The sequence below is a fragment of the Panthera leo genome, chromosome B1 (assembly GCF_018350215.1).
Source record: "Panthera leo isolate Ple1 chromosome B1, P.leo_Ple1_pat1.1, whole genome shotgun sequence".
NCBI classification, from domain to species: Eukaryota; Metazoa; Chordata; class Mammalia; order Carnivora; family Felidae; genus Panthera; species Panthera leo.
This window is the reverse complement of record NC_056682.1, coordinates 103,774,226-103,918,404: the sequence shown is the minus strand read 5'-3', so window position 1 is coordinate 103,918,404 and position 144,179 is coordinate 103,774,226. Positions and strand designations below refer to the sequence as shown.

The window sequence follows — 144,179 nt, the reverse complement described above, 5'->3', positions numbered from 1 at the left end:
CTACTATAGATATTTCTGGAAAAATTGCAAATAGAACTACTGGGTGGCTCAGTTGGTTAAGCATCCAACTCTTGATCTCTGCTCAGGTAATGATCTCACAGCCCCATGTCAGGTTCTGTGCTGATGGTGATGGCACAGAGCCTGCTTGGGATTCTGTCTCTCCTTCTTTCTGCCCCTCTCCCGTTTGTGCTGTCTCTCTCTTTCTCTCTCTCTGTCAAAATAAGTAAATAAACTTTTGAAAACAAAAATAGAACTACCATATCATCCAGCAATTCCACTTCTGGGCATTTATCTGAAGGAAATGGAAGTGCACTATATTGTAGAAATAACTGTGCTCACATGTTTATCACAGCATTATTTACAGTAGTGAAGACATAGAAAGAAACATCCTAAATGTCTATCAATGGACAAGTGAATAAAGAAAATGTAGTGAGTGTATATACATACAGACGATATACACACACTATGTTACATATATACAATGGATTACTATTCAGCCATGAAAAAACCCCAAAGAAATCCTGACCTTTGTGACAAGATGGATGAAATTGAGGGCATTATGCTAGGTGAAATAAGTCATAGAGAGAAAGATAAATACTATATATTACTTATATGTGGAATCCAAAAAAAAAAAAATGAACTCACACGAGCAGAGAATTAACAGTGGTCCAATACCTGGCAATTGGGGGAAATGAAGAGATGTTGCTCAAAGGTACAAACTTCCAGTTATAAGATGAATAAGTTCTGGAGATCTAATGTACATCTGGTGACTATAGCTGACAATATTGTATCATATATTTGAAAATTGCTAAAAGACTAGTTTTTATGTATTCTCATCTTAATAACAACAACAACAATGATAACAAAATGGTAATTATGTGAGGTGAAAGATGTGTTAACTAACCTTATTTTTGTGGTAAACATTTTGCAATACATACATGTATCAAATCATCACATTGTAAACCTTAAGCTTCTACAATGTTATATGTCAATTATATCTAATAAAGCTGGGAAAAACACTAAAGAGTTTTGATTTCACATACCCCTCAGTTGCGGACTGAATGTGTTCTCCCCAAATTTATATGTTGAAATCCTAATCCCCAATTTGATAATATGAGGAAGTTTAATAATTTGATAACCTTTGGGAAGTGATTAGATCCTGAGGATGACACCCACATGAATGGGATTAGTGCCCTTATAAAAAGACTCCAGACATCTCTCTTCCATGTGGGGACACAGCAAGAAGACATTTGTCTCTGAACCAGGAGGTGGTAGTCTCTCACCAGATACCAAATCTGTTCGTGCCTTGATCTTGGAATTCGCAGCTCCAAAACTGTGAGAAATAAATGTTTGTTGTTTAAGCTACCCAGTCAATTACATTTTCATTATAGTAGCCCAGACTAAGACACCCACTACTACCAAAAGTTTTGGGGGATCCTCAGAGGCTCAGATAACAGTTTGAAAATCATACTTTGAGACTGAGATTATATGATTAAACTAAAAAAAGCATAGCTATTTGCCATTTAAAAGAAAAAATGTCTATGGGACTCCTGGGTGGCTCAATCGGTTAAGCATCTGACTCTTGATTTGGGCTCAGGTCATGACCTCATGGTCATGGTATCGAGTCCCATGTCAGGGTCCATGCTGAGTGTGGAGCCTGCTTGGGATTCTCTCTCTCCTCTCCCTCTCTGCCCCTTCCCTGTTCTCTCTCTCTGTCTCTCTCTCTCTCTCTCAAAATAAATAAATGAACATTAAAAAAAAGAAAAGAAAAATTTCTAAAACATAAGGGCAAGTTGAAAGTACAAGGAAAAAATTAAAAAAAAAAAAAGAAAGTACAAGGAAAGACAAATAAACATGTATATGTTAGGATCAGGCTAGGTAGGCTTTAAGGCAAAATGCATTACTGAAGATAACAATATTATAATATTCTCCAGGTACATCCAACAATCTTAAACTTATATCGTACCTAATAAAATAGCCTCAAAATACATAATGACAAATTTGATAACTACATAACCATAGTGAAATATATTAACACATATCTCTGAGTAATTGCTAGTTTCCCAGACAGGTGGACAACAAAATAAACAAACTTGTTTTAATTGTGACCTAGGGATGTGCTGGTGCTTTTATTACCAATGCCAGATATTTTGTAAAGTATAAGAGTTTAACCTTCATAAAGCTGAAGCTTAAAAGTATAGGTTCTTGCAATCTTATGTTCCCACTTCCTAATAAAGTTTGAAGTAATTTAGGCACTCTCGAGTTCTTACCTCTTTTGAGCTTGCACTGTTTAGGAAATATTGCTTGGGTGACTGCTGTAAAGATGCTATACTTAGTCAAAATGTCATGCTTGCTCCCAGTGAGGATTGGTCAGGGACCTTCTCCTTTCCCAGCAACATGGAAGTAGAGAAATAAAATTGCCTCTCACAGCCAAATTATTTTTTAATTTTTTTTGACATTTATTTTTTATTGAGAGACAGAGAAAGACACAACATGAGCAGGGGAGGGGCTGAGAGACGGGGAGACACAGAATCCGAAGCAGGCTCCAGGCTCTGAGCTGTCAGCATAGAGCCCAAAGCGGGTCTCGAACTCACAAAGCACGAGATCATGACCTGAGCCAAAGTCGGATGCTTCACTGTCGGAGCCACCCAGGTGCCCCTCACAGCTAAATTATTAAATCAGTTCATACTGGATCAGAGAAGAGATAGTCAAGAAGTTACTCTAAATGAATCAGATAATTATTAGGCATGGTTTTAAATGTTATGTATACATACTTCCCAGTTAAGACTTACCCAGAGCCTAATTGAAAGTTTTAACACATTGAAGAAAAAGACTATCATGCAAAAGAATATCATGCCCCTTTCAGAGTCCCTTAGCATTGAGCAGGTAAAGCTTGCCTTGGTCAACAAATGTGATTACATAGCCCTTGCTACATACCAGTGGGATAGCTTGATAAGTGGCCAAGAGGAAACCATTAACTTAGTTTGCTCTGATTCCTTGCTTTTTCTGCATATAATTTGGCTTCCTAAGTATACCCTACCTATAGGGAAACAATTTACTAATCAAGGAACACAAGTTATAATTGTATTGTCCTCTGAAAAATGAGTAGCATCCGTTTTGTTTCTTTTTTTAATGCCACTTGCTTTTCCATTTGGTTATTGTGAGCCAGCTCCCCAGAGTGTGATTCCTTTTGGATGTACCAGGAATTTGGGGGGGGGGGCTTTTTAAGTTTTTACTTTAATTCCAGTTAGTTAACATATAGTGTTATATTACGGATGTACCAGAAATTAAATTCCCAGACCTCTGAAGTCCAACCAGATGAGAAGACAGCCCCAAGGTCCTACTGACTATGTGGGCCTATTGAGAATCCAACAGATTCCCAAGAGACAATCGACTGCAATGTTGTATGTTCCATTTACACTGCAATGCTGATTACCCCAAGTATGGACATGCTCGGGCTCATCTTGTTTGGTCATTGGATGAGAATAAATCAGTACCTTTTCCCTTACTGTTTTTCTTAGATTTCACAAAAATGCATTGGACCCCTACTATACTTTTAGGTACAGCAGAGTATACTAAGGTGAAATAAAAATTTCCAGACCCTCAGATAAAATTTCCATTTTAGCGATGATTAAACAACTGAGCAATAGTACAAGACAAGATTATTGCAAGGATTCTACAAGGGATACAATAAATGGCTATGCTGTTCAAAAGGGAGAGAAACACCCCAACTTGAGAGGAAAGGCTTAATGGGCTTAATGGGTTGTTTGTGAAACAACCTTGATAAATTGTGACCTCTATAGTGATATTTCCTTTTCTTTTCTTTTCTTTTTTTTTGTTTGAGAGAGAAAGAGAGAGAGAGAGCGAGCATGCACAAGTCAGGGAGGGGCAGAGAGAGAGGAAGACACAGAATCTGAAGCAGGCTCCAGGCTCTGAGCTGTCAGCACAAAGCCCAATGTGGGGCTTGAACTCATAAACCTGGAGATCATGACCTGAGCCAAAGTCAGATGCTTAACTTACTGAGCCACGCAGGTGCCCCTACAGTGATATTTTCAAAACCCAAAACTGTTAAACAAAACAAAACAAAACTATTTCTTCTCTCCAACTCATTCTTAAAACCCTTTGGTGGCCTGGAACATTTTAGGAACAATGGCTAAAATATTTAGCATGCCTGCCTCTCTAATTTTATCTTGTCCTGTACTCTCTGTACTCCAGCTATCCTGGCCTTCTTTGTCTCTCATACAGTGCCATGCTCTCTCCTGCTTTAACGCCTTTGAACATGCCACTGTGTCTGCCTGAAACCCATTCTGTCCACCATGTCAGTTGTGTTCCCTCGTTAGATCTTACAGATCCTCTTAACGTCAGTTCAAAATATATCTTCTTAGGCAGAATCCACTTGTGCTGTGAGATATGCTTAAATATTGTCATGTACCACTTTTCTTCCCAGTGCTTAAGTTGGACTGATTCATAGTTCTAATTGTACATGTACCTGTGTGATTACTTGACTACAGTCTGAAAACAATACTCCAGACTGTAAACTCAAAAAGGAACAGGAATTTATTTGCTTATTTTTTAAAGCATTAAATGCTTACTGCCTTGCATACAGTCACCCACCACCTGACACATGGTAACTGTGTGATAAATAGGTTTTGAATAAATGAGAAATACAACAAAGAGATGCTAGTTCAGATTGTGGGCACAGAGCAGACCAAAATGCAGCAATGAAAAGAGTTGTCCAAGTTCAAGGATACAAGAAGTTGTGTTTAAATGACAGTTTATTACTAAGCTGCATGATATACAGGAAGGAGTTAGTGCCTCAGGAAAGGGACTAATCCCCACTAAAAACAACCCCATTATTACTGACCAGATGCTCAACAAGAATGGTTTATTGTTTATCAAGTGGTTTAAAAAGTGAGACAAAAGTCTAATAATACAGAGAAAAATTAGTAATGTTTCAAATATATTTCATAATTGTTATAAAATATGGTCAAGACCAGGTATTAATGCAAAACCAAAAACCTTGACAGAAATGAAAAAAAAACACTTTGTCTGAGTGTTCAATGACATTGTTAGTTTTTAAATTTTTTTTAAAAAGTGTTTTATTTGTTTTTGAGAGAGAGAGAGATTGAGAGAGTAGGAGGGGCAGAGAGAAAGGAAGACACAGAGTCCAAAGTAGGCTCCAGGCTCTGAGCTCTCAGCACAGAGCCTGACGTGGGGCTCAACCTCATAAACCCCGAGATCATGACCTGAGCTGAAGTCGGACGCTTAGATGACTGAGCCCCCCAGGCGCTCCAACAATGTTAGTTTTTCAGAAAGAATTGTGTTCTGAGAGTAAACCACGGGTAGATGTATTTTCCTTTAAAAAAAAATTATTGATATAAAATTTGCATATAGTGAAATGCCCAGACCTTAAGTGTATAGTTTGAAGAGTTTTGACAAATTGACATAACTCTAATCCACACCATTTTCGAGGTACAGAAGTTTTCCTTCATCCCAGAAAGTTCCTTCATGTCCCTTTCCAGTCAATCCCCTTTCCCACGGGAAACTATCATTTCCAAATCTAAAACCATAGAGTAGTTTGCCTATTCTATATTTTCATATAAATGAAATTATACAGTAAATGTATGTAATTTTGTCTGGTTTTTCTTGTTCAGCATAATGTTTTGGAGATTCATCCATGTTGCTGCATACATCAGCAGTTCCTTTGTGTTGCTAAACAGTGTTCTGTTGCCTAAAGATAACCACAATTTGTTTATTCATTTTCCTTTTGACATACATTTGGATTGTTTCCATTTGGGACTCATTGTGAATAAATAATATGAATTACAAATATTAACTGCATAACAATTTAAGAATAAATTAACTATTAACACTCTTGTACATATTGTTGTGGGCATACATTTGCCTTAATCTAGGGTAAATATCTAGGGAATCTTTGGGACATAGGTGGGTAAGAAACCTCATTATTGTTCTCCAAAGTTTAACATTTTACCCTCCCACTAGCAGTGTGTGAGAGTTCTGGTTGTTTCCATCCCCACCAGCATTTGGTATTGTCATTGTGTTCAGTTGAGCCACCCAAATATGTGAGTAGTGGTATTGCATTTGGTTTTTATCTTAATTACCCTGGTGATTAATGATGGTAAGCACCTTTCATATCTTACTGGCCATTTGTAGATTTTTCCTTTGTGAAGTATCTCTTTGATCTTTTGCTAATTTTTTTCAAATTAGGTTGTCTTATTGTGTCATTTGTAGCACTTCTTTATATATTCTGGAAGAAAGTCTTTTGTCTAATATATATTTTGCAAATATGTTTTCCTGGTCTGTGACTTGTTTATTAATATTTTTAGTAGTGTCTCTGATGAGTAGATGTTTTTAATTTGAATGAAATCAGTTTATCATTTTTTCACAGTTAGTGCTTTCTGTGTCATAAAAAGTATTTGCCTAACTCACATTGGCACAGAAGTTCTCCTGTCATTTTCCTAGATGTATTAATGTTTTAGCTTTGCTTTTAGGTTTATGATTTAAAGCTTAATTTTTGTGTGGGATAAAATCTTGTTAATTTTTTTCATATAGATTCCTATTTGTTCCAGCATCATTTATTGAAAGATTTTATTTCCCTCGTTGAATACTTTCAGTGCCTTTGTCAAAAATCAATTGACTATATAAATGCTAGTTTATTTCTAGAATTTGTCTGCTTTTCCTTTGGTCAATTTGTCTGTCCTTACACCAATACTACAATAGTTTGATTACTATAAATTTATGGTATTTCTTGAAATCAAGTAGTGTAAATTCTCCAGTCTTGTTCTTCTTTTTTTAAAATTGGTTTTTCTAGATATTTTGCATTTCCAGCAGTTTCTGAACACAAAACAAACTTAAAAAATGCCTGCTGGGGTTGATTGAGGCTGCACTGAATTTACAAATGAATTTAGGAAACAATAGCATCTTAATAATACTGAGTTTTCCAATTCATAGGTATGATATTTATCTCTTTATTACATCAGGTATTCATTAACTTAAATTTATTCCTAAGTATATTTTTATATTTTAATTTTTTGTTATTGTGTATAGAATGGTTTTAAATTTTATTTGCTAGGGGCGCCTGGGTGGCTCAGTCGGTTAAGCGGCCAACTTCGGCTCAGGTCATGATCTTGCGGTCCGTGAGTTCGAGCCCCGCGTGGGGCTCTGTGCTGGACAGCTCAGAGCCTGGAGCCTGTTTCACATTCTGTATCTCCCTCTCTCTCTGACCCTCCCCCGTTCTGCTCTGTCTCTCTCTGTCTCAAAAATAAATACACGTTAAAAAATAAATAAATAAATTTTATTTTCTAATTATTCATTGCTAAAACTTAGAAAAATAACTCAGTTTTGTATTTGACCTGTATTGGTATCCTGTAACCTTGATAAATTCACTTAATAGTTCTAGTCATTATATAGATTCCTTGGTATTTTCTATATTAACAATTGTATCATATATAAATTAAGAGAATTTTAGCTTCTTCTTTCCAATATTTATGTTTTGTTTTTTCTTTCTTTCTTTCTTTCTTTCTTTCTTTCTTTCTTTCTTTCTTTCTTTCTTTCTTTCTTTTTTCTTTTTGCATTGATATATTGGTTGGGACCTCAACAAAAATGTTGAATAAGTGTGGTGAGAATGGACTTCCTTTCTTGTTTCCAATCCTAAGGCAGAAGCATTTAGTCTTTTTCCATCAAATATAATGTGCTAAAAAATTTTTTTTATCGTGAATCAGTGTTGAATATTTTTCAAATCCTTTTTCTGTACCTATTGAGATGATTATATAATTTTTCTTTAGTAAAAATGTTTATATTAGTTAATTTTCTAGTGTTGAACCAGCCTTGCTTTCCTTTGAGAAACTTTACTTGGTTATGATATATTTAAAAAAAATTTTTTTAATGTTTATTTATTTTTGAGAGAGAGAGACAGAGCACGAGCAGAGGAAGGGTAGACAGAGAGAGGGAGACACAGAATGTGAAGCAGGCTCCAGGCTCTGAGCTGTCAGCACAGAGCCCTACGCAGGGCTTTAACTCACAAATCATGAGATCACAACTTGAGCTGAAGTTGGTTGATTAACCGACTGAGCCACCCACACGCCCTGGTTATGATAAATATTTTTTATACAATGCTAGACTTAAATTATTAATACTTTGTTAGAGGTTTTTCTGTCTATGCTCATGAGAGATATTGGTCTGTAAAATATTTTATTTGTAATGTTCTTACCTGGTTTTGGTATCAAGCTTATTCTAACCTCATTAAATGAATTGGAAAGTGTTCCCTCCCCTTCTTCCTGTATTTTTTGAAAAAAAAAAAAGAAAAAAATGTATTTCCTCCTATGTGCTGGTAGAATTCATCAGTCTAGACTGGCCTGGACTTTTCTTTAAGGAAAGGATTTTATTTACAAACTCACACAGATATTGGGATATTCAAATTCTCAAAGATATAAATCTTTTAGCAATTTGTGTTTTCTCCAAAGGAATTTTTACATTTAATCTGAGTTGTTTAGTTTTTCAGTGTAAATTTCAAGTAATATTACCTTATTGTTTGTTTTCAAATAATTTTACCTTATTTTTTTCAAATAATATTACCCTATTATTTGTCTGCAGTTTTCCTAGTTATATGCTCTTGCATTCCTAATATTAATATTTGGTTTTCCCTCTTTTATTTTTGATCACTCTAGTTATGGGTTTATCAATTTTATTAATCTTTTCAAAAAATCAACTTTGACTTTGTTGATCACATTTACCATTTGATTGTATTCTCTTTCATTGATTTCTGCTCTTATATTTATTATTTTCTTTTGTTTATTTGCTAAGTGCAAATAAAAGTTCAGTCTTGTTTTTATAGACTTTGGTCTTCTTCTATTCTAATATAGAGCTGTATATTTCCTTTTACTACTTTAGCCAGTATCACACAAATTTGAACCTCTTGTGGTTTCATTATCATTCAAGTCAAAATATTTCCTAATTATTCTGTGTTTACTTTTTGAAACCACGGATTATTTAGAAATGTATTGCTTAATTAAAAAAAATTTTGGTATCATCATTATAGGTTTGGGTTAATTAATTTTAAATTTAGTTTTAGGCTGGTTAGAGAGCACATTCTACATGATTTCAATTCTAGTGTGTTTATTAAGACTTCTTTTTTTTTTTTTTTTTTTTTTGCCCTACTAGTACATGATCTGTCTTGGTGAATATTACATGTCAACTTTGAGACAGTATGTATTTTCAAGGTGTGGGTGTAGTATTCCATACATGGCAATTAGATTAAATTGGTTGAGGGGCACCTTGGTGGCTCTGTCGGTTGAGCATCTGACCTCGGCTCAGGTCATGATCTCTCGGTCCATGGGTTCGAGCCCCATGGTGGGCTCTGTGCTGACAGCTCAGAGCCTGGAGCCTGCTTCACATTCTGTGTCTCCCTCTCTCTCTGCCTCTCCCCCGCTTGCTCTCTCTCTCTCTCTCTCTCTTTCTCTCAAAAATAAATAAACATTAAAAATTTTTTAGATTAAATTAGTTGATAATGTCGTTAAATTCTTCTATATTCTTTGTGATTTTTCAGTTTACTTATTCTATCAGTTAGTGAGCCAGAAGTGTTATGATATCTAACTATAATTGTGGATTTGTCAGTGTTTCCCTTTAATTTTGTCAATTTTTCTTCATGTAGTTTGAAACTCTGTTACTAGGTATATATAAAAGAGCATTATGATTTCTTGATGATTGACCCTTTACTCTTTTGATTTGTACATCTTTATCTCTTCATTTATTTATAATAACTCTTTTAAAGACCTTATTTTCCCAATTTCAAAATCGAGACCCTCTGTGAGATTGTATCTTTCATCTGGTGTTTTCATAGTTAGATTGTTATATTTTCTTGGGTCATCACACATCTAGTATTTTTTTATTGTCTGCAGGGAATTGTGGATGCCATGCTATTGAGAATCTAGATTTCTTGTCTTCCTGTAAAGATCATTGAGTTTTGTAGTACTGGGTAGTTAGTTTACTAGAGGATCAGCTTGATCCTATTGAGGCTTGGTTTAAGACTCTATTTAGTTGGGGGTGTCTGGGTGGCTCAGTTAAGTGTCTGACTTCTGTTCAGGTCATTATCTCACAGTTTGTGGGCTGGAGTCCTGCGTCAGGCTCTGTGCTGATAGCTCAGAGCCTGGAGCCTATTTCGGATTCTATGTCTCCCTCTCTTTGCACCGCCTCTCCTCAGAAATAAATAAACATTGAAAAAAAAAAAAAGACTCTACTTAGTTGTATTGGAACAGTGTTAGTGTAACCTTCCTGAAGTATATCCTTCTAGGCTCTCGGCTGAATGCCCGAGATGTTCAGCAAGTTCTTTCCACTGTGAATAGTTGAAACTCCAGTTTCTCCCAGCGCCATGTTATCTCCAGAATCATTCAACTCACAGTCACCCAGTAACTGTTATGCTCTAGTCCTTGTAAAATGTTGCTCCATTTATACCATAAAATAGTATTTGGCCCAAACTGTCTCTAGTGGCTCTCTATGAAGATTTCTGATGTTCCTTCTCTGAACATATTTCTCCTCTCTGGTACCTTCCCAGAAAATTCCAGTTACCTTGGCAGCCCCAAACACTGATTTCTGCTTTCTTCATGATTGCTGCTTTCTTGTTGTACTCTGCTTCCCTCCACTTCATTTTGGGAATAGGACTTCCCAGGAGAGAATCAGAGTGAATGTGTAGCTTACTTCATGCTTTCTCTTCTCTGAAGGATTATTTCCAGTGTTTTTCTGTTGTCTAATGCCTGAAAACAATTGCTTTACATAGTTTTTCCAGTTCCACAGTTGTTTATGGCATTATTCTATCATGACCAGAACTTAAAATGCAGATAAACTTTAAAATGTTTTCCCCAGCACAAGTCTTAAGTCTTTTATCAAACATGTGGAGGGACTATCATAGAAAATTTTTTGGAGATGGTTTATCAAAATAATGTACATCTATTAACTTTCCTGTAACATATCAAGTGTGAAATGTTTTACTTTAAAAAGCAAGCAACAAGTAACAACAAAAATCTCTTTAGGGGCTCCAGGTGGCTCAGTTGGTTATGCATCCAACTCTTGGTTTTGGCTCAGGTCATGATCTCATGGCTTCGTGGGTTCAAGACTCACATTGGGCTCTATGCTGACAGTGAAGAGCTGGCTTAGGATTCTGTCTCTCCCTCTTTCTTCCCCTCCCTACTCGTGCTCTGTCTCTGTCTCTCTCTCTCTCAAAATAAATAAATAAAAACTTAAAACAAAACATTTAAAGAAATCTAATGCATACGTAATTTACCATTTCTTATCATCAAATAATAGTTATCATTATCTTTCTCTCTCCCTCTTAATTTCTTTCCCAGAATTTTTAACTTGTTTATCATTCTACCTCTCAATTATTTTCTCAGGGTTTGTCCTATTTGTTTCTGTCCACACCCACTCAAAGACATTAACCCCTCCCTAAGGATTTGTATCATTAGGAGCCCTTTGCCATTATTTGCAAACTCTAACTTGCTTTTGAATTATTCTGGTCTAAATGGTCTAAATGATAAGTTTGTACATTATATCCAAAGTGAACATAATTGTATGGAAAATTAAGTTACTTTCATTGACTCTAAAAAGAGTCAATCTAAGACATACCAATATTTCATGTCACAATGAAAACAGTTTTTTCCAAAGCCTATATTAGAATGGGTAGATTGTCTTAAATAGTATTACAGTATGTTTATCCTGGATAAATATGGAAATCTTCAGTTATATGAAAGGATTCACAGTGAATATTAATAGTAAAAATAAATAGTAAAAATAATTTTTACTCAATAAAAATTAAGTAGAATTAATTTACTATTAACAAATTAATAGTAAAATAGTAAAAATACAAAAAATAAAATAAATTTTTTTATTTTAAAAATAAAAAATAAATTAATAGTAAAAATAAACCAAAAAAATTTAAATTGACATTAAAGACAGCACACAGCAAAACTACAAAATTTGAACGGAGAAATTCTAATTTGATAGAGATTTATCGCTGCAAAAACACATTCAAAAAGTCAAAAGCTATAAAGTGTAAAAGTGAGTATGAAAAACAAATCGATTAATCAAAGAAAAGCTTCATGTAAAATGTTTATAGAAAGTAATTTATACCTGAAGAATATTTTCTAACAAAATTCCAATGCAGATATAATTCTTGTTTAAATATTTACATCCATAAACACACTATCAAAGCATCTCTAGCATTAAAACAATGGTAAAAAAAAAAGGGGGGACAGGCAAAGCATCTCATGCATGTGCAAAATATACCTAAAGCAAGTTACATTTTTTATAGAATAGTGATAGTTTCTAACATTTTTATTATCAATAATCACTCAATCTTTAAAAAAACTTTTTTAATGTTTATTTATTTTTTGAGAGAGAGAGAGAGAGAGACAGAGTGCAAGAGGGGTAGGGGCAGGGAGAGAAGGAGACACAGAATCTGAAGCAGAATCTGTCAGCACAGAGCCCGACGCGGGGCTCAAACCCATGAACCACAAGATCATGACCTGAGCCAAAGTTGGATGCTCAACGGATTGAGCCACCCAGGAGCCCCAATAGTTACTCAATCTTCTTGGAAAGGTAAAAGCCATAGCTATTAAGATAAATTCTGTTAAAGTTGAAAAAGATGAAACCAATGTACAAACGTTATGGTAGTTATATCAAAATGTATTTCATCTCCTGCTGAAAAATTCCCTCCATATCTGGTATAACTTTACATTTTATGGAATCATTTACATTTGCAAATATTCACTTGCAAAATGTATTCGACTCCAAATCAAATTGACCTGATAGGTCCTCAACAGAGAAAATTGAGGTCACTTCATACAAGTAAGTTCCCAAGACTGGTAAGTTTCAAGATGCAGGTGAGCTTGAATCCAGTTTCGGAAAAGATGTTTGCCACTTCTCCTATCCCCTTCCCCATTCTACTACAGAGAATGTAAAGTAATTTTCTATGAAATTAACATCACATGCATACAAAGTACCAACATTCTCAAATTCAGATAAAAGTTAACCTGATGTAAGCATTTAGTGGGAGAGACATGGCGTGACTGGGATGGTGCTGACAGAAATGTGTAAGTATTTGTGTGTCTTAGAGTTAAGCTCTTTTAGAAGAGAAACCATATGTTGCATATGTATAACAACAGGACCATGAAACTAGAAAGACTCTAAAGGATATGATGTACAATTACTTCTTAATGTATATGTTGAAAAAGTAATTTAGTTCTGCCTTCAGTTTTTTTGTTTTGTTTTTTTTATGTATTAAGAATTTATTACACCCACACTGTATTTGCATAGATTTGAAAACAGCAAAATAGCACCGTGTAAATCACATACAATATGGGTTTTGAAAACCTGGACAAAATGAAAACATTCAACTGTGAAATTTTAAATAGTAGGCCTGGACTTTGATGAGTCTTTTACTTCAAATGTACACAGTTGTTCTCTGCTGTAACTGCCCAAATTATGTTTTCTACTTGTTGGTATACCAACCAGTGTTTTAACCTTCATGTCAGCTGTGAGTTCATACAAAGAAGCAGTCACTCCAAATATACCAGGTGCTTCTGTGTGTCATCGAAATGATCGGTGTGATGATATTCTGTACTGATGTGGCTTTCTTCTGATCAGAGTGTGAGTAAGGATTATGCCTCTGCTGAACAAATTACATTTTTTTTAATTTTTATTTTTTAATGTATTTATTTTTTTAATATATGAAATTTACTGTCAAATTGGTTTCCATACAACACCCAGTGCTCATCCCAAAAGGTGCTGCCTTCAGTTTTGTACTCTCCTCTTAAAGCTAATAAGCAATAATGAGATGTTTGTTTGTTTATTTATTTATTTTTTTAATATATGAAATTTATTGTGGTTTCCATACAACACCCAGTGCTCATCCCAAAAGGTGCCCTCCTCAATACCCATCCGCCACCCTCCCCTCCCTCCCACCCCCCATCAACCCTCAGTTTGTTCTCAGTTTTTAATAGTCTCTTATGCTTTGGCTCTCTCCCACTCTAACCTCTTTTTTTTTTTTTTTTTTTTCCTTTCCCTCCCCCATGGGTTTCTGTTAAGTTTCTCAGGATCCACATAACAGTGAAACCATATGGTATCTGTCTTTCTCTGTATGGCTTATTTCACTTAGCATCACACTCTCCAGTTCCATCCACGTTGCTACAAAAGGCCATATTTCATTCTTTCTCATTGCCACGTAGTATTCCATTGTGTATATAAACCACAATTTCTTTATCCATTCATCAGTTGATGGACATTTAGGCTCTTTCCATAATTTGGCTATTGTTGAGAGTGCTGCTATAAACATTGGGGTACAAGTGCCCCTATGCATCAGTACTCCTGTATCCCTTGGATAAATTCCTAGCAGTGCTATTGCTGGGTCATAGGGTAGGTCTATTTTTAATTTTCTGAGGAACCTCCACACTGCTTTCCAGAGCGGCTGCACCAGTTTGCATTCCCACCAACAGTGCAAGAGGGTTCCCGTTTCTCCACACCGTCTCCAGCATCTATAGTCTCCTGATTTGTTCATTTTGGCCACTCTGACTGGTGTGAGGTAATATCTGAGTGTGGTTTTGATTTGTATTTCCCTGATAAGGAGCCACGTTGAACATCTTTTCATGTGCCTGTTGGCCATGAGATGTTTGCTTAAAAAGGTATTTGTGGTCCCATCGACAGGATCACCTCAATGGAGTAATTAAATGGCTCATACCCCAGTGAACCAGAAGATAAATAAAATCGCGTCAGTACATTGAATAAAGTGTGCTTAATCTTTCTAAATTTCTAGTGCCAACTCTCTCATAAACAAATGAAATAAAAATTTTATTTAAAAGTTCTGTCAAAAAACAGCACGTTTTTAAAAAGATCAAATAAATCATTTTATTGTTACACTGACCTGCAGAAACTATTGACAGAGAAATAAACAAAATGTATATATGAAACTTTATGCCTATCAAAAAGAAAAAAAAGGGCATGAAAAGTGTGCAGAAGTCTTCTTTACAAGTGGGAACAATAAAATAGCCCATATAAAATTTGCACAATATTATCTTTGATGAGGGTATATAAGAGAAAATGGAACATAATATTTTGTTCAGTCCATTTACCATTTCACAATATGGGCTAACCCATTTGTGCTGTTAATATTTGAAATTTCTGTAGTTACTTTTTATACTTTTTATGTGTTTGTTCCCTATATCATAAATGATTATTTCTCCAAGAATAAAACTTTCTATGTTTAATTTGGTTTGTATCACTCTTACATTAGTAAAGAGCCTGATTTTGATTAGTTTGTCTACACTCCATGTTGTAGGAGGAAAATTACACCCTTTTTTAAATGCTCTGTAGATACAGTAAAAACTGTGTTTCTCAGCAACTACTGAGAAATAGCAGCTGAGAGGTCCTGAAAGTAAATCGAGTGAAATTAAAGCACCTGTGCGTCATTTGGCACAGGTAGGCAATTATTACATTGGCTTTTGCTTTCTTAGGTAATGGTGTTAGTTTCATAATGCTTTATAATTCCAAATGGAGAACTGTTTGGTCTTCTGAAATCTAAACTTACAAGATTTAAGACAGTGATGAAAGGCCAATGTAACTTGGCTGACTTCTTAGCTTTTCAGTGTAATGTATGGTGTTTTGTGATGAGATGAGAACACACTATTACAGAACTTTTATCAAGATTGGCTTTAACTGTTGGTGCCATTGGAAGATGTGAGATGGAGAGATGAGGGCCCAAGCTCCACATTTAGTGACACTCAGGTTCCTTTAGTGTATGTGGGATTAGGAAGTACTGGGATGAGCAAAGTACTGTTTATTTTACTTTTGGAATTTTTGCAAGTGAGGCCACTTGCTTCAGCCTCCAGTTTTATGAGAAGTCATAAAAAATGTCAATAATTGCTATTAAATATTATAAAATTAAGCCTGAAGCAAGGAATTAATAAAAACAATGGTGAGCACCCAAAGTGGCTGAAGGGTGATTCACTTGGTAAGAAGATATGGGATTTAATATTAATTTTTACTCTTTGAAAATTGGAGAATTTTATTCTCCTTTTCTGAATCAGGAAATTCTCATTGTTGTGACTGTTACTACTAAAATATGAAACAATGGAGAGTCAGTCTTCTGTGGAGGCTGAACATTCTTCATGGCTAAACATGGCCTATCATTACAGATTAGGAGTGGGGATAATTATAAAGGATAAAGGATAAAGGATAGTATTATGAAATCCTAAACACCTGCACCCCCAAAGTAAGCATTTATTCTGGGCTACACTCAGCCCATTTCCCAGACTCCTGAGCAGAAAATGGCATCACTGGTCTAAAGGAAATAAATATTCATTTGACCCGTACAGGAGCAGAACAAGACCAGGAGCACATACGATCCAATAGAAGTTCATGCAAAGACAACTTCTGCAAAATCTTTTGAAAACTTTAGATGAGAAGCTGAAACTTTTTGCACTGGATTCATGCTAAGTTCATTTAGTCTTGGGGCACAAATATTTGCACGTGTGCCATCATTCCCATGTCCTACAGACACGGCAGATACTGCGGTGCAGACTTTATCCACACAACTCTTCAGGTAGCCAACTCCAACACATTGTGTAAATTAAAATCTCCTGCCTTTTTCTGATCCAGTCCAATGAATTTGTTGAAATTGGATGACCATAGGATCAACTTAATGTAAACTTGAGTGTTTAATTATCAAAATACTTTGTAGGGTTACATGGGATCCCAATGAGGCATAAAAGACAGTGTATGCCCTCGAGGAACTTTCAATCTAGGAGAGACAAGATACAGACTATCATTCTGAGATGTAAGTGACATTTGGACAAGATGCCCAAGAAGATTTAATAGGGAATCTGGTTGGGAGAAGAGAGTTTTATGTAAAAAGTTTAAGGAGACAAAGAGTAACCTTCAGGAAACTTGGCTGAAGTGAGGGAGGAGTAAAGAAGCCCAGATGCAGAGTGGAAGGGGTCAGAGAATTGCTAGGAAGGGCTCCCGGGCTAGTGAGTGCTAATCCTGAAGAGCAGGTGTTTACTTTCCACTCCACCTTACATTGTCTACTGGATATAGGTATCTACTGGTCCATGGTGATTGCCTCCAGTTAGAAAGCAGGATTGTTGAACCCACGGATGCTTCAGTGACTCTGTAATGCCTAATAATATAAAGAACATGTTTGGATTATTTCCAACTATCTGTGTTTCCTGTTTTTATGAATAACAAACAGTGAGATCAAACCCACTCTTGAATATTAAATTTTATAAGATTGCAGGACAGTAAGGCATCTTTATAATATTGAATTAGATACTGGACATAAAAATGTACCTCTGTAAACTATGCCTTATAATTAATTCAATATTTAATGGATAGCCTTTGTGTGAGTATGTCTTTCACAGCTTAAACCAACTAAATATTCTTACTGTATATTTATGAGAGGAGACTAATAGTTCTTTCTATAATTTGTAGAAATGACTTTTGCCATGGAACGCTTCATGAAGTCATCTTCTAATTTTGTTCTATAGCACATCCTGCTTGTGTTAGATGTATATTTAATAATGCAGCATAGACAGCCTTATTTCAGCTCTGGGACTAAATTTATTAAAAGTAACTCTGATGGGACACCTGGGTGGCTCAGTCAGTTAAGCCTTTGACTTCAGCTCAGGTCATGATCTCATGGTTTGTGGGTTTGAACGCCACATCAGGCTCTGTGCTGACAGCTCAGAGCCTGGAGCCTGCTTCAGATTCTGTGTCTCCCTCTCTCTGCCCTTCCCCCACTTATGCTCTCTCTCTCTCTTTCTCTCTCTCAAAAATAAATGAACCTTAATTTTTGTTTAATTTACTGAAGTAACTATGTTAACTTATGTTAATTCTAAAGAATTATAATTGTCTAATATTATATCCAAAGTTGTATTAATTCTAGGAATGTACCAAAGTCAACTTCTATATTTATTGAACATAACTTTTTATAATCCCTATTTATGGATTGATATCTTCAACTAACTTCATATTTTTCCAGAAATCACAATGTCAAATTGTATGCATTTGGATATAATCTTCGCAAGTGCTTTCTTGGATCATTCTGCTTGAAAAGGAAATTTCTCCCAGTATAACCAAAGTTTCCTTTTTATTTACTTTTAAAATATTTGAAAACATAAAGCACTGGATGACCTGAGGAAGCACATTTGGACAGATTTCCTACTGGGATCTCATAGCTTAAATACTGTTACCAGGATTGCAGATGGTTAGTCTATGTGACAAAGCCTATCAAATTACTGATTTCTTCTACAGACAGATGGCAAAGAGGCCTAACAGAAGCTCAGTTTTCAAGTTGTGGATGTGTGTGTGTTTGTGTGTGTGTGTGTGTTTCTGCTGAAGAACAAAGGTCTTTTACTCTGAAAGCCAAAAATAATTGTATATGTTACCTAAGCCGTATTTGTCAGTACAGTACTGAAGACTAATTCTTGAGTTTTAAGGAAAGAATACTTTACCTAACCAAAGCAAAACAAAACAAAAAATTGTAAGCTATTGCTTACCTAAAGTGTTCCTAAATTTTCCTGTGAAAACCAAACATAAAAAATGATGAACACCTAAAATAGCTGAAGGGTAATTCAATTGATAAGTAAATTTGGAATTTACTATTAATGTTTACTCTTTGAAAATTGGAGAACTTTATATATCATTAGTAAAAGGATAGTTTAAAATTAAAAAGTAATTATTTACATATTTCCATTCATTAATAAGAATCTAAAATATTCCTTTTTATAATCTCTCATTATATCTTAAAAAATACAATTATTTATTCAACTTGAGATTATCATTTCTGAGAAATAAATGGAAGACTTTGAAGGAATTGTTGGCTGCAGAGCAGAACTTGAATTCATTGTGCTCCTTTGGTGTATCTGTGCAGGACACAATCATTTCATTAGTTCCTGGAGCTAGTGAACCTTCTGGAAAGCCTCCATGTCAAAAATAACTGTTTAACTTTTAAAATTATTCTGTCATCTGATATATCTCAATCATTTATCAAGATGAGGTATTTTTCCTATGTTTCTTCTGACCTCAGATGTGGTGAGTAAGCAAGCAAATTTCCAGCCTAATTTCTGATGGAACCTGTCCCAGGGAACAAGATATTTTGGGAAGAAAATGAGTTGGCTCTGACCTGGAGGTTAGATGTGGGTAAACCATCCATCTCCTCCAGAGATGGAAGACAGTCACACATTTGGCAGGGAATGCTCAGTCAACTGACAGATCAGGCAATTGACAAAACAAGAAAAGTGCATCTGGTGCATTATTAAGTATCAAGATGGTGAACAGAGGTCATAATTAAGCTTGTCCTTAACAGCTCATTGACTTGAGTAATAAGAACAATGACTTTATAAAAGCACCCTCCTATCTTTTCTCTCATTGTTCTCACAAAGAAGTTTAACAATGTCTATGTTGTCATAGCCAGTAAAATATATCAGACTTCTCCTTAATTAAAACCTTCCCTCTCGTCTTCATATTAAAATGTTTATGTTTTCCATTTTAAAAAATTACTTCAATTGCTCTTTGGAGATAAATCAGTGTATAAATCCCCACATACAAATAAATAAGTCAGCCCAATTACATGTTGCAAGGCAGTTACTTCATTTTGTATATGTCTGTTCATAGGGAGCAAAAAAATTATTAGAGAAACTTTACATGAATGCTGTATTTTGATGGATGCAAACAATAAGATGAATTTTGCAATAGAAACAACATATAGAGTATTCTATATGTGTATCATCACATATCTTTACATAAAGATTGAGTTATTATATGATTCACTTGTCAGATGAAGGAAGGGAGAGGAATGTACTAGCAGATAATCAGAAATAATATTTTTACAAACTAGTGTGTTCTAATTTATATTAAAAAAAGTAAGGCTTGAGTTAAGGTTAAATATTGAGTTAGAATTTCATATTCAAGGAAAATAAAATGTATAAGTTTGATTAAATAAGAAACCAGCGTACATTTTTTTTAAAAGTAGCTGACAGAGGGTGATTTTAATATAGCAATTAGTCCCTGACCAAATGGACAATAAAAAACTGGGTTCTGTGAATCTCATTGTATATAAATTTCAGATGGATTTTCAGGGAAGAGTTTTTGATCTATATATACCATAGACCAAGCATTGGACAACAGACACATCAGAGCTGTGGACCTCACATTTCTGGACAAGTTAGTAAGCAAATAACTCCATAGTTGTTAATATTACTAATTTTTGCTATTATTATTGTTATTATTTAGTTGAAATCCCATTATAACTGTTCCTTCTATAGTCAAGTAATTTATTTGCTCTGGAACAATGCCAGTCTAGTGAAGCATGTGATGCAGCTTGAGTTGGATCTCCTTCCCTGATCATCCTTAGTTCTCATACAGTGGGAGCAGGTGTTGGAAAGAGCACTAGTTTTACTGGCTCAGGGTCTCTTTCTTTTACCCAAGATTCAAGAGAGCTGTAAAAAGAAATGCGTTTGCCTAGACATGGAAGGGGGATGGGGGAAACTATTCTCTATCATGCTCTTTTATTAAAAAAAATCACCATTGTAGGGAAAGGTTTCTAGTAGGTAAAAGAATCCCCAGAAGACCCCCACAGATCTAAAATGGAAGATTTTTTAAGTATAATGGTCTTGGATGAACATGTGAGTGAAAGGTGGAAGCTATAATATTCTTCTGTCTCTCATAGTTTATACTGGTCTCCTCTTTCTATCCACAGCATACTCTTGCCTATGCATATGATAAAGGTTAAGAGCAAGGACTTAGGAAAAAGTTCTGGATTTGAATATTGGCCCTTACCATAATGGGCCAAGTGGCTGTGGGTGGATTAGTTATATTTTCTGGGCTTCAGTTACCTCATGTGTAAAAAAAAAATAGGGTCATGACCATACCTACTTTATAGGTATATTGAGATGAATAAATGAAATAATATATGTAAGGAATCTAATATAGTCTGACATATGTAAACACTAGTAAATGATAATTATTATGCTTGGGTAACATGAAAAGAGTTTCTCATTACCAAGAAAAGGAAAATTATTTTTTTTTACAAAATCATTTACTCTGCCAAGTAACAAGGTGTTTGAAAAAGATAAGGTATTAATAATGGATCCTCCTGGACAAATGATAGGAAAAAGAACTGCTTTTTTGGTACTCCTAGAAACAATGTTTGTCACTCAGTCAAATATGCAGCTATGGGAACACTTATCCCAGCTTTGAGGACACACTGGCCAACCCAGATATTTTGGAAATTCCGCTCCTATTAAGCTGGTCCTTAATCTACTATGAAAACTTAAAGCTGTCCTGTAAGCCAGGAGAAGAGAACTGAGTTCAAGATTCTTCTTCTTTGGGACTGGGCTCTTCATGTCTTGGCCTCTTTATGGCTAGAATGGACCATTCTAGGTCTATATTCAAAATGCATTTTTAATATAATTACTTTTCATCATCTACTCAGCTGACACTCTGGCTCAGTTCATAATCATTTTTTATTTAGACTACCTAACTTGTCTCCCTGTTTCTGCTCTTGGTTTTTCTGCAGTATGTTCTCCACATAACAGCCTGGATGATGTTATTAAAATTTATATTGCATCATGTTACTCCTTTGTTTAAATCTTGCTTAGTAAAATTAGAATACAATTCTAATTTCTTACCATGGTAAACAGGGCCCTATATGATCTCATCCTTACCTCTTTAATGAACTTAACCTGCTACTTACTCCTTTTTGTTACTCTGCCTCAGCCATAACAGATTTCTTGCTCTTCCCTCAACGTGTTGCTGCTTCAGAGATATTTGCTATTCCTTCTGCTTAGAATATACTTTGCCCAGGTCTTCACATAGAATATCATCTCTCATTCTTTAAATATGTATTCAAAAGTTGCCTCCTCAGAAGGTTTTGCTTAATGAGACCAGGAGCTGGTTTTTTTGTTTGTTTGTTCGTTTGTTTTTAAAGATCAACAAAATTGATAAACATTTAGCCATCAAAACCTGAGGGGACTGAATGAGAAAAAAAATGGAAATTTTGAATAGACTGATTATCATGAAATGGAATCAGTAATCAAAAAACTCCCAACAAACAAAAGTCCAAGGCCAGATGGCTTTCACAGGCGAATTCTACCAAACATTTAAAGAGTTCATACCTATTCTTCTCAAACTATTCCAAAAAATAGAAGAGGAAGAAAAATTCCAAATTCATTGTATGAGACCAGTATTACCCTGATACCAAAACCAGATAAAGAAACTACAAAAAAAAAAAAAAAAAAAAAAAAAAAAAAAAAAAAAAAAGAGAGAGAGAGAAAGAAAAGAAAAGAAAAAAAAGAGACAGAGAGAGAACTACTACAGGCCAATATCTCTGAGGAACATAGATGCAAAAATCCTCAACAAAATATTAGCAAACAGAATCCAACAATACATTTTAAAAAATCATTCACCACAATCAAGTAGGATTTATTCCTGGGATGCAATGGTGGTTTAATATTTGCAAATCAATCAATGTCATACATGACAAAAATAAAAGAAAGGATAAAATCCATATAATAATTTTAATAGATTCAGAAAAAGCATTTGACAAAGTATATCCGTTCATGATAAATATCGCCAACAAAGTAGGTCTAGAGGGAACATATCTCCTCTCTCTCATAGTTTGCTGGCTTTCTTTAGTGATATAATTGGATTCCTTTCTCTTTATTTTTTGCATATCTATTACCAGTTTTTTGATTTATGGTTACTATTACGTTTACCTATAACATCTTATACATATAGCAGTCTCTATTAAATTGATGGTCCCCTTAAGTTTGAACCCATTCTTTTTTAAATTTTTTTTTTTTTTTTTAACGTTTATTTATTTTTGAGACAGAGAGAGACAGAGCATGAACGGGGGAGGGGCAGAGAGAGAGGGAGACACAGAATCGGAAACAGGCTCCAGGCTCTGAGCCATCAGCCCAGAGCCTGACGCGGGGCTCGAACTCACGGACTGTGAGATCGTGACCTGAGCCGAGGTCGGACGCTTAACCGACTGAGCCACCCAGGCGCCCCGAGTTTGAACCCATTCTAAAAGTGCTAAATTTTTCTCCTCTCTCCCCCCACATTTAAGGTATATGGTGACATACTTAGCATCTTTTTATTTTGTGAATCTCTTGAGTGGTTTTTGTAGATATACTTGATTTTACTGCTTTTGTGCTTTCTACTTTTCTTGCTCCTGCTTATGGTTTTTCCTTTTCACTCAACGAATCCCCTTTAACATTTCTTATAAGGCAGGTTTAGTTGTGATAAATTCTTTAACTTTTGTTTGTCTGGCAAACTCTTTATCTTTCCTTTTATTCTGAATGATAGCCTTGCTGGATAGAGTATTCTTGGTCGCAGGTTTCTTTCTTTCAGTACTTTGAATATACATCATGCCACTCCCTTCTGGCCTGCAAAGTTTTTGCTGACCATCAGCTTATAGTTTAGGGGTTTTCCCTTGTATGTAACTGTCTTTCTTTTCTCTTACTGCTTTTAAAATTCTCTTTATCACTATTTTTTTGCCATCTTAATTGTTGTGTGTCTTGGTGTAGACCTCCTTGGGTTGATTTTGTTGGGGATTCTCTTATGCCTCTTAAATCTGGATTTCAGATTTGGGAGCTTTTCAGTTATTATTTCTTCAAATGCACTTTCTTCCCCTTTTTCTCTCTTTTCTTCTTTTGGGATCCCTATTTTGCAAATGTTATTACAGTTGATGGTGTGTTATTGAGCTACCTAAGTCTATTTTAATTTTGTGTTATTATTTTTCCTCTCACCTATTCAGCTTGATTGCCTTCTCTTACTCTGTCCTTCAGGTCACTGATCCATTCCTCTGCCTCCTCTAGTTTACTATTTATTTCATCTAGTGTATTTTTTTTAAATTTTTTTTTTAACGTTTATTTATTTTTGAGACAGAGAGAGACAGAGCATGAATGGGGGAGGGTCAGAGAGAGAGGGAGACACAGAATCTGAAACAGGCTCCAGGCTCTGAGCTGTCAGCACAGAGCCTGACGCGGGGCTCGAACTCACGGACCGCGAGATCATGACCTGAGCCGAAGTCGGACGCTTAACCGACCGAGCCACCCAGGCGCCCCATCATCTAGTGTATTTTTTAAAAGTTTATTTATGAGAGAGAAAGAGAGAGAGAGAGAGAGAGAGGAAAATGTGGGGAAGGGACAGAGAGAGAGAGAGGGAGAGAGAGAGAATCCCAAGCCAACTCTATCCACACTGGCAGCACAGAGCCCAACGCAGTGCTTGATCCCATGAACTGTGAGATCATGACCTGAGCCGAAACCAAGAGTTGGATGCTTAACCGACTGAGCCACCCAGGTACCCCTCATCTAGTGTAATTTTAATTTCAGTTATTGAGTTCTTTATCTTGGATTAGTTCTTTTTTATTTTCTATCTGTTGAGGGTCTCACGGAGTTCTTCCACACTTTCCTCAAGTTTAGTAAGTATCTGTATGAACATTACTCTAAATTCTCTATCAGGCATATTAGTTATCCCCATTTCATTTAGCTCTCTTGGTGTGATTTTGTACTATCATTTGGGGCATATTCCTCTATCTCTTCATTTTGTCTAATTCTCTGTGTCTACTTCTACGTGTTAGGAATGTCAGCTACATCTCTTGCTCTTGAAAGTAGTGGTCTTTTAGGCTCTTTCCATAATTTGGCTATTGTTGAGAGTGCTGCTATAAACATTGGGGTACAAGTGCCCCTATGCATCAGTTGATGAATGGATAAAGAAATTGTGGTTTATATACATAATGGAATACTACATGGCAATGAGAAAGAATGAAATATGGCCCTTTGTAGCAACGTGGATGGAACTGGAGAGTGTGATGCTAAGTGAAATAAGCCATACAGAGAAAGACAGATACCATATGGTTTCACTCTTATGTGGATCCTGAGAAACTTAACAGAAACCCATGGGGGAGGGGAAGGAAAAAAAAAAAAAAGAGGTTAGAGTGGGAGAGAGCCAAAGCATAAGAGACTGTTAAAAACTGAGAACAAACTGAGGGTTGATGGGGGGTGGGAGGGAGGGGAGGGTGGGTGATGGGTATTGAGGAGGGCACCTTTTGGGATGAGCACTGGGTGTTGTATGGAAACCAATTTGACAATAAATTTCATATATTGGAAAAAATAAATAAATAAATAAATAAATAAATAAATAAATAAATAAAGTAGTGGTCTTATGAAGAAAAGTTTCTGTAGTGCCCTGTAGTCATTATCCCCTATTCATCAGAACCTGATGCTTCAGAGGTGTCTTCTCTGTGTGTTGTATGTGCCCTACTGTTGTGGCTGAGCCATGTTTGCCTTTAGTCCAGTCATCTGCAGTGGCTCTCTCTGCCTGTTTTGGGCAGGTTTTGGTCCCTGTGTTGTTAATGGGCCACCATAGGCTTAAGTTTACTCAGACCAACAGTTTGCCAGAACTTAGTCTCATGAAATTCAAGGGACTTTCCTTGTGTTGTCCCGAGAAGCTTTCATTGGTGGAGGGGACCTGCACTCAGACCAGATGTCCACCCCCAGTCTGCTGTTGGGGCCATAGTCAAACTGGTGTGTGTGGTTTTCTTCTCCTCTCCCCCGGAACAAGAGTCATTTTGGAGTGGTGCTGGCCCCTGTTGGGGCTGCTTGCATGCTGCCAGACTTGTGACACAGCTTTGGATTGACCTCTGCTGAGGGTATGTTGAAGCAGGCAGGTCTGCAAGAGAATGTGGGGGTGGGGTGATCATGCCATGCTAGCAAGCTAAGTAGAAAGTATTCGTGCTGCATCCTGCAGGTGTCCAAGTTTCTAGGCTGTGGCGGGGGGTGGGGGTGGCGATGAGGGGACGGAAATTGCACTTTTGTTCTTTTGTTCTTGGAGAAGCTCTTTTGTTCTTGGAGAAGTCTCCTAAAGATCCTACACCCCCAGCACAAGTTGGGAGATCAGGAAATCAATCTCTTTCCAGGTGTCTTTTTGAACTGCTGCTTTTGTGCTGTATTATGAGTCCATTTTGTGAAGCATCATTAGAGTTCCTGGTACAATCCCTTTCATGAGGCTCTGAAAATGTTCTACCTTGTAGAGGACTCAAAGTCTGGCCTCTGCCTCATGTCAGAGCTTTTGGACAAACAGGAAAGGAAGTCAGAATTATAAGTTAAGGATAAGGATGAATGACTGTGTTTAATTATATCAGTAACCAACAATATCAGAATGGAGGAAAGTAAAATCCTCTTCTTGGTTATAATATACACATGTTACATAAGGATTAAATCAGTTTCTGTTTTGGGTACTAAGATATTATGTATGATATGTGAGTACTTTCCTAAAAAGTATATGATCTCTGGAATATATTTAGAATAATAACATTTTTACCAGAATGTGACAACCAATACAGGTGAAATGACTCTGATTTCACAATTCTTCCCTTGCAGCTTTTATGATGGTATTGAGCTAATTATGAAATATGGAATATACTTAAAAAATTACTTTCAGTAGTGTTTCCTTTGTAAGGCAAGGAAAAAAAGAAAACAAAATGGTTTAAAAAGACATCTTGAATTTGTTTATTAATTTACCTTTGATTTTGCTGAATTTTGTGGCTGACTTTGAGATGACAAATTCAAAAGCATTAGCAGAGGAGATTGGTCACTTGATTTTTTAAAAAAAAATTTTAATGTTTATTTATTTTTTGAGAGAGAGAGAGACAGAGTGTGAGTGGGGAAGGGGCAGAGAGAGGGAGGGAGACACAGAATCCAAAGCAGGCTCCAGGCTCCAGGTTCCAGGCTCTGAGCTGTCAGCACAGCGCCCGATGCAGGGCTGGAACTCACAAGCTGTGAGATCATGACCTGAGCCTAAGTCAGATGCTTCACTAACTGAGCCACGCAGGCACCCCGGTCATTTATTTTAACTTGGATGCATAGGTACCTGAGAACAATGAACAGTCGTAGCTTGGTTTCTTGCTAATTGAAATGACAGCACAATATTTATAAATGAACATAAGCAGAAGTTAGGATAACTGTAAACAATCTTAGCTCTCTCAGAAGTAAGGAACTTCTGGGGTTTTTTTGTTGTTGTTGTTGTTGTTTGTTTTAAGCAATCAGGGCATAACACAGTAGCATAAGCAAAATTAATCTGGTGAGAAAAAAAATCTCACCTATCTGGGCAGATTACACAGATGGTAACAAATAACTTTTACTAATTCTTTTTTTTTCTTAAAAAGACTTCTTTTTTTAATGTTAATTTTATTTTATTTTATTTAAAATTTTTTAAAAAATTTATGTTGAGAGAGAGAGAGAGAGGAGAGCATGAGCAGAGGAGGGGCAGAGAGAGAGTGAGAGAGAGAATCTGAAGTAGGCTCTGTGCTCTCAGCACAGAGCCCAATGATGGGCTCAAACCCACCAACCGTGAGATCATGACCTGGGCTGAGATGGAGAGTCAGATGCTTAACCAACTGAGCCACCTAGGTAGGCTTACTACCTTACTACCTATTTTTAAGATCAGACTGAATACTCTTATGCCAGTTTGTTATCTTAACAAAGAAAAACTATGTCTAGTGTTCTATTAATGTAATATTTTTGCAGTAAAGAATTCATGAGTTTTTTTTTTAATTTTATAAATTAAGAAAGCTGAGCCTACTTTGCCAACATTTTCATGGCTTTCATTTCTTCTCTTCAGACTCATTATATGCTGTTATTATAAACTAAGACAAAATTTATTTTCTGCAACTCTTCTAAACTTTCTCTGTCTATACATGTTTTTTTCTTCCACCGTCTCCTTTAACTTTCTGTACAGAATCTTTGCTTTAAGACAAAACTATCTTCTTTTCTTACTGATAAATAAGAACACAGTCCGTTGCTTTGCATACACATTTAGTCTTTTTTTGAAACCATTGTTTCCAGGGTAGCATCAACACTCACCTTTAATCAAAATATCAACTTACTTTTCAGAGAAAATCGAGAGGTAAGTGAGAACTGTTTCCCACATAGTCATGTTTACATACCAGCAAATTTCATGAGTACACATAAAATGACAACCGATAGCTATACACACCATTTACCCTTTAATAAAGTGGTAAAAATGTAAATGTTCAATAATATAATCCAAAAGAAAATCATTTCATAATATATGTAAATAATAAGCAAAAATTAGTGATCAATATTTCAGTATTCTATTTTATGTGGAAATTATCCAAATAGTCAAAAATTATGCATTAATTAATCTAATATAATATTAGTACCAGGTCCTAAGGTTATAATATATATCAATTATACATTATACATGTATGTTATATAATAAATTGTATATAAATATATATAAAATGTATAGTCTTCTATTTTTCACATATATAAGCCTAATATGTATTTATATGTGTATTAGATATATATCATTAGATCTAAAACTTCTTATATATTATATACTTATATAATCAATATACATATATTAGATGCATATTATACATAATAAGTTTTATGATATATTTTGTTATTATATACTATACATGTGTAGTATATGTATACGATATGTCTTTATATACTATATTATATGATATATATCATAGGTGATATATAATATATATCATAGATATCATATAAATACATAATGTGTATAATAATATTGTGTCATATAATATATAGTATATATCTTGTAAAACATATTATATAACATAAATATAATTATATTAATACTGTAACATATTACATGACATATAATATATGTCATATAATATATATTATATATAACATTATATATTATAGCATACCTTATATATTATATACATATAATATATAGTATATTATATACATGTAAGTTATGTATGACATACATTATATAATATATATTATATGACATATATAAAATTATAGTTATACTGATTATATAAATAATTATATATAATATATATGTAAATATATAATGCAGATAATATTATATGTCATATAATATATAATATATAACATTATATATGTTACATAATATTGTATATTAGATTATATATGATATATATCATATATTAGATATATATTATATATTCATATATTAAATATATATCACTAGGTCTTAAACTTCATCAGAAAATAATTCTACCTTAAGATATATTTTGCCTGATATTAATATAGCCAATATTAATATACTAATTATATAATATATTAATATACACAATACAGAAAAAGTAGATATTAATAAGAATATATAAAAGATTGATACTATATAATAAGAATGCTATTAATATACTAAGATATACATCTAATGGTATATAATATATAAATATATGTATACATATATACATATGCACACATGTATATATACAAATACAGAAAGTATTAAATCTGTATGAACCTAAGCATTCAGTATAAGAAATTAGAAAAAAGCAAGAGTGTACACAAAGAAAGTAGAATGAAGAAGATGATCAAATTAAGAACAGAAATGAATTAATATAATCCAGCTTCACTTATACATATTAGAAACACAATGCTAAATAAGATGTCAAATCAAATTAAGCAATATGTGTGTGTGTGTGTGTATGTGTGTGTGTATGTAAATATAATATGAAAACACTAAATGTTGGTAAGGTATGGAACAACTGGAACTCTCATACACTTGCTTAAAATAGAAATCGATAAAACTACTTTGAAAAACTCTTAGCAAACCTTAATAAAATCATAAATTGAAAAAAATACATTGAAACCATAAAGGGCCCTAATACTGTATTTAAGAACATTTTAATAACTCTCACCCCCATTACTCTAGGACCACCTGAAATTTTCCTCACATTTTTCTGAACTGAAATTTCTTGTTTACAATAACAAACATGTATTAAATGTCAGTTATCAATGAGAAATGGTCCAATGTGCTAGCAAAACACAATTATGAACAAGATCAAGTTTGTTGCTATAAAGGGATTCACAGGTAACTTGGGGTGACAGACCTGAAATTACTAATAAAGCAGCAGGTCATAAAACACTGGATGTTTTTACACAGTGATATGATAAAAAATAAATGGAAGTAAAAAATTGGTTCTGCCCAAAGAGGTATAGACAGAAAGCTCACAGAGAATGCTTGCCACAGGTGGTGATGTTTAAATAGGGCCCTGAAGGATAAATACAAGTTTTCCTTGCAAATTAGCTTTGAGGGGAGACGTGGAGATAGAATTTTAAATAGCATCAACATCATAGAAAAAGTGCAGAGATAAGAAAGTGTGTGGTATGTTAGAAGGGTACGTGTAAAAGTCGAAGAAGAATCTGAGGAAGTATAGTGGGAATGAATTTCCTAACATCTATATTACAAAAAGAAGTAAAACAGCTACTGTGACTTCCTAGTAAAACTTTGCTTAAAATCTGCTGCCAAAATAAATGATACACATTTGCAAAAGTACATCGTATCACCACTTAAAATTCTAGCGCTAACATATATTACTAATATCACAAGAATATTGAATATTGAGTATGATAAGAAACTCCTCTTAAAAACTGAGAACAAACTGAGGGTTGATGGGGGGTGGGAGGGAGGGGAGGGTGGGTGATGGGTATTGAGGAGGGCACCTTTTGGGATGAGCACTGGGTGTTGTATGGAAACCAATTTGACAATAAATTTCATATATTGAAAAAAAAAGAATTCCTGAAAAAGAAAAAAAAAAGAAACTCCTATTATTTTAATTCAAAAGATTAAGGTCATTTTAATAAGAAGATAATTGTGGTGAGGCTATAATGAAAACATCTGAAATGCCGTGTGTGTGTGTTTTATAGGTCTCATTACTTTGAGAAATTTACTGAATAAGAGAGTTTTTCTTTACTGATATTTTTAGAGGTAGTTAACTTTACCTGTTGGCTGTTGAAACAAGTAGTGAGTTTTATAGTAAAAAAAAAAAAAATATGTACTAAGTCATACAAAAGTCTAATATATCGCTGACAAGCTTAATTAATATCCTTAAAATTTTTTTAATTTCAGTTTTAAATTTGGATTTTTTGGGTTATATGTAGCAGATCTCCACTTGTGCTTGCTTAAGCCAAAAGAGGTAATTTATAATAAGGGTACTGCGGTGTGTTGAGAATCCAAGGAGATTTGAACAATCGAGCCTCAGGATAAGTAAACGCCAAGGTAACGAGTAAGAGTTCTGTGGTCTCTCAGTTCCAGTTGGCTCTCAGGAAGCCAATTGGCTGTTGAATCAGTCAGCTTCAGCCAGACTGGCAGGGCCACAGAAAAGAACATTCATACTCAGCATACACAACTGTGAATGAAAACATAACATTTGGGAATGATTCTTCCTCTGAATAGATAATCTAAAGAATTAAAACAGGGGCGCCTGGGTGGCGCAGTCGGTTAAGCGTCCGACTTCAGCCAGGTCACGATCTCGCGGTCCGTGAGTTCGAGCCCCGCGTCAGGCTCTGGGCTGATGGCTCGGAGCCTGGAGCCTGTTTCCGATTCTGTGTTTCCCTCTCTCTCTGCCCCTCCCCCGTTCATGCTCTGTCTCTCTCTGTCCCAAAAATAAATAAAAAACGTTGAAAAAAAAAAAATTAAAAAAAAAAAAAAAAAAAAAAGAATTAAAACATTTTGTCCTATACATAGGTGAATGAGTCCAAGGGCCTTATATACTCTATCTCACTGAACTCATACATCAGCTTTATCATAGCACTTGACTATGAAGAAATGGTATGCAAAAATAGCACAGGCTGAGTTCAAACATTTTCTTTATGTTTTGTTTGGGCAAATGTTTGTCAGAAACAAAATGTAAAAGTTTCCAGGGAGCAGCAATTAGTGGCTATAAAAAGATTAGGACAAGCTTATTAAATGTTACTCTTAGCCAGCTGAAGAAAAGAATGGCAAATGAGAAGGATGTTCGGGACTGACTGCAGAAGACATGGTGAAGGTCACCTCTCTGGAGAAATCAAAAAGTCCCTGTTTTGAGTTTTAACACAGGCTTTCTCTTTGGTTGTAGAGCAGAAGGAAAGAGATTTGAGTCACTGAGGGAAGTAGCGCTTCAAGATTCACTCTTCTGGCAAGGGAGGCAGAGGGGGGAGAGAGAGAGAGAGAGAGAGAACTTGTAGGAGCTGAGGAAACAGCCCAAAATCACGCGTGGGAAGCTTGCCTGAAGCCCTGAAGTAGGTACAAGCACAAGACAGTAAGATTAAAAGGCTCATGTTTGCTGGAGGGCTCTGGAAAGCCCAGAGGAAACATTGTATACTTCCTAACACAGGCTGATAGTAGTTGATGGTAATTGAGGTCTTATGTGCCAGATAATTCTGAATATTCTGGCCTAGAGAATATTGGCCTGAATATTGAGGCCTAGAGAAATGAAGCCACTTGCTTAAATAAATGGGAAAAATCAGAATTGGAATGTTGTGTCTGTGCTGTCAGGTCCTGGTTCTCCACGTTACCAGATAGCCTCTTCTGAAGAAGACAGCAGCAGATGTCCTGTGAAGCTTATACATTTGAAAGCTGTTTGCAGAAAGTAGCAAGCAACTGACAGGTGGCCTCCCAGAAAGCCCAAGCTTTTGAAACACGTGAATTTACTCTAATACTCCCAATAAACAGATGTCAGCATAAAGAATATAAGAGGAAAACCAGTCCCTTCATTGTTAAAGGTTTATGTGAGATCATATTCAGTGATGACAGTTTCTTGGGCAGCACCCTATCTTAATGAAGCACAAACGTGGTGCCATATTAAAGACGTGGAAGATTTACCAGGGTTATGAGTTTGATTACTTTTAAATGGCTAGCAATTTAGCAGGTCGTGTTTGCCAAACCCACTGAGGCTTTTCTTGAAATAATAAGACAGAGTGCCCAGCAATTTTGAAAGTGGGAATATTTCTTATTTGTATACCCATCTAAAATGAGATTACAAGCTATCAGTTCTTATTTCTCTTTTTATATATTAGAATCGGCAAGGATATTCATTATTATTCTGAGCACGCACATTATTAAGTAAATTAATTTATAATATTTATATAAGATATATTATAACTTTAAACAAAATGTATAATTAATATAACTCTTAACTATAATGAACAAATTTAATGATAACGGGAGGTCATCAACACTGTAGAACTATGATTTCTCACATCACCTGTGTTTTTTTCTTCTTTTGGACATTATTTCCTAACTTGTATTCTGATTACTTTCATATGTCTACCACCGTATTTTTGGCACCAGTAGTCAGGGGCTATACCTTAATTGTACACCCAGCAATTATATGTGATATTTTCCCCAGTTATGTCAAGTTAGTTTTTTGTATTTTAAGCACATCACTTTTTTTTAATGTTTATTATTATTATTATTATTATTATTATTATTATTTTTGAGAGAGAGAGACAGAGCATGAGCAGGGGAGGGGCAGAGAGAGAGGGAGACACAGAATCCAAAGCAGGCTCCAGGCTCCCAGCGGTCAGCACAGAGTCCAACACGGGGCTCGAGCCCACGAACCATGAGGTCAAGACCTGAGCCGAAGTCGGGCGCTTAACGGACTGAGCCACCCAGGCGCCCCTAAGCGCATCACTTTTAAAAACATTTTGGAGATAATTATGTTATGTGTCTTGAGTTTCTCTATCACAGCAATGCTTTCTATTGCTAGTTTCTATTTCAGGGCCTTGTAAATTTGCTTTAGAGCAGGGTTTTCTAAACCAGACATCGTGTGCCACCTCCACAATTTTTGCCAAATATATCGCCTGTGCTGTTAAAATATTACTGAATATTTTCCTTAAATAAATTCAGGATTCTTATCTAAAATTTTATTGATGAAGGCACTATATAACTATTGCAAATGGGCAAGGAGAACCACTTGCCTTAAATAAGTTGTGAAAACATTGATACACTGCAAATGACACTCTGCTTTATATTCTTACCTGCCCTTCAGTGAAATAAAGAGGGAGAGTAACAATTACTGAGAAACCATTAAATACGTCACTGGCACCAATCTGAGATTTTGCCCTTAATGTAATAAAATTAATTGCAAAGAAGTTTTAAAGGGACTAATTTTTATGGTCTAATGCTATTGTTACTTAATGCCACTTTGTTTACTTCCCATAATCATTTTGCTTACAGCCAAGGCCCACTTTGGGAAACATTCCTTAGAACATGGTCCCTAAACCATGAACACATATCAGACCTAAATTCGTAACTGTTTGATTTTTGACGTGTTACTTGATTCCTCCTTGTGCAAGAGGGATAACGATATTTACCTTTCAAGATGACTTTGAGAACTATAGGAGGTAATGTCCACAGTGTGTCTAGTTTAGGCCTGGAGTTTATTAAAAAACATAAACACCTACTGTGTGCCAAGCACACCTCTTGGTGCTCAGGATCTAGAAGAGCAAATGACAGAGAAGGTCTTTGCTTTCATGGAACTTACATTCTGTTCAGGGAAAATCAACCATGAACAACTCAACAAAAGAGCAAGGTCATTCCAGGCAATATTGATAGAAGCTCTGAAATAAATAAAATGTGGCACTATAAAAGAAAGTGACTGGTGTTCAGGGAATGCTAATTTCCTTCCTGATTTTCACCTGTATATGGTTGGTATTTCATATATGTAGAAAAAGATGAAGACTATTGAGAATATGCTTGTCAGCTGAGATAAGCAAAGGGTGAAAGACCGAGAATGAGTAACAATTGCAATTTAAAGCACAATTAAATACATGGCCCAAATTTTAAACGTCTGTACTGCTCTAAGTAGTAGAGACTCCTCTAAGATTTGCCTTCTTGTTACGTTCCATAGAACTTATGATCCTCTCAGAAACAGAGACTGTTTCATGGTTCATGTCATGGAAATTAAATACAGTTGAGGCTTTATCACTTACTTTTGTCATGGTTGTGCTTTTTTTAAAAAACTTTTTAAATATTTATTTATTTTTGAGAGAGAGAGAGAGAGAGAGAGAGAGAGAGAGAGGGAGCATGAGCAGGGAGGAGCAGAGAGAGAGGGAGACACAGCATCCGAAGCAGGCTCCAAACTCCGAGCTGTCAGTACAGAGCCCGATGCAGGGCTCAAACCTACAAACTGCAATCTCATAACCTGGGCCGAAGTCAGACACTTAACTGGCTGAGCCACGCAGGCGCACCATGGTTTTTCTTTCTTTTAAAAAAGTTTATGAATTTTGGGAGAGAGAGAGCGTGCATGTGAGGGAGGGGCAGAGAGAGAAGGAGGAAGAAAATCCCAAGTAGGCTGCATGCTCAGTGAGCAGAGCCTGACCCAGGGCTCTATCTCATGACTGTGAGATTGTAACCTGAGCCAAATCAAGAGTCGGATGGATATTCAACATACTGAGCCACCCAGACACCCCAGTTGTGCTTTTTTATAAAAGAATAAAAGCCAACAACTTTAGAAGTTACTGTATTATGCATGAGTTTGATTTTGGGAAAGTTAAGAATATTTTCCACACAATTCAGGCTCTTAAATATATTTTCAATCAGCAAATTTCCTGAGCTGGGCAGGGCCCAGAAGTCACAGTGCTGCTGATGACAGAATGGGAATAATTAGGTTTTGTGCCTAAAACGAAGGATGGATTTATATGGAGAGAACAAGTTCTGAAATTTCTGAGACCTATTGTCTGGCCTGTGAAGGATAAATGAACTCATGTGAGGCATTGCAGATTAACCTTGGAGGGTCAGGAAAAAAGTTGCCTCTTTTACAGTTCCTTCGTCAATTCTGATTCCTCTTTGCCACTGTAGTCATTTGCAGTGACTTTGAATCCTGTTGCTCTTATTGGACTCTGTTAACATCCTTCCGATGTCTGAATAGCTTAATTATTGGAATTAAGATTTTGAAGAATCAATTAAAATAATATCTAGTTGGAGACAGGATACCCAATTAGGAAGTATTGAAAAGGCAGCTACTTTGTTTCCAGCGTCCTTCTCATGTGTAATTGAATTCTGCTTTTCCTTCTCAAGTAACAATAAATCTTTTGATCTCTGTGGAAGAAGGAAAGATCAAACTGGTCCTCAGAATCCACAAATGAATCTCCTCCTTCCTCCACTTCTTCAAAGATCCAGTTAAATTCGAATTGCAGGTTTTTTTTGTTGTTGTTGTTGTTTTCCAGTGTAATTAAGAGGCACAAAAGAAAATTACTTCCCTTATTATCATAACTAGAAAACACCATTTCTTTTTACTTCCAGTTTTTTTTAATGTTACATTTTAAATCAACTATATTCATGTAAATTTAACTTTTTTCTCTGACATTTCACAGTGAGAGGCTTTCATAGTAATGCTTCAAATAGTTGCTTTTTTTTTTCTGTAAGAACCCCTACCTCTAAAACAAGTAGTCAGTGCTGTTGGTTCATAATTTACTCTAGAAACATAATAATTTTTATTTCCCAGAACAGCAATTAAGAATGCTTAACAGACTCGATGATGTAGTGGAAAAAGCTGTGATCTAGTTCTGACCCCAGTATTTATTATTTATCCTTCATGTCCTTCATGTGTGTGGAACAACAATATTTTGGCCATAGTGCTATTGGGAGGGAGAATCAAATGTGGAAATGCATGCATGCTGCTTTTAAACCACCAAGAACTCTATAAATAAGTTTTATTATTACCATGGTGCTAGAAGAAAAACATGCAAGCGCTCATAAGGCAGAGCACTGGTTAATCTCATTTTTTAGCGCTTACTGTATACAGCCATTTGCGCTCATTTGAATGCATTCAAATGTCATTTCGAAAGCTTGAAATGTGCTGTATACCCCAGTTCTGCTGTAAACAAATCTGGGAGATGACCAATGCAATTCCAAATGTAGGATTAAAGAGCAGTTCAGATCCACCCTTACTTTCCCACACCCCATCAGTCTTGACATAACGTATCTGGCCAAAGGACTGCTTTAAAGACTTCACGAAAATTTACTTCTGGCAATAATGACACAAATGGTACACCATCCATAATGTCAACTCATTGACAAATCTGTATTAACATTTTGAGATCAACCTGCCTCACAGATTCCACTTCTCTCACTCATTGTGTCTTCTACCAAACCTACCATGCAGGAAAGCCTCCGACACACAAAGATGCTGGCGATTTGGTGTTTGTGGTTGTGTTATCTAGAGAGCTCTCCGAAGTCTTGATTAGTTCAGGGATTTCAGGTCTGCACCAAACTGTAGACCCTTACAAAGCTGAAGTCATTTGCATTTTATTTGGTGGAGTGACGTGAAACTGAATAGAGGTGACTGAGGAAAAGATGTGAGAGAGCAGAGTGGTTAATTTTATGTGTCAACTTGCCTGGGCCATGGTATCCAGTAGTTCCGTCAAACACTAGTCTAGATGTTGTTGTGAAGATAATTTTCAAATGTGATTAAGACTTAAATTAGTAGGCTTTGAATAAAGCAGATTACCCTCCTTAGTGTGGGTGAGCCTTATCTAATCAGTTGAAGGCCTTAAGAGCAAAGACTGGTTTCCCAGAGAAGGAGTTCAGCCTCAAGACTGCAACACAGAAATCTTGCCTGGATTCCTCATCTTCCTGACCAGCCTGTGGAATTTAGGCTCAAGACGTACCTGATTTCTAGTCTGCCAGCTTGCCCCGCCAGCCTCCATGATTGCATGAGCCAATTTCTTACAATAAAATGTATGCTGTTCTCTCTCTCCCTGGCCTCCCCAGTAAAGGGGGAAGTAGATAACAGTGTAAACTCACTCACCGTGTAGTCTTTTTAAACCTCACCTACTTCCAGTTTTCCAACATTTACTTCTTGCATCCAAACTAGATGTATAACTTGAAATTCTACAGGAACAGAATTTTATGTTCAAGATAAAAAGTTTCTAAATAAAGGTTGTGTTTTTCTCCTTCCAAGTTCTAATCTTATCTTAAGGAGAATACCTTCTGATCTTAAATTATAGCCATTTAAAATCTATGCATGTGCTCTGGAAAGAAATTTAAAACTTGCCGTCTATAAAGACATACTAGAGCTATAATTCATGTTTATTCTGGGAGACTTAAGGCAACATTTTTTAAGAAAATGAGGGCACAGACAGGAACTAACATTTAGGAGATTGGCACAGGGTTGTTTGAAAAGATTAAGAGGAATGATCACTGTGGATGTAGTCTGCATGTTTGCACACAAACCAATCAAGAACAAGCTGACCCAATTATCTAGCCATAACTGTGCCTGTCCCTTTGGGTGCAGAATCCTGTGGTCTAAGTGAGAGAGACAAAGCTAAAATGTACTTCGCGTTTATGCTAATATTTTCAGGTTCGCAAAACTTTTTGTTCAGATCCATAAATAAAATAATAAAGCAAAATTTACCAAAAAAAAAAAAAAGAGTTGAGCTGCTCGTTCAAAGTTGTAGGAGTGACTACAGCAGGTCTCCTCTGGTTTACTTACATATCCCACCACGTCAGCCATCTTTTGGTAGCTCCAGAAGTGCCATGGAGGTCCATCTGAGAAGCATTGAGAAGTCAAGATTTCCTACTTCCTCATTTTCTATAACCCATGGATTATACATGTGGTATCCATTTAAAAGCATTTAGGAGTGGACAGAGAATCACTGAAGAACATATACATATATACATAAAGAAAGGGGCACTTCAATTTCAGAAAGTGTAAAATTAAAAAAAAAGACATGCCTTAAGGACTACATTTTATAAAAGTTATGTGAAAATGATTACAAGGCTATAGATATTCACAAGAGAAAATGGCAACAAGACTGAACAAATCAAGACAGACTTTGTTGGGAAGCAGACACTCAATAGGTTGGATTTGGACAGGGAAGAGGACAAGAAGGGAGCCATCTCAGAGCAGCCACAGCATGAGCACAATGCTGGAGTGGAAATGACAAACTGGTTTGGGGGAAATGAGAATTTTCCACATCTTCAAGTTCTGATTTCTTTTTGTTTAATACCTTCTTCAACTCATTTCTCTCTTCTTGCAGTTTATTATAAGCAGTCAGGAAGAACCGATCTTCTTTAAAACTCTCCTGAGAAATCTCCTGAGGTAAATACCTGATTTTATTGCTTACAAGTTTGACCTTCCAGAAAACACCAGAACACTAGTCAGCCAAGTTCTTTGCCACTTTATAACAAGGATCTTCTTTCTTCCAGTTTCCAATAACACGTTCCTCATTTGCATCGGAGATCTCTCCGAAAGACCTTCGACACCCATATTTCTAACAGTTTCTGATTAGTTATGTATTCTCCAAGAAAATATAGTCTATCACTGAAGCTCTCCACTTTTATTTCTGAACACTTACCAGAATCACCTTCACCATCTATATTTCTACCAATAGTCCCTTCATAGCAATGCAGGCTTTTTTCAGCACATCCATCCAAACTCCACCAGCCTCTACCCACTACCCACTTTTAAAGTTGCTTTGACCTTTTTTAGGTATTTATCATAGTGGCACCCCACTTCTTGGTACCAAAATCCGAGAGGAAAATGAATGAATGATATGTATTGAAAAAAATATAAAACTATATGAAATAGGAAAAAGATCTAATTAGTAATCCCAGAAAACATATAGGCATAAAAAAAAAGAAGGAAAAGACATGAAACTGAAAGTATAAACTCTAGAATGACCAAAGATAAAGAATCAATAAAATGGAAGACAAAACTGAGAATTTTACCCAGGATGCAGCGTAAGAAGAAAAATGGAAAGAGTTGCTTATATGGAGTATTCTTTGAGAATCATTTTTTTCATAAAATTTTAATAGAATTCTGGAAAAGATAATAGAGGAATATTGGAGCAACATAGTCAAAGAGAAAATGGCTGATAAATTTTAATATATATAAATAAAAATTGATAGAGAAAACACTAAACTATAATTTACCAATCCAACAAAAATTAGGAAAAGAAGAAAAAAGAAACAAAGAGAAATCTCTGAGGAAACAAAAATATGAAATAAGGTGGTTACTGGGGTACCTGAGTGGCTCAGTCATTTAAGTAAGTATCCAACTCTTGATTTTGGCTCAGGTCATGATTTCACGGTTTGTGAGATTGAGCCCTGGGTCGGGCTCTGAACTGACAGTGTGGGGCCTGCTTGGGATTCTCTCTCTCCGTCTCTTTCTCTGACCCTTCCCCAGTTGTACTCTCTCTCTCTCAAAATAAATAAACTTAAAAACAAAATAAGGTGGTCAGTGTAACTCTAAGCACGTTATAATGACAATAAATGTAAATAGGTTAAATGAATATTAAAAATCAGAAATTATCAGCATGAATATAAAAAATCAGTTATATACTGCTTATAAGAAACACTGCTACACACGCACATATGCACACACACACACACACACACCCTAAAACAGAAAATATAAAAAGGAAAAAAATGAAATATACTAAGAATATGAACCTTAAAAGAGCTGGTACAACAATATCTGTCAAAATAGAATATGAAGTCAAAGCATTAGTATAAATAAATCAAATAAGCTACAATTTATGAAAAGGCTATAGAAATTATAAATTTATATGTGTCTAACAATATAGACTTAAACTATAAAACACCAAAAGCCAACAACTACAAAATCTCAGAATTACAAAATAAAATCAAGAAGTTCATATAAACATAATAGCCAGATTTAACACCTCTCTCAGAAACTATATATTTGGAGAATATATAGAGAATTTGAATAACACATATAACATAATTGTGAATTTACATATCTCTGCACTCAAAGAGAACCCAACAGAGAATACACATTCTCCTAGAGTGTCCATGCAACATTTTGAATATTTATAAAATTAACTGTATAATTCAGTCGCAAAGAGTCAAAATTATTCAAGCCATGTTATTTGATTACTATGCAATTGAATTAGAAATTAATTATTACAAATAGTAATATCCTACAGGTAGAAAATCTGAAAAAAAAAACAAAAGCTTAAACAATGAATGGGTTCAAAAATACTTCACAAGGAAAGTCATAAACTAATAGTTTTATCAAAAAACTAAAATACTAAAAATAAATTTGTGAGATATAGCTAAAGCAGTCAGTACTTAGAAGTTATGAAGTCTTAAATACATTTACTACAAGTAAATATAGCATTTAATCCAAGAAGCTAGACGAAGAAATCAAAACAGTAAGAAAGTCGAAGCAACAGAACTATAAAAACAAAATCCAAATTAATGACTTAGGAAAAACATCAGTGGAGGTAATTTTTAAAATCTATTTACTTGAAAGCTAATAAACTAGGCAAGCCTCTAGAAAGTTTGATAAAGATAGATGTGTACATACATAAGTGCATTATCACATAATGGAATACTATCCAGTGACTAGATTGGGTGAACCAGGTCAACATGTATCAGTATAGTGGAATCACAAAAACATGTTAAAAAGAAAATTGTCGAATGATAAAAATTTCTATAGTTTGCTTCATTTCAAAATGTTTTGTATGTTTATATATACAAATTGTGTGTGTGTGTGTGTGTGTGTGTGTGTATGTGTGTGTGTGTATGCATGGGTATGTGTGGATATTTACATAATAAAGTTACCTATAATATTTTCTTAAGATCCTAAGAAATGTGAAACACATGGCAAAATGTTAGCATTTTCAAATCTCTCAAGAAATTGTATGTTAGCCAGTTTGACAATAAATTATATTAAAAAATAAATTAATATTATGTGTGCTTGAAGTTTGTCACCTTTCCTCTATCCCATTCTTTCCCTTCGTTCCACAGAGGTAACCATTATCCTGAAGACAGTGTTGTTTTTGTTTTGTTTTTTCTTTCCCAACTAGTTTTATACCTTTACATTTTGGAAAAACTCCCATTCTTAGAAAGCAGTTTCTCTTTTTCCATTTTAGGAAGTTATAACTTTCCATTTACAATTTGGTTTTCTAGTCATTTCTTTTACTTGACAAAAGAATGATTTCATTCTTTAAAAAACTAAGCCAATTAAATTAATACTGATATTTAGGCCCAAGACCATAAAGAAACCAATTTTTTTTCTTAGCACCAATTATGCTATGGATAAGCAAAACAAAACAAAACTGGAAAATAGAGTCACCATCCACTGTAAATCTTTCGAGTATTTACTGGATGATTCAGCTAGCATGGAAACAATTATAGAAAAATATAAAAGGTATTGCTTGGTGCTCACTGAAAAAAGGTGGCTTCTTGTACTTATACTCCATTTACTGAACTCTTACATGTTGCTTTTTTGGAATAAAAATTGAGTGATTTTATATATATTCCATTTATTTTATCATGATAATTAACCCTGACCATCCATGAGAATTCGTTTTCTGATATTGGTAGCCTGTGAGTAGCTTTCTTTCTGGAATAAGATAGTCATCCTAAGTCCCTTTATTTTACTTTTGGAGATGTTTAACCTTAATTACATCACTAAGTGCAGACTGACTGATGATGACACAGATCTTACTTCCAGGTAGGGTAAAGGCCAATATCAGAAGTCTAATTGCCTTGTACTCATTCTAAATTAGGCAGGTAAGTCCTTTTACAGTTTATTGGCGTTTCTAGGGTCTTTCCTCAAAATTAAGAAATAAATTGCTGTGGGGTGCCTGGGTGGTTTGGTTGGGCAACCGACTTCAACTCAGGTCATGATCTCACAGTTTGTGAGTTTGAGCCCCGCATAGGGCTCTGTGCTGACAGCTCGGAGCCTGGAGCCTGCTTCAGATTCTGTGTCTCCCCCTCTCTCTACCCCTCCCTTGCTCATGCTCTGTCTCTCTCTGTCTCTCAACGATAAATAAATGTTTAAAAAAAAATAAAAAAATAAAAAAAAGAAAGAAACTGCTGTTTTCAGAGAGATATTATGCTTGAGTACCCTGAGGGAAAAACTAACATTTATGAACTATTTCCCCATGTCAAGAATCTCCTCTACGAGTTGCATTTGACAAATCAGTTAAATTTCAGCTTTTCTTTATTCCTGTTGTTTGTATCTCTTCTTTTCAATGTTTTTTATATCTTCCTGGGCTTAAAAACTCACAGATACATTACCTACTCATGTTTTTTTTGCCCCTTTTATTCTGGATTATTGATGTTTAAAAGAGATGTCATACAAACATGCAATTATTCTCAAACATATTACATCAATATCACATTTTTGCATAATGAGTAAAAATAGTATATCTCAGAACTTGTGAATAAGGCTGTGAAGTCATGGCTAAAAAAAAGTTAGTCAAACTGATGTCTTATTGCCACCCACTGAAATTTCATATGTGCTGTGTTCTACCTCTTCAGTTTAAAAATCTGCAGTTGTTACCAATCTATGTAAAATCTCTACACTTAGAGAATTCAACATATTCATTCATTCATTTTTTGAGTAGATATAAACCCAGGTATTAAAAGTTATACAACATTGGGGCACCTGGGTGGCTCAGTCGGCTAAGCATCTGACTTGGGATTTCAGCTCGGGTCATGATCTCAGGGTTCATGAGTTTAAGCCCTGCACTGGACTCTGCACTGACAGGGCAGAGCCTGCTTGGGATTCTCTCTCTCCCTTTCTCTGCCCTTACCCCATTCACGTGAGCCTGCATGTGCTCTCACCCCCTCAACATAAATAAACTTCTTAAAAAAGTAATATTTATTTTTATTTTTGAGAGAAAGAGCATGAGTGGGAAAGGGACAGAGAAAGGGAGAGAGAGAACCCCAAGCAGGCTCCACACTCAGAGCAGTCTGACTTGGGGCTCAATCTCACGAACCATAAGAGAGCCGAAATCAAGAGTCGATACTTAACCGACTGAGCCACCCAGGTGTCCCTAAAAGTAATACAAAACTAACACAAAATACAGTTGTTTACCACAGGAATTTGGATTGGCTGGATGATATATGAACCTACCAGCATAAATCCTGATGGTGCAAAGCAGCATATGAGCCAATGTAGTAGGGTCAAGTGCTCATGTGTTATAAAAGAGCAATTAATTTGAAATCAGGAAGGCTTTGTGAAATTTCTGGGAGTGGAGAACCCAAATGGCTACCTAGCTAGTGTGTGGAAATGTAGAGATGAGGGAGAGGTGAGAATTATAGTTAGAAAAATGAGTGTGACTTGCTCAGGGACCAGTGAAGTGTCTGACCCAGCTAAAGCAAAGGATTTACAGAGGGAAAGAGTAAAGACAAAATTGGTCACTAGAGCAGGTTGCGTTGTGGAGGCTTTTTGAAAGGACATTTTTCTGAAAAAAAGAAAAAATCCAAAGATTATTTGAAGTCCATTGATGGTTTCTTAGTAGATGAGTGAAATGATAAAATCTGTGACTTAAGGAGAAATAAATTTAGAGCAATTTTTATTTTTTTTTTAATGTTTATTTTGAGAGAAAGAGAGAGTGGCGGCGGGGGGAGGAGCAGAGAGAGAGAGGGAGAAAGAGAATTCCAAGCAAGCTCCACGCTTAGTGCAGAGCCTGATGCAGGGCTCTATGTCACGACCTTGCGATCATGACCTGAGCTGAAATCACGAGTTGACACTCAACCAAGCCACCCAGCTGACCCTAGCGCAATGTTTATTAATGTATGTTCCCAGCATCATTAATTAATGGAGTTACTCCAAAAGGGTCAAGTACTATCAAATAAATGTGGAAAATGCTGTTTTTTTGTTTTTGTTTTTGCTTTTACTTTTACTGTGGGTCTTCTCTAAGACTTTAATATGTTAATGGCCATTTGACTGCCAAAAGGAAAATCCAGCATTTCCCAACCGTATTTGACCAGAGAACCCTTTCTGGGAAAACAATGCATGCATCAATTATTCTATATGTGTTGGTACTAATCTCGGTCTATACATTGACATATGTTAAGAAGTGTACAGTTTTGTATTTTTAAGTAACTCACTTCGTATCTAGTTTGGTCCTTTGTTCCCAGATTGGTAGAAAGTCAGGATCTCTTAATTTCCTCTGTGAGTGTCTGTGTTTTGGGGTCTTCCAGCGCCAAGGTTTTAGGAGGCTGTGAAATGGTGGGGTGGCGTGTATCTGGTGCTCAGTGTCATTGATATATGCTAGTATCTGCTGTGATGTCCTAAATGCTATCTGGTCCTGGGGAATTGATTTGTACTATTGTTGCTGAGACATGTCTTTCAAATCCAGTAGTTCTCTTTCTTTCATAGTATTCTGAGATTGATGGGAATACCACTTACTGATCTGTTCCATGTTTATATACAAGAAACTGTGTGAATATACAGGGCCCCATCTTTCTTATCATGAAATTTAGCTATTCTATGAGTGCTTCCTGCTTTCTTTAGGTTTCTAGGAAATTGGGCTGATGTCCATGTATCTAATGGTTTGGGGCTTTTCCCATGAGATTTCCACACAAATCTTTTACTCTATGCTATGAATCGTTTTTGTTTCCTAAAAAGCTAAATTTTTTAAATTTCAGAAGAAACAAAGAGCTCCCTTTTCCTCATATTCTGCTAGGGTTCTATTCCCTAAGGAAATGTCTCTTAAGACAGCTTGGGACGGGGGAAGGATATACTCAAGGAATACTTGAGGTAAAAATCAGTTATTTCAAAGATACTTCCTACTACACTTGGAATACCCTTTAGGAAATTCCAGTGTACAGAATTGATTAAAAGCTGATGGATAGGGGTGCCTGAGTGGCTCAGTCGGTTAAGCATCCAACTTCGGCTCAGGTCATGATCTCGCGGTCCGGGAGTTCAAACCCCGCATCATGCTCTGTGCTGACAGCTCAGAGCCTGGAGCCCACTTCAGATTCTGTGTCTGCCTGTCTGTCCCTCCCCTGTTCACGCTCTCTCTCTCTCTCTCAAAAATAAATAAAGATTAAAAAAAAAAAAGTTGACGGATAAAAGGATGTGAGTGGTAGTGGTGCTGCCTTGAGTTTTGATGCTCATGTGTGATCTCAATAAATAATGCCTCTTTGTCTTGAAAATCATTGCCTTCTGCATGATCCTTTGCATAGTCCTCTCCCACATTAGCTTCTTGCTTCTGGAAGCTCGTTTTCTATCATATGCAGGCCAGGCTAGCTTGTTGAAGACATGGGGACCACATGAGAGTCAACACCAATATACAGACAGATAAGTTAACTCCAGATGAACTGCAAGCTTAGTTCAAGTGTACAAATGACCTTAGAGGAGACAGAACTGCTCAGATGGCCTCCACTGAAGTGTTAATATGAATCCATTAGATACATGGAATTCATAATATGAATCATAAGTAAATAAAATGGTCATTTGATCCACTGAGTTAGGGAGTGATTTTTATTGTATTAATATAAAACTATACAATGCAAAACAATACAATAAATATATAATATGATGTGGTAGGCATTGAAGACAGAAGAGATATTTTGTGGGAAGCTTACCTCAATAGGGATAAATGGGATCAAGGAAAAGAAAAACTCAAATGGGATAAACTGGGGCCTTGGAAGGGGCTCATTTTTCATTCACTGGAAAAAGAGTTCTTTATATTTCCTATTTTATATGAAATAAAGGAAAAGGAAGGATCAAGTGTCATTATGGAGATTCTAGTCTTCAGTGACTTTGAGAACTGTAGACAGGTGGCTATGTGGATCCATGCCAGATGAAGTCTTGGTATTATCCTGCAGTTGTGCCTTTTTGTAAATCACTATCACCGTCACTGGCTTGGATTCAAGAGGTTGTTGTGCTGTCACTGATGAAATAAAAAACACACAGTTGTCTTATATAAGTACATTCTCAGACCTGACACTAGACTCATCGTAATTCCTGAAGACATGTATTTTCCTAAAGAAATATAAGAAATATATATAAAATTAAGCAGTCTTATAAAATGGACTGCCGCCAGGTAGCTGTGACTCACTAGGCTCAAAATAATACTAGCTCTAGTCTCAGGGGAACTTCTAGCCCTGTTAATTCCTTGTTTACAAATTTATTTTACATCCATTATCTTACTTAATCTTTAGAACAGTTCTAGGATTTAGACATTATTTTCATACACACTTTACTTATTTATTTTTTAAATATTTATTTTATTTTGGGGAGAGCCAAGGGGGGCAGGGGCAGAGAGAGGGGGACAGAGGATCCGAATTGGGCTCCGTGCTGACAGGCTGACAGTAGCAAGCCCGAAGTGGGGCTCGAACTCACGAACCATAAGATCATGACCTGAGCCAAAGTCGGATGCTCAACCGAGTCACCAGGTGCCCCCATCCACATTTTAGAGATGAATAAACTGATACTGAGCTAGTATAATTGGCCAAAGGTAACATAGTTGGTAAACAGAGGCACAGGAATTTACATTTTGGAAAGCTGTTTAGCATCAAGTCAAGTCCTTTTTTCTCAATGATGCCAGTTATTTTCAACCTGTTTCAAAGAGCACTGGAATCCTGTGGTGCCTCAGGGATCACTGGGCAGAAAAAGGAAAGAGGAGGGAATAAAACAGGCAGTGCTCCGTGCCCCTCACTCTGGTTTTGACCAAATCACATCTATTTTATATCTACATATATGTTACACACACACACACATATATATATATATACACATGTATATATGTGTAAAATATATAAATATTTTTATATTTTATATATTATAAATACATAATTATGTATTATACATAACTACATATATAAAAATATAATATATATATACGAGACCCATTTAAAATTTTGTTTGAAAAAATTCCCAAACACTATATCATACCATCATGTCTCCTAATGCTATCATGATCCACACTAGAAACTTCTTGAAGCCAGAGACCTCATCTTATCCTTTCTTTAGTCTCGCAACAGGGTGAGACCTCCCTTGACCTGTGAACCAGACTTCGGAAGAAGGCGCAGATGGAAATCATTGCCCTGGGGATGTGCTCTGGGCTCCAGAACAGCACTGGCTAAGCATCTCCCATGAACCCTGACAACCTTGCTGTCTGTTTCTCACCAAAGCCAATTAAATTATTCACGGTACCTGCAGCATTCTCACTGTTATCACAGCTCGTTGAGCTCTCTCCCAAGAGGGAAGTGATGTCTTCCCCAAATATCTTGAGGCAGTTTTCAATGAGAAGTTGTACAAGAGAAACCTGTAACACAAAAAGACAAAAATGAGGCACTTTTTTTTCATATGGCATAGTTACAAATCACATTTTGTATGTGAATCTTGGATCTAACAAAAAATGTGAAAGAATTCTGAGGAAAAATTCAGACTTGATAAAAATATATAGAAAGCAGAGTTCTCTAAGTAATAACTGTGATACTTTCCAATATAATTTGGGTACAGATTTTAAAATGCTGTTCAAAAGTGGGCTAAAGTTATAATTTGTGACCTTGTTTAATAGCTAACATTTTAATATCAATGGTTACATCTTGAAAACTAGGATAATTTTCAAAGTATAACCTACCTTATTAAATTTTTCTTTTCAAAAAAATTTGTTTCCAGTTTTATTGAGCTGTAACTGACGTATATAACATCTTATTAAAATTTATAAAACATAGATAGGGGTGCCTGGGTGGCTCAGTCGGTTAAACGTCTGACTCTTGATTTTGACTCAGGTCATGATCTCATGGTTCAGTTTGTGGGCTTGAGCCCTAATCAGGCTCTGCACTGCTAGTGAGGAGCCTGCTAGGGTATCTCTCTCTCCCTCTCTCTCTTTGCCCCTGCCTTGCTCTCTTTCTCTCTCTTTCTCTCAAAATAAATAAATAAGCCTTAAAAAAATAAAACAATAAAGCATTGACAAAAACTTATGAAATTCACTTCTTAAATGAAGAAGTATCTTAAACTTAGGAAGCAGTGACTTCTGTTTTTTTGTTTTTTTTTTTTGTTTTTTGTTTTTTGTTTTTTTTTGTGAAGGAAAACTCATGCAGCTGGAGAGAAAACATGGCTGTCTGTCTAACTGCAGTACTTCCTCATGTATCACCTTGCTTCATGCTCGCTTTCTGGGTGAGCTTGGGGAAGAGCTGTGATCTTATTAAGCATGTTGTGGCTCCATTAGGATATTCTGGAATCTTTTACCAGTTTCCTTATGATATAGCAGAGGCAAAATAGTAGCCATGTATTTTTCTAAATGAACCACAACTGGCAGAGGAAGGCCGATGTATTTGGAGCCATGGGTGCTCATGTTGCCCAAGCCACCTAAGATGTGCCAGTAATGACCAGAGGAACTGGATGTGGTCACCGTTGTGTAGTGAGGAAACCATGGCTTTGCCCAAGGTTACATGTCCCTCAAGGATTAGGCTAAAAGTTGAACCTTGACTTGTCAAACTCCAAAGCCCAGGCTCTCTTCTGTTGTATCATGGCACTCCTCTCTGGTTTGTTCAGGCAATCTAGTGTTTAGTCTCCTGGATGGGGACAAAGCCACTCAACTTCTCTGAGTTCCCCACTTAACAACACCCCTTGCCATACCCCACCAGAGCAAGACAATGGACCCTGCCTCTTCAGGGCAGCATGACAAAAATGTGCACTTTACGAAACTGATCCATCAGAGTTGCTACTGCAAATTTCAGGTTCAAAGTAGGGATTCTACCCAGCAGAGGATAAAAATGAAAGCTCTCATTACCTTTTTTATGAAGTTGCTTTCTAATCCCAAGCTGCAGGAATTAGATGAACAAAGAATGCTTGGGGCTATACACACTGATAAATTGTAAGCTGTCATCTGATTGGATGAGGAATGCTGCTCAATGTTGTGTAACACTCCAAAAAGGTATCGCAAGAGAACAACATTCACTCTTGGCAGCTGGTCTAACAGCCTAAAGTTAGAAAAATGCACTTTTAAATAAGGCAAGTCATTTCACTTAGAAAGTTGGAAATATAAAGACAGGGAGCAGAGTACTTCATTGTGTATCTAGAACACAACCCACTGTAACGGAGTGCCAGGCATGAACGTATACAATAATGTTTCACTGAATTCAGTTCCTGAACCAGATAAAACTTCTCTGGTTAAATGTTTGACAAACTGAAGTTCGTATCACTGGCAGTTGATGCTGGAGCAGCCCTTTTAGCTCAGTGGATTTTGTCTACCAGTTTCATATATTCAGAAGGTATAACATGGTCAGGGATTCCACATTAATAAGATCAGGAGAAACATAAGAATCCAATAATAGCATTAAGGCATGCCTCTGTTTTTAAGTTGGCCTCCATGGGTGTGAAGAATTGAAACTCTTTGGCATTATTTTAGTGGACAAAGCTATAAACTATAAGCCAATATTTTTCTAATAGTACGTTGGTTGTATTTTTGAGACGTGCCCAGAGTAGAGTAATTACTACATCATTACCTCTGGGCTGCAGTTACTTTCTCCTTCTCATTCCCTTGATCAGCAACAGCAAGCCATTTGTCATAGAGATCGGATGAAAATATGCTTCCTGGGATATTTCGAAGAAAATCCTTATGTAGATAAAAATAAATAAGTAAATAAATATAATTCTTATAGAAAATATATACTGGAAAACATTTAGTTGAAAAATAGAGCTCAGTCCCCATTCCTTCACAGATACCCAAACTGTGACCCACACAGAGCTTGGTTCTCACTCTCCGTTGACTTGCACACACACAAGCAGTGCTTGGATTTTTTCCCAACTAAAACTTAAGAGCATAAAAGCAGAGCCGAGGCTTTGGTAGAAATGAAGATAAAGCTCCCTTCTATCATCTGTAATTTACTCTTTTGTGTACATTTTAACAAACTACTACAAAGTGACAGGTCCAGAGATAGACCATCTTAAATTCTATTTGCTTCTTGGACAGAAATACACATACCCATTTTTGCAAATAGCAAATAGCACAGTGCTAGCTCTTTAGACACAGTGCTAGCTCCTAATTCTAGCAAGAAAAGTACTGAAACAAACAAAAAAAACACACATGTGTGCTCTTGCATACATATCAGGAAAGAACTAAGTCTTCTGACTTGAGGTGTATGTGCTCCTTGGGAGAATGCTACTCTCATACTTGCATCATTTTTCCTTTTCTTAACTGTATAAAAGTAGACAGTCTAATGGCAAACTCATTGTCATCCTTGTGATATATTCCTTTCTAGTTTAGGCCAATTCTCCAGTTAGTTTGACGTGATATTATGAAGGTCGAGGTTGCAAAGCCTGATTCTCCACCAAGATCAGTCAACTTTATGAAGAAAATACCTTAGAAATGTCTATGAACCATATCCATAAGTGGCCACCCCCTTCCTAGTCTGTGCTTATAACATGGAAATAGGAAAGAATCTACAAACTCTTGGTAGAAAAGCAAGGCAACACTCATCTTACTATTTGCATACCTGGTGTATCATCATTCTTTCCCCTGTTTCTTGATGCCTCTATGCATATTACTGGTATATATTACTATGGCCCCAGTGTAGTTGTGGTAGCTAAGTCATTTCTGGACTATTTCTATTTATCATATGGTCAAACATTAATGGGAGATCAGGAAAGACCAAACGTGACTGAGATTCTAAGATAATTTTAGTAACTTGTTTGTAGTCATTACTACATTAACATATTTTTGTTCAGAGCTGTTAACAAGTGTCAAGATGGATTAAGTTCTTTCTCTGTTCTATTATTCCTCTTATAGAAATGTAACTGGATACTTGTGATTTAGCTGTACCATTTCAAAATTAATCTATTTTTTGTGTAAATCCATTGAATTTTCAGAATTCCAAACTAATTTTGTCTATTGCACCCAGTTTAAAAGTTAGATTTATAAGAAGAGGCATGTGGCAGGAAATGGTTACCATGTGGTTTTAACCTTGGGATGGTGGATAAAACATGACAAATATTAACAAAGGATGCCAAGGATGGTAAAGGTGAAAGGTACAATTGGTAAAGTCGTTCCTATGCTTTTAAAGTACAACACATTAAAAAACATGGGAAAGAGTGATTAAGTGGACAGACATTTTGGTGGCCTCATTGAGCCTTTTTTGATTCATCATAAACTTATTTTCAAATGTTTAATATGAATTTTCTTTTGGAAACTTTGCCTTCATTGTTATGAGGGTGGTGAGAAAGTCATCAAAAGCAGGACATTTGTTTTGGTAAATATTCTGTGTGTGTAAGCATATATTTTTGAAATTTATTATTACTAGTATTAGTATTTTGCATGGTGTCTTCAGGAGTGAAGGTGGGGAGGGTGGAGTGTGATGAAATATGGGGTTTTTAACTCCTAAAGTAGCTTCTTTAAATTTTGACTTTGTGACGTGTATTTCAGTTTGTCAGATACTTAATCTATTATGCCTATTATGGTTCTTGGGCAATCATGATGAAGGACACCAATAATAGCTTCAGTTACTCATGTGTAGATAATGCTAGAACTTTCCCTACCTTTAAGACAGATGCTACCACAAGAACAGATTCACTGTCCAAGTTCACTTTGTCCCCAGAATTTAGTTTCTCCTTCAGGATTCTGCATGATTTCATATTGGCTGATTTTCTGAAGATGCCTTCTGTGAATGGCCCTTTTTGATTGATAAAGCAAAGCATATCCTATAGAAAGAAATGAAAAGTACATGACATTTCATATCCATAAGTTCAGAACACAAGCTTGCCTCCTTTTTGAAAGAGCTAGGGAATGTGACCATACTGTGTTTTAGAGCTGGAAGGACTAAAGTAAATTTGGATTTGTTTTTTCAGCGTCTTTAAATATATTGTCTACCCAAAAATACACTTTACAGTCATACACTAAACCATTTTAAACACTTGTTTTAATCAGATTTTTTCCTTTTCAGTGAATTAATACTTTTAAAAAGTTAGTCTCTGTGTCAAGGCCTTTGTAGAATCACCCTTCTCTCTCCTACCCCACCATTCTTCTTTCATTCTTCCCTTACATACATGCTATTCCCCAAGTGTGGGAATCTCTTTGCCACGCTCATTTTCCATTTGCTTATTCCTCTTTAAGTGACTGTATACTCCATTCCTACTTCTCCTTCTTTCCCTCTTTTAAAATCAGGCTCAAAAACTCTCTCCTCCTTCTCTGATTACATTCCCTTCCCATGAGTCTTTCATTGCCTTTAGTTGTACCTTCATGTCCTCTGTCTGCAGTGTAGAAAGATAATAGGGGTTGGAGCCAGGTAATCCAAAGGATCTGAACTCTGTTATGCTACTTATCTGGTGTGTGACCCAGGGCACATACATTTTTACTGAGGCTTTTCTAATTCATTTGTGAGTTGGGATGATGATATTCATAGCTACCCCCTAAATTTGCTGTAGTGCAGGGACTGGGGTAGTAGCTAGCATGTAAGTAACATCATAAATTTCTTCATATGTAGCATAACATTCCCTACATCTAGTATAGTGCTCAGAGAAACCCTGGATACTCAATAAATGTTAACATTGACAATTCAGTACACCAATTTGAGATAGGACAGGCCAAAGTCTGTGGCTTTCATTTGACATATTCTGTTAGTATTAACAGATTCATATTTGCCAGAAGATGAGTCACTATGCTTCATGAGATATTTTGAGTTGTACGATTGAGTAGACTCAGCTGAAGGAGACTAATATGAGCTCAGGAAGGCAATGAAAAGAGAATGTAAAGATGAGATAGACTCTCAGAGATTCATGCACACAGAGTCCATATTTTGGCTGGTCTGAACAGGCTTATGTGGGTCTTTGTGGAAACAAGGAGAATGGACAAGAATTATCTTTTCCTGTTGTATTTGCCTCATGACTCCGCAGTACCTAAATCAGATTTTATTCTTTGAAATAATAGAAACAAAGCTTCTCAGCCAAATCCAGGAACTGGCTAATTATTTTTCCATTTGGTTGTAGATTTGGATGAGAACACTTGGCCTCTCGGGGCTCCCCCTCCTCAGGAGGGCTAACAAGAGACCAAAATGAGACCTACCAGAATGGGGGAGGGCAGGTGGTCATTATCACACACATCCATGAGGGAAACTCCGAAGAGCTGTGCTGGCTTTGCAGAAGGTGGAGCTGTGCACTGGCTGTCCTGGCAAGCTCTGGGGCCCCACCTAAGGGCCCAGTTTATGAAAGGATTCCTTTTAACTGTCTTCTGGCCTGAACCTAAGGAAGAAATGAGAGGAGTAGTAGTAGTAGAAGTTAATTAACCTTAATTTTTTCCATTTATGTTTTACTGCATGTTCATTGCTATGGCTAGAAGAGGGAAATTGAGTCATTTGTGTAGTATTCTCCACATTCTGAAATTGGCTAATACTATCCTTATGGTGCTACTGTGTTCTTCCCCATATCCAGCAAACTGATAGTTAAAACTGGAGACTTGATCAGACTCAGGGTCAATACTTCTGGTGCCATTTACAACCTATTATACTGCATCATGAGGCACTTAGCCTGTAGTTGTTAGTGTCCTCTTGTTAAGTATGATCAGTGGATTCAAGTGTCAGATCCAGTTTTAAAAGCTAAAAAGATTGAGTATTCAAATCAAGCAGAGTTTGGTAATCATCTGCTTTCACAGTGAGTCTTCTCCCAGACTTAGATTTCCTCTTTGGTTTTCTGAATGTTCCACTGTCTCTGATCAAAAGGATCTGCCTTTCATGACACAATCTGCCTGACCCCACTTCTCAGCCAGCCTGAGGCTCCTCTACTCTGAGCCATCTCCATGGATGACTTTATGCGGGGGCGGGGGGTAGGAGAGGGGGTCCATGGGAAGTAGTCTTTACACGCTGGCTATGTGGGAAGATTATCCAGGTGGCTGTGTTTGTTTGTTTGTTTGTTTCTTTCTTTCTTTCTTTCTTTCAAGTTTATTTATTTTGTGAAAGAGAGAGAGAAAGAGTGTGTGTATGCAAGTGCATGTGAGCAGGGAGAGCTGCAGGGAGAGAGAAGAGAAAGAACTCCAAGCAGGCTCCACGCTGCCTGCACAGAGCCCAGCTTGGGGCTCGATCTTCCGAACTGTAAGATCATGACCCTGAGCGGAAATCAAGAGTCAGCCACTTAGTCGACTGAGCCACCCAGGCGCCCCCAGGTGGCTGTGTTTCTTGTGACACCCCACCAAGCTACCTGGAGATGGTTTTTAATTATCCAACACTCCCTATCAAAGGCATGCAGAAGAAGAGCTTTACAAAGAAAAGGTGATCAGCAATGGAAAAGCTGAGTTCAAAGTTTCTACTGCTCAGCTATCAATGTTTTCCTTATAAGGTACCTTAACATTTGTTTAAATAATCTGCTTAAATAACTGAGTTCTTTAAAAGTCCAGAGAAGGGGTGCCTGGGTGGCGCAGTCGGTTAAGCGTCCGACTTCAGCCAGGTCACGATCTCGCGGTCTGTGAGTTCGAGCCCCGCGTCAGGCTCTGGGCTGATGGCTCGGAGCCTGGAGCCTGTTTCCGATTCTGTGTCTCCCTCTCTCTCTGACCCTCCCCCGTTCATGCTCTGTCTCTCTCTGTCCAAAAATAAATAAAAAACGTTGAAAAAAAAAAATTAAAAGTCCAGAGAAAAGTCAAGTTACAACTTGGATAAACAGATGAGCAACATTTCACCAAATACCCTTAAACACCCATCCACTGGCTTCTCTGGGATGTAGTGAGGGCATCACTTATGTGGGTGGCAACACTCCTGGTGCTTGATCAGAGAGACCACATCTAAGAACCAGAAGTGTCCTGGCTCTGCCACTTAGACAAGTTGCTCAAAAATCTTTAAGCTTCGGGTTGCTCAAATTTAACGTAAATGATGCTACCTACAACTCATTGAACTAAATATAATGTACTACTCAGCACAAGGCTTGGCTCATGGCAGCCTTGATAAAAGTAATTTCCTTGCTGAGAGGGCCTAGGGCAGTCTAGATATCAGTCTCTTCCCCCCAAAGGAGACCTCACTCCCATTCTCGGTTTCATTTTGCAACCTCTAGAAGGTATGCAAACATGAAGGAATGCCACCACTTTGCCTAACTAAGGCTCTTTCTTCCCATCTTGAAGTCCATACCCCTGACATTTTAAAAGGAGTGAAGGAAGAAAGCAAATACATTCTTAAATCTAGAAGGAGATTCCTGTACATCAAAACGTACAAATGTTTGCTTAAGATACAAGTTAATATATAAATTGAGTTGTATGCAACCTGGTTTCCCTACTCTTACCCTAGTTTTATTATTTCGAAACTATCCAAATATATTCCATTATTGAGCTTTAATTAAGAATGCTTTTAAGAAGAGTGTCGTATCCCTTGATACAAAGCCATAAATCTAGCTACTCCATGAGTATATACAGAAAGCAAATACATGGGGAGTCTGAGTGGCTAAGCGTCTGACTCTTGATTTTGGCTCAGGTCATTTCATGGTTCATGGGACTGAGCTCCATGTGGGGTTCTGCACTGACAGCGTGGAGCCTGCTTGTGATTCTCTCTCTCCCTTTCCACTTGCCCCTCCCCCATTCATGTGCACTTTCTGTCTGTCTCTCTCTCTCTCTCAAAATAAACAAACATTTAAAAACAAAAAAGCAAGTATATCTGAAGTCCTATACTTTCTCAAAGACATTTTTGGGCTTAGCTGGACCTTTTGTAATGTACATTATTTGGTGTTAGAGTTCACGTTGCCTCTGTGACTAATAAAAATATATGCCATAGACATGAAAAATATGGGAATGACTAAACAAGCTAACTCGATAGAAATCTATCCTTTCTCAAGGATACTGGCAAGATTTGGGTTAGCACTTCCTAATGATCGAGTTAGAGTATGAATATTAAAAAAATAAAATTTTTGAAACTTTGAGCTTATAGAATAATAATAATAACAATAAAAATACTTCCTTTTTTGACCCCAATGCTTCTCAGGTTAGTATCACATTTTCATCAGAGAATGAAATATCAATGAGGGAATATTGGCATGGTAGGGAAAAATAGTAAGACGGAAGATTAAAAAGCCCTAACCATAAAGATCATCTAGTTCCAGTCTTGACATGGGTCTGAAACAGACGTGGAAAGTGGGGGTAGAATTAAGAGTTCAGTTCTAACTAGAACCCAAGGCCACTTCAGCCTAAGCCCAGAATAAATGCAAGTCAATTGTGTAACTCTTTACTCCACTGAAGTTCTTCTGTTCCAGGTGTGTTTAAGCCACGTAGACTAGACATCACACCTCCTGTGATGGCCTGAGATACTAGACAAAACCCTGGAATAGGGAAGACAAGTTTCTAGACCATAAAAATCTTGTGCTCTAAGAAGACACACAGATGTGTACACACATAATACTATGTAGAAAGTGCTCTGGGGATACAGAGAAAAGAGTAAGGGTCTACCTAGAAGAATTAAAACAAATGACCTTCCAAGAAGTGAGTCAGGTCTTGATTTCAGACCTTTGGGAGTTTCTCTAAGCCTCATTCTGGGTGGGTATTGGGTTCTTGCCTATACTGTCCCTCCCCACCCCCACACGGAGAATAGGCCCTGTGTCATGAATTTGTGTTCAAGAGTGGAGATATGAGCTAAAAGAAGGCACTTGAAGGAAGGGAAGGGGCTCACCTTTCCCTTGCTGGTTCTGCACTGGGTGCCTGGGCTTCAGGATGAACTGGCCTTGCATCTCTGGGAACCCCTCCTTTGGAAGGAGGGGCTCCTGGAGGGTGGAAGGAGAGATGGAGGCCTCTGGTCCCTGTGGCAGCCGTGGAGTAGATGGAAGATGGCTCATTTTAATTCCATAGGGATGTTCATGTCCTAAATGGAGAAAAGTCTAAATGTAAATTCAGGCTGGTGCTGATGGCTGTCATCAAACCTACCTTAACATGAGTGTGTGCATCGCATTGGTATATGCTGCTATTCTCCTGGGGATTCCTCTCCCATATACCCATATACACCATATACCCTCTTATGGGGGACACGCTGCAGAAATCAGGTGCTCAAGGAGAAGATTTTAAAAAGAGAAGAGAAAAGTTAAATCATGTTCCTTTGCTTGGAATACATAGATACATCAGTGCATTGCTCTGCACAATGTTGGCTTTTGCTGTTTCCATCTGAGAATATTTAAGGCCTTCTAGTTTCTGCCTTGACACTAACTAGATCTGTACATCTTAGGCAAACTACTTGACCCCTCTGAGTCTTACATTCATCCTTTGAAATGCTTACCCACAAACTTATAAGGATATGAGTAAATATATTAATAAAAATTGGTGATTAATATTTTTCAACAATTGAACATAGTATTTAAAATTTTTTTTAACATTTATTCATTTCCTGAGAGAGAGAGAGAGAGAGAGAGAGAGTAGGAGCAGGGGAGGGGTAGAGAGAGAGGGAGACACAGAATCCAAAGCAGGCTCCAGGCTCTGAGCTGTCAGCACAGAGCCCAACGCGGGGCTCGAACTCATAAACCATGAGATCATGACCTGAGCTGAAGTCTGACACTTAACCCACTGAGCTACCCAGGCACCCCAGTTGGCCACAGTATTAAGACTTGCTATGGTCACTATTCTCTCACACATGATATCAGTCAAACAGATTTTTCATTTCCTTTTGTCAGTTCTAGAGCCAGAGCTACTCAAGGGTGATGGGATGGGATGGGTTGCCTTTATGCTTTGTGCTTCCCTCCCACTGCCACCCTCCCTACCAGGGCTATCCTGCAAGCAAGGATCAGAGGGAAGGCTGTACTGTGTTGGAAACTCAGCAGCAAAGTGCAAAACGGTGTTTACAAAGTGGAAAACCACACCCCAAATCATGAACAGTTGCCTGCCAAGTGATTAGTTTTGCTCTTTCATGTTTTAAATTGTTTCCTCTCCATAGAACTTTCAAAAGACCCTGTGCTGTGATACGGATTTCAGTTTTTAAGAATAGAATGAAAGTTCTCTTTCTGTCATTTTTGATTTATTATTGTATGTAACTTGGGGAGGTTTTGCTGCTCCTTTTCATCTGGCACAGATGAAACGTCAATGCTCGGTTCACGAGAACCACAGTGACTTCCCTCCTTTAAGGCAAAAGAAGCTCCTATGACAGCAGTACAACCAAATCACCAAGATAGCCAGGAGCCAATCCACAATTGAGAATTGAGAGCACGTTAAGAAACACATTTCGAATGCTGCTAAAGGATCATCATGAATGACAGGCTCTTCGGATTCCTTAGAGCTGCCTTCATGCGTGAAGCTGTTCCAAGTCTCAAAAGTTATCATCTACATTGTTTTATCTAAATCAATGCACTTTATTAAGATAAATATATTTAAGTATTTAATTTTTTCCCCTTTTATTGCTGAACGACTTTTGCAAGATGTCAGCGTTAACACAAAAACTTTAAATGGTGGAGTCAGCTATGTGGTTGGTGATTCTCTGAGAATATATGTTTCATAGAAAAAATGTGTTTGTTTAGATTTCCAGGTCAGTTGAAGATATTCTTTAGATCACTTGAAAAAGAGTAATAGCCTCACAGGATTATTAAAAGGATAAAAAATGCATGTAAGAGGGAATGCTCTAAGATTTCGAGCAGAAATCATTGTCACTATTACTATACATTACTGTACTTCAAGGTCTGCTACAGATCCTGTCTTCTTGTTTTAATTTTTCTATTTCTGGTAAACACTGAATAAATTTGCTAATCCAAAGATTTTTTTTCCTTTTCTTTTTTTCTTTTTTAGATCACTCATGCTAATCACTATTTTAGGAGAGGTGCAATGTGTTTATCAACAACCTTAAGAACCATGCTGGAAAAAGCTTGAGAAACAGCAAAGTATGGGTGGTTTAGTCAGTGAAGACTGGATGAGTTTAAATGTGATTATCTCATTTTCTTTATTATGCTGAAAAACTTATGGGCACAGGACAAGTGTTCGGTACATATTTATACCTGGATTCAGAGACATGACTGGATTTTAGAGGATTCTCAAAATAGAGGCTACTTAGTAGTTAGGAAATGGAATTCAAGACTGAAATATGAAAAATAAATGTACGAGAAAAAGAAATTCCAATCCATTTTGATTTCATACCTAAGTAAGTGGGTAAATAAGTGAGTAAATAATAAATAAACAAAAACTTTCAATACAGGTCTATTTGTCAGGTAAAAAAACGATAGAGAAGAAAAATTTACATTTCTCTCCCCAACTAGACCATAAGCTGCTGAATGAAGAGATGTTATCAGTGCCTGGTAAAGAGTAAGTACCCAGGAATTATTTGATAAATGTACGAGTGAATACTGCATGTGATTTTCACTTTTAAGGGTATTTAAGCTAAAGACAGAACAATCATTACCTTGAGACTTAGAGTTACAATTCTGAACCTACTCAATCCCATCTTAGATTGTCCCTGACACTTACCAATTAGTGGTTGTGGGGCTTCTCCTTTGCCAGAACTGACCCACAGCTGATAGTCTTTCTCAGAGCCCTTGGAAACAAAAAGATTATGCATCACAACAAATCTTTCACAGTACTTTAAGAGCACATTTTCTTAGCATTTCTATGTTTTGAAAAAGAAAGAATTAGGGCCAGTATAAATGCTATTTGGTCTATGGAGGTAGCTGCAATTTTTGAGTTAACAACACTTGTTAACTTGCTCCCCTCACAGCCTCCAGTAGACCTTCTCAGATTCTCGTCATTTCTTGATAAAGGCTGGAGAACCACAGTACAATCCAGCCCTCACTTTGTGGGTGGCCCTTGGCATAAGGAACCACAGTTGTGCCCCTTCACCAAGGAGGAAAAGTCTAATCTCAGAAGTCCTGCCTTCTGCTGTCTCTAGACTCCTTGGATAATGTTGGTTTTTGCCTCCAAATGTCCCTGCACAGACAAGCATATTGTCCAGAGAGCCACACACCCTGCCATGACGATTCCCGAGCAAAGTAACTTGAAAGGCCATAATAGCTCAACAGCCCTGAGCAGACAAATGCCCAAGAAGCTTTGAGGAGATAGGAAGTGAAGTCAAGCCCCACTACAGGGAGAGAAGGGACAAGAAGTCTAACCTAGAGAACAAATCAGATGCAGAAAACAATTACTCTGTGAAGAATTATTGCCCAATAATATTGGAAATCCCACTTGAAACTAACAAGTCTAAATTATAAAGATTGCTGAACTATTTTAAACAGTCTTCTAGGAGGATAAAGTAAAATATGTTTGAAATGGAGTTGTTGATGATAGGTACTATGCTTGTCCTTGACTTCTGATTAAAAATCATGGCCTTGCCTTGAGGAGGGTCAGAGGTATGGAAAGAATCACAAGCACACACACACACACACACACACACACACACACACACACACAGCTAAATCAGCTCAAAATTGTATTGCAAATAGGAAGTAAGAGCTAATAAGAATCTTTTCTCTTAAGGTAGGGTTCAGAAACACTATGTTGGAATCCCTTAAATCAGACATACATGAGCAAATAACCCGAGTTCTTCATTAAAATGGAAATTGTTGTCTAGTGAGATGGGTCACTTCAAGCAAAGGAAAATCATAAACATGAAATAAAATGAACAATATCATTAATCAGTCTTCCCAACTTCATCTCTAAAACCACTCACTCTCTTTCCAAGATTTAATTCTTACGCAGGGTGTATATATCATACAGAGATGTGTATGATATACAATCGTAAGCATTGTTAGAAATCAATGTAGAGATGTGTTTTACTCACTACATATCAATTCAATTTTATTTCAAATGTATTATTAAATTTTGTTTTTACAGAAATAATTGAGTTCTTATGCCAAATTCTGGTTGCCCTGAATTTTTAAGGGCCTTTATTATACCATTGGTTCAGATAGAATTTCAATACAAATCTTGTAATTATGTCATGTCACAATAACAAGACACTTTCACATTTACAGAGGATTTTATATAAGAAGCTGTGCTTTATAAGTGCTCCCTCAGTTTTGTCAACCTGACTGTCACCCTCTCTTTTCCCTTACAAAGCATCCCCTCAAATATACCCTAGGGTGCCTGGGTGACTCAGTCGGTTAAGCATCCCACTTCAACTTAGGTCATGATCTTGTGGTTTATGAGTTCGAGCCCATGTCGAGCTCTGTGCTGACAGCTCAGAGCCTGGAGCCTGCTTCAGAGTCTGTGTCTCCCTCTCTCTGCCCCTCCCTGCTCATGTTCTCTCTCTCTCTCTCTCTCTCTCTCTCTCTCTCTCTCTCTTTCTCTCAAAAATAAACATTACAAAAATTAAAAAATATATATCTACCCATTTCTTTCATCAAAAAAAAAAAAAAATTCAGCAACTCATACTAGCCCCATCAAAACGTAAGGAGCTGAAACCAAAACTGGATGAAAGTGATGTGTACACAGATGCCCCCAGATCCATGTTCTCAGTCAGAACTTGTCTTCTTTACCAGTTCCGAAGGGGCATTAGCAGTCTCATCCTTAGGACCTATATCAAGGGGATGTAGCTTCTAGCCATGTGGTCTTCATGTCAACATTTACAGCAAAACATGTAATTTAAGACTCATTAAATTGAGATTGAGTCCTTGGGTGATGACCAGGGTAAATAGTGATGGGGAGGAATCAGGAAAGATGACACAGAAAGAAGAGTCCACTAGAGAAGGAAATATTTAGAAATTTTGAAATATTTTACTGTCTATGTATAGAATGTATACAGTGAACTGCATGTTGTTATTAGCACTCTAAAATTATAGCCCAATTTTTTGCTCTGATTTTGAATTTGCACAAAATTGAAAATGGAAATACCAGAAGGGCGCCCATGTATATAGCTTCACTGCCTTCAATTTCTCAATTTGGGGTGGGGGGCAAAATATGGCTATGATATCTTTAATAATCAGCTGCTTTATAATGGGAGATGCACAACACACACTCACATACACACACACAAATCTCAAAGGTCAAGGTTGGTTTTTCACTAAAAATAGTTTGCAGGCAACTTACAGTTATTCCTAGCATTGGTAGTGACATGTTGATAATGTCATTCGCTGTGTCTGAATTTGCCACTGTTACAGTTATAGACTATAGAAAAGAAATAAAGAAAAATTGCTATAAATTGAAAAAAATTGAAACCATGTGACTAATTATTGTCAAATTATTACCCATATTCTAAAGGCAAAGCTTGCTTTCAGGTAATGACAAAATAAAGCACATGAAGAGCATACACTCTTAATTATATTTTCGTTTCTTTATATAATATGAAGCCAGTGGGAAGCAGTAAAACATATATTTCTCTTAAAGGATTTGTGGCACACAAAATACAGAAGCTTAAGCAACAAAACAAACAAACAAAAGAATCCCAAGAAGATGCATGGGCTGATCCTCAGCTCCATAAAGCTAGTTCCAAAATGGAGCAGAGGGGATAGTTTAAAAAAGAGGAGCTGGATGTTTTTCTCTTTTCCTGAGTTGTGTTTTTATAGTATGGCTTTATTCATTTGCAATTACACACTCAGTTTCAGCAAAATCAGAATAAGAACTAGCTATAAAAGACATTTTTAAAAAATTACTATTTGGTCAGTACTTTCTTTGTGTCAGGCATCATAGTTACTAAGGTTTTCATTGTTGAAATCTGTTGAGACAAATAAAGCCAAGGAGTCTAGGAGGTGAGATTGAAAAGTTTAGAAATTTACGTTCCATTCCCAACTCTGCCAGTGAGTGGCTTATTATTTATAATAGCTCTCTACCATACCTTACATTGAGAAACTGCTCCACAAAACTAGGAAAACAGTTTACAGAAAATTACCTGAAAGGGATTAATAGGATTCTGAGATATTATCTATAAGACTATCTGAATTCCAAAAGACATTTTAAAATAAGACAATATGAGGGGTGCCTGGGTGGCTCAGTCGGTTAGGCCGCCAACTTCCGCTCAGGTCATGATCTCATGGTTCATGGGTTCGAGCCCTGCATCAGGCTCTGTGCTGACAGCTTGGAGCCTGGAGCCTGCTTCGGAATCTGTGATTCCCCCTCTCTCTCTGTCCCCTTCCCAGCTCATGCTCTGTCTCTCAAAAAATAAATAAATAAATAAATAAATAAATAAATAAATGTTAAAAAAATTCTTTTTAAAATAAGACAATATGTAACCAATAAGACAATATATAACATTATTAGGCAATGAGGCCTATGTCCTTTGATAAAGAGTGCTTAAAGAAGGCAAACAGCAAAAGCGGACACTCATAGGTCTTAAAAATACTAAGAACAGAGTTAAAAGAAACACTTTCATAATTCATTACTTGGCCTTTCATTGTATTTTTCTTCTTATGAATGGAATGGAATTATTTGATATGTCAGATGGCTATGAAAGTTGATAATCAGACTTTTATAAACAAAAGCATTCATTGATTTCAAACTACCTGTAGCTTTAAGGAGTATAAAAAAATGTTTAGAACCCAGCAGCAGAGATTAGAGCACTCAAAGTCAGGGATGTAAGGGGCTTCCTATGCTAAATTATCTAGGAGGATTCAAAAGTCTGACTGGGTCTTAGCTTGAGATTTAATTAGAAGTAATGGTTCTGCTATTTTTTAAGATGTCTGAAAACCTTTCAATACAACTTAACAAGTCTCCCATGAAATCTTTTTAATGTAAAAAAAAAAAAAAGATCTCTTTTGAAATGCTAATATCACTCCTTAATTTATTTGGTCTGCCAGATAATGGTTTTCATGGCATAAGGAACATACTGTGTTCAAAATAGTAATTCCAAGGATGTATGTAAATTTTCCTGCATGTCGTATGTTCTCCAAAACACAAATTTCAGTAGATAGAGCTCTTTATAAACAAATAACTTTTAAAGAAATAAACTGTTTTTTGAAATTATTTAAAAGAAAGGGAAATGTTGCCTTTTTTTCTCATATGAAAAACCAGGAAAATGTGATCAATTCTCAAGAGCTAAAGCCAACTCTGAGGTGATCTAGATATTCAGATTGTTAGGCAAAAACAGCAATTACAATAATGCTCAATGATCCAAATGAAAATATGTTCACAATAAACAAAAAGGGATGCATCTTAGCACAGAAATTAAATATATTTAAAAATAGAATTTTTTTAATCTGAAAAATATCTTAAAGAAAAAATTTACTGGCTAGGGAACATTGTATAATGGGGACGACAAATGGCAGTCAGTGATTTTGGAAAATAGATAATAGAAATTATCCAGTCTGAGGAAGAAAAGGGGAAAGAAAGATTGAAAAAAATTAACAGAGTCTGAGGGAACTGTGAACAGTATGAAAGGGTCTAATACACATATAATTGAAATCTCAGGAGAGAAGAAAGAAAATGGGGAAGAAAATATTTGAGGTAATAATGACTAAAAGTCCCCAAGTTTGATGAAAGACAAGTTTATAAATTCAAGAAGTTCAGAATATGCCAAATAGGACAGATTCAAGAAAACCATGCTTTGATACTTCGTAGCCACACTACGAAAAACCAAAAATAAAGAGAAAATCTTGAAAGTGGCTAAAGAAAAATGACTAATCACTTTCAGAGGATTGGTGTTTGAATGACTCCAGACTACTCATCAGAAAGCACAGAAACGAAAAGAGAGTGCAAAACCTTGAAAGGGCTGAAAGGAAACAATTTGCAAACAATTTGTATCCCCAAAACTATCTTTCAAGAGTAAAGGTGAAATAAAGCCATTTTCAGATAAAAGAAGGAAATCTGCCTACACCACATCTGCACAACAAGAAATGCTGAGGATCGTTTCTCTAGGATGAAATGAAACTGTGTTGGGGGAAACTTGGATCTTAGGAATGAATGAAGACCATTAGAAATGTTTCTTTTGTGTAAATTATACATAAGTTGATTTTTAAAAAATTTCAAAGTAATTTTCCATGAAGCATTCTGAGTGTAACCCACTCCCACAGTTGAAATCAAAGCGGGCAGAGATGAGAATGTGCTCTGCTGTGGAGAAGTCTCTGCTCTCGTCTCCATTCAGTGCATCTATCTGGTGCTTGGAAACAGATCAAAATATTTGCGTGGCCTTTCCTTTGGCCAGGAAGTAACTGTCTTCAACTACGTCTTTTTCCACCTTCAAATACTGTTTTGTGTGATCTCGAGCTACTGTAAAGTGTTACAGAAAAAAAAGTGTCATTTAAAAATACCCAAAAATATCATTGTAAATGTCTTGGCTACTGCACTACAATTTCAGAAATCAAACTTTATACAAATAACCGGGGCAATTGGTTTGATTTTTTTTTCTCCAGTAGCATAAAGAAAGTGAGATAGAAATATGCTGATCCCTTAAAAGTGTCATCCCTCTGAGCTCAAGTCAATCCTGATATTCCTTGGAACGAAAGACCTTTCAAAGCTCCTCTGCATTGGACATAAGGACTGAATGTAATACCTGACCCTTGAGTGGATCCTGTACTAGAAAGGAGACGTTATCAAGGTCAACTGAGAAAATGGGAACACTAATGGCGTGGTAACGCATTATACCAATGTTACATTTACTAAAGGTGATAACTACAGGGTGGTAATAGAAGAGAATACCCTTATTCTTAGGAAATACTTAAGTTTAAGGATAAAGGGCCATGGTGTTGTATGAGCCTCAAAAATAAGTGTATACATACACATAATAGAGACAGAGAAAGAAAAGAAATGGTAAAGCAAATGGAGTCAAGTGTTGCAGATAGGTGAATCCAGGTAAAGAGTACAGGGGGTGTTTCTTGTACTATTTTTATTTTTGCAACTTTTCTGTAAGTTTACAATTATACCAAATAAAACATCATGGGGAAAAAAGAACTGTGGAAACAATCCAAACCATTCTGTACATAAGTAGTGACCATTGGAACAAAATGTTTTAATTCTAGTAAGATATACCTGCGTGTTAAAATCACTTTACTAGAAGCCACTGTAATTGCTATTAGAAGGATTCAGAGAAATATTATGGGCATTTAACATGCAATATTTTTCCATGCTTACGCACTGTAGCTAGCTTGGATTCCTCTTGCTTCATATTACCTAAGTCACTTTTTATGTATACAAAGACATACGTGTAGACAGGGAAATCCATTTTCCAACATGGCACTTTTTTAAATACTCTCTCTTCCTCTTTTTTCTTTTCTCCTTTCTACCTCCTTATTTCTTTTTCCTTCCCTCCCTCCCTATCTACCCCTCCATCTCCATCTCTTTCATTCTGTCTGAATCAGGAACTTGGAATTTAATTTTTAGTCTTAAAAACACTTACACCGCCACAGTTCTCGATGTCTCCAGTGAAGATTTGGAGGGGAATGCTTTTTGGCTGGTCCTTCTCTTTGGCTAGATTGATGTACCTAATCAAATTCAATAATAACCCAAATTGAGTAGGATGAATTAGCTATTAGCTTACTTTCAAATCAATCTATGTTGCTAATATTTTCAACATACTGTGTCATTTTTTAAAAGCATGTAGGGGCACCTGGGTGGCTCAGTTGGTTAAGTATCCGATTCTTGATTTTGGCTCAGGTCATGATCTCATGGTTCGTGAGATCAAGCCCTGCATTGGGCTCTGTGATGACAGCATGGAACCTGCTCAGGGGATGCTTTCTCTCCCTCCCTCTCGGCCCCTCCCCACTCACTGTCTCTCTCTCTCTCTCAAAATAAATAAACATTTAAAAAAAAAAGCATATAAATAAATAGCCAAATCAAATTATGGGCTGGAAGAAAACATGCAAAAATATTTCAGGAAAATGAGACATGACTCAAAAAACAACAGATCGCTGTCATGATGTGAGATCTGAGCAGCAGATCCAGTGGTCAAAGCTTTCCTACCTAGACTGGAGGGCCCAGCCCCTTCCTGGACTCCAGGGCAGGAATTAGCAGTTGCTTTGACAATCAGTGAATAATCTGCACTTAAGGAAATGTATGTTTTGAGAATAATGTTAGCTCCAATCATTAGGTTGGAAAGAAGGGGAAGATGAGAATGATAACCAGAACTTCATCAAAAATAAGCAAAATATACGTAGAAATGAGAGCACATTATCTGCAGTGGCAGCCAGGGTAAATCTAAATAAGAAATTATTTGGAATAGTCTAACAATACTAAGGAGAAGGAGAAGAGTTTGAGGGCATGGTTTTGAAGAAATTTGCATTCTCTTATCATGGGTTAAAGAATTAAAATATGTATACTGACAAAATACCTTTGAAGGAAAGAGCACCATTTTTCCTTTAGTTCGGAAGACCTGCAATTTAAGAAATGGGAATAAAAATCAAACTCAAACTATTAAGATCACCATTCAGACAAAAATAGCAGCAGCCAGTTATTATTGATGTGGTTGCATGTGTAAGTTGTACTCTCCTCACAATCGAGCTTTTGATGGACCCTGCTCATTTACGAGCAGTATTACAATAATGGGAAATAGACCCTGAAGGGGAAGAAAGGTTGGTTTCTAATCTAAACGCTTAATTGTAACTATGTGATGCAAGCTATGCGATCATGGGCATGTTGCTTAACCACTCTGAGTTTCAGTTTCCAGAACTGGAAAAAGTTAATTTTACCTTAGAGTGTTCCTGCCCCTGCAAGTGCTATCAAATATAAAGAAACATTATCATTCAAATTAAATCGTACTTAAGAAATTTGGCATTTGGATGGAACTATCTTGGCCTAGAAATAAGAATATCTTTTTAGGAAAAAACAGCCATAATATTTTATTTCTTTATACATATTAGCATATTGTAATATGTTAAATTAGTTCCTAGAAAACTTACTCTTCATTACTATGATCCTCTGAGCAAAATCAGTCCATCTACGGCTAAATTACTAAAGGTTATTTTCTGTGCTAAAGTTTCCCTAGGATTTAGTAGCAAAAAAATGCGAATGTTTTAAACCCCATTCATATGTGGACTTATCACTTACTAGCATTTTTTTTTATTGTGGTAAATTACACATAACATTGAACATTAGTGACCTTTAGTACCTTCTCACTATTGTGCAACCATCATGACTATCTAGTTCTGGAACATTTTAATCACCCAAAAGCAAACCCAGTGTCCATTAAGTAGTTGCTCTCTATTTCCCACTGTCTCCAGCTCTTATACCACACTTTGTTTATTTGCTGATACACACTTGGGTTGTTTCCATTTATTATTATTATTATTATTATTATTTGCTTATTATCGACAATGCTGCTATGAACGTTTGTGTATCAATTTTTGTATGAACATGTTTTTAATTTCTCTTGGGTATATATCTGGAAGTGGCATTGCTGGGTCATATGATAATTCTGTTTAACTTATTGAGGAACCATCAAACTATCCACAGTGGCTGCCACATTTTATACTCCTACCAGCAACACTGCTCCCCACTCCCTCCATCACCATTTTCAAGATCTGTTTCATCAGAAAAATGGAACACCCATTTAGCATCCCAACCTGCATGGACATAGCTTCTAAATATGTATGCCAATCTGCAGAACAGTAATAATAACAAGCAACAAAAGCACTAGGTGCCAGGCATTCTTATAAATGCCGTATATATATTTATACAGCTTTTTAACTAACCTAACGTGCAAACCTGGCTTCCACATTTTCTCTCTCATTAGGAAAAAAAAGTTTCTTGGAAATTCCCTAATCAAAGACTTTATATATTATCAACTGAAACTATTTCCTTCCATTTGCAACATGGAGAGGCCATTAAGCAATAGGAACTGATAACCTTTTCAGAAATATGTCGTGGAAAAGAAGACATGCAGAGATGATATACATCCATATTTCTTCCCAGTAAGTTTTGAAAATTTTTCATTATGTCAACAGCTGCATTACAGAATTTAATAAATTAACAACTTGTAAACATTTTCGTTGTCTCATCTTTATGATGACACGTGAGATTTTGGTGGAGTGGGGCGAGGAGAAGAAAGAAGGGTGATGTGTTCATGTGATGAACACTCACTCATTATGTAAAGCAAGAATGAGACTTGGGGTGTGGTTGTTTCAAACAACAGATGTAAATGTTGCATGACCCCTGTAAAACCAGGAATGTCTCTCAGGATGCCACATTCCCCATCCTCATGTCAGCCTGAAAATGTGTCTTGCACAACTAATCTTTACTCCATGAAATCAAACTTTTGCTTTAGACTGTCACCTCTCTATAGATACCAACTAAGATAATCTGTACATGGCAATTCAGGCAATCTCATATTCGATGGCACAATTAATTTATTTGTAGTAATTACATCTTATTTTTAAATGAATTAACTTGGGAATATACAAGCAATTTTTCAAGTTTAATTGGACTATTTAATAGTACTTGCTCAAGAGAAACATTCCTGTGATTTACAAACACAGAGAACTCCCTGGGAATTAGGGGGCAGGATATTGGAGTGAGGCCCTAGAACCACACTCTCTTGATTCTCTTTCCACATCCCCAGAACACCCAACTCCTCAAGTGGCTCCTAGAGCCCACTTGAAAAACCACTGATCAAAGCCAAAGGAAGTGACTCCAGTAGTCCAGTAGTCCCCACTCTATGTTATCTTATTCCTTACATTTGCACATAAAAACCTTTTTGGAGAAAGTACAAGGCAAACAAGTGTCATTGATGGAGGTTCAAAAGTGAGTCACTGGCTTGATATACAATCAGGTTAAAATGTTTTCCTTTCTAACCCATGTAAATACAAGACCAAGCTGTAAGTCTTACCCGAAGGTGGCCACAAAGTTCACCGTGGGCCAGCCCAAGACGAAGGACCTCTCAGCATTGATGCTGGTATCTCCCACTTTGTCCGTACAGTTGGTTATCCACATGGTGCTCAGTGGTATTTTATTTTTTATCTTAAAGGTGTTTTTATAACTAGAAAGAAAGATACCCAAACAAGACGTCCGTTAGTTTGTTTCGTAAATGTGATGGGGGCAGCTGTGCTCGTGAGACACCAGGGCTCGTTGCTCCAGGGCACAGTGTGCCTCCCTCATCTCTACTACCCTCTGTGCACAGCCCAGCAAAAGGTTACATGGGCTTTTACAAAGCGCGTGTTGAGCAAAGTCTGGCCTAGGAAGACCCTCAAAACACTTTCCCTAGCCATTTTTCTGAATGTTGAGTATTAAGTAGAGAGTATGTATTTTAAAGCATTTAAAGAAAACCATTAATTCATTTATTGTTGTTAGATTTGTTACTTATTATTACATATAATTTTATGGTTATTGTTACAGTTAATTATTCATTTATGTCTTGCTTACTTCAAAAAGTATTTGAGGGCTGAACAAAAATACACAATACATTATTTTTTTTTTTTTTTTGAGAGAGAGAGAGAGAGAGTGCACAAACACAAGTGGGGCAGAAAGAGAGGGAAAGAGAGAATCTTAAGGAGGCTCCATGCCCAGCACAGAGCCTGGCTCAGGGCTTGATCTCATGACTGTGAGATCATGACCTGAGCTGAAATCAAGAGTCGGATGCTTAACCAACGGGGCCACTGAGGCGCCCCAGATAAAAATAGTTATACAGTTTTTTCCTACAAGAGACAAACCAAAAGCAAAACATAAGCTTGCATCAGAAAGATTTAAAAGTTATTTTCAACCTTAAATAAAAATATATACTGTCAGGGTGCCTGGGTGGCTCAGATGGTTAAGCACCAGACTTTGGCTCAGGCCATGATCTTGCAGTTCGTGACTTCGAGCCCTGCATTGGGCTCTCTACTGTCATCACAGAGCCTGCATAGGATCCTCTGTCCCCTTCTCTCACTCTGCCCCTCCCCTGCTTGCTCTCTCTTTCTCTCTCACACACGCACACACACACACACACACAGACACATGCACGCACACACATGCATGTGCTCTCTCTCTCTCTCTCTCTCTCTCTCAAAAAATAAATAAAAACATTAAACAAAAAATCTTTTGGGATAATATTTCTACCCTTTGCCATGGCCTGTATAGACCCTGTGTGACTGGATCCCTGAATACATCTGATCTCATGCTCCATACTTTAGGCTCCAGTCAAATCCACCTTCCCTGAGCCGCTCCCCCCAAGGGACCAGGTGGCACCCACTTAGGCCCGCTTAGTCCCTCATCCTAGAAGTTTCAGTCATCTTGTCTAGGAATGTGACTGCTTCTCATCTTATCTAGTTTAAATGCTGCCATCTTGGAGAGGCCCTCCTAGACAACCCCTGATACCTTTTCCCATCTTCTCCACGTGGCACCCTTCTGCTGGAAGCACTAATCACAATCTATACATCCCCCCCTCTTATTTTTATCATTTATCTGTAGGTCCCAGGCAAGAGAGACACCACCTGTCACGTTCTCAACTGTCTTATCTACAGGGGCACGGTACAAAACAAGACTTCCATAATTGAATGAATGAAGGATCAAAACACTTGCAAAAACAAAAGAAAAACACAGTGTTTTCTTACAGTAAAGGCTAATGGAAATGTAACTTTATGATAATCAGAAAGGTGTATAGCATAGTATACATACTCGGTATTAGTCATCAGCAACAAATCATTGAACAAGAAGAGGTGCCGTTTCTGCCTCCTCCAGCCTTGCTTGAGTTCAACAGGGCCATGGATAAGCAGGGTACGGGTGGCACCCTCAGATGATGTAGTGTTTTCGCTGTGGGCGTCCATGTCAACAGAAGAGCTTTCCCTGCAAATACATCAAACACCATGGAGCAGCTAGTTACTGAGTCAAATATATACAATATAGTTTTATGCTAAATGTCAGGGTTCACACAACACTAAAAATTAGTCTCAACCTCCAAAGCAAGACTCCAGAGCTCAAACTCAGGAATCACCAAGTTATAGGAAGCTATCAAAAGAGTTAAGATCACTTGGGGAGTTGATACAGATGGAGACAGTTTCAAGGACAAAGCCCTTGGGGCATGCCAACTTTTAGAGGTGGGGAGGAGAAAGCCACAGAGCTAATCACGAGCTGTTATTTGGGAGGGGAGAACCAAGAGGCCAAAGGTAGAAAGTATTATAAGAAGGTAGACCACTACCAAAAAACAAGACAATTTGTGGCCTAATATAAAATAAAATGATGTTTGTGAAGAATTAAGTACAACTTGGCTTCATGTTAACATAAAATGTAGATAACTGAAGATCCTGGAAAATTGACCCCAGTCTTATCTAAATCAACATTCAAACTTTGGGGGAAATTCTCAAAGACCAGCAAAAATCATGGAAACATCAAAAAGTTTCTAAACATAAGAGTTTAGCTACTACTTGGCTGAGCTATGACTCTGACAGGACTTTCTGGTCATCATGGGTAAAACAGCTAAATTGTACAGAACGCAAAAATTCTTTCATAAATAGGATAGATTATTTCACAGACCAGAAAATTTTCTCTCATGGAGCCAAGAAAGTGTCTTCCCCCCAGAATGTAAAGCTGCCTCCCTTCTGCTCAGCAGCACTGAATCTTATGAACATGAGTAGCTTTTCATGAAATCAGTGCTGAAGTTACGAATTAGTCCATATGCGTTAGAAGAAACAAAAGAGAACAACACTTCCAGTTACTGTCAGTCTGTTTTGATGATCAAAAATAGTATATTAAAAGACTACCTTATAAGGTGAAGCCTTGAATGACCACCTAAAAGTTCAGCATACTTTCTGATTGACGTGAACATCCTTTTTTCTTCAGTTCTTGGCACTGAAAATCGAAGTGAGTCTACAGCACGTGGCAGAGTACTGTAAAATGCTTGAAGCCTGAGGATTCCACAGTAGTCAAGATCACTGCCATTATGATGTCACGGTTCTAAGGCTTAGTTCATAACTGACAAACTGACATACTTGTTTCCCTGATTCGGTCTCTATCTTTTGGTTTTTTATTTTGAGCTAACTGTGGATTCATATCCAGCTGTAAGAAATAATACAGACAGATTGCATCAGTTTTTTACTCATTTCCCCCTAATGGTAATATCTCTCTAAACTATAGTACAGTATCATAACTAGGATATTAACATTGATACAATCAAGGTACAGAACACTTCCATCACCATAAGGGTCCTTCGTGTCACCTTTTTACGGCCACACAGACTTCCTTCCATGCCCACCACCTCTTTAATCCCTGGCAATCACAAACCCATTCTCCATTTCTGTAACTGTGCCAGTCCAAGAATGTTATAAAAATGGGATCATATAGTGTGTAACATTTTTGGATTTGCTTCCTTCCATTCAACGTAATTGGAGATTCATCCAGATGGCTGGAGGCATAGTTCATTTCTTTGTGTCTCTTAGTAGTATGCCATGATATGGATGTATCACAGTTTACTTAGCCAATTGGTGAAGGAGTTCTGGATCGTTTCCGGGTTTTGCCTATCACTAATTCAGCTGCTTCACTGGGACAACGGGGTACTCAAGGGCACAGCTAAGGTCTGTGGGGCACAGGGTAAGTGTCCCACGTCACGACTGGTATTACAACTGGTTGCTGGAGTCATAGCTATAGCAAACCTCCACCTGCCATGAGACCCCTCCCCAGCTGCTGGGGGCTGCTCAGGTCTCTGGGTTCTTTGAACCCTGTATCCCCTCCCCCTGCCCTCTCTAATGATGCTAATGATGCTAAACATCTTTTCATGTGTGTATTTGCCATCTGGACATCTTGAGTGCCATAAGAACCTGTAGTTTTAAATTTCAAAAACATTTTATGAAAGATGGTGTTCCCTTTCCACTAGAAAACTGACCATTTTACAGGTGAGGAGGCTGCTGCACAGACAGGTTAGATACTTTAAATCCAGGCAGCCATGATGTAACATGAGGCATTCAAATCCAGCCGACTCAGGAGGTCACACAGTTTCCTGTAAACTCCTCCTCCCCCAATCTCTTCTCACAGCAACAGTCTCTTTCCTTTGACAACTGTGGAAGACTGCAATTTGATCCTACTGACAAAGTTTATGGTTTCCCTTACAGGGTCTTATAACAGGTATTTGAATACATGTCTTTTATTCCCCACTAGACTCTATGGACCCCAAGGGAAAAGTCTATATCTGATTTATCATTTACTTCTCACAAGCATTGGTACATTGGAGCAATGCAAACATTTTACTGAATGAGTGAATGAAATAGTTTTCTGGCACCGATGGAGGGGGAGAAAGCATGACCTAAAATAGTCTCTCATTTACTTCATTCATTCAACAGCTAGTGTTTGTGTACTAGGAGAAAGGCACTTGATAGGTCTGGGCAATAGGGACCCAGGCCCAACTTTCACAAAACCTGGATTTAAATGAGGGGGCAGGGGAGCAGAAATTAAACAGAGTCCCAACAATAACGGTGTAACACCAGACTCTGGAAAGTACCACAGAGAAAAAGAGTGAAATGAGAACTTAAAAGAGGGACTCGACCCACCTGATTTCAATTGTGGAGAGGGCAAGCAAGAGCTCTTTGGAATGGAGCTTTAAAGAACAATTTGGAATTACTCAGTGAGAGGACAGGGAAGGGGAAGGAAGGGGGAAGGGAAGAGGAGACAAGAGAAGTATGTTGGAGGGTAAGGTTCGTTTTTCAGCTGAAGGGACAGAATGCAAATATATGACGTTTCAGAGACACGAAAGAGTTTGCTAGATTGGAGACACAGGCAGAAGGTACAGGAGAGTGAGACATGCCTGCAGAGGTAGCTCGAGGCCAGAGCACAGGTCCTTGTGGTCCTTTTAGACTGTGGTAAGGCCTCTTATCTTAAAACCAAACTAGCAGAGAACTGGCACGTAGATAGTGGCATCCAGACTTCTCACCACTTTTACAGGCACAAGTGCTAGTCTGGGCATGCTTGGCTGTATTTAGACCCATGGAGGCTCATTGGGCAACACTTTTTGGCCTTTCCTCGAGCATCTGTCAAAATCTATTTAAGGTAAGAAATGTAGGCAGACTTATCTCTGCACCTTCCCCAACTCCCAGACTACGTCCCATTTCCTGCTTCTCCCCTTCAGAGATTTTAGAGATTTAAAGACCAGGAAAACTTCTCTCCTCCTAGAATCCAGTCCCTGTTTATCAATTCTGATATGCATTAGACTCGCTTGAGGGAGCTTTTCAGGCACTTCCCCCCCCAGAGTTTCTGATACATCAGCTCTGGGATTTTTATTTTTATTTTTTTTTAAATTTTTTTTTCAACGTTTTTTATTTATTTTTGGGACAGAGAGAGACAGAGCATGAACGGGGGAGGGGCAGAGAGAGAGGGAGACACAGAATCGGAAACAGGCTCCAGGCTCCGAGCCATCAGCCCAGAGCCTGACGCGGGGCTCGAACTCACGGACCGCGAGATCGTGACCTGGCTGAAGTCGGACACTTAACCGACTGCGCCACCCAGGCGCCCCAGCTCTGGGATTTTTAAATCTGATACATCAGCTCTGTATTTTTAAAAACTTTTTTTGAGTGATTCTTGTATGTAACCAGGATTGTGAGTGACAGTATTTTAGGAACTCATTGAGACAGATGTAGTGTTCTGATACCATCTCCCCCGTGTAGTGGTGCAAAGGCGAGAAAAGTTTTTCTTAGAACGATCAAGGAGTTTTCCTTAGTCACGTAATAGTTACCTGTACATGGAATAGCTAAAGCTTAATTTCTTCCAAAATACCATTGTTATTTATTTTAATGTGACGAATGAGCTCTAAACAGAATAACATTGATAGTGTCTGTTTTCATTTATTTCCTCGAACACTTAACTTTTCATCTTAAATATCGAATAGAAGACATAGTATAAGGTGACCCTGTGCCAATAATTACATTTTTATTTATTTATTTATTTATTTTTTTAACGTTTATTTATTTTTGAGACAGAGAGAGACACAGCATGAATGGGGGAGGGGCAGAGAGAAAGGGAAACACAGAATCAGAAGCAGGCTCCAGGCTCTGAGCCATCAGCCCAGAGCCCAACGCGGGGCTCGAACTCGCGGACCGCGAGATCGTGACCTGAGCCGAAGTCGGACGCTTAACCGACTGAGCCACCCAGGCGCCCCTACATTTTTAAGCACTTTGCAAAGACAGGACTATTTTCTTAATTTACTTTCTTTTAAAATTTTACTTTATTTTTATTTCAATTCCATTAAAATTAATATACAGTGTTATATTAGTTTGAATTGCACAATATAGTGCTTCAACAATTCTCTACGTTACTCAGTGCTTATCATGAGAAGTATACCCTTAATCTCCTTCATCCATTTCACCCATCCCCCTACCCCTCTGGTAACCATCAGTTTGTTTTCTATAGTTAAGAGTCTGTGTTTTGGTTTGTCTTTTTTTCTTTATTCATTTGTTTTGTTCCTTAAACTCCATGTATAAGTGAAATCATATGGTATTTGTCTTTCTCTGTCTCTCTCTGACTTATTTCACTAAGCATTATTCCTTCTAGTCCATCCATGTATTCTGCCATTACCAAAGCCTGGGAGAGACACCAGGTGTTAATATCGATTGAATAACTACAAACTGCCAAGTTCTTTGCCAGGCAGTTTACGGACATCATCTCATTTCCTTGCAGCAGATTTATGAGATAAAAATCATTATTTCCATTTTTTATGGATAAAGAAACTGAAGCTCAATAAAGTTCAGTAACTGAGAACCACATACCTAATAATTCATAGAGTCAAGTTTGTCTAATTTCAAAGTCATATAGTTTTTCCATGCCTAGATAATGTTTCCCTTCTGGAGGAGGAAAGAAAATATATTTTAAGCCACATCTGATATAGGTTGGCTCTCAAATTACTTAATTGACACATATGTGTTTTCATCAACTGCCTACATTTGCATATTTATGGTGTCCCTAACCCATTCAATCTCTCCTCCCTGAAATGGCTAGTTGTGGAACTCTTAACCACTGGCGGTAGCATGTATTAACTCTCAGACAGGAAGTGTGCATCAGTTTCAAGGTGGATAGGAGATTCCTGTTACTTGAAGGAGAGAGACCTTGGGTTTTAGACAGACTGGGAGTAGGATCAGGACTGTGAAAGTGCTAATGGTTCTCCTCCAAATGTCTAGTGGTTCTAATCTCTATGATAGATACCAAAGCTGTGAATTGTGGCTAAATCTTTCCAGTGCCTCCTCAGCTTGATCCCCATCCTGGATCAGTATCCCTATAGGTAATTTCTCTCCTGACTCTGGCACTCCGGACTTTCTACCACCACGAATTGACTTTTACCTCTATAAAGAAAGGGAAAAGAGGGATGCCCAGACCTTGGCAGAAAGCGCTCACGCCACTACCCTTTGCTGCCCTCTCCTGACCATATCTGGAAATTACATGTAACCGTTCAGGCCCCTGGCCCAAAGCAGACACTACAGTGAGTGAAAACAAGCACACAAAATTTGAGGGTGCACCAAAACAGTAAATAAGATATGATATTTTAAATTAATATTTTTAAAAGCCAAATTTCAAACAATACATGATGAAGAAAATATCTAAATGTACCTAAAATAGTACCCTAAAATAGCTCATATGTACATAGTCCCTGTCATTCATCATTTCATTCAAGAAAGAAGTCAAATACTACAGTGGAAAATCATGCTACTAATATTGACCAACCTTTTTCATCATTCACGCATACGGGAAAAAAAATCCCAGAAAATTTAGATTAAACCAACAACAAAAATGAGAAGGTCCAAGTGGAACAGTTTTAACAATTAACTCCTGAAGAAAACAGGTAAGAGAACAGAGGAAAAAAACAAAACAAAACAAAACAAACCAATAAACAACAACAACCCACAACAAAAAAAACTAACATCTTCAGAGTCAAGAAGCCAAAGAATAGGTGGCTATGAAACAAGAACAAATAAAGAGAAAGAGTTCTTGGAAATTAAAGGTATCATTGACCAAATTAAATTTAATAGAAAGTCTTGAAGATGGAGTTTAAGGAAGCCATTTGACCTTGACACTTGGAACATTCATCTTTCAGTTTTAATAACATAAGATTACCCTTTCTTTGTCAATAAGTAGAGCTATTCAGTTCTTCAGAAAGAAGTAATAATTGGAATAATGTAAATGTTGTTTTAATTTGTAGAATCAACATATAAACAAAACTTGGAAGACAACAATGCAAGACAACAACACAAGAGAAACTGACTAATATTACCACTGATAATATAAAAAAAAATGGAAGTCTGACTATTGAGGCAGCAGAGAGACGTGGAAGAAAATGTCACGGATCTTTCTCACTTCAATATAGCAAAAAGATCAAGATATACTGCCTAAAATTGATGGAACAAAATATAGAGTTGAAGCATACTCTTTAAGATTATACATAATCACCAGAAAAACCAAAACAGTATTAACTGGGAAAACTGAGAAGTGGATGGATAAAAGAAATAAGTTTCTCATCTTTCAGTAGATACTATCTCAAGTTGATAAACAAGAAATGAAAGTATCAACATATGTTTCAGAGGAATGGTGATAACCACCCGCTGAACAAAAAATACTTAAAAATAGAGGGCTGGAAATGGGGAGTGGAGGAACGAGTTCAGGTAGAGATTTTACTTTTCATGGTACCACTGTCTACTGCTTGGTTTTTAAAATTCGCATATGCATTAATTTTACACTCTGAAAGTTAAAAGAAAACAACTTTCTGCAGCTGCAGCTCTTGGCACCATTTCCTTCCCAGCTGCAGTCTCTCTCTTTAAACCGACAGTCAGATCCTACTGAGACAGGAAGGAGTAAAAGCGGAAAAGTTTCTGCTCTGAAATTTAAGTGTTCTGGAATATTGTTTGTTTGCGCTTGTGTTCTATCTTTGCAATGGCCCAACTCTTTGGAATACTAACTTTTGACTAATCTGTGATATGTAGACTCTCCTTAAAGTTTTGCTAAACTTTGTTATCCTTCTGTTCTTGACAAAGAGTAATCCTGACTCGTTGGCTGTTACTGTGATCGTGGTATTTTATTTTCTTAGAATCTTGATTCTGGTCAACTGCTGCCTAGCTGGGTCCTACTCAACCTGCCTAGGTAGGAATGAAGTTTCCTTAGTGGTTATCCTCTGAGACTCAGCAGGCATCAGCAGAGTTGTAAAACTTGTGTTTTGAATCCAGTCCTTCTCTCTCCACCCTCTGTCCCTTCATGGCCCCGACCTAAGGTATGGGGGGTCTGTTCCTTACTCCAGAGGTCTCATTTGGGGACTCAGCCTTCATCATTTTCCTTGCTTCCTCGCTCTCCCCACGTCCCATCACCAGTTTCTAAGATGATAGGCTGTGGCCCAAGTTTCCCTCAACCCCACCAACCCCCAACCCCCATTCACTTAGAAGGAACCAGGTTGAACAGGTATATAACACACCCAATTGGTGCTTGCCACTCAGTAGATGATTGTTACCCACAAATTTCCTTTCCCAGTCCTGGAAGCTGTGACTCTGTTTTTGCAGAGTTGTATTGGCTATTATGATTAAGTACACATGGGGTGCCTGGGTGCCTCAGTTGGTTAAGCATCTGACTCTTGATTTTGGCTCAGGTCATGATCTCATGGCTTCACGGATTCAAGCCCCACGTCGGACTCTGTGCTGGCAGCGTGGAGCCTGCTTGGGATTCTATTTCTCTCCCTCTCTCTGCCCCTTCCCGACCCGTGCTGTCTCTGCATCTCTCAAAATAAATAAATAAACTTAAAAAAAAAAGAATTTTTATGATTAAGTACACAGTTATCCAAGAACTGTAATTTTGACATTAAATATTTTGGACAGCACAGACTCAATCTTTAAGACCACTAACTCCTAGACTTGGTCAGTGAGACTGCCATCCATAAAGAAATTCCCATCTGTATGTAGGTATCCACTGGGTATGTCCATATCTAGATAGTTTTTAAAGAGGCTTGAGATCTTTCCCTTGCATGGAAGTGGAGCACAAGTGGTCGTGCTTATACTCAGAGGCCTTTTTTAGCACAGATAAAATGTCAAAACAATAAAGATTTTGATCTGATGTAAGTTCCTTTGTGCAAACAAGCTTGCATAGCAAAATGGTGCAGATAAACGCAGATGAAAATGGACTTTATACAAATAAATGAAATTATATTGTTTCTCTATTATAAAAATAGATCAAATAGTAAGAGCAAAAAATAGGTGAAATGGTAACATAAACGGACTTGTGTAATCAGAGGGTCAACTCCTGACATTTTCCTCTCCAGGCCTTTTCTAATAGTTTTGTTGCTAAGGCTACAATGTTTTTGCCAGATTGGAATAGGACTGTCAACTCTAATGAAGATTAAGTAGCTTTCCCAACTAGATTTTTTTTAATAAGCATCAGTTAATACTGCTAGTTTTAAAAGCCATATTCACGAAGAATGGAAAGATCTTTAAAGATCTGTTCTTAGAGCATATAACTAATAAAGTTTGAACTTTAGTAGCATTTCTATTCCACAGTTATGCCAACACAAATTTTTATCAGTTACATTGGACAAAATAACTTATAATTTCACATATTTAATAAAAAAGGAATAAGAAATTACTTGCAATTTTAGCCCAAAATTAATTCCCTAAAGAGTAAATGAGGTCACTTAATAATTCTTTTGATTGGCTGGAAAACTGTTTCACAACTGCTTGCAAATTCACACTTGATTTACTCTTTGAACTATATAGACTAAGTTAGAGGTTTAAGCCCTCTATCTTTTGGTTCCTACCATTCATTGGTCAGTCATCTGAGGAAAGTGTAAATACAAATACACCCAATGAAACATGGAGTTTTACAAATGAAAACCAATTTATTCTGGACACTCAATGGCTAAAGGGATGTAAAAGGTTAAGAGCTGGGGCACCTGGGTGGTTCAGGGGGTTACCTCAGCTCAGGACATGACCTCAGTTCGTAGGTTCAAGCCCCACATCAGGCTCTGTGCTGACAACGCAGCGCCTGCTTGGGATTGTGTCTCCTCTCTCTGTGTCTCCTTTCTCTCTGCTCTTCCTGCACTCGTGCACTCTCAAAAATAAATAAACTTAAAAAATAAATAAATGAAAGGTAGAGCCATTCGGAAAAGGGTGAAGGAACTCCTTTTGATGTGCTTGCTGAGGGGTCAGCTGAGCTTCCTTGGTCATGGACAGAAGAGACCACCTAAACTTTTAAAGGTACTGGTTTGCTTGCTCATTAAACCCACAATTCTACTTGTGCACTAAATCGTGAAAATTAAATGAAAGAATTCATGTAAAGTGCCTAACAAGTAACAGATGCTGTGCTTTCTTCCTCTGATGTCTTTATATTTTTGTAGCCAGAAATCCCAATGTTAATTTCCAATAAGAAAGTCTAGTTTTTTAGAGTCAAAAGAAATTCACCTTGAGTATTGCAGCATTAGTGACATCTGGTGGAAAATGGGAGTTACAATATAGGATTATTATAGCTATTCTGATCTTTGCTGTATAATATCACTTTCATCAGGTTTTCACACATCCTTCTCTCCAACTCCATGGGAGTATACTTCCCTGCCCTATTGAAGTTTGGCTTAGCCATAAGACTTGCCCACATAGTGGAATGTGGGAAAAAAAGTCAGCTTTTAAAGTTCTGAAGCTAAGCTTGAAGAATCCTGGATAGCCATTGCTCCTTCACTAGTTGAGTAAGACATGTGACCTGCAGATTTGCCTGAGAAGAAGATAAGCACCCCAGATGACCCAGACTTACAGGGGAAAAAGTGCTTATCATTATTCTATGGTTGTTTGCCAAGCAGCAAAAGTCAACTAATATAGGAGATTGTTACCTCTATCGTAAACATTGTAATCATGGAAGCTTGATTTCCCTATCCAGCTGGGGACACTGGGAGAAGGATCCTGAAGACCAGGTGTGGTTCAGTCCCTTCTGAGGCTCTTATTTCAGACCCTGATAAGCTCAACTAGAGCATGCTGTTTTTCATTCCTCTATGGTAAGCAAAACTGAATCAGAGTCCAGGCCAGGCCCACCCAGGCACCCCTCCTTCCTTTTTAAAGCTGAATTTTATTTCATTGCACGTATACATCACATTTTGTTTACCCATTCATCTGATGGACATTTGGGTTCCTTCCACTGCTTGGTTACTGTGAATAGCACTGTTATGAAAATGAGCATCCAGGATTGTTTCATTCATCCTGGCCACTTGGCACATTAACAGGTCCACACCATAATTTTTGAATGAATGGATGCTATGTGTATTTACTTAATAGTGGAAGTTAATACATGTAAAGAGTTAGACTAAGCACTCACACCAATATAAAAATAAAAATATTTTAAGACAAATTTAAAATGTACACATTTATTTCATCATCATTTAAAGCTTGATTTTATAAACCATAAAAAAAAAACTTTTTAAGAGTTCTGTATCATAGGAATTTGAAGTAGAAATATTCATACCTTTGTAGGCTCAGGTTATATAAATTAAAATCAAATAATTGGAAATGTTTTCAATATGGAAACTATACAAATGAAATAAATGGCAAAAGGACCTAATAGGAGCAATATTTCATTACTTACAGATTCTTATTGGGTAATTTCAGAATCTAAACAAAGACTTTGAATATTCAGACTTATTTTGCTATATTTTATATTTAAACATTTCCCTACCTATATTCTGAGTCAAGGTACTTGACCAAAAAAGGTCTGATTTAAGAAGGCATTTAGCTTTATAACAAAAGTTTGCCATCTATGGTTACCACTCTCAAAGGAATTGACATAACAATGATGATATAATCTCCTAGTCCCCTTTTGAATAGTGTGCAACAATGTGGGTCAACCCTGTATAAAGTCATACAGGTACCAAAAAATGGAACAATTATGCACAGTTCAGTGAAAGCATAATGTTAAGTTTTCCCCATCTAAAAGTTAACCAATGAAACAAAACGTATCACCTATAGTTGACTTGGTTCCAGGAAAACCACATCTGAGAATTACAAGTACATCACAGTCCTTATCCTCAGTCATTGACAGGAATTTTGTAGGCCACTGTGCTATTTACTTTGTGGATCGTAGTAGTAAATGAACGAAGACGGACTTCCTCAGAATTGGTAATAAACTGTGGTCCCGATTCTTCCCATTTTTCAGGTACAACCAAGTCTTTGTCTGTATAAATCAGTAGATCAAATGAACCTAAATTGGGGACAAGATCATTAAAGTACCATTATTTTTTCAAAAGTAAAACTCCTCTCCCTGTCCCTCTCACATTTGAACCACCTATAGTGTCAGAAAAGCTACTTTACTCGGATCTCTAATCAGTTGTTAGCTAACTGCTTTTCCTCAATGGAAATTTTAGTACAGAAAACATTGTACTCCTTTTACTTTATCTTATGAAAAAAAATTCAATTTTTTTTCCTTTAATGAGAAAACCATTAAAAATATTTGCAGAAAGAATTAATCACGAGATAGCATGAATGTAAGCCATAGAAGAGATAATAACATCTTGGTTTTGTGACTGATGTATCCCAGTGCCCAGAACAGTGTCTGGCAGATAGCAGGTATGCAGGATATATTTGATGAATGAAAGAGTAACTAAGTTAGGAAAAAAAGACACAATTATAGCTAAAAGTCTTCATTATATACATAGACATGTGTAGAAAATAAAAATAATGAACAGAATTACATCAAAATATTTTAGAGTGAGTACTGTAAACTACTTTCATTCCTTCACCGCACTTCTAAATAAGATGCATATAGCATTACTTTTGCTTTATTAACATTTTTCTCATTTGTATTACAGGACACTGATAATTAAGAAAAAATTTAATAAAAGGATGTGAAATTTGTATAATACTTACAAGAAACTTCCAACAGTGGCAGAAATGTCACTGTAGCTGTGATCTGTCTGATCACTGAACGGATTTCATCTTGGATAGCTTTCTGAGACTTTTCTCTGGGTGCACTACCAAAGAAACCAAATCATTAATTTAAATTTTAACAAGTTATTTAAAACATTGGTAAGATTATTTAACTGATTAAATATTTCCCAAATCAAATAAGTAATGTATTCAAAAGGTTTTTTTTAAAATATTTAAATATACAGGAGTATAATATGTATCCTTAGAATCTATAACCTAGTAGGCACAGTATTATCTCTGTTATTTCATTTATCCTCCTAATCGTTTTTAGGGTTGATCTTAGTATCAAGTTATTCAGTAGCAGATGATTAGAAAACCTGTCAAGTGCTTCAATTAGGAAAACTTCAGTACCTCCTAAAATAAAGATAACAAGTAGTATCTAAAATATTTAATCAGTATAATCATTTTGGCATTTTTAGTATTGCCTAAATGTCTAATTCCCTACTGCCTCAAAAAAGACGTTAATCCGGCATCAAATTATTTGTATAAGTTAAAACTTTTCTAAAATAGACCAAAGGTTTCAGAAACAATCTATATTTCATTACGAGAAACAGTTCTCAGTTTATAGATAAGCATGCTTAAGACAATGCTAGAAATTAGCCTATAATGATGGGCCATTTGGGGGATCCGCAAACTTCAGTTTATGAAGTGTTGCAGGAAGTTTGTGGCATTAAATGAAATACAGTAGAGCTGCATCTTTTATTTATTTATTTTTTGTTTATTCATTTATTTTGAGAGACAGCGTGAACGGGGCAGGGACAGAGAGAGAGAGAGAATCGCAAGCAGGCTCCACACTGTCAGTGCAAAGGCAGACATGGGGTTTGATCTCACAAACCATGAGATCATGACCTGAGCTGAAATCAAGAGTCAGATGCTTAACTGACTGAGCCACCCAGGCGCCCCAGTAGAGCTGCATGTTAAGCTGGGAGAAAAGTCTAGGATAATACTTTCTGGTCTTAAAAGTACCTTGAAACTCATTAAATGGCCCACCTAGTCCATCATGTGTAGCTTCTCATATAGCATCATAAACACTAAAGTCTGTAATTCATGGATTTAGACTAAAGGCAATTATGTCCATGATATGCACAATTTTTTTGTGAGCACAGTTTATGAGCCCTATTCTTTTCCACAGGGGATTAGGTCAAATCAAGCATACTTAGAAACAAATTACCTTATATAAAACTAAGTTCAATATAATTAGAACTCCTTTAGTAAGGAAAAGAAATTTTGCAAAAAATATATAAAAGTGGAAGTAATTTAATTCATACTTACCTGTCATCTTTTGCAGTCTTGTCACACTCAATATCAAATTGCCACCTTTCAAGGACTTCACCACTCTCAATATTTGAGATGACTACCACCAGTTTCTGAACTGAACACTTGTATAACCAATCTGGAATACATAACAAGGCATCTTTTTTTGATCCACTGCATTACAAAGCAGTTCTCTTCTCAGGTCTCACTTCCTATTGTCTGCAAATTCCTACCCCTAGTATTTTGGAACTCCTCCAACCTGTACAGGAAACTTGCCCCACAATAACCTAGCTCCTGTTTTTGAATTCTCCGTATTTGTACCAGATACAGTACTGAGTGCTGAGAACAGAGTAGTGAACATGCAGTACTTCCATCTTAATCTAAGGTAAAATGTAGGAGTGGAGGATTAATCTAATCATTGTGCCAATAAATGTAAGATCTATTATAATTGTGATGAATGCTATGAAGGTGAGGTATTTGATGCAGAGAGTGAATACAGGAAACTTTGGTTCATTCAGGGAGTTCTCATTTGAGTTTAGTTCTAAGAATAAATACTATTAAATATGCAAAAATATACAGAAAAGGGTATAGGTCTTAAATATTAAAAAGGGAAGAGCATCTGACTAGAGGACTTAAAAAAAGCCAATACAACTGCAGTTACGGGGAGAACGAAGGCAAGTTTAGCAGGACACATAGGGGTCAAACCATTCAAGGCCACGTGGGCCAAATTAAAGAAGTTATATCTCAAGAATGAGGGAAGTCATTATTGTGTTTGAAGGAGGGTGTGATGTAATTAAATTTATATTTCAAAACTATCCTTCTGGCGGTGAAGTGGAAAGTAGACTGGAGGTAAAGAGGGGATCTAGGGTCACTAAAATTAATTAGTAATTCAAGTAAGAAGTAATGAAGGCTTATAGAAGGATAAACTGGTAAAGATGGATCAGTAGATACATTCAAGAGATTTCATGGTTAAAGTTGTTAAGATTTATTGAATACTTGAGAGTAAGGAAGAGGAAAGACTCAGGGATACCTCCTAAGTTTCTGGTTTTTATCACCAGTTGGATTACTGATACATTCACTGAGATAACCCCAAGATCAAGAGTCCCATGCTCCACTGACTGAGCCAGCCAGGAGCCCCATTTTTCATATGCTGAGTTTGAAATATCACTGGGATAGTCACATGAAGATATCAAGGGACTCATTTAATATATGAGCACAGAGTTAGGAGAGCTGGGCTAGATGTACGTTTGTGAGTCAACTACACAAAGATTAGTGAAGCTATCTAGGTATGTCAGAGATCTAGAGAGGTTATCATGAGAAGAAGGCCTCAGAATGAGCCCTGAATTAATCTTATATATTGGGGCAGTATACTCAGGAATCAGCAGTTTGTTGTTGTTTTTTAAGAGACAAAACAATTTAGTAGTATCGAGGGCATGTGGGCCACCTAGGTCTCTGTTGCATACTCTTTTAAAAAACAACCCTTTACAAATTTGAAAATATTCTTTGTAGGCAGTACAAAAATAGGCCACTTGCTAGATATGGCCTGGCACCATTGCTGACCCCTTGGCATATATCAACAACTTTTTATCAATTTAGTTCTGAAAAGGAGACTGGTTAGTAAGTTAAAGATTTGGAGTAGGTGGAATTATTTTCTTTTAAAACTAAAGACTGACTAAACCAATGAAAGTAACTCAAAACAAAGGAGTCAAAAATATCAGAGAAGAAATAGGGTAAAGTCCTTAAGAAGGCAAGAGGGATGGGATTCAAATTGACAGAACAATTTGCCTCTAAGAACAATTCCTCCGTGTTAATTAAAATAAATGGGAAAAGTTAAATAGAAAGGTCTACCTACATCTGAGGTGAAATGTCATGAGTGTAATCTTAAAGGAGAAAACCCAAAACCATTAGCTTAGGCCAGGCTTGCTTCTCTATCAAATTAAGATGACATAGATTCATACTTAGAGGTTTCAGGCTAAATAATCTGAGGGCAGCCCTAATACAGGATTACAGATGATTTAGTTCTAAAGGCAATAAAAATATAATTAATGCTATTTTTAAAAAAATTTTAATGTTTGTTTATATTTGAGAAACAGAAACACTGCGCAAGCAGGGGCAGAGAGATGAAGACAGAACCTGAAGCAGGCTCCAGGCTCTGAGCTGTCATCACAGAGCCCGATGCAGGCTTGAACTTACAAGCCATGATATCATGACCTTAGCAGAAGTCGGACACTTAACCGACTGAGCCACCCAGGCTCCCCACAATTAATGTAATTTTAAAAATAAAGCTACTTGAAAAAACATAGATGGCTTATGAATTAAAAAGAAAAAAATAGGTGACTAACTGCAGTGTTTTTTGGAACTATTATTTTGGGAGGTCAAATGGGGAGGTAGGGAGAAACATCTTACAACACAGAAAAATTAGAAATGAGAATCCTAAGTGGAGAAAAACAAGATTAAAAAAAAAAAAAGGAATAGATGGAGAATAAGTATTGTGATCGAATACAGTAACTTCTTGAGCTAAGGAAAAACAATGAGTGTTCAGATAGAAAAGGCTTACTGACTTACAGGCAGGATTTTTTTTTTTTTTTTTTTTTAATGTTTATTTATTTTTGAAAGAGAGAAAGACAAGAGTCAGAGGATCTGTAGTGGGTTCTGTGCTGACAGCAGAGCCCATTGCAGGGCTCAAACTTAGGAGCCCTGAGATCATGAACTGAGCCCAAGTCAGATGCTCAACCAACTGAGCCCCCCAGGCATCCCAGGATTTAAAAACAAAAACAAAAACAAAAACAATAACAAATGGAAATAGGTAAAAATGAGAAACTTCTACTGGGTGTCCTATTACTTAGTAGTTGTACTTTTTTAAGTTTAATTCCCAGGTTGGATCTAATTTTATTTTCCTTTATTCTAAAATAACGATGGCTCTAAACTCCAGGCAGCTACAGAAAATAGATCATGTTAAAAATACAGTGGATTTTTCTCAGATAATGAACACCATCATAAGTACATTAAATTCTAATTTGTTCCATCTGGCCACATGAACTGCAAAAATCATTTCTTTTTTATTTTTTTAAATTTTTTTTTTTCAACTTTTTTTTTTTATTTATTTTTGGGACAGAGAGAGACAGAGCATGAACGGGGGAGGGGCAGAGAGAGAGGGAGACACAGAATCGGAAACAGGCTCCAGGCTCCGAGCCATCAGCCCAGAGCCTGACGCGGGGCTCGAACTCACGGACCGCAAGATCGTGACCTGGCTGAAGTCGGACGCTTAACCGACTGCGCCACCCAGGGGCCCCCAAAAATCATTTCTAAGGGACTTGATGGAGATTGTTTTGTGAAGCTGTATCAGATACCTAACATCAAAATATTCAACTCACTCAAAATGTAGGGTAAAAGTGGAATTTCTTTCAATTTATATATTTTTGCTTTCTTCCAATTGAGAGTCATTATATTTGAGATTGTAGTGTTTTACACTTCTATATACAGAGCGAAAAAACGACCACCAAGATGCCCGGAAGGAAGGGTCATAGAAGGCCTGCAAAACTCAAAATTGTTTCCAACAGTTAAATACCTTTTAGTTGTTCCACCACATTATTTAGGTATTTTATGAGCTCAGGATCAGTTGTTACAAGCAAGGTGAGTCCATATTTCTGCACTCTAGTAAAGGTTTCAGATGGATATATGCCACGCTGATATAAAATGCTGTTGATACCAAATGCTGAAAACAAAAGGAATGTTAAACAAAAGTTATTATCACTTTGTAACTCCGTAAAATAAAACATATTTAGCTGTGGCTATGGTTTCATTAATGGTATAAAACTGTAAATGCCTAGACACGTGTTTATGGGTGTGTCGCTGAAATCAGAATAGGTAAAAAGTGGAATTAAAAATCCTTAAAATCTTGCTTCTAAGTAAAAGAACGCGATACCTGCACTTATGTGGCAATAAAAGAAAAACGCCAAACTATATTAATCTACTACCGTCAAATTTCAGCTCATTGTAATCCAAGTCCAAATTCGGGCTAGAGGATGTCAAGATCGGCTTTTGTGTCTGAGTTAGCAACTGATTTTACTGGTCCAATGCTCCAGGCAACCCTCTCCTTTCTTTTTCCTCCTTTTCCCCTCACAAATCCTGCCAGATTCTATCAGAAGGTACAAGTGGCCTGGTCCAGAACAGCGAGCCTCCTAAAGTCTAGTTCATCACCCCAACACCAGAATCAAAGCGTGAAGATCGGGTTCTTAAAAACATACACGGTCTCCACCCCGGTCGTGTTCTGTCTCAAGTCGCTGAGACCCGGGTGGTGGTGGGGTGGGAGGGGCAGGTGAGGAAGTGCGTAAGATCAGCAGTTTAAAGCAATTCGGCAGCTGATGGGGCTACGACAAGAGACAGGCCTCGGTTCAGCAGTACCTAGGCCTCCAGCTCCATTAGCAACGCATCCGGAAACGGCGCCTGCATGCGCCTCCTCCTAGATTCTCCAGCCCGGCAGGAGGCTGGGGCAGAGAGGGCTTGAATTCCGGGCCTCTCGGCACCCCCGCAACCTTGCCCCCGCGCTTACCCCGCCTCCGTGGCCGAGCCGTGGGCCTACCGGGCGGCCTGGCCTCAGTTCTCCCGCCCTCCGGCCTGCGCGAGGAAGACTTACAGAAGAACTCAGCCACGATTTCGGCGCTGCCGCGCAGGGTGATGCCCTGCTCCCGGGAGAGCTGCAGCGCCATTGCCAGGCCTACAACGAAGGACCGCGCTTCCACCCGGCAGACAGCTACAGCAGGGACTTCCACAACACTTCCCCGCCACTCGTTTCAAAAGTAACGACGCAGCATGCCGTCTGGTCCTTTGCGCAGGCGTGACAAACCTCTAGGTCCCGCCCCACGGGGCGGGGTCGGGCCTGTCTTCGCTCGCCTGAGCTGTTTCCTCGCGCAGGCGCAGTAGGTAGGCGTGGTCACGCATTTCCGGGTAGTCCGGGTCCGGAGCGTCCTGGTCTGGCTCCTCTAGTTGTGGGAATCTAGACTGCGTCGAGGAAGGAGGCGGGCGATATGGTTTTAGTTGCCACACCTTAGGCCTGCCAGGGAGCACAATTTCTAAGTTTCATAGATATTTTCAAAGCGATATGAACTGTTCGCCAGCTGCACCTTAAGTGGCCCCAGTGATCCCTAGTGGGCGCTTGAAACTTTTGCTAGACGCTTTGGCAGTTCGTAAAGAAACCGGGTGCGCGGTAGCCAAGCCACAGCCTTGGAGAGCCCGATTACTGTATGAGAGAGCGGCTTTTCCCGAGAAATTAGGTTAGGGTTAAAGGGATGAGCCGCAACCTTTTTTGTCCTGTGCCTATGTCTGTCCTGGGCTCAGCCTTCTTCCACCCGGCCTCACTGTAAAGCGGTCAGGAGCGGCTGGAGGCTGCATCTGGCAGTCTAGCTTGTGCTCCGTCCATCCCGCGCACTTTACACCCACAGGCAAGGTGGTGAGGAGTAAGTTCATTGCACCAAAAAGGCCCATCTACACTGAAGAACTTTCAGGGGAATTTTGACTCACAAATTCAATGACTTTACATTAGGATGAGAAATATTTCAGGGAGTGCACAATTAATGTTCGTGTCAATTGTGAAACAATTTTCGCAAAAATTTTATTCGCCTTGAAGCAGCTAGCAAAATTATTTGTAAAATGAAGTCTCAGAAACTTTGTTCCAGACATACTTTGCTATTTAATTATATGAGAAGTGCCTGAGTGTGTTGCTTTTCTATTGTTCTGTAACAAATTACTACAAATTAATGGTTTAAAATATCACCCAGTTGTTATCGTAGTCGTGTAGGTCCGGAGTTGGTGTGGTATAGCCGAGTGCTCTGCTTAAGGGTCTCACACTGTTGAAGTAAAGGCGTCTGCAAGTGGAATCTCATTGAAGATCTGGGTTTCTCTTCCAAGCCCCTGGCTGTTAGCAGAATTAATGTCCTTGTGTTTCTTAGTCTGAGGTTCTCCTTGTTTTGCTAGTTGTTGGCCAGAGGCTTTTGCCAAATAGCTCTTCTATAAGCTTTCTCATACTTACAGTCTCTGACTTCATGGAGATCCCTTTTAAGGATTCATCTGTGTGTTTAAATCACCAACTTTTCACTCTTTCCACCAGGAACTTAGAGTCAGAATTCTGGCATAAGACTGGTAAAGCATGATGCCCATCTTACTACGAATAAAAATTGTCTTTCTAAGGAATTTTATATTAATACTCAACACTTCAGGTAAGACTTCCTTCAGTTTCATAGTAATATAGTTTTTAAATTATCTGAAGATGCAAATAATTGTTGGTATAATTTTGGAGATTCCAGAATTCAAATGGCTAGAAAAATGTATGTTTTCCATGTATAGAAGTATTTATTAAATACGTTTTTTTGTGCTCTGTGAAGAGATGTAAGAAATAATTAACCTTTGAAGGTAAAGTCTGTGGGGCACTGGGTGGCTGGGTTCTTTGAACGTCTTACTTCGCCTCAAGTCATGATCTCACGTCTCATGGGTTCAAGCCCCATGACAGGTTCTGCACTGACTGCCTGGAGCCTGTTTCCCTGGCTCATGCTGTGTCTCTCTCTCCAAAAAAAAAAAAAAAAAAAAAAAAAAAAAAAGCCAGGTCTGTACTTTTTGAGGACTTTGTAATCTAGTTTTGTTTAAAAATGCATAGTTGAAAAAATAAAGGTGGCACCCGCGTGGCAGTTGTGGCAGTTGGTCCAACTCTTGATTTCAGCTCAGGTCCTGATCTCACAGTCACGAGATTCTCTCTTCTCCCTTAACTTCTGCTCCTCCCCACCACCTCTCTCTCTCTCCCCTGTCTCTAAATAAATGAAAGAAAGAAGGGAAGGGGAGGGAAGGGAAGGGACGGGACAGATTGAAGTCTCATAAATTTGGCCTTATCAGCCTTCTGCCTAACTCAGCAGCCCCTTTTCAGATTATTTTCCCAATCTGCCTCTTCTGTTAGTCACTTTTCCACCTCAGGGCTTTTCATAATGTGCTTTTCTCTGCCTAGAAATTTCTATCTGTTCAGATTTCTAATTATATTTATATTCTTTTTTTTTATTTAAATGTAACTGTATTCTAGAAATTTTCTTTGACCTCTCTATAAGGTCCTGCTCTATATTAGCATCTCATTAGTACTATTTCAGAGCATTGCTTTCAGTGTTACAATGAAAACAATGGAATTGTAATAATTATGTAACGATTTGTGTTACATCTTCCCTTTTACCATGGAGGATCCATGTTGACATTTTATGGGTACTTCATCAATATTTGTTGATTGAATGATCATTTTAATATTTCCCTAGGAAAATTTCATGGAAGAGCCCAAGACATTTTCAAATTGGAGAACCGATTGGATGAATGAGGTGAGGCCACATTTTGGAAGCTTTGAATATCCACATGAGTTGATTTAATTGGAGGTACCAGGGATATGTAGTTTCTTAGAATTGACATAATTAAAGGGGCATTTTCTCAGGTGTAAATTTCAGTAGTGGTTGTAGAATGGATTATGTACAGGACAGTCTAGAGTGGTGGCCCTCATACTTGAGAGTGTGAAAGAATCACTTTGGTATTTTGCTATATGTACGTTCCTGGCTTTTATTCCCCCTTCTCCAAATCTAATGCAGTCCAATACCATAACCACTAGCCACAGATGGCTCTTAGGCACTTGAAGTGTGCTTGTCCAAATTGACATATGCTATAAGTATAAAAATACCTGATTTCAAAGACTTACTATAAAAGAAAAAGAATGTAAAATATTATGTTTTTCAATTGATTACATATTGAAATGATATTTTTACATGCATTGGATTAATTTCACTTGTTTCATTTTAGCTTTTTAATCTGACTACAAGAACATTTAAAATTACATGTGTGACTCATGTTAGATTTCTGTTTGGACAGTCTACTCTATGGGCTCTAGGAGATGACCTATGTTAATCAGCATCCCAAATGATCCTTATGTTACTTTTTGAAAAACAGTAGACCACAATGGATATTTTAGTAATGCAGGCCTAGGAAGTTGAGACCCTGGACTAGATGGATGTGTAAGAGTTTGAATAAGAAGATCTATATCAGAGCAAGGTATTTGGAGGCAAGAATTGGGAATATAGATAAATCCAACAGGATAGTGTTGGTCAAATCTATGGAGATGTTAGGAAGAGCTGCCCAAACTCTGAGCCTATTCTATTTATTTAACACAATAACACTTAAGATTCTAGAAACTTTGGAGAGATTTATTTCCTATTAATTTTTTTTAACTTTTAAAAAAAAATTATTTATTTTGGGGATGCCTGGGTGGTTCTGTCAGTTAGGCGTCCAACTTTGGCACAGGTCATGATCCCATGGCTTTGGATTCTCTGTCTCCCTCTCTCTCTGCTCTTCCCCTGCTCACATTCTGTCTCTGTCTCTCAAAAATGAATAAATGATAAAAATAGTTTTATAAAAAATTTTATTTATTTTGAGAGAGACGGCATAAGTGGGGGAGGGGAAGAGAGAGAGGGAGACAGAGAATCCAAAGCAGGCTCCACACTCAGTGTGAGCCACATGTGGGGCTGGAACTCCAAAAACCGTGAGATCATGACCTGAGCAGAAACTAAGAGACACTTACCCCACTGAGCCACCCAAGAGTCCCCCTATTAATTTTTGAGTGTTTTGTTTGATATTGACCTATTTTATTTAAACCATCTTATCTTTACAGAATGTTTTTTAAAAACTTGCTTTTGGGAGGTGCCTGGGTGGCTCAGTTGGTTAAGTGTCTGACTCTTGATTTCAGCTCAGGTCATGATGTCACAGTTCATGAGATCCAGCCCTATGTAGGGCTCAGTGCTGACAGCAAGGAGACTACTTGTGATTCTCTCTCCCCCTCTCACTCTGCCTTTCCCCCACTCTCTGTCTAGTGCCCCCTCTCTTTCTCTGGTACACAGATGCTCCCTCTCTTTCTCTCAAAATAAATAAAAAAAAAACCCTTATTTTCAGTTACTTGAGTTTAGTTTTGTTTACAATTCAATGAAATCTTTCTGATGTTTAGAGGAAAGCTATTTGGACAGTGAGAAGTATAAACATAACTTAAGATTTATTTCTGAAGAAAATTCAAGCAGAGAGCATAACCAAACACATGTTTGTTTTGAAAAGAGATACCTATGAAAAAGTGTGTCATAAACAGGCCTATAGTCCATATTAGGCTGCTAAAACCAGAAATAAGCATTTCTAAAGCTAGAATCAAATGGAACCTTAAACTGAAAGTAATTTAATGATTTAAACAATCTACTAGTTGAGGAAACTGAGGTCCTGAGTGGCTACATGGTTAGTCTAAGATTCAATATCTAGTTAGAAGATTTAATGGTAGAATCTAGGGTTCTTAGTCTTTTTTAAAAATTTTATCAGTTTGAAGACATGCTAATTAATACTCTTGTTTTAAAGGTTATTTTTACAAAAATCAACTGATTTTAGGTTAAAGGTTTTTATTCAATAAGCTGTACACATAACTTGTCAAGAAAATGGCAATTACAATCCATAATGAATTTTATGTCAATACACATAGTTTCAGCTGCCACAAGATGGCACTGTTTGCATATGAAATAATACCTTTTAAAAATTCAGTGTAAATATGCTTCAATTTGTGCTTCTGTTCAAAGTAAAATAAAAGAAAAGTATATTCAGTGGCTTCTAAGGTATTTGTATATGTGGAATACATCAGAATGAAGTGTTAAATCATAATATATTATAGAATTCATATCTTTCTTTTAAACATTTAATGTATCAGTGATAAATAGTAACCAGTAATAGTAATAAATCACTATTCATATTTACATTTAATTTGTATATTTTTATACATGGAAAAGAAAACATTTTAGATAGTTGAATCATTATTCTTACAGACTTATGAGCATTTTCCTTCAAATCACTAGGTGTTATTTTATTCTCGAGGCCAATATCTTGACATAGAACAGTTTATTCTAAATCTGATAAAACAGTGAGGGATACTTATCTTTATGATAATATTAATAAGAAATTCATTTAATAAATTTTGGGGAAAACTGGGGCACCTGGGTGTCTCAGTTGGTTAAGCAGAGGACTTTGGCCCAGGTCGGTGAGTTTGAGCTCTACATCAGACTCTGTGCTGACAGCTCAGAGCCTGGAGCCTTCTTGGGATTCTGTGTCTCTCTGTCTCTGCCCCTCCCCTACTTGCGCTCTGTCTCTCTCTCTCTCAAAAATAAATAAACATTAAAAAAAATCTTTAAATTTTGAGAAAAAATTATTGTGTACATAGGTAATAATTATTAATTATGTCAGTTTGGAGAACTGGCTTTTTTTTTAAAAAAAGGATATTGTCATAAAGACCCATTTTCGTCACATACTTTCCTCCTAAGGACTTTCTTTGATTGTTGGCTTATATATTCAAAAAGATAGCACAACAATTTGAATTATGACATTTTATTAATAAGCAATGGCTTAATAAAGTGAACATATATATCTCTATACTGGTGTAATTTATAATTTTTAATGATCCAGTTGTACATATAGAATATTATAATCTTATCTTTAGTAAAAGTTAGGAAAAAATATTACTGAAACATATTAATAATTCATAAGTTCTTGTAATGAAAATTATGAGCAGTTTTTACCAGAAAGTATTACCATGATTTTGTTTTGGTATTTTATTATAATTCTCTAATGATAATGGCATATAGTCACTTGGAAGTCTTTTCATGGCTCAATCATGATTAGGTAACGAAAGGTGTAATTTGAAAGGTAGGTGATAATCTTACTCATATTTAATCCCCAGAGACTGTTTGATAGAATATGTGTGTGAAATATATATATGAAGAATGGGTTCTGCAATCGGTTAGATTTGATAGCACAGTGTATTTTAAAATATAATTGAAATTCAAAACAACTTAGAACAATTTCAGATATAAAACTACCAACACAAAGCCTCTGTGAAGAATTAAAAAGCCATGGTTGCTATTAAATTAATAAAAATAGATATAATTTCTTAAATGATTTTATAATTACATATTAAATTTGATTTAACATTTTATGCCTATTGTACATTTTTAGTTTGTTGTTTCTGAATATTCTGTATGTAGGGTTATTTGTGTTGTTGTCTAATATGTAAATAAAGATGAATTAGTTGTGCTAAATATATCGACTGATAATTAGACCATGATGTTACTTAAGTAAATGGAAGATATTTTTTTGAAGAGTGCTATAGACAAAATAAAATAAATAAACAATAAGTTTGGATCTTTCTTAAATAGTTATGAATATCAATTTATAAAGTATTTATGGGAAGAAAAAGCTTTGTGAAAACATGAAAAATCACCTTACTTTAAATTTGGTTATATTTTTCTATTTAGATAAACTGGCTTTTTAAATTGGAACAGTTCTCTTATAACCTGACTTGCATCTTGTGTTTATAGCTCATTCAAAGAATATAGTAGTCAAGCCGTATTTATCAGGTTACAGATCAGTCATGCACATTAATTCTATTATTTCTGCTGGGATTTCCCACTTATAAATTGAATATGACAGTGTTTTTTATTCTTGAGTAAGGTGCATAATCTATTTAGCATCAACTGACAACAAAAAAGCTTCCTGAAACTCTAGAGTTGCAGGTTTAGTTTTGGAGACCAAGTGGATTAAAAATTAAATGGTGTCTTTTTATTATTGCTTAGTCTCAGTATAGTTGTAAATAAAGGTGCTAACTTTTCACACTGAAATAGATGGCAATTATCTTTTTTAGTGTAGTCTTTTGGATGATCCAGAATGTACCTTTTTAAGCTTGTGTTACATTGATATCAAAATAAAAGGAAACTTGAAGTTTCATTTAATTTGTGTATCTCCAAGAATATTCTTGCAGTCCTAGTATGAGAAACAACAGACTAGCATTTAGATATTTTAAAATGTGTTCACAGAATTTTGTTATTCTTAAGTGAGGTGTGGTTATGAGTTTGTATAATTAAAGAATTATTAATAAGATATGTTCCTTTTTATTTCTGGAATTTTACAGTAAGAGTTTTATTAAATTTGAGTTATCTTTAGTTTCCATTAGGTTAATAAGAAATTATAATATTTAACTCATAAAAGCAGCCAAATATACTGTTGTAATATGGTTGAACATCTTAAGGACTTACGAACTTATGTGTTTCTATACCTAGGATGGCTGCCACTTTAGGAAAAAGATCAGGAGTGTGGGAAGGGCAGGAAGTTACCTAATGCCTCAAGTGTATCTGAACTTGAAGCAAGGTTATTTGAAGGACTCTGGAAATGTGCATGTACCCTCCTTTTTCTCCAAGATCTTGTTGTTTATGGTGTATCCCGTCAGTAACCGAAAAAGTGATGAATACTCATCAATATAAGTTTATTTATCTCTAAATTATAAACATTTTCTAAGCTATATTTATATTTTATGTATATAAGCATAATAAATATTTATATATATATTTAAAACATACACAGATGTTAGAAATTAAGAAAGATGAGATAAAGAAATGTTTCTTTTAAAAATGATTTTTGTAGGGTTTCTGGGTGGCTGAGTTGGTTAAGTGTCTGAATCTTGATTTTAGCTCAGGTCATGATCTCACAGTCATGAGATTGAGCCCCATGTTGGGCTTTTTGTTGAGCATGGAGACTGCTAAAGATTCAATCTCTCTCCCCCACTTAAACACGTGCACTCTCTCTCTCTTAAAAAATAAAATTATTCTTGTTATATCACTAGAACATAAATTATTTTACTTTCACTAAATGTATTAATGACTTAAAATTTATGTGGTTAATACGCCTCATTATTTTTTTAAAATTTAGTTTAATTTTTTGTAAAGAATGATTTAAAAGTCTGATACTTAGGGGCACCTGGGTGGCTCAGTTGGTTGAGCATCTGACTTCACCTCAGCTCATTATCTCATGGCTCATGAATTCGAGCCCTGCATCAGGCTCTCTGTGCTGACAGCACAGAGCCTGGAGCCTGCTTTGGATTCTATCTCCCTCTCTCTCTGTCCCTCCCTTGCTTGCTCTCTGTCTCTCTCTCAAAAATAAACAAACATTAAAAACAATTAAAAAATAAATAATAGTCTGATACTCAGTTTGGCTTATTTTAATACTTGGGGTTTTGTTTGTTTGTTTGTTTTTGAGCTTGTTGTTTTTGGCTTTTTGACCATCAGAGCTAAAAAAGAATATATCACAAAAACATGAAGATGCAAATGGAAGAAGTTCATTGTTGACTTACTATTTATTTTAATTTGTATTTTTATAATTTTAATAAATGGGTCTAAACAAAGGTTTAAAGCAGTTTTGACCCATTTCTTAAAAATATGAAAACTCATTTTCCTATTAGTTTGGAACTAATTGAACTGATTGTTTCTATCTTTTAATAGCCTTCGGAACTAATTTGTAGTTTAGAAAAATTATAAATAGATTAGAAAAATTGGTTTCCAAGTTTTTCAATTGTATAGATTTTTTTTAAAAAAATTGATACAAACATGCCCTCTCAGCAGTGTGACTGTCTTTTGAAAAACATTTGCTTATTCATTTAAAACAGTCACTCTTTCTTCGAAAGAACATCCTGAGTGTTAATTTTCCTGAAACTGTTGTTAGCACAGTACTGAGTGCTAGGGGAGGGCAATTAAATTTGAACTGGTTGGCCTTCATTTCCTCAAGATATACCCATAGTGAGTGATCTGTGTGTGACTTTCTGATATGTAGACCGTGTGAAGGTAGTGGTGCCAATCCATTTGCTACATTTTACCACAGCTCATTTTCTTAGATTAAAAAGTCAACGTAAATAGAAGTTCTAACAGTTCTTCCTGCCCCCCAACGGATTGTTTTGTGCACATTTTCCACTGGAAATCATCAGTTAAAAGTATGTATGCAGAGGGATGCCTGGGTGGCTCCGTGAGTTAGGTGTCCAACTCTTAGTTTTGGCTCAGGTCATGATCTCACGGTTCATGAATTGAGCTGGTGGGCAGAGCCTTCTTGGGATTCTCTGTCTCCCTCTCTCTCTTTCTCTCCTGCGCTTGTGCTCCTCTCTCTCTTTCAAAATAAGTAAACATTAAAAAAAAAGAAAAAAAAAAGTATGTGTGCATAAACCCTATTGGTTGAAGGATAAGGCACCCTGAATTGGGGATGATGGTGTTCCTGGCTTGCCCTCTCTCCCAGGTAAATATGGAGTAAATGTAGCTTGGATGGCTGACTTGCTTGTGTGGAAATTTGAACTATCATTTTCCATGCTGGCTTCTGTCACACCAATCCTGTGAGGAAAATACATTATTTTCATTGGGAAGGGGTGCCCCAAACTTTTGAACACCATTCATTTTCCACTTAAACCTGCTGAAGGCACAGAATAAAAGCGCTCTAAGGAGTTTCAAAAAATTCTTATATGGTAAAAGTCCCCTTGGATCACATGAAAAAACTTTACTACTGGTAGCATAGAGGTGGAGAGTCTTGGAATTGTCTGAGGAAGCAGCAGTCTCCAACCAATCTACCATAAGCAGAGTTCACAGACAGGTGTGCAAGAAAAGGACGTCATCCTCTCATGTTCTAGAGAAACATTTTAAAGGCAGAATATCTGGACAATTTAAGAAGGATTATATAAGGTCTTTTTTCCTCATCTGTAAACTGGAAGTAGCAATAATACTTGTTCCATAAAGTTTTTGGAAGATTACATGAGATAATATAACCAAAAATTTGGTTTATGGTTAATATATTGTTATTGTTAAATTAGTGCTAATGATTATTATTATAATTATTTAGATAGCTTTCCCCCACTTTCCCAAGCACCTTTCTTGAGTCTGGTACATGTTGGGTTTAGGATAACTAAAGAAGCCCTTAGTTAATGCAGCTTAAGGAAAAGGTGAGGACAGACAGACACTCTGTTGACATTAGGGCAAGCAAGAGATAATTATAATAGCTAACATTCATTGAGCACTTATTTTCTGCCAGGCACTGTAGCAGGATGTGAATTCTGAAAGTGTAAAATACTGGGCTATATTTTAGATAATCTACCTTGAGGTAATCCATAGTGGGTCCTTATGTCCTGACCCTCCCTCCATTCCTGATGTGAAACTCCTAGGATTCATCTAACAGTGGAATACAATGTAACTGAATGGCTGGAAACCTAATGGATACTCAAGGTAGGAGGGAAGACTGTCAGTTTAAGATAAAGGTTGAAGCAAGGAGAAGAGGCCAAAAATGGAGGAAGAGAGACAAGAGGTAGGGCCCAGGGTAGAGCACTGGCTCTTCTGATTAAGAGTAGGCAGCCAAAATGGGTACCCTGACTAGGATTACAATGATAGAAGTAGTTTCATATTTTGTGCACTTTATAAATGCTCTGGCCAAGGGACAGAATGGTAATTGAAATCCAGCCCACTGCTCAGCTTACCAACTCTGGATAGTCCTGACAAAAGAGAACAAGAAAGAATATCCAGTACTTTAAGAATGCAAAGAGATGACAAATCTGAGAGGCATTTTGAAAATGTGATCAGATGTGTTTGGTTGATCTCTGAAGAATAAAGTCTGGAATCTTAGAGGTCATAGAGGAAGTGTATACATGGAGATGATAACCAAGTTTGTGCAGTTGGATTAGTTTTCCTTCAAGTGAGTTTAGGTCAGGAAGAGAAAAGACTCCGGGAGGGATCTGGGAGTAATGACTAATACAATGATACGTGGAGAAAGAAACAATGAAAGAAACTCGGAAGTGGAGAAGTAGGAGGCAAATCATGAGAGGAATGGATGCTGTAAAAATCTGGGATACCTATTTGAGTTAGGTGGAAAAAAAATACTATTTTGGTAGTCTAGTACACAAACCACAAATAATGACTGGGAAAACATCAGATTTTATACTTAGAAGATCTTTGTTGAACTAAGAGGAAGTAATTTGGGTCACATGGTAGGGGACAGAAGTCTTTCACCAGGAGTTTGGAAGGGATAAGGAGACAGCAAAGGTCTGTTGGTAAGGAAATTGGAGAGTGGGGAAATAATATGAGTGATTGCTGGGTGTGGGGAATTTTATTTTTAGGAATAAAATAAAGAGGAAGGGAGAGGCAGAGAAATATAAAAATTGAAGTTGAAAGTTGGAAAGGTGTAACTGATAGAGCCAGACATTGGAGACCACAAAAAGCGGTAGCATCAAGGGCCCAAATGGAGAATAAGCCTTAAAAGAGACATTTCCCTCTTTCAAAATCAAAATATTCAAGAAAGGAGAGGCAGAGTATAGGTAAATTCTTATTTTTCATGGAACATTAAGTGAAGTGAGAAATAGCCTTCAGTTTCTCAACGGATGAGGAGGCAAGATAGGGAAGTGGGGAAGAGCAAAGAGAAGCAGACAAGAAAAAGGGTTGGAAAGATTTTTGGAGCAGCCATTATGGGGAATTGAAAGAGAAATCAACCAAGGAGAAATAACAGTACAGAGCCTTGTTCCTTGATGGATGCTTTACTGAGTACTACTTACCTCATGATGTAGAGTTGTATGGAGACAACGGGGAAAAACACAGTCTTTTCCAGGCAAATCTAGTTGCAGAGCCAATACACTAAAATAGCTACAAATAAGGAGGTATAAGATAAATCAAGTGAATGTATGCAGTAAATAGAAAATGAATTCAAAGATAACTATGGGAATATTTCTTGAAGGACATAGAACTTGAAGAGTACTTGGAACTTCATCAGACAAAGACAGGTGATGGTAAGGCAAGGTTAAATGGAGAACATTAAGTCTGATGTGGGTCATAAAGAAAACGTAGGACAATAACGTTTTTGGATATAGACATCTAGGTAGACATTACAGACACAGTACTTAATAGACCAAAAGTGTGTAAGCCCCAAACTAGCCCACTTTACCCAGGACGCAGTCTTCATGTACTTAAATCACATCTGGGTTCTAGGGAGTCTTGTGTGGCAGGCTGACAAGTTGAGGCTTTCCGCAGCAGACATGAGAAAGCCACTGGAAGTTTTTGAAGTTGGGAAAAATATAATTAAAGTCATGTTTTAGTAACATGATGGTAGCTGATGTGAAATACACATTGGAAAGCTATAGTAACAGTCTAGGCAAGAAGAACTCAAGACTGTTTTCTTTACTGTTTAAATTGCAGTGAGTACTCTAATTAATCAGGAGAATCCCTGGGTTTGCTTCATTTTCTTAGATTCATCAGTCTCCCCTTTCTTTTCCCCTATTTTTGGTGACTTTGATTTCTGGTTCTTTAATTCCTCCAAACTTTCAGTCTTCTTCTTAGTTCCTACTCTTTCCTTTTGGCCTTATTTAGTTTGTCTCCCACTGCTCTTTTTGTGTGAGCCCTGCAAAGTTCTGACTTGATTCAAAGAGTAGGACTGCACATTTCAGCTTTACCATGGAAGATTCCAATAAACTGATGCTATTCAGTTCCTGAGTCATTCCTGAGTCATTCAGTTCCTAATTTTACTGCCATATTCCATAGTATTTGCTAAGGTTTAATGGTTACTAATGTTTTACGTCATTTTATTATATAAATTCCGTAAAGTATTTCTGCCTTTTTTTTTCTTGGTATTATAACTGACAGATGAGCATGTTAAACTTAGTGTGGTTGTATTTGTGAGTAGAAGGTAAGGATAGCAGTAGCTCTAGTAACCCTGCAGATTTCTTATCATTTTAGTAATTTTCACTCAATTTTATTCAAATTGAAACTCTTTAAAGTCAGAATATCATATATATTAACTTGATCTTGATGCTCTCCTTAAAATACTGAATACTGCCGTTGGTTCCTATCTGGATACATTGTTTTTCTACTTAATAAATTACCAGTTTCTGCCTTCTCTTCCAGTGACTTAGTATCTAAAACATGGTGAGCATTTAAGTATATGAGGTGAAAATATATAAAAGGTGGAAAATGAATGGAAAGAAGTCTTGAGCCTGAAATATGGATGTATCTCCACACACACAGTGTGTTGCCTATGCCGTTTGAATCCCTAATAATCTTCCTTTAAAGGCAGAATTATAGTAATTTTTAAGTATCTCAAAATTATTTTCAAGTTACTTAAGGCTTTAGGAAAGTAGAAATTTTGAGTGATTAATGCTTGACACAAATTATCCTGAAGGCAATAAGAAAGCATCAAGTACATAAGATTGACTTTTCAATTAAGGGATATTTTGGAAATGATTTAGCCCTGCACTTCTGCTTGGACACTTCTACGTGAAAACTTTTTTATTCAGTGAAAGAGGACAATCAAACTTAGTTTTATCTTGAGAGCTCAGGAAAGGTTAAAAAGTGGATAGAAAATGTCTTCATTGTGGAAAATGAATCCCCATTTTGAAATTCAACTGAAATAAGCGTTTTTTTTTAAATTTTGTATGGAAAATTTATCTGATTTCATGATTAACTTGATTATTTGACTTATTTTGTAAACAAAGTATAGTGTTTCTTAAAGCCTATAAAAACCACTTTTTCCAACCATGAAAGATTGAGTGAAAACAAAGGGAGTGTACAAAAATGGGAGGGGGTCACAGATCTGTATCTGCATGGAGGAAGAGGGCAGTACTTTTGGGGAGTGCAATTTACATGAGCATCTGGGTCTTTTGTCATGTTTTGGATGGATGACCTGAGTCTGATATATTGGTGAATAGCATTAACAAAGGTCTGGTTGTCAAAGACTAGAAAGAAAAATGCAATTAGCCACAGCAATGAGGTGATGTCTGTGTTTGGGGGAAAAACCGACACCTAACTGGCAATAGAAAACACCGAAATGATAGCATCAGTAAAAGGCCAGATTTTGTGTGAGTGTGCGTGTGTGTGTGTGTGTGCTATATTGTATAATGATCTTAACTCAGTAGGATATGACCAAAATGACATTTTTTGGTAATGTTTGGTTTCTGTGGTGAAAGTGAATGTGTACCTGTTACTAAAGAAACGACACGGTAGACTCAATGAATTTTTAACTCATAACACACTAATTTCACCAACCTGATACTCACAATATTGTTTGTTTCTGTTTAAAGAAAATTAGAAATAAATAAAAGTGCACTGGAGTCCAAAAGAAGTTTGCTCTTTTTTGGGTCTAATTTTTTTTTCTTTATAAACCATGCCATCCATAGTAGAGAAGCATATCTAATCTCCCAATTAGGTCAGGCCCCAGGATAATCAATCTCTTTAACAGCAGATGCCTTGTTTTAGCAAATGAATGCTTGGTTTCAAAAGCAGTTTTGTGTTGAGAGAGGAGTGCAGTTGGCATGGGTGATTAGAACTCTTTTAAACCCTATAAAAAGCTTCTGTAGATTGTTTTATGCCCACACTTTGTGAACTGAAGTAAATGCTGTATATATCCATCTTAAAATGAACATGGTGGGGACTTTATACAGCCTGTGAGAACATCTACATGCATATAAATGGCATTATTTGAAGTCCAACATTTTTATGTCCATTTGGATTAAACTGTGATTTTGATAACATCTAAAACAAGTGAATGTTTTTAGTAAGTGCTCTTCATATTAATTAAATATGCTCCTTAATGACAATAATTTAATTATTAAGTTAGCATTTTTTAAGCTGAAAATACAATGGCAAGTTAACATGATTCTTATTTTATTGTTTACATTAGTCTGTAACTGCCTTTCTTCATGTCTGATGCCTTTTTGGTTCATATACGTATCATGTGTAAATGAGCAATGTGCAAGACAACTTTGAAATCAAGAAGAAATCATTTAAATTTTTTTTTTTTTACGTTTATTTATTTTTGAGACAGAGAGAGACAGAGCATGAACAGGGGAGGGGCAGAGAGAGAGGGAGACACAGAATCTGAAATAGGCTCCAGGCTCTGAGCAGTCAGCACAGAGCCCGACATGGGGCTCGAACTCACGGACTGTGAGATCATGACCTGAGCCAAAGTCGGACGCTTAACCGACCAAGCCACCCAGGTGCCCCAAGAAGAAATCATTTAAAATTAAAGTTTATAAACTTTGTATTCAGTTAAAACTTTGTATTCAGTTAAAACTCAAAAAATTGAGTTTATTTTGCTCAAAACAACTCATTTAATCTAAGATATATTGAAATACAATGATACTTTTTACTATGGTATAACCAAAAAATCTCTTCAGTAAATTATTTCAGATAATTGTTCTTCAAAATCTGATTACTGGAATTCATCAGTAATGCCTGAACATGATACATAAAATAATTCAGAAGGCCACTTGAGTATTTATTTCCTTTTTTAGGAGCGCAGTCCTTGGGTTGAAACATTTGCCAGGTAGTTAAGAAAAAAGCATTCACCTGCACATTTTTGGATGTTATCATTTCAACTTTAGTGTATAATGGTCAGTTCTACCAGTTTTTCTCCTTCTTAGAAATTGTTTCAATCATGCTTAATCTGTGGAAAGTTAATATTTTCTATAGTGAAGGTGGATAAGACATCTGAGGAAAAATTAAAAGCAGATGGTCTTTAATTTAAGAAACATTTGATACTAATTACTTCCTACCTTTCACATGACTTAAATGTTGGTGAATGTATAGGGTTACATTACTTTTTTAAGTAAGATTTTAAAGCTAAATTTGGTAGATAAGGTAGAGATCCAGTGAGACAAGATTTTTAAAATAGAAGCATTCTTTTTTTTTATATATGCATTCTTAATAAACCAAATACAAGAATAGTACTGTGACAATTCACTTGTGCTTATTCTAACTTGTAATAGCATTTAAATATGATTAGAATGGCTTCTGTATATTAAGATCCCTAAAGTTTTTTTTTTTAATGTTTATGTATTTTTGAGACAGAGCATGAGTGGGGGTGGGCCAGAGGAAGAGGGAGACACAGAATCTGAAACAGGCTCCAGGCTCTGAGCTGTCAGCACAGAACTTGATGCAGGGCCCGAACCCACGAACTGTAAGGTCATGACCTGAGCCGAAGTTGGATGCTTAGCTGACTGAGCCACCCAGGCGCCCCTAATTGGAAAGTAGTTTAATGTCCAGATATGTTACTCAGCTACATTTTAGTTTTAAAACTTAATTTTATTATTGTAGCATTTAAGGCAGTTTACATTTGATTTAGTGGAATTAACACTTAACTTTATATGATAGCTTTCTTACTCAACCCCCCGTGATTTTCAGAATCCAGAGATTTCCAAGCTGAAATTTTTTATCATAGAACTCTTGTAGCTAAGTTTACACATGGATTATTTCTTCCTTAGACATACACACACATTCACATGCACACACAAACACTATAATACGAAAAACGTGTCTGAAAGAAAAGATACTAAAATGTTAACACTGTCTTTGGGTGATGGATAAATTCTTTTTTTTATGGAATTGGCTTACATTTTTAATGATTTTTTTTATAATTTGGAAGAAATATAGCTATTTTCAGTTTCAAACAACATATACTTTACAATCCCAGCATAGGTAATGTGTAGTTTGACAATGATTTTTCCCTGTCCTCTGAAATCTCTGTAAAGGCAAATACCTGCAAGGACAAATCCTCTGTCCTTTCCTTGGCACTACTAATTTGGCCATGCTGTTGAAGTAAACCACTCACTGAAAGTTACAGTTTCATCCTAAACTGTGAGAAGTATGTTGTGTTTAAAGCATCCCAAGAATGATCCCAAATAACGAATAATAACCATATATTTATCCAGGATCTCAGCACAACTTTGTAGTCTCAAAAATTATTGAAGACTCTCAAAGGCCTTTTCTTTATATTACATCTGTGGTTATTACATTAGATGTTAAATCTGAGAAATTAATTCATTTAAAAATAACGATGAATAACCATTATATATTAACATAAGTAATATAGTTTTTCCAATACAAAACAAGATCTGTTGAGGACAGCACAATTTTCTATTAAAAAAATTGTTTTTAATGTTTATTTTTGAGAGAGAGAGAGAGGCAGAGAGCAGGAGACACAGAATCAGAAGCAGACTCCATGCTGTGAGCTGTCAGCACAGGGCCCAATGCAGGGCTCAGACCCACAAACTGCAAGATCATGACCTGAGCTGACGTCAGATGCTTAACTGACTGAACCACCCAGGTGCCCCACAGTTTTCCATTTTTGTAAACGCCTTTTGTGTATGGCATAGCAGAAGACTGCTGGATTCTTTTATTTGCTTCTGCATTCAATTTGTTACAATGTGCTATTTTGGTTGAAGTATATGAAGAAAACTCAGCTTCCTACAAATGTATAGTTAGGAAAGGGAGGAACATTTTAATAACCTTTGCAGATAATTGTTGATATTCTTCTTTAATATTACACCAAATCTCAGCAAGTAGTAGTCTGTTGAACGTCACATGCAATGTGAAATCTGAAACTCCATCAACAAACTTTTAATATGTTTCTCAAGAAAGTTTCTAAAAGGAGTCTAACTTTGCTTTTAAAAAATAAATTATAATATTGCAATACTAAGAACACAATCTTCAGCACATTCTGAGGGTAATGGTATAATTTGCATCAAAGTTGTTTTCTGACAAGTACTGCTCCAATTTCTGAACCTGATTTCTTAATTTTTAGGTGAATCAACTTTTAGTACTTTTACTGCATGCATGAGGTGTTAAAGCCTTTGCTTTTCAAATTTTGTGAGATAACTTTATGAATTAAACAGATAGGAACTGCATGGGAATATCAGTGTTTGATCAATGGTTGTTTTCATGGCACTCTACGTTCCTAGATTTCTGTCCTCACAGTAAGTATAAAAGAAAGTTATTTCCAGGGCACCTAGAGAGCTGAGTCAGTCAAGTGTCTGACTTCGGCTCAGGTCATGATCTCACAGCTCGTGGGTTCCAGCCCTGCATTGGGCTCTGTGCTTACAACTCAGAGCCCAGATCCTGCTTCAGATTCTGTATCCCTCTCTGTCTGCCCCTCCCCTACTCTCTCTCTCAAAAATGAACAAACATAAAAAAAAAAAAAAAAGTACATTTCCAAGCAAAGCCTTTGCTTTAGCCCTAAGAACCAAAATATTGATTTCCAAATGAAAATATCTTTTTCAGTGGTAAATTTTTATGCAGAAATCAAAGCCAAAATACACATTTCCTTTTATGGCACTCGTATAATATGTCACATTATTATTAAAAAATAATTTTGAATGTTCCCACACATTGCTTTTCATGATGTGTCTTTTCCTTGTAAAGAGTGGTGCAAAATGTCTTAACAATGAATGAATTATAAAAATTCTTTAATATTGCTTTTCTTTCAAAATGGAGGTCTAGTTGTTTGCACTAGGAAATGTATATATGTTTTCATGTTCTTTTTTTTTTTAATGATGAGAACAATGATGTCACTCTTTGCTTGCAAGCCCAATAGCAGTAACAGAGGATTCCTGCACATGTGGGTATCAAATATATTCAAGATCCCAGGAAACCATCCTTTATCTTTCTGACTCTCCCCAAATAGATAAGGTTCCCCTATTGTGCACACTCATTTATACAGCCTTGGATTTCCATACATTGCACTCATTGCAGTTGGTAATTATTTATTTATACAGTCAAGTTGATTAATAGCCATTTCTTTTACTACACTGTAAGATCTAAGAAGGAAGAGTTTGAGGCTTTTCTATTTTATGCCCAGGACCTTGCACAGTGTTGGCACCTGTTAAGAATTCTGTAACAGTTGCTGATTACATGACTAAATGAATGCCGTTGAACATTTGATGCACTTTAGATTCTCCAGAATATTTTCCTGCACCTTTTATATTTTGAGATTCTCCATCCTTCTTAATTGGGTTTTGTGACAAATCTTAGTTGTTTCTTTCTCATCTCTTTGACTCTTCCTTTCTTGTCTTCTTTCATGGCTTTTTCCCCCTTATGCATATATTTCATTATTTTATTAATTTTTAATGTTTTTATTTAAATTCCAGTCAGTTAACATACAGTGAATTGTTAGTTTCAGGTGCACGATACAGTGATTCCACACTTCCATACATCACCCAGTGCTCCTCACAGCAAGTGCATTCCTTAATCCCCAACACCTATTTCACCCATCCCCCACCCACCTCCCCTCTGGTAACCATCAGTTTGTTCTCTAGAGTTAAGAGTCTGTTTCTTGGTTTCCATGGCCTTTTGTTCTAATTTCTAGTTCCTTAAGGCCAGCAGGAAGTTGTGTCTTGTCTTTTACTATTTTTCTCTTTTTACACACTTTCTCTCAATTAGCCATAACCTCTGTGATTTCCATAGCTAAATTTCCAATCCCAGTCTCTCCCTTAGACTATGGTTCTGCATTTTCCAGGTATTCTCTGTACATTTCCAATCAGATGGCTATCTTTATGAAGCCCATAGGTCTATGGCATCTTCCAAACTGACCCCTTGTGCTTGCTCTTTATATCATGGAAGCACTGCTCTTCCAACTTTTGTTCTGCCTCCATCCTTGCTGTCACTGAGTCTTATCAGGTCTCTCACTCAGGATGCAGGTTTTCATCCCAATTACCATCACTCTAGCTCACACCTTGGCTGTTTTATGTCTGCTCTGTTGTGATGGCCTTTCCACTCCTTCCACAATCTGGTTTTCTTGTCTTCAATATATCATGCACACTAGTACAGGAGTAGTCTTTCTAAATCACACAATTCTTAAAAACTTTCAGTCTAATGGAGCACCTGAGTGGCTCAGTCGGTTAAGTGTCTGACTTCGACTCAGGTCATGATCTCACGGTTTGTGAGTTTGAGCCCCACATCGGGCTCCCTGCTGTCAGCATAGAGCCCACGTCAGATCTTCTGTCCCCCTCTCTCTGCCATTCCTCATTCTTTCTCTCTCAAAATAAATAAGTAAACTTACACACACACACACACACACACACACACACACACAAAGCCTTTTAGTCTGACACTGTAAGTAGTCATAATTATCATCAAAGAACTCTCCATAACTTCTTCTGTTTTGCTTACCTTCATCATTTACTTGCTGTGTAGGCAACAGAACCCTCTGGGATTCATTTGCATCTGCTGCTAGAGACCCTTTGACTGAAGTGGACCATGTGAAAAGATGCAGTTTTTCTCTCTAGAAAGGGCTTCCTCCACCCCCCACATTCTGCAACTGTATGGTGCTCATCCCAAGAACAGTGACTATATACTTGAGGGTCCCAGAGCTGGTGACACACATCTCAGAAGCAGACAAGGCCCAGCAAGCAGCCACATGTTAAGGCCATGCCACACATCTGCCGTTGGACCTTAAAATGCAAGCTTGAATTGTGTCTTGACTCAAAGACACAATAAAAGCTGCAAATATTATTACATTCAACAATGCCTAAAAATATCTAATCCCTGCCTCAGCCACACCTGCAAGTTCAGCCAGCACTGTCGAAAGAATCTCAAGTTACTTGCCCGACTCCATGTCTCACCCAGGATCCAAAGCTCACTTAGCTCAATACACTAAATCCCAGCCCTGATCAAAACACTGATTTCCGGTGTAATTTTGCCCCCTCCCTCATCCATCTCTTACTTAATTCTCAAGGTTTCCTGCCCATTTACCAAGGTGTTGGGGTTTACTGGATCAATAAGTACTACTCCTTCGTCCTTACCCTAAGTCTGGAACCAATCCAGAGACAGATGCAGGATTTTGAAAGAAGAAAATAATCACTTAATATATCACTTTTATTAAAGAGAAAGCTGAATTTTAGAATCAGAGTATTCCAGCATAGGCATTTTAAATTGACTCTTAGGCTCTGGATTCCATATGTTCATTGAGAAGTATTTCTACCTTTCTTAACCCCAAAATGTAATTTATTCTTCTCATAGTATAAGCCTTCCCTAATTGTTATTTATTCATTCATAAATTGTTATTTATTCATTAAACTACTTCTACCTGGGTAAAATAACAATTTGGATTTCTTATAATCTATGCCAAACAGGTATATGCACCTCTAATTTAGACAGGCACAAGCTCCTTCTTATGGCAGAAAACTGTCTATCACAGAAAGTTGACCCCAATGTATACTTTCCAAGGTCAGGTCGCCTCTGAGAGAGGAGCGGTCTATATTGAACCAATAAATTCATTCTCCTAAAATTCTCAATCAGGTAAGTCACTCTTCATCTGGTTGGAACAACAGTCAGGTTCCTACAATGGATAAATTTCCACATGCAACCTAAACCCAGATAAATGGAGCTCTCCTCCCGATAGATATATTCTCTATCAGTATGTGAGAGGTAATTTCAGCAACCTTCCCCCAATCTTAACTCTGGGATAATCAGCATAAAGGTAACTAATTCAGTAGATTGAGCAGACCTCAGAGGAAGGTACCAGGAACACATCTAGTCTCATCCCTGAAAAGAAATGACAGTTGATGATATTCTATATATATATAACCTACCAGTCAGTGGAAAAGTTCAAATTTATGTAACAGAAGGTTTAGTTAGAAAGGTCAAAGCAAATTTCCTGCCACTTGACTCTCATTTGTTTTCTCCAGTTTGAATTCCAGAAAAAGAAATGGGAATAACGAGTTAGCATTCTTCATGCCACTAAGGAATCTTCCTTCCAAATTATGTGGAAGGTAGGTATAACTTGGAGAAAATGTTCTTATTTTATGAGGCATTGACATATCTATCTTATATTTATCATTTTCTTTAGAGATAATTTAAAAATTGTTTAAGAATGTTTGAAAATCATGACAAAAAGAAGAACCATTGGTTATACTTGGAAAGAAATATTACAATTTAAAATATAATGTGGTCCATAACAAGATGTATTAATTTACATTTTTAAATAACTGATTGTGGCATTTGAAGTGATTGTAATATAATAGGTAAAGAGAAAATTATATTATTGTAAATATAATTCAGTCTATTAGGAGCAAGAAATTAATATCATAAAATTCCAAAATTAATTGGTTATATCAGATATATACAATTCCTTTTCCCCATTTTAAAAAATCTAATAGATTGTTAATCTAATAGTTTAATTTATTGGAATTTCATTTTACTTCCTTTTGTCAGTTTATTATAACTCTCTGCTATTTATTTTTGGGGTTATTTCAGAGTATATATTATACATCTGTAACCTCTCACAGTCTACCTCTAAGTGATATTCTAATACCTCACATATAGAATAAGAACTTTGGATATTGTGTCCTTCCATTACTTCCCTGTCTGTCTTTGTGCTATTGCTGTCATACATTTTACTTATACATATGTTATTAAGCCCGTAATACATTGTTGTCATTTTTTACTTTGAGTAGTTGATTGTATTTTTAAAGTATTAAGTAATAATTTAAAAAACTTGAAATGAGAGTGACCTGGGCAAAATCCTGAAAGGGGAATAAAGCTTGATATTATTCAATATACAGTGTGATTAATACAGTGATGTGGGATTGTGTCACAAAATGAGATCTCAGATATAGGCAGGAACCAAATTGTTATGGACCTGTGGGTTTTGGTTAAAAAATTTGACCTTTTATTCTGTTTCTGATGATAAATAAAGGATTTCTGTTTTTAAAAGATCATTTGGGGTACCTGGATGTGGCTCAGTCAGTTAAGGGTCTGATTCTTGACTTCGACTCTGGTCATGATCCCACGGTTGTGGGATCGAGGCTCAGTCTCCATGTTCAGCGAGGAGCTGATTCATTCTCTCTCTCTCTCTCTCTCTCTCTCTCTCTCTCTCTCCCTCCCTCCCTCCCTCCCTTTTTCCCTCTGTTCCCCCTGCCCCCCACTTGCACACGTGTGCACCTCTCTAAAAAAATAAAAAAAATAATAAGAAAAGATCATTTAGGCTGCTGCATAAAAGAGATTATAGAAAGCAGAAGCAGAAGCTCATGAACTATTGAGGTAGTTCATAAGATGGTGTTATTACACTAGGGTGGAGATGAAGTGAAGTAGATGAACTTGGGGTATATTTTGGAGACAGAACTCAAATTTTGATATTAGACTGAAGTTAGAATTCTGCATCTTGTCATATGACTTTGGAAATTTTTTTTAAAAAGTTTTCTTATATTTATTCTTTTTTTTTTTTATTTTTTTATTTTTTATTTTTTATTTTTTTTTTTAATATATGAAATTTACTGTCAAATTGGTTTCCATACAACACCCAGTGCTCATCCCAAAAGGTGCCCTCCTCAATACCCATCTTATATTTATTCTCACCTGCAGAATGGGGATTATAGGAAGTTTAAAACAACGCATAAAATGTAAGATTTATACCACGATGTCTGGCATGTAGTAGGTACTCAGTATGTAGTAGCTGTCATTCGTATCATGTCGTCGTAGTCCATAACTGATTTTCCTGTGTCCCGTGCTCTCTTCACACAAACATATCTCCACAGGGCCACTGGAACTATATTTTTATAAGTTACAGATGATAGCAATCCTTTGCTTAAGACGCCCCTGCAGTCCTTCTGATTACTATAAACTTCGTGGCACATACCAACGACATTATTTGTCTTTGCATCCTCATTTCTCACGCCATTCTTCCCCCAGTTACTCTTGGCTCCAGAGCAGTGCTTCTCAAATTTTCATGTGGCTACAGCTTTCCAGGGCATCTTGTTAAAATGCAGACCCTGATTCTGGAGATCTGGGTGAGGCTTGAGGTTCAGCATTTCTAATAAGCTCCCAGGGATGCTTTTCTGCTGGTCTCTGGACCACACTTTGAGAATCATAGCAATAGAGTACATAACGTTCCTGCAAGCTTATTTTGGGTTTCTGTAATTTTGGCTTTTCTCGTCAGTCTGATCTTACTGTCTCCAGAGTGACCTTTCCTTATTTCTCAGCTTCATGAAATCATTCTCATCTTTCAAGGACGATGTAGCTCAAAGGTCACTTCCTCTATGAAATTTTCTTCAAACACCCATTACATTCACCACTACAGCTTCCCAACTGTTTGCTTTCCCCCTTCTCCATAGTATTTTGTAAATAGCTTTTATCACAGCACGTATTATTTTGCACTGCAGCTGATATTAGGTTGTCGTCTTCGTTGTTGGACAGAGCTCTTTGAGGTCAAGCGCTGTGACTCTGTTTCTCAATAAGTTGCACAGCTCCTTGAACAAAGGGCACCTGCTCACTAGCTATTTCTGGAATAAATTAAACTGTGATGTGTACTTCTGAAAAGTGGTGAATCGCTCTGTATAGCAAATATTATTCCAAGTAAATAAAAAAGTTGTTGTTGTTTTAGCTCAAACTACTGATCTTACATTTCTTTATGTAAAATAATCCTACCCTTCTTAGATTTTCTTCACTGTTGTAGCTGGTCATCCAAAGCAATTATATATCCATAATCTGTATCTATTAATTCTTAACAGAGCAATCTATCTTTTCCGGGTTGGAAAGCCTCAGACTTTTTCTTAGCTAATGTCAAGCTAAAAATTTATAAATATTATATGCACTATGACTAATAATTTCATGATTTATTTTAACTGTGCTACCGGAGGGTAACATTTTTGCCTGAAGCTGGTAAGGAATGAGAAAAAGAATGGGAATATAACTGCCTTTTTAACATTTAAATAAAATAAAGAAAGAGTAGGAATGCTATTTATCTCTTAATATTGATAACCAAATCCCCCCCAAAAGTTCATTTCAAACTTTAACAAAAATTCTATTTACCTTATGGAAAAATTTAGAAATCACAGTGGATGAAAAGTGTCTTCTGGGCATGCAGGGCAGTGTAATTACTTCCATTTCTCAAGAATTCTTTAGGCTTTATGAAATTTTCTCAGAGAGAAATCAGGTTTGTCTTCTGCTCCCTGACACACCCTCACCCCACCAGTTCCCAACCAGGGAAAAATCTCTTTGAAGTCAATTAGATCTCCTTGCTTACATAGTAACATAAAATGGGAACAATTCCTAAAATGGCAAAGCTACAGATAATGTAGAGCTCTCAGCAGATTGGACAGAGGAATTGTGTTTTCCATATGCCCAGCCCTTGGTGTTGCTGATTTCAGTTAAGTAGACTTTCAAATTTTAATTTACATAACATTAACACTTTTCCCTGAGAATCGACAGTTTTATGGAGACATTTCCTTGTCATGAAATTAAAAAAAAAAAAAATCCACAGGGCATTCATTAACACTTCTAAAAGTGACAGGCTGTGTCTTTATGCCATTTTCATTTGCACTGCTTCTGATCTTGCCATCACTAATTAAAAAAGGGAATTTAGGGTAATGTAAACAATGCTTTTTGGCCATACTAACAGCTATTTCTTGTCTGATAAAGGAGAAAAGTCTATAAGGTCTCTTGGATAAAGGATAAGGATATTTTCTTTATGACTTGGTTCTCAAGAGGCCTTGTAGTCTATGATGTTTGAGATCACACCCTTGGGAAACTTTCTTTTAAGTGTAGCTTCTATTACCTGCCATTCTGTGGTTGCCTCAGACCAGGAGGATACCCTTAAGTCAATCACTTTGGAGGGAAGGTAGGATTTAAATTGGGTCTTGAAAAAGGATTATAATGTTATTATTTGTATATTTATTTACTTATTTATTTATTTTTGAGAGAGAAGGTACAAGTTAAGTGAGGGCGAGAGAGAGAGAGAAGCAGGGCTCACCCAAAGTGGGGCTTGAGCTCAGCCCATGCAGGGCTCAAGCTCAGGAACTATGAGACCATGACCTGAGCTGGAGTCAGATGCTTATAACCAACTGAACCTCCCACCGCTTCTGAATATAATTTTAATGTAAGAAGGGGAGGTGGTTGGTTATGCTTGCTTAAGAAAGAATTGTCAGCTGAAACCTCAAAGATACGGAGAAGGCAGTAATATTTCAGGAGCAGCTCAATGATCAGCTTTGTTAGATAGTGATAGATAATTGAAAAAAGAAGCTTGAGACCAGATTGTTGAGAGACTTCAATTTGGAGCAAGTTGTTTGGACTTTATTCAGTATGTATTGAGGCTAATAAAGAGTTCTTTTAAATGGCAGGATAATAGCCGTATTAAATTTGGATGGGCATAGGTATGACATATCCTGGGACAGCAGTGAGGCAAGGAGGAAAATGCAGGAGAAGCAGCTTTGGCAAGCTGACCCCCATGTATTGTCTGGTCCATGGAAGCATACAAGTTCCATCAGTAAATGGAAAATTGTATGGATTTTATGTATTATATATGGAGAATTAGTGCGGTTTGGAGAGGTGAGGTTCAAAGCCCATGGCCAAGAGAGAATTCTTGAGACGTCTTCAGTGCAAAAAGGAGGTTTCATTAAAGCATAGGGGACATGACCTGTGGGCAGAAAGAGCGCGCACTGGGGTTGTGACTGGTGACTGATTATGTACTTTCAGGTTGGGAGTGGGTTAGGGATAGTGTAAGTCTCTAAGGAATTTGGAAACAAGGGGAAACTTGAGGGGCTAGCTGTTGTTAAGATAAGGTCATTTATTACTGTAGTAAAACCTTAGTCATGAGTCCCTTCAGATGTTTATTAGTGGGCAATATGTTTGTAGGATGATTGCTAACATGTACCTTGAGGAGGTAGAGATAAAGGAAATTTCCAAAGGGATTTTCATATGCTAAAGAAGACTCACAGGATCCTGGGGGGTCTGGTTAGGATTGCCTTTTGGGGCATCTGGGTGTCTCAGTGGGTTGAGCATCTGACTTCAGCTCAGGCTCAGGTCATGATCTCACAGTCTGTGAGTTTGAGCCCCACCTCAGACTTGCTGCTCTCAGAGCATAGCCCGCTTGGGATCTTCTGTCCCCCTCTCTCCCTGTCCCTTCCTCACTCATGCTTCTTTTCAAAAATAAATTAAAAATTTATTGCCCTTATTTGCCCTTAGCAAAGTGCCAACATGGAGGCAGCTGAGCTCTCAAAGGAAAATCAGTCTGCCTGCCTCAAGGGTTTGTCAAGGGGCTGCCAGTTGTAAGGAAATTTAATTTTTTTTCTTCTGCCTTTGTTTCCTACATCAGAGTAGCAATAAAGAATATTAAATAGCAATTTTTGGAAGTCAGGAAAATCAGAGTGCATGCCTCCACATCTTCCCATATCCTCTGCCAGAAGCGGACAAGTTCAGAGTGTAGTAATCAGGTAAAGAAGAGGGCTTATCATAATTGAGGCAAAGGACTAAGGAACCCTTGTGACTTGCTGAAGTTCAAAATAGCATCCCAATTCTACAGTTTGTGTAGGGGTGGTGTGAAATAGGGTAAACGTGGGGCTGGAATTCTAGGCCAGTTAATCTGACAGAAAGTAGAGAGGGAGATAGAGCCAGACACTCAGTCTAATGGATTAGGCCAACAGGATCTGGCTACCTGATCACCACAGGCTTATTACTCATCCGTTCATTGGACCCTAGGTTTGGTTGGTGAAGGAGGTGATAGGTCAAGGAAATCCAGCTGTCAGTGCTAGATTATTAGATCTGGAGAGGCCAATCTGATAGTGGTATTGAGGTTTCAAACTGCTATGGAGCAGTCTAGTCAGACTGGTTAGAAAAAAAAAAAAAAGAGAGGAGACACATATTGTAAATGTCAGGAATAAGAGAAGTGACATCACTACAGATTATACAGATATTTAAAAGGATAATAGGGAAGAAGACATATAAATGGACAACAGGTAATGAAAAGGTGCTCAACATCATTAATAATGAGGAAAATGTGAACCAAAACCACAGTGACCTCACACTTGTTACAGTGGTTGTTATCAAAAAGACAGGAAATAACAAATGCTAGCAAGGATGTGGCAAAAAGGGAACCCTCATGCATTGTTGGTGGGAATGTAAATTGGTGAAGCCATTTTGGAGAATAGTGTGGAAGTTCCTCAAAATATTGAAAATAGAACTACCATATGATCCAGCAGTTCTAATCTCTGGGTATATATCCAAAAGAGATGAAAACACCAACTTGAAAAGATATATGCACCCCTGTGTTCATTGTAGCATTATGGAATATATGGAAACTTCCTAAGTGTCTATGGAAGGATGAATAAAGAAGATGTAGTGTATATGTCTCTATATGTATGTGCATATATATATATATATATATATATATATATATATATATATACTACATAATGCTATATATATGTGTGTGTGTGTGTATATATATATATATATATATATATATATATATAGCATTATGTAGTACTATACATTATGTAGTAATGGAATATTACTCAACCATAAAAAATAATGAAATCTTGTCATTTGCAACAACATAGATGGACCATGAAGGCATTATGCTAAGTGAAATAAGACTGGCAGAGAAAGACATACACTGTATGGTTTAATTTATATGAGGAATCTAAAAAGCAAAACAAAAAACCCCCTAAACTAAATCCATAAATATAGAGAAAAGATTGGTGGTTGCCAGATGTTGGGGGGTGGGGGGTGGAATAGTTGGAAGTGGTTAAAAGGTATAAACTAGTTATATATAAGCCCTGGGGATGTAATGTATAGCATGCTGACTGTAGTTAATACTATACTGTTTATTTGAAAATTGGTGAGAGTAAATCTTAAAAGTTCTCATCACAAGAGAAAAATTGTACCTAGGTATGGTGATAAACGTTAATTAAGCTTATTGTGGTGGTCATTCATATGCATGAATATATGTATATATCAAATCATTATGTTGTAAACCTAAAACTAATACAGTGTTATATGTCATTTTTATCTCAATAAAGAAAGATAATAGAGGAATATTATGTATAATTTCATGTTAATAATTAAGATAACTTAATTGATGTAGAAAAATTTCTTGAAAGACATAAACTATCAAAGAAAATTTTAAAAAATCAATTACAGCAATATAAAGAAGTGATACTATGTCATGACCAAGATAAACCCAGGAATGCAAGGTTAGTTTAACATTTGAAAATCTCTCAATGTAATAACCAAAGATAAGCTCAATATATGCAGAAAAACATTTGACAAAATCCAATGTCCAATCTTTCAGAAAGCTAGGAATAAAAAAGAACTTCCTTAACCTGCTAAAGAATTATTAAAAAACTTATAATTAAAATTATATTCCATGATGAAAGACTGGGTATTTTCTTCTCTAAGATCAGGAAAAAGTGAAGGTTATCTGCTTTCACCACTTACATTCAATATTGTAGGTTCTAGACAGCACAATAAAGGGAGAAAAAAACCCTCCTCAAATCCAGAGGCCTACAGAATGAGAAGAAAGAGGTAAAATTGTCTTTATTGACAAATGGCAAGATTGTCTCCATAGAAGATCCAATTGAATCTACAAAAACTTATTCAAACTAATAAGTGGATTTTGCAAACTTATACGACACAAAATCAATACACAAAAAATCAATTATAAAATGGCCTCTACCAGTACAGTTTTGCTAAATTGAATTGTTTTAGGATTAGTTGAAAGTCAGGTACCTCCCTATTTGTATATATCACTTTTTCATGGATACCAAGCTGTTAACATCCATATAGAGATTAAAATCTACTTTGTTTTCTGTCTTGAGTTTATTGCTTGTCCTCTAAAACAGCAGTGATTGAAGTTATACCTACGAAGGACTCTTCAGTTCTTCAACTTTGTTCCATTTATTCTATTCTTCTTTTGTTCTACTTAATTCTTGCATTCCAGGCTATTTTATTGGCAAATATATTACCTCACAAAAATCAAAGACCTCGTCTGATGTGGAGTTTCATAATTTCCTTCAATCTTTTGTCTTAACTTGCTTACTTCACTCAAATATTCTAAATAGCAATATTCCAGGATTTTTTATGTCAGATATTTAGATGAAGAATAGAATTGTAAGAAGTAAATAAAAATTTTATCTGCATTGCATAATTGTTACCTCTAGACCAATTCCCAGGGTCTGATTTGACACAGGTGGGCCTTAAAAAGTTGGCTGATTTCCAAGACATCTCCTACACAGACATTGACAAAGCAACTGGTTTCAGCGTCATTTATGGTCCATACGAGTGATTATGCTTAACTGACATTAAGAATGTTCTTTTTCTGTATTTCCATCCAAATGGTCCATAAATAATGTGACACCCTATCCATGCATTTGAGTGAGAATAGCACTGATTTATTTGTCTGTGTTTTTTAGGATGAGAGAGGAGGTTTTTTTGAGGTTTTTTTGATGGAAACATTTCATATTGTGAAATGATAAAACATGATGGAAAACAATGAGTCAAAGATATGGGTAATTTAGAAGTGTATTTTTCTGAAAGAATAGAAATAAGAAAAGCAACATTTATACCAAGTAATTCATAAATCTACCTATTCTTAACTTTTTAATTTATTTATTTATTTCAGAGAGAGAGAGAATGTGAGCCGAAGAGAGGGGCAGAGGGAGAGAGAGAGATAATCTCAAGCAGGCTCTACACAGTCAGTGTAGAGCCCAATGTGGGGCTTGACCCTGGGATCATGAGCGGAAATCAAGAGTCAGAGGTTCAACTGACTGAGCCACCCAGGAGCCCCAATATACCTATTCTAAAATAGTTTTTCACATTCTTCGACGCTGAGAAGAAACTAATGACAACCATTATTATATAGTAAAATGTTATGTAGTGAAGCAAAGGTGTCCCAAGTACTCCAGCTTTCTGATATCACCTACATTTATTTTTTTCTATATCCAAATGTAATAGATGAATTCCCATTTTAAGTATTGTGAGAGGCATACTGCCTTGCTCAATATCTCTACTGATTCTTGGTTTGGGTGGGATAATTTCTAGTCTGCTCTAAATTAGTGCTCTTGTATATTTCTCAATTCCTATAATTTTCTTTAGATTCTGTCCTTTTTCTACTCTGCTTCTCTCTTAAGTGTAGGACTCAACCTTGGTTTTTAGTTTCCTCAAGCTATAGTACAACAAGGGTATATATGTAAGTGGCTTAGGTTTGATGGTTAATATAGGAGGATTAAAGACAGAAAAAATTAAAAAAGCAAATTAAATCAGGCCAGTAGTTTTTTTTTTAAGTTTATTTATTTTGAGAGAGCGAGTGTGCACACACAAGGAGGGGAGACAGAGAGATAAAGATAGAGAGAAAGACAGAGTATTGGGGGGAGGGGCAGAAAGAGAGGAAGAGAGAGAGAATCCAAGTAGACTCTGCACTGTCAGTGCAGAGCTCTACATGGGGCTCGAACTCACAAACCAGGAGATCATGACCTGAGCTGAAACCAAGAGTCAGAAGCTCAACCAACTGAGCCACCCAGGCACCCCCAGGGCATTAGTTCTTAAAAGTCCTCTGGCCGTGTTGACTACTAGAAATTTCTCCTTGGCCATCTTTCTTCTTTGTTGTCAGTTTTCTGAATTCCTTTTTTCTCCCTCTGTCAGATCCTTCTGTCATCTCTAGTAATTCAAGTAACTGGCCTCCATATCTCTATCATCTCTTTCCTATCAATGGAAAAAGTGCACAATTTTTTTCTAAATAAACAAAATCAAGATATTTTTTCCCCCACATTAGCTGTTTAGTACAAGAAAATACAGAACTCTTCTAGTAAGTAAAACAAGTAATAGAAATGTTTCATTGTTTTTTTCATAGATTGAGATGTTGAACAATTTGTGGAGCACACCACATACTGACTTGCTGGCTTGGTATCCAGTTGATTGGATGGATGTATGGTTGTCCTTGTTGACAACAGTGTCGTTCTAATTGATTTGGGTCCGTGCCCGGCAGTTATTATATACTTTGAATATCATCTCAGGCTAAATTATTTTCTTATTTGAACTAAAAGTACACATTAATGTAATTTTATTTTTAGTGTTTTGTAGTTATTATATGTGTTTTCAGTTGACCCATTTTAGGTTGCTTTTCTTTCATGCTTTTAACTAAAGTTTGATAAGACTTATGTTTCTTAAAGAAATAATAAACATATGCATGAAGAAAAATGCCTAGTAAAATGTATTGTTTGCTCTTTCCTTTTTTCCTAATCTTCCTTATTCAAAATCTAGTTGCAAATGATGTGATTTTTCCCAGTGGCAAATGGATCAGAGTCTAGCATTTAAAAACATTTTACATTGAAATTCTCAAAACCTTTTGCCATTTCTGTGTTTCCTACTTTATGAGATATTTGGTAAGTTAAAAAAAATCTCAAAGCTGACCTGAGTAATTTTGAAATCTGAAAAACTAAAATTTCAGTGTACATAATATATTTAGGCATACTATTTGTTTAGATTCATCTTGTAGCTGATTTTCTCTGATTTAGGTATAAACTTACAAAAGTCAGCACCACAATGCCTTAATCATATGTATCATACTAGTCTGACTGCTAGGGTGTTTACTTCAAGAGTATTGCTTGACTCAGTGTTTGTAGTCTCAAAAATTTTGAATCTAATTTCCAGGAATCAGTCCATAACTTGAAATAAGACAATATTTTCTCAAAACAAGCAAACAAACAACCCCAACAAAAACACCATCTCTCCTAGATTTATTTATAACCTCTGAGAAGCAAGGATTTTTTTTTTTAATCCTGGGGCTATGGGAATAGGATGAGTTCAGTTCTGTGTAAATTTAATAGCTCCTAAGGTGTCAGTAAGTAGATGGTTTTGCTGTAGCTGGTAAAGATGCCAGTCAGTGCTGGCTCCTTTGTGGGTGCTGACATCACTACTACAGTAAAAGAAGCAGCAGGAAGGCCACTGTTTACTTTTTTAAAGTTCTAAATTAACCCTTTGAAGTGAAGTTAACACTTTTCAAATGTCAGATTTACAATTTAAGATGAACAGTGCAGAAATTCCAAGAGCCTACAAGTAATTAGAGCTGAGTGGTAAGCACAGCATAATAGATAGAGTTGTCCAGTCACTATGTTGTACACCTGAAACTAATGTAACAGTGTGTCAACTCTGCTTCCGTGGAGTGGGAGGGCGGGGGTGCTTAGATCTGAAAACCAAATTTCTTTAGTATATCTTAGTTCTTAAGATACATCATATTTCAAAGATTCTACCATTTACATCTCATTTTACATTTTAACATTTCTGGAAATGGGTTGTGTCTTGTGGTTCTGATATAGTTGTCATTGTTTGTTCACACGCATAAAAACCAGAAGAATAGGGGGACTTGGGTGGTTCAGTCAGTTGAGCATCGGACTCTTGATTTTGGCTCAGGTCATGATCTCATGGTTTGTCGGATCAAGGCCCGCATAGGTTTCCGCACTGGCAGTGTGGAGCCTGCTTGGGATTCTCTTTTGCTCTCTTTCTCTTGATCTGCCCCACCCCTGCTCACACGTGTGTGCACTCTCTCTCTCTCAAAATAATGAACATTAAAAAAAAAAAAAAAAGAAGACCTACGGAATGAAAGTCAGCAACTTGGAATAAAATTGCAGAGACATGATGGCATAGATGATAATACCATGTGGGAAAACATGGTCACCCATGAGTCTAGTTGAAAATATTTGGAAATGTTGGACTTAGGACATGAGTAAGCTTTAGGAATACCCTAACCAACTTGTTTTGTTTATATTTGTTTATATAGACTCAAGAATGACACAAGATAAAAATCTAAGGAAAAAAAAAACTTCACTAAACTTACTAAGATTAGTAAGTATTGAAAAGCCCTTTCAAGGGGTGCCTGGGTGGCTTAGTTGGTTGAGCGTCCAGCTTTGGTCTGGTTCATGATCTGGCGGTTCATGGGTTTGAGCCCCGCATCGGGCTCTGTGCTGACAGTTCAGAGCCTGGAACCTGCTTTGGATTCTATGTCTCCCTCTCTCTCTGCCCCTCCCCCGCTCACACTCTGTCTCTCTCAAAAATAAATAAACATTTAAAAACATTAAAAAAAAAAGCCCTTTCAATAAGTATGTAGTTCAAGTTCTGAGTTACAGAAAACATTCTTTTATAACTTGTATAGCAGTATTTTTTTTCCTTTCTTTGTGGCACATCCTTACAATCATGGTATTATGATTGTGAAGTGAACATACATTATGAAATGTTAGAATTTTTGAGTTGCTAATTTTAAAGAGGTTTTTATTGTTGTTGTGTCTTTTAAAGGGGTGATATGAATCATATCAAAGGCATTGAAGCATTTCTCAGAGAGATTGAAAAATAAAATTTTAAAGGATTTAAATTTCCTTTCATTCTCATAATTAACATTCTTTTGGAGAACTATTTCCAAATACATTCTTTAAAAGTGAACTTCAAAGTCTAACATTGGGCCATAAGTAAACTACTCTGTCTTGTTTATTATAGACAATCATCTTTGAGGGTTTTGAAGTTTAGTTTGGAAGAGGATTTAGCACTCTGCAAGTTTATATTTAAGATTGCAATATTGACTGATTATCTTTTAAAAAATGTCATAGGCATAATAAATTGCTTGCAACACTCAATATTTTTCAGAGTGTTTGCCATTACTGTACTTGATGATTGTTATTAAAAAAAATCTCTCTGATCCCCCTTTCTGAAGAGGAAACCAAAATTACTTCTCAATCACTTCACTGTCTAGATATAATCTGTGATTTAATATTGCTAAACCAAGACAGCAACACCTCATTTTCCCAGCATTGCCCAAACAAGATATGTTTCATGTCAGTAAATTTCCCAAATAACTGAAGCATATACATTTAAATGGCAAACCAATTTTTTTTTTTACTATTTCTGATAGAAATATTTCTACAGCACATCTTTCTGTTATTCTTATATACAGAATACTGAAAAAAATCTCTAAAATTTTGTGTTATGCAGCAATCTCTAGAGAGAAACTGCTTTAGTTGTTGATAGGTCTTTTAGCATAAGTAAAAAATGGAAAAAGAGGAATCAGTTGGGAGAGGTGGACTACACTCAAAACTAAATGGACTTTTGCCTTTGGTAGAACATATGAACCCATTATTGCCACCATCAGTCACAGCAGAGGGCCTGCTCCACCTGGCCCCACGGGCTCCCTCTTGGTTGGGGGGAGAGGGTGCCGGGGGGGGGGGGGGGGGGAGGAGGACGGCGGTATCACCTGCTCAGGTGCCGAACTCTCTCAGATGTGCCCTTTTTTTTTCCTCCAGAGGGGCGGGTGCCTGAGCTTGCTGCCCTATTTGATTGACAGTTCCAACGTATTCTCATCAATAACTGAATTTTAAGCATCACCTCACTCTATGTTAGGAAACCCTACATTCTTCTTTCTATTCACTTAGCCATCAAATTTTGAGACCTTGGCATTGTCTGTGATTTTCTCCATTTCCTGTCTTCAGCTAGGTCAGTTGTTCCTCTGCTTTTCCCTTTACATCTCTACTCTTAATCCCCTCTTTTTAAACTTTAATTTGTATTTCTTGTTCTATTACTGCTTTTTCCTAGAATATTCCAGTTTGTCATATGCTTGATCTTTAGGCCTCCAGTCTCTTCAATTTCCAGTGTATTAGGTACAGAACTGACTAATCTTCTCAAAGTGAAGTTCCTGTTCAAAAATCTTCAGTGGTTGCCTATTTTTGTTTTTTTGTTTTAAAAATTTTTTCTTATTTTTTTCTTTTTTTACTAAATAATGAAATACAATTACCAGTGGAGGCTGAATTCTGTTTGGTCACATATGGATAAAAGGATTTGTAATTATTTTAACATTAAACACCTAAATCCTTTCTGACCAATCATCTATATGGCAACCTGCTCTAAAATCTCCTTAGGCATTAGGATTGAATGTATCAAATACATCAATTTTAATTTCCATGATAAATTATTGGAAAATTTTCTCTACACACTCTTCTGAAACCACTCAGGAGATTCGTTGACCTTTTGAAACTTATCTACAAATACTGAAGACATACTTGTACATTTTTTGAGCAACTTGAGATATCCCTGAAATTTTTTTTTATAAATTCCTTAATCCTTTTTTAAAAAAATATTTAAGAAATTAAACATAGTTGAGATGTAGTTCACTTATAACATTGTGTAAGTTTAAGGTATACAGGGTGTTGGTTTAATACACTTATATATTGCAAAATGATTATCACCATAGTATTGGCTAATACGTCTGTCCTGTGACATAGTTACTATTTCTTTTTTGTAGTGGGAACACTTAAGATCTACTCTTTCATCAACTTTAAGGTATATAATTAACTATAATAATATAAATATAAATATATATAAATAAAACAAAGTATTATTAGCTATAATCATCATATTCTACATTAGAGTCCCAGAACTTGTTAATCTTGTAAGAAAAGTTTACAGCCTTTAACTAAAACCTTTGTGTTTCCCCCAAACCCCAGCTACTGATAACCACAATTTTGGGTATTTCTTAGTGTGTATTCACTTCTATATTTCATTTTTTGTCACAATTTTAACTGAGATGCTACTATGTGCCAATGTACCAGGTGTTATAGATGTGATGGTACACAAAAACGGATATGATTTTTCCCCTTATCTAGCCTATGGACTAGCCTTTCTTATCACTTTGGGTTGAAATTTATGTTTTCACTGTATATTCTATTTTTAGAACTTGTAGATCGTTTCCTTTGCTGGAGAAAAAAAAAATCTATTGTCTGTTAGCCAATTGCTCTCTTCCTCAAGAAGTAGGGTTCTTCTTTTCCTGCCTTTTCTTTTCTCATTGCCTAAAACATGATGGATACCTTATATTGTCCTAAGTATTTTTCACAAGTCTCAGCTTATTTTGAATATAGCACTTTTGACACTGATTTAAAACATACTATGTATATAGCTGTGCATGTTTTTTAGCTTTACGGTATATCATATGTGTTTTTCCATTTAATTAAATATATCTTGAAAACATAATATTTAATATCTGTTTAATAGTCCATCTTATTTAGCCATCCCCTATTTTGAGCTATTTGGTTTGAGTCCAATTTTTTTTTCCTGTTCTGCAATTTTAAATAATGCTTCTATGAACATCCTGGTACATAATTCTTTGCCTGTGTTTCTGATTATTTCCTTATGTTGTACTCTTGCCTCCAAATACTGTCCATTTCTTGTGCCCAGGGACTAAGTAGACTGGCTGTTTTTCCAATCTATGTCCCGTGAATATATTTTTCACTCCGTGATCTTTAGAACTTTTTTGATGACTGACCAGATGGAGTGTTGCCCATCTGTGCCTCAAGATCTTCCACAAACCCCCTTAACTTACACTGTTGCAGCAGCCTAAGACCCCTGTAAAGACAGGAGAAGGAAGATAAGGGCCTACACACCTTGCGGGGTGATGATGATGGTAGGAAAGATAAACTCTAGTCGTTTTTCCTGGAGCTGTGCCTGTAGTGTGAGTGTGTGTGTGTGTGTGTGTGTGTGTGTGTGTGTGTATGCGTGTGTGTGTGGTGGGAAGAGAGCAACTGTTGCTGCTTGATATAGACTGAATTGTGTCCCCCTTTCACCCCAGTTCATATGTTGAAGTCATAACCCCTGATATGATGCTATTTGAAGATAGGGCATTTGGGAAGTAATTAGGTTTAGATGAGTTCATGAGGGTGAAGCCTTCATGATGGGATTGGTACCCATATAAGAAGAAACACCTGAGAGTTTGCCTCCCCTCTCTCTACTGTGTGAGGACAGTGAGAAGTCAGCATCTGCAAGCCAGGAAGAGATCTCTCACCAGGAACCCAATCGGCCCACATCTTGATTTTGGACTTCAGAGCCTTCAGAAACGTGAGAAAATAAATTTCTGTTGTTTAAGTCACTCAGTGTATGGTATTTTGTTATGGTAGCCCAACCCAATGTACTGTTGCAGTCAATTTGTTTATGATTCCCTTTGAGTTGGGAAAATGGTGATACACAGATGTTTTAGACTGCTACTGAAGATTAGCCTTAAAAAGCCTGAAACCCCAAACCAAAAAGCTTAGTCAACTACAGTGAAATATTTTGCCTCATTTCTATCAGTACTTCTTTAGTCTTGCTACTTTTTTCTTATTCTCCTTTTCCTTTGTGTAGTGTTACAGATGTTTAAACTACGTAAACTGTACACGCTATTTCATCTTCAGTCTTTCTGTGGATTTAACCTGTAGTTCAAATCAAGAAAGAATTGACTGATAATCATTTCAAAGAGAGTCTTTTTAAATATCCAGTCATTATATAGGCTATTTTAAATTCTTGGTAACTGAAAAAATAATTGAATATGGAACATTCTTTTTAGCTCCTCCTTTTGGTCATCAATTCCTGTTAAATTATAATATTATAATTTTTCATTTTTATGCAATTTCTAGAATTTAATGTTTCAGTTTTGTTTGTGTGGTGATTGAGGAGATTACTTACATATTGTCAGTGGATTATAAAGAAGAATTACTTATGTAGAACCATGTTTCTGGCACCTTGTGGCATGGGGTTTTCTTTGTCCGTGTTGACTGTTTTGCCTCATTAGGCATGCTGTTGTAAATGAATTGTTGGATGTAATTCATACCAAGAAATATTTGTCTTCTGTGACCACTATGTGTTGTGGGGATGTGTGAGCTCGGAAATCTGTCGGGCTGTAAGTTTTCCTTTAGAATGTTTGAAGAGCCCTCAGGTGCTGTTGAAAGTGAAGGATAGGACTATTCTCAGGAAAACAAAGGTTTTTATTACATTTTCTCATGTAATGAGGATATCCAGAGAAAAGAAAAAAACAACAACAACAAAGCAATAAATTCACACATGTAGTGCCATATGCCAACAAGAGAAATGACTGACCAAACAGAAAAAAAGTCCCCAGTGGGTCTCCGCAAGCCTACGTTTATTTCCTCATGCTGCTTGTGGATCTTTCAGAGGAGAAATCAAACACCCCAACTAACACCAAACAAGTACATGTTCCTGGGATTTGTGTGTGTCCCGCTATGAATCCAGAACATTTTCAAATAAACAGAGTAGGCTGTAAAGGTAGGAAATTAAATCGACTGGCCAAATATCCCTGGAGATTATGGTAATTATGTGTGTTAAATATTTATACTTATATTTATATATTTAGTGTGATTCAGTAAAGATCTAAGAGTTGATACCAAAGCAGATGCTCCTAAATTCTTTGGCATTTTTATTACATGAAAATGTCTGATAGCCTTGAGATAAACTGTCATGCTACTAGGCCAGTCAACCGTGTCTCTGTTCCTCTGGCATGGCAGGCTGAAGGAATTGCCAGGGATGGAGGTGAAGAGTCCTGGCTCTGATATTTTCCAGAGCGTGGAAGCAGTAGGATTTCTTAAGATGCCAGGTTAAACATTTTGGATATACCTTAAATGCCTGTGAAATAAGGAGCATACTCAGGATTCTACCGGATGGTTTCTATTAACTGAGCTCCATAAAGATCTTTAGTTTTATTTGTCTCCCCTTACTCCTACACTGGGATGAAGATGATTTTTTTTTAATTCTTCAGTTCTATTGGAGAAGTAAGGTACTTTGGGCACTCAAGGAGAAGTCTGATGGGTGGCGTGCATACTTGTATCTGTACTAACTGCCTTTGGTAGCAATTACATTGAAATAAGTGTAGATGAGATGAAAATTCTAATCTAATTTAACTGAAGACTCACCAAATCTATCTTTTCACATCACAGTGTAAAAAAACAACTTGTGACTGCCATATCAAATGAAACTTGTTTTCCTGCCCACTTGATTGTTTTCTCTAAAAGAATCTTAATACTTTTTTTTATATGTTTTATTTATTTTTGACAGTGTGTAAGCAGGGGAGGGGTGGTGGGGGAGGGAGGGCAGGGAAGAAGGTCCTAAATGGGGCTCTGTGCTGATAGGCTGACATTGGCAACAAGCCATGTGGGGCTGGAACTCAGAACCATGAAATCATGACCTGGGCCAAAGTCTGACATTCAACCAACTGAGCCACTTAGGAACCCCTAAAAAAATCTTAATTCTTCATGAAATGTAATAGGAGGTGGGTTATTTCTAGTTTCTGGCACTTTGGCTAAGATAGCAGAGTTTGTATATACATTTATGTAGTTACCTAAGGGGAGTTCTCAGAACACGGGTTCAGACATTCTCAGTAAAGTCTCAAGTTATCGAGCACCACCAGTTATCTTTTTGTATACATTTGACCTGCTTTGCTTAAGAAAGCACACGCTTTAAGCCCTGAATCTCATCAACGGTTTCTAGCAAGGTGCTGTTTTCTTCTAATATCCTTTGTAAATCTGGTTGTTCTTTTTATGTGTAATTCTGGAATGGTTTAGGTAGGAGAGGTTTTGGTCTTTCACTTGAGCACAGTAGCTTACTGTCTCTGAAGGTTGTGGGTCTCTGTCAGGCTAAATATGTATCTGAGTCATGGTGGTGGGAGGGATATTTTAAAGTCCTTTTCAGTGGGACTCACTTTATATTTGACACCTAACCTGAAATGTCTTCACTGGTGGCCAGGGCCATGACAATATCTGTGTAACAGCAGTAAATCTTCAGGAGACAACAATGATGGGCAATATCATTTCAATGCCTGGTGACCACATCATACAATGTCCCTGTTAACATTATGGAGAAGACACTGGAATATGCATAGCATCTAGGTGGCCTTGCTTAGGTAGAAAAAAGCTGGGATGAAGACTGATATAACAGTTTTAGAAAAGGAGTCTGGGGCCATGTATGGACAATAAAAGAAGTAGGTAGGGAGGCTCACATTTCAAGATTCAAGAGACTGTTTGGAATGACCAATAAGAGCAATAAGAGGCACTTACATATAGAAGCAACATTCTGGATTTCTTGTTCCAGGGTCAAGCAAAATTTGTTATCAGATAGAGGAGCCAGGTACCAGACAAGAACAAATCCCAGGGAGATAAGTGAAATCTGCATCAGAAAACTGAGTGGGCATCCGCGTGTATTAAGAGAAGCAGGCTAAAAGTAGGCGAGGATGGCTCTGAGAAACTTGTCCGAGGGTGTGCTGCCTTACCAATGACTTTTGTTCATGGGAGATGCTTCCACAGTGAGGGAAGCAGACCACTCTGATGTAACCACTTTTAATATTCATATTGATGCAGTTATTTTGACTGAGGAACATTTCATCAGGTAGTTTTGGTGAAGCCACATCAAAATGACTCTCAAAATACAAAAATTCCACCTTTTTATTAGCAAAAGTTATCCCTTTTATTTCTTCTATCCCTATTCCATGCTTTACTTGCAAGAAAAATTTTACTTTCTCCTTTATTGTTTTATTTGCAAACTTTTTTTTTTTTAAGTTTCTTTATTTATTTTGAGAGAGAGAGAGTATGAGCAGGGTAGGGGCAGAGAGAGAGAGAGGAAGAGAGAGAGAATCCCAAGCAGGCTCCATGCTGTCAGCACAGAACCTGATGCAGGGCTGGAACACACAAACCATGAGATCATGACCTGAGCTGAATCAAGAGTCAGATGCTTAACTGACTGAGCCACCCAGGTACCCCTTATTTGTAAACCTTTTATTATGTAAAACATTTATTATGTTTTACTTGTCTTTCAAGTCTCCAACATGTTTTATACTAGAGAAGTAAGATGTGCTTCTGGAGGCAAATTTAAAAAATACAAAAATATGTATATTACTTTATAGTAAAGAAGTCAAGATTCTCTGATCCTCTCCATTCCCACCTCCTAGAGTTAACCACCATTAATAATTTACGCTGAACTTCTCAAGAATAGTCAGGTAAGATTTCTTGTACAGCAGTGGAAAAAAAAGGTTTGGTTGAGTCCTTAGGAGGTATTAGTCAAGTCTTTAGTAAGATGCTCAGCTGTAGCAGTATGCAAAAACAACTAAAATTCGATTGAAATTTTGGCTGAGGCACTGAGATAAAAGGTTTATGAGAATTAAAGATTAAGAGGAAGATTTTGAGAGGGGAGTATTTGGATGCTGTAACTCTCCTAACCTACGGTGGGCAGGATGGAGGTGTTTGCCCCTTCATAGTCAGTGGAGAAGGGCTTTGGAAAGACCCTTTGAGTGTTGGTTGTCTGCTGGGCATGGCAGGCTAGGTCAGGTCTGACCCGTGCCTGAGCAAGCTAGTGGGTAAGGGGTCAAGTCTGATAAATCCGTTGAAGATGTCCTAGGTGACTTGGAGTTAGTATATACAATTGGTTTTCAAGATGATATGAAAACTAATGATTTCATGATGAATAATGAATAATATCACATTCAGTATCTAGAAATTAAATACAGAAGCTACATTTTATTTATTTTTTTAATGAAAAACAATTTTTTTTTTTTTTTGCTTTCCTACCTCCTCCATGTATCTTATCTTTTGACTATTTCTCTGAGGTAATAGGGAAACCTCTTAATAGGGAAAAGACCTATGTGGTTTTGAAAATTCACTTTAAAAAGGAATTTTTGATATGAGAGACTTAACACTCTTAGTTTTATTTGAAAATGTAACATTTATGTTCAGAGTAAGGTGAAATAAAAATGTATACACACATCTTAAATAATTTTAAATAGAATGACGTTGTGTAATATACATTTTTCTTTTCCATGAAATTTGAAATTTTAGTTGGAAGAAAAAATATGTCAAAACTATAAGTCATTGAATTAAACATTTAAAATTGGTGAATTTTACTGTATATAATTTATACTTTACAAAACCTGATTTAAAAAATACATTTCCTGGGGGAAAAATCTGTTAAAAAGTTATTAGACAGAGTAGAATAATTTGAGTTCCTGAAGCATAATTCAGAAGTGCCATGTAAATGTGTGTTCATGTTATTCATATATGAAAGCCTTGATGACCAAGTTACAAAATATAAAATATTCTCTTGCTTTTGGTCTATATTAATGATTTATGTTTGCTGTCTTTTATGTTTACTTTCTCACTCATTTGACATTGAATCCTAGCATATTACATTTAGAAACTGAGCAATCGTTTTCAAAAATATATGTTCTGTGCTTGCCAGATGGATTTGGAAACTCTCCCAGTAATGCTTTCATTGTCATAACCCACTTCACAATTCCATCATGAATGAGGTCATTAGGGAATGACATCATTTTCAATACCTCCCAGATTGCAAACCTTAAAAAAACACAATTACCCTTGTATTTATTTGTTTCTCTTAACATTATCATGTCCTGATTAAGCAAGACATAGTTCCTAAATCACACACACACATACACACACGCACGCATGTGCGTGCAAACTCACCCACATGCACAAACACACAATGTAACTTAAAGTCATGTAACTGGAGGAATTTCTAAGGATGTATTTGGTCATGGGTGGTCATGAAGTGCTAAAAGTTCAGAAAATAAAGGGTATTTAAAGAAAGTAGACTAACAGGAAGAGACCACCACATTCAGAAGGGAAGTAAGAAAGCTCTTTGGAGCTTCACTTCAGGACACTATATAGAAAGTCGCTGCTCTCTTTAAATAGAGGCATTATGTAACAAGAGTCCAAATCCCCATTTATTTCTTCATATAGTCATACATTCATCAAATATTTGGGATACATGTAATGTGTAACAGGTAGAATAACCATTGGGCATATAGTTGTGACGAAGTTAGGTATGGACTCTACTCTTATGGAGCTAAAACTCTACTTGGAGAGATAATCAATCACTAACCAATTACAGAGATAATTTAAAATTTTCAAGTATGTTCAGGGTTATGAAAAAGAAGTAGATGTTTCTGTCAAAGTTTACATCAGATGGTCATAAAGTGATCCAGCGGTCGTGAAAATCTTCTCTTGGCTTTGCTTTCTAAAATAACTAGGAATTAACTACTTGAGGAAGTGTGGTGTGTGGAGGAGAATGCTCTACAAAGAAGAACTTCATGTACATTGTCGAGACAGAAACAAACATCCCGTACTGTGAACAAGTTGATGGGACAGAACTCTGAAGCTGGGGAGGGAAAAGCAGCTCTCTCTCTCTCCAAAATATTTCCTTTACCAGAAAAACATATTTGAATAAAAAGATTTCTCCCTTTAAAATCAAACATCTTTTGGGGCACGTGGGTGGCTCAGTTGGTTAGGCATCCGACTTTGGCTTAGGTCATGATCTCAACAGTTCGTGGGTTCGAGCTCCATGTCGGGCTCTGTGCTGACAGCTCAGATCCAGAGCCTGCTTCAGATTCCGTGTCTCCCTTTCTCTCTGCCCCTGTCCTGCCTGCGCGCACATGTGCGCGCGTGTGTTCTCTCTCTCTCTAAAAAATAAATAAACATGAAAAAATAGTAAAATAAAATAAAACATCTTTTAAAAGGATGAAATGAGGGGTGCCTGGGTGGCTCAGTCAGCTAAGCATCTGACTTCTATTCAGATCATGATCTCACAATTCATGGGTTTGAGCCCCCTCTTGGGCTCCATGCTGACAGCGTGGAGCCTGCTTTCTCCCTCTCTCTGCTCCTCCCCTACTTGTGCTTTCTCTCTCAAAATAAACTTAAAAAAAAAAAAAAAAGGTGAAATCAATTATATATTAAAGTGTATTACTTTTTAAAATAAACAATATCAAATATAATTAGAGTTTTAGACAATGGTTTGGGACTGAAGGGGATGAGGGCCATGACAGAACTATGTTGCTTATATACTCAAATCAGCAGATTGGCATTATGGTGGGGACCAGTTAAAGATTTGATCCCATACTCTGGTAATGTTAGATAATTTAATATCATTCAACAGATAGTTCTAGAATGTCTGTTGTATCCCAGCCACTGACTGGCCTCAGAGGTCTTGGCATGTCTTACTGCACTGCCCATGTTGATAATGTCAGCAATAGTTGCAAAGACATGAATGAACGGCAATGACAAGATATGACCGCTGAACTCCTTTTTATTTCCTGCTGGGTGGCCCTAGTCTTCCAGATGTGTGCCAGAGATCATTGCAAATAGGAGTAATTACAGTCTCAGCTATGCTGACCTGCCCTGATGGAGATAACGAAAAAGGAGGTTTTATTACACAGAGAAATAACCTCCTCAACAGTGCCTACTAATGATAGAAACTTAAAACAAGACTCACTACCATTTTTGAAAACATAGGCTATTTAAGAGGCTCCATAAACAATTTGCTTTTCTGGGAAAGTGGCATGCATGTATTTTTTTTTTTTTTTAACTGTTTTTATCGAGGATACTTGCATCAAAGAAAAAAAAATCATTGGAATCATCTGAAGAAGTTGCTAAATATGCATTTGGTAGGTTGTATTACTGTATTACAATTGTACATGGTGCCTGCTCCTTATAAGTGGTTTATACCTCCCAGCCTATTGCCACGGGACTTGCCTGCTTTTTGTCGTGAGGAGTATATATGTTCGCTCCTTTGCCGTATGATTTTGGATTTAACAGTGTAATTTTTTCTGGACACTGGGATATGAACAGATATGACTACGTTACATCCAGTTAGAAGCTTTAAAGGAAATTCTTTTTATTTTTTTAACAATGTTTATTTATTTTTGATTGAGACAGACAGAATGTGAGTAGGGGAGGGGCAGAGAGAGAGGGAGACACAGAATCCAACACAGCCTCCAGGCTCTGAGCTGTCAGCACAGAGCCCAATGCGGGGCTTGAACCTATGAACCATGAGATCATGACCTGAGCTGAACTTGGATGCTTAACCAACTGAGCCACCCAGGTGACCCTAAAGGAAATTCTAAGAATTGGCTCAGCCTCTTGCTTTTCTTCTCAGCCCCCCAAATGGTATGCTGCACCACATAAGGGCTTCAATCTCAGCCTGTGTCTATGAATAAGATCCATACAGCTGAGCCAAACAGAGCCAATGTAGGTACATCTGTCTACTAGCTGCCTATATGAAACATTTACAAGAATGAAATGCTTATTTTTGAAGGCCTATGAGATTTTTACAGCTGTTAGACAGCAAAGTTGAAAAGTACAGAATTTGATACTTAGAGGTGGAGTGTTACCATAATGCAAACTTAAAATATGTGGCATTGATTTTAGGGCCCAGACAGCTAGCAGTTGGGAAATTTGCTGGAGGCTGAAAAATTGGTGACACATTTTATGCAGTAGCAAAACATTTGGTCAGACTGTTACCTGAGATAACTTGGAAGGCATACACTTACATAATAATGTACTTAAAGCTTTCTGTAAAGAGGATTTGAAATGTTACGAATGTGAATTGGTTGTTAGAAGCTGCATTTGATAAAGTAATGCAAGGAGGAGAATGAGCTCAAGCATAAGTGACTTGTTTCACATAAAAGATGAAAGGAAACTAAAGAGCTGAGAAAGTCCAGGGCCTAAGGGTTAGAAAATCAAACTGTTTCTCATCTCTGACTGGTTAAAAGATAAATTCTGTGAGCCACCAAGGCCAATTAAGATGCAGATTAGGACTCAGTTTAGGGACAAAGACCAAATTACTGGCTTGTGCACAAAACCTGATTGGATTAAGGTGTCCCTCAGTAAATCCTTTCAATTGGACAAAATGGCTCCAAAAAAACAAAAAAGCAAAAAAACAAAAAAAACCCAAAAAAACCGAAGAGTGATCTCATGAAGCGTGATAAGCTCAAATACCTATATTTAAGTTTAGAGAGAGAAACAGATTTTATTTTTTTAAAGATGAGTGTGTCTATTAGTACATGGAATACAATAGAACAAACAAAATAAAGATATAGATATATAGATCTAGATAAAATGTTAAAAAAGTTTTAATGCCAAAATTATTGCCAGCCTGAGATGGCAGATGTGTGGGTTTTTTTATAGCTTAAAATGACATGTGGACTCCCAGCTCTCTCTGGGCAGGAAGTAGGCCAAAATCGCTGCTCAGCTCTAAGGAGGGCGTATTTTCCAAATTTCTATTCACTTGTGGTCAGGAGGGTAAAGGAAAAGGAACGAAGAAGTTGGCATCAGCTGCCCTGGAAACAATTCTCTGAGGAGGTAATCTCAGGTTATAGACTCCTAATCAAAGACTTTCTTAAAATAGTTTTCTCTATCCCCAATGCCCTTTTGTTTGCCCAGTGGGATTTCAGAGCTTTTATGGGCCAGCAAGGGCTGTGTGTTCTCCACTTTTCCCTCCTTCAAATGGGAATGCTTATGTGTTTGTCTTGCCTCTCTTCCACCATTGTATGCTGAGTGCACATGGAGAAGATAATTTGTCTACTTAGTTCATATGTGTCCAAATCAAGAGGAGCTATTTCGACTTGGTGTAAATAGAATCATGAATTTCAACAGGGCGCTGGAGTGGCTCAGTCAGTCAAGTGTCCCACTCTTGATATCAGCTCAGGTCATCATCTCAGCGTCATGGGATCAAGCACCCCATCTGGCTCTGTGTTGACAGCACGGAGCCTGCTTGGGATTCTCTCTCTCCCTCTCTCTCTGCCGTTCCCCCACTCACTCTCACTCTCTCTCTCTCAAAATAAATAAACTTAAAAAAAAAAGAATCATGAACTTCAGGACAGATGTTTTGATTTGCTGAAGCTTTTAGGAAGCCTTCCTTATAGGTGTGAGTGAATTTTGTATGCCGAAGTGTAGAAAGTGAGTATCTTTACCAAGAAGGTAAACTGAGCTAGATCATATTCACAATTACTCCCTCCTTCCAAGAAAGAGGATTATATATCATTGTCATTACTGTGTGACTTGCTTGCTCTTGTGGGAGGAGTGTACATCCTTCCCCCGTGTTCTTTGGTGTTGGCCATGTCACTTACTTTGTCCAATGTAATATGATGTTTGCCACATAGAAACTGAAGCTTTAAGTGCAACTGTGTTGCTTAAGTTAGGCAGGCCTTTTGTTTCTCTCTTCTGCAAGTATATATGAAATTGTTTCATAAAGTGCTGCTTCTTTAGACTGGCTGCAGGAATAGGGACATACATGGAGCAGAGACAAACAGAACCAACAGTTAACCCTAGTCATTGACATGTAAAATGAGCAAGAAATAAATGTTTATTTAGGAAGCCACTGAGATTTTAGAATATTTGTTATGTGGCAAAACTGGCTAGGGTAATATAGCACTTAAAAATTAAGAGATTTTTTAATATGGATTTATTTAGTTCCATGAATTTGATCTTGATTTATAAATCTAAACTATGTTTAAGAGAAGAATATCAACGAAGGCTTTCATCATGTGGGCTTTTCAGAATAAGCCCAGAAATAAACCCATGCTTGTATGTTCAATTAATCTATGATAACAGGCACAAATATACAGTGGGGGAAAAGACAGTCTTTTCAATAAATGGTGTTGGGAAAACTGGAAAGTGACATGGCAGAAGAGAGAAACTGGACCAATTTCTTACATGCCACACAACAGTAAACTCAAAATGGAGTAAAGATCTAAATGTGAGACTTGAAACCAGAAAACCCCTAAAAGAAAACATAGGCAGTAATCCCTTGAATATCAGCCTTAGAAACAGATTTATGGTTATGTCTCCTGAGGCAAGGGAAATACAAGCAAAAATAAAATACTGGGTCTACACCAAAATAAAAAGCTTTTGCACAGCTAAGAAAACCATCAACAAAACAAAAAAGCAAACTACTGAATGGAAGAAGATATTTGAAGACATACAGATGGCCCACAGAAACATGAAAAGAAGCTCAGCATCACTTATCCGGGAAATGCAAATCAAAACTACAGTGAGATATCACCCTACACCTATCAGAATGGCTAAAAGCAGAAAGATAAGAAATGACAAATATTGGTGAGGATGTGGAGGAAAGGGAACCCTCATGCATTGTTGATGGGAGTGCAAATTGGTGCAGTCACTGTGGAAAACAGTATGGAGGTTCCTCAAAAAACTAAAAATAGGGGCTCCTGGGTGGCTCAGTCGGTTAAGCATCTGACTTCGGCTCAGGTCATGATCTTGTGGCTTGTGGTTCGAGCCCCATGTTGGGCTCTGTGCTGACAGCTCAGAGCCTGGAGCCTCCTTCAGATTCTGTGTCTCCCTCTTGCTCTCTCTCAAAAATAAATAAACACTAAAAATAAATAAACACTAAAAAAATTAAAAAAAACCCTAAAAATAGAAATACCCTATAATTCAATAATTCTACCACTTGGTATTTACCCAAAGAAAAGGAAAACACTATTTAAAAAGATATATACATGCCTATGTTTATTGCAGCATTATCTGTGGTAGCCAAGACATGAAAATGACCTAAGTATCTACCAGTAGGTGAATGCTTAAGGAAAATTTGATATATATCTATAAAAAAATGAAAAGTTACTATTTGTGACAATATTGATGGAGCTGGAGGATATTATGCTAAGTGAAAAAAGTCAAGATAGAGAAAGACAAATACCTTATAATTTCACTTATATGTGGAATCTAAAAAATAAAACCAAAAAAACTGACTCTTAAATACAGAAAACTGGTGGTCGCTAGAGGAGAGATAAGTGGGAGTAGGTGAAATAGATGAAAGGGATTAAGAGGTACAAACAGGTATAAAATAAGCCATGGAGATGAAAAGTACAGCCTAGGAAATATAGTAAAAAATATTGTAATAATGTATGGAAACATATGGTTATTATTCTTACCATAGTGAACATTGGGCAATATATAGATTTGTTGAATCACTGTGTTGTACACCTGAAACTAATATAGCATTGTCTGTCAACTCTACTTCCAAAATAAAAATAAATAAACAAGAAAAAAAAGTAAAGGATTTTTCAATATTGATTTGTTTAGCCCCCTGAATTTGATCTCGACTTATAGATCTGAAGTATTTTTAAGAGAAAACTATTGACACAGACTTTCACTGCTGTTTTATAAAAGCTTGCATATACTCTTATGTTTTTTCTTTTTTTTTACCATAAAGTTTAATAATGACAGGCTATACACAGAGCATTGTTTCTAAGGGCAAAACACAGTCTTATGGTCGGAATGGCTATCCTCAGTCTTTGGTTGACATTAAGTGTCAGACTGCCTAAGGCTGTTTAACATCTCTAGGAGCCAGTTCTCACTGAGTTGTAGTAAAGGGTGAAAGGACTCCATCTGACAGAATGTTGTTGGTAAAACTCACTTAGAATCTCTATAATTGCCACTATTATCTCTGTGGCTTCCTTCAAAATCTCTGGGCTATCTACTCAGGAGATATACCAGAATAAAAGGGGGTGAAGAAATGAATGTGAGATATAGCAAAAGAGTGAGTACTCACTGAATAATAAATAAAATATTTATTTGGAGTTAGCCAAGAGATCACCTGATCATCTATAATTTCAATCTTTTGCTTTATGTTTCCAAAAGACAAGTGCCATTTATTTTCATTTTCTTTCACATTTCTAAAGTGTATTTTGTGATCTCCATCAAGTTGCAACTTTTAGAAAACTTGTCAAATAATCTTGAAAATTCTCGAGTTGAGGTTAACTCTTCATTTCTTTTCACAATCAAGCATAATATTTACTAAAACAAATATACAATTCATAATGTGGATCTTTCTTAAAAATAAGAAGACCTCATTTTATTCAGAGAAATGACATTCATTTTAATACATTATAGTATCATTATTATAGTACAGTTCTAAAATAATATTAGAGGTACAGCATTATTTTGAATATTCAAGATAACTTGAAGTTGTTAGAAAAAGTTGATAAATTAGGGAAAACAGATACCATCTTCTCAGTGATTCATAGAAGAAAATATTTCCATGGTCACAAAAATCGATTCCTAAAAGGGAGTATCTATAGATTTCAAGGGCTCAGTAAAAAGGTGTCTATATTTAGAGACAGTATTTAGTGAAATTTTTACTTTTCTGTCTTGGATGAAGATTTTTGTAATATTTGACCATATCCAAACTTATCAGAGGTAAAATGCTGAAGATTCTAAAACTAAGAAAGCTATCACTTATCTTTTGTCATTCTAAGAGAAATATCTAGGGTTTAAAATATTATTTTCTAGGAATTTGGGGTCTTGGCTTTTTAGAAATACAGATGTGGAAAATTAGTGTGATGATAATTTGGTTATGAAATCAATAGGGCATGACCTCAAAAAAAGATTTTTAGGAATCTTCCATAACTTTGATGTAGTGTGGAGGCTAAAAATATTTTTTCTTTTTCTTTTCTTCCTTTGTTTTTTTTTGTTTTTGTTTTGTTTTGTTTTTTGGAACCTTAGGAAAGAATTATGCTTACCTTTGACATTTATTTCATTCAATATAAAGTATGTGCATTATATAATATGCTTAATTTAAAAACAAAGTTTAAATTTTCCAAAGACTTCAATTTCTACTACGAAAATCTTCCATGAAGCTGTTTTACTATTTGTTTCTTATAGGAAAAGATATTTCTGGAATTGGATTTACTATACTGAGGCTTTCTCAAATATGGTTGTTTCTTACCACTGGTACATCTTATACTAAACTTAGCTACAAAAAAAGCACATGTCACTGTGATCCCAATTATATGCTATCCATGAATGGTGTTGTGTAAGGGCTCACATTTTGAGGAACATTTCTAAAGATTTCCTGAGGCCTCTGAAGAGATCTGAAGATCTACAACCACCAAAAATGGGCTGATATATTTTGGAGATTACAGCACGGTAGTGAACAGCTTTGGGTATTGAAAGATGGAGTTCGACTACCAGCTCTGTCATTTACCAGCTTAGTGGCCGCAGGTAAGTTTCTCCTTTTCTTTAAATCACAATTTCTTCATCTGAAAAAGAACCGTAAAAATATCTAGCTTACAGTTTTGCTGGAAAGCTTAAATAAGGTATTGAATGCAAAAGTACCTATTGTGTCTAGCACATTGGTTGAAACTTAATAAATAGTGGGAATAATTTGTTTTCTCATTTATCTCCCTAGACCCCATTTGCTTGTTCAGTGCTTGTGGTTCATTGTTCAAAATCTTGGAAGAATAATGTATAAACAGTTAACTTATGATAGCTAATTAGCATGCTGCCCATTAACATGTGTTCTGTAGCATAAAATATTAATCTGATAAACTATATGTGTGTGTCTTCTTTAACTACAGGATGGGCTTCCTTATGTTTGTTTGGCTGCCAGAGATTTTTGCTCTTGTATCTACTAACTTTAAACAGTGAGAGAGGTGCTGGGCAGGAGCAGGTGCTAGGAATTGAGGTTAGTGAATGAAGTCAGGCTGGGAAGAATTAGGGTGGTATAGAGGTTGGTGGTAGCTTCAGAGGGGAGGAGCAGAGCCCACCCATCAGGGGCAGGGACACAAAGAATAAGGCTTATCTGGGGGAAAAAAGGATTGGGGCCATCACAGTAGTGAGTAGGAAAAGAAGGCGAGGTCAGCTGCCAGTGGGAGGTGGACAGCAAAACAAAAGATGTTCCTGTTAGAGAAAACTCACCGTGGTCAAATATCTCTGGTTCTGAAGTTAATCATTTTTACTGGAGTGGCAGAAAAATTCCCTCTTATCTTTGTATTTAAAATACCATACACAGATTATAGAGCCAAGTATTTTATTCCCTTTTTACAGATGGATAGATACATCAAGTGATAAAAAATTAATAGATTATTATATTTTTGTAGCATAGTGAAGTAGAATCCAAGACCAAAATTAAATGCTTTTATTATCATCTTATTTTTTTGGCTATAGATTTTTAACTAGATCTCCCACCATGACCCTTGCTGCCTTCCCAGTTCAGTAATGCTAGAACTACAATGTATCTGTAGACATGTGCTTGCCTCCCAAAGGGAGGTCTAGACAATAATAACTGTGTTCAAGTATGTAGAGAATTTTTATAGAGAAACGACCAGCTTTTACCCCCATTTTTCACCAAAACCAACGTAACAGGAATAATACATTAAAAAAAAAAAAAAAAAAAAGATTTAGGCTAGAAATCACATACAAGTGCACATGTGTGTGTGTGCCCCCCCACCCCCTCCCCCCCGCCACACCCTTGGTACTAGCTAAAGTTTTGAAAGGATAGTAAAAAAAAAAAGTTTTTCCTGGAAATTTTAAAGATTTGGTAGATAATTATGGGAACAGCCATTACCTAAAATCAAATTAATAATATCATTGAAAAATATGAAGACATTTGGATACTTTATGTTGTTTTAGTTTAGGCTGTCAACACAATCCACAAAAATATTTGAAGGCCACCTACTCCTAGCATTGTTATACATTGATATATTTTGTTAGAGCATCTGTTTGTTGACTTAGTGTTACAGATAGCTAAGATGATTTGACAGAAAAGAATGTTTTACCTCTGGTTAATTATAAAATATATCTCAGATGTTCCTGTAGTACATAAAATACCTAAATGTGCTTTCTGATGATTGAAAGATTTCCTTACCAAGATGATGGTGTAGAGAATGTGACTAAGAACACAGACCCCATGTCAAATAGCCTTGGTTCGTACTCAGTTCTATCACTTATTAGATAGGTGACCTCAGGTCATTTGATTTTTCCCACTTCAGTTTTCCCATGTATCCATTGGGAATGATAATAATATTGATGCTACCTTCTAAGAACAGCATGTGTTGCAAGTAACAGAAGGTAAAACACATGAAATTACTTGGCATAGAGTAAGAACTCTATGTGGCTGTTTTCATTATGACTGTTAACTGATTTCCTAACCTTGGGAAAGACTCTTGATTTTTATGAGCAGCAGTTTCACATGTGTAAGGGTCAGATAAACCCCTACTTTGTAAATTTGTCAGTAGGAGTACATCAGCTTCTAGCACATGATTCAGTATTAATAAAAATGTTTCTCTTATTATCATCTTAATAAAAAGTATTCATTTTCATCTAAGAAAATGAAACTAATTGTCTTTCAGCAGCAATTTGTCTAAATTTGGAGACTTTACCAAGGGTGAGTAATATATGCATAAGTCCACCCAACCCTTCGACCTGTCTAGGTACCAACACCGTCACTCTGTAGGATGTGGGGGCTGTTATGAACCACTTCTTTTTGGACAATTAGCAGGGAGGTTATGGTCCCAGGAGTAATTCAAATGGGGCCCTGCAAAGTTACATAGCACAGGCTGACTTCCTTTTCTGGATGGTCCACAGATGGCTTCTGTGGCTGATCCCTTCTGTGGATGAGGAGCTGTGCATGCCAGGAATGGTCTAGGGCATTGGCTTGGTTCCCACACGGCTGGCCTCTTGGCTGGCCATCTCAGATACTCTACTGGCACCCTACAAGGCATCTCCCCTCTCCCTGCAGCTTCCTTCCCCGGGCCCCTAAGCCCTCAAAGGCAAGGCCCCATCTCTTCTATCCACCTCTCCAGATTGAGGTACCAGGACATCTACTTTTCCCTCTATTTTCTCTCTGGTCTTTTTTTTTTTTTTTTTAAGTTTATTTATTTTGAGAGAGAGGAAGAGAGGGCTCGAGCAGGGGAGGGCAGAGAGGGAGAGAGGGGAGGGAGAGGGAGAGAATTGACCAGGAGAGGAGTAGAGAGAGGGAGAGAGGGAATCCCAAGCAGTCTCCACGCCGGCAGGAGC

The 144,179-nt window shown here is 36.8% G+C and overlaps 2 protein-coding genes and 1 long non-coding RNA gene across 3 annotated transcripts; 1 reads left to right on the top strand and 2 right to left on the bottom strand.

Moving 5' to 3' along the window:
- Positions 1-46,062: 46,062 nt before the first annotated feature.
- On the bottom strand, positions 46,063-73,268 carry LOC122217019 (rho GTPase-activating protein 20-like). Its single transcript, XM_042933931.1, has 14 exons — positions 72,980-73,268; positions 71,898-72,065; positions 70,135-70,284; positions 67,642-67,683; positions 66,712-66,796; positions 62,475-62,552; positions 59,922-59,988; positions 57,160-57,348; positions 53,592-53,767; positions 52,070-52,231; positions 50,041-50,150; positions 49,326-49,515; positions 47,741-47,852; positions 46,063-46,475 (listed from the first exon to the last, which is right to left on the bottom strand). Exons 1-14 carry the CDS (start codon positions 73,042-73,044, stop codon positions 46,330-46,332), a joined length of 1,740 nt encoding a protein of 579 aa, XP_042789865.1. The 5' UTR covers positions 73,045-73,268; the 3' UTR covers positions 46,063-46,329.
- Positions 73,269-82,553: 9,285 nt separating this feature from the next.
- On the bottom strand, positions 82,554-90,178 carry MAD2L1 (mitotic arrest deficient 2 like 1). The gene is made up of 5 exons (XM_042935609.1): positions 90,015-90,178; positions 88,947-89,093; positions 85,397-85,517; positions 84,065-84,168; positions 82,554-83,399 (listed from the first exon to the last, which is right to left on the bottom strand). The coding sequence occupies exons 1-5, from the start codon at positions 90,085-90,087 to the stop codon at positions 83,227-83,229; spliced, it is 618 nt and encodes a 205-aa protein (XP_042791543.1). The 5' UTR covers positions 90,088-90,178; the 3' UTR covers positions 82,554-83,226.
- Positions 90,179-90,238: 60 nt separating this feature from the next.
- LOC122217909 lies at positions 90,239-141,377 on the top strand. The gene is made up of 8 exons (XR_006201743.1): positions 90,239-90,834; positions 91,485-91,593; positions 92,665-92,724; positions 111,702-111,785; positions 123,563-123,627; positions 126,068-126,105; positions 127,561-127,653; positions 141,045-141,377. It is a non-coding gene; the product is annotated as an uncharacterized LOC122217909 (long non-coding RNA).
- Positions 141,378-144,179: the final 2,802 nt, after the last annotated feature.

What these genes read in the sequence shown, in the direction of transcription:
- LOC122217019 (XM_042933931.1), bottom strand. Translation starts at nt 73,044, where the DNA reads ATGTTCACGTCAATCAGAAAGTATGCTGAACTTTTAGGTGGTCATTCA. An exon ending in TGGTAGCATCTGTCTTAAAG is followed by an intron (nt 50,151 to 52,069) that starts GTAGGGAAAGTT and finishes TATCTACATAAG; the next exon opens with GATTTTCTTCGAAATATCCC. An exon ending in TAACAGTGAGAATGCTGCAG is followed by an intron (nt 46,476 to 47,740) that starts GTACCGTGAATA and finishes TTATTTCATCAG; the next exon opens with TGACAGCACAACAACCTCTT.
- MAD2L1 (XM_042935609.1), bottom strand. Translation starts at nt 90,087, where the DNA reads ATGGCGCTGCAGCTCTCCCGGGAGCAGGGCATCACCCTGCGCGGCAGC. An exon ending in TGTGGTGGAACAACTAAAAG is followed by an intron (nt 85,518 to 88,946) that starts GTATTTAACTGT and finishes TATGTATTCCAG; the next exon opens with ATTGGTTATACAAGTGTTCA. An exon ending in AAGACTGCAAAAGATGACAG is followed by an intron (nt 84,169 to 85,396) that starts GTAAGTATGAAT and finishes TTTCTTTGGTAG; the next exon opens with TGCACCCAGAGAAAAGTCTC.